A 144179-nucleotide genomic window follows, 5' to 3' on the forward strand; every position below is an offset into this window, starting at 1 on the left:
GTGGATGATGTGTATAGTTGTTTAGTGGATGCAGTTTGTGTGTTTATGTAGTGGATGATGTGTATGGTTGTGTAGTGGATGATGTGTATGGTTGTGTAGTGGATGATGTGTGTGGTTGTGTAGTGGATGATGTGTATGGTTGTGTAGTGGATGCAGTTTGTGTGTTTATGTAGTGGATGATGTGTGTGGTTGTATAGTGGATGATGTGTATAGTTGTTTAGTGGATGCAGTTTGTGTGTTTATGTAGTGGATGATGTGTATGGTTGTGTAGTGGATGCAGTTTGTGTGTTTATGTAGTGGATGATGTGTGTGGTTGTGTATTGGATTATGTGTATGGTTGTGTAGTGGATGATGTGTATGGTTGTGTAGTGGATGCAGTTTGCGTGTTTATGTAATGGATGATGTGTGTGGTTGTGTATTGGATTATGTGTGTGGTTGTGTAGTGGATGATGTGTGTGGTTGTGTAGTGGATGATGTGTGTGTTTATGTAGTGGATGATGTGTGTGGTTGTGTAGTGGATGATGTGTGTGGTTGTGTAGTGGATGATGTGTATGGTTGTGTAGTGGATGCAGTTTGTGGGTTTATGTAGTGGATGATGTGTGTGGTTGTGTAGTGGATGATGTGTATGGTTGTGTAGTGGATGCAGTTTGTGGGTTTATGTAGTGGATGATGTGTGTGGTTGTGTAGTGGATGATGTGTGTGGCTGTGTAGTGGATGATGTGTGTGTATGTTTATGTAGTGGATGATGTGTGTGGTTGTGTAGTGGATGATGTGTGTGTTTATGTAGTGGATGATGTGTGTGGTTGTGTAGTGGATGATGTGTGTGGTTGTGTTGTGTATGGTTGTGTAGTGGATGCAGTTTGTGGGTTTATGTAGTGGATGATGTGTGTGGTTGTGTAGTGAATGATGTGTGTGGTTGTGTAGTGGATGCAGTTTGTCTGTTTGATGTGTGTGTGTGTGTGTGTGTGTGTGGTGGATGAGTGACAAATGCTGCTGGGAGGTATTTTTTTTTATGTAGAATTTGTATAATTAAAAAAAAAAAAAAAAAGATGTATTCCCCCCTCCCTGCCTCTTACCTGTAGCCAGGAAGGGGGGGACACTGGATTCCCTGGTGGTCCGGTGGCTCCGCTTGTTGGAGCAGCAAGGAGGAGCCCAGCAGACTCCTTCCACCTTCTCCCTCCTGCCAGCCACTGCTCTATGAGAGCCCGGAGCCCAGCATGCATTACGTGCCGCGGCGCGTTGTCATGACAACCCGCGGCAATGCTTTACTGCTGTGACTCGCGAGAGTGCTGGAGGGGAAGGTAAGTATATCCTGGGCCCGCAGAGGCATATATACATAGCGGTACTCGCTATATATATATTCAGATTGAAGGGCTGGGGGCCCGGGCATGCAGAGGATTACCTGTGCAGTCCGGGCCCCCCAGGACCGCCGGGCCCGTGACAACCGTCATGGTTGTCACCCCCTGATGGCGGCCCTGCACACAGATAATCACACATATTCTCACACACAGATAATCACACACATTCTAAAACACACAGATAATCACACACAGATAATCACACACACATTATCACACACAGATAATCACACACACAGATAATCACACACAGATAATCACACACACATTATCACACACAGATAATCACACACACAGATAATCACACACACATTATCACACACAGATAATCACACACACAGATAATCACACACACATTATCACACACAGCAAATCACATGCATCTCACACACAGATAATCACACACATTCTCACCCACAGATAATCACACACATCTTACCCACAGATAATCACACACATCTCACCCACAGATAATCACACACATTCTCACACACAGATAATCACACACATTCTCACACACATCTCACCCACAGATAATCACACACATTCTCACACACAGATAATCAGACACATTCTCACACATATAATCACACACATTCTCATATACACATGCACGCATAAATATACACACAGATTCTCACTAGTGATGTCCCGAACGGTTCGCTGGCGAATAGTTCCTGGCGAACATAGCATGTTCGCGTTCACCACGGATGGCGAACATATGCGATGTTCGGTCCGCCCCCTATTCGTCATCATTGAGTAATCTTTGACCCTGTACCTCACAGTCAGCAGACACATTCCAGCCAATCAGCAGCAGACCCTCCCTCCCAGACCCTCCCACCTCCTAGACAGCATACAATTTAGATTAATTCTGAAGCTGCATTCTTTTTTTTAATTTTTTTTTGTGTTTGTGTTTATTATACATTATCCTCCATAGCCAGTAACCTGTGTTTATTATACATTATCCCCCCCATAGCCAGTAACCTGTGTTTATTATATATTATCCCCCCATAGCCAGTAACCTGTGTTTATTATACATTATCCCTCCCATAGCCAGTAACCTGTGTTTATTATACATTATCCTCCCTATAGCCAGTAACCTGTGTTTATTATACATTATCCCTCCATAGCCAGTAACCTGTGCTTATTATACATTATCACCCCATAGCCAGTAACCTGTGTTTATTATACATTATCCTCCCATAGCCAGTAACCTGTGTCTATTATACATTATGCTCCCATAGCCAGTAACCTGTGTTTACTATACATTATCCTCCCATAGCCGGTAACCTGTGTTTATTATACATTATCCTCCATAGCCAGTAACCTGTGTTTATTATACATTATCCCTCCCATAGCCAGTAACCTGTGTTTATTATACATTATCCCCCCATAGCCAGTAACCTGTGTTTATTATACATTATCCTCCATAGCCAGTAACCTGTGTTTATTATACATTACCCCTCCCATAGCCAGTAACCTGTGTTTATTATACATTATCACCCCATAGCCAGTAACCTGTGCTTATTATACATTATCACCCCATAGCCAGTAACCTGTGTTTATTATACATTATCCTCCCATAGCCAGTAACCTGTGTCTATTATACATTATGCTCCCATAGCCAGTAACCTGTGTTTATTATACATTATCCCCCCATAGCCAGTAACCTGTGTTTATTATACATTATCCTCCATAGCCAGTAACCTGTGTTTATTATACATTACCCCTCCCATAGCCAGTAACCTGTGTTTATTATACATTATCCCCCCCATAGTCAGTAACCTGTGTTTATTATACATTATCCTCCCATAGCCAGTAACCTGTGTTTATTATACATTATCCTCCCATAGCCAGTAACCTGTGTTTATTATACATTATCCCCCCATAGCCAGTAACCTGTGTTTATTATACATTATCCTCCCATAGCCAGTAACCTGTGTTTATTATACATTATCCCCCCCATAGCCAGTAACCTGTGCTTATTATACATTATCCCCCCCATAGCCAGTAACCTGTGTTTATTATACATTATCCTCCCATAGCCAGTAACCTGTGTTTATTATACATTATCCCCCCCATAGCCAGTAACCTGTGTTTATTATACATTATCCCCCCCATAGCCAGTAACCTGTGTTTATTATACATTATCCTCCCATAGCCAGTAACCTGTGTTTATTATACATTATCCCCCCCATAGCCAGTAACCTGTGCTTATTATACATGACAGGTGTATTGTCGCCATTTGGGCAGTCGGAATCCAGGACAACCAACCCCATATCCTAACCCAATAACGCACAGACACTAGGGAATATGGGAAAATGTGTCCACAGCTTTATTAACCAAATAATAATAATAACAATAATAATAATAATAATAACTTAACAAGTAAAACATGGGTCATTGCCCCCCCATACTCCGCCCTCGCATCCTATTCCTTCTGTTAACATATAAAAGGCAATGACCCACATATAAATAACACATATATATATATATATATATATAACATACACCAACATTATTCCAATACACCAATTTAAAGTGCCAACCATCCATTAACCACGGCAGGGGTATACCCAGATACCCCTACCCCACCAGGTTCTGAGCCACCGACAGGACTCGAAACCTATCAACCACCGATGACCACAACTTGTTTGTTTTCCATCACGTTCATCCTGGGGAGCCTATTTCTTTTCCTTCAGCTCCCCATCCCGCCGCTGTGAAAAGAAAACGGGATAACCCCACACACAACAAAAACAGGGAGGGTGGGTGGGACAAACTCAACCAGGTAGGAAATTAGAATTGACTCACCTAAAATGGCTGCCTATTTAAATAGCCAAACCTACTTACCCATAACTCCACTCCTTGCTTACTTCCTCCTAAGCCCGCCTCCTAACCCCTGTCAAGGCCTTTTTTCGCTTAGCTGCGCTCTAGCTACATGGGGCTACATGACAGGTGTATAGTCGCCATTTGGGCAGTCGGAATCCAGGACAACCAACCCCATATCCTAACCCAATAACGCACAGACACTAGGGAATATGGGAAAATTTGTCCACAGCTTTATTAACCAAATAATAATAATAACAATAATAATAATAATAATAACTTAACAAGTAAAACATGGGTCATTGCCCCCCATACTCCGCCCTCGCATCCTATTCCTTCTGTTAACATATAAAAGGCAATGACCCCCATATAAATAACACATATATATATATATATATATATATATATATATATAAATAACATACACCAACATTATTCCAATACACCAATTTAAAGTGCCAACCATCCATTAACCACGGCAGGGGTATACCCGGATACCCCTACCCCACCAGGTTCTAAGCCAACGACAGGACTCGAAACCTATCAACCACCGATGACCACAACTTGTTTGTTTTCCATCACGTTCATCCTGGGGAGCCTATTTCTTCTCCTTCAGCTCCCCATCCTGCCACAAGCTCAGACCTTGATCCCTAAAGCTGTCTGAGCTCCGCCACCCCGAAGAAATAGCGCCTTCTGTATACCATCCTGCCAACCCAAGTTTAGCAGATCCCAACCCACCTCCGAGAGATGAACACCATCCGAGCGGTAGTACCCTGGCAACCCACCTTCCAACTCGCCGTGTCGCACCACCACTCCCCCCACCTTCCTAACAAAGCTTGCCATCAAGCTGTTCACTTTTTTCCTGCACTTATCGATAGCCACCGGATCCCGCGCATGCCGCCACCGACGCCTTGGGACGATCTCCGACCAAACTAACATAACTCCAGGAAGCAGGTCCCTCAATTTGTTGATGTCCTGCTTCATCCACTTCACCAGCCGGCGTTGTGGCGTGAGGCCCAAGTCGTTACCCCCCGCATGGAGGACCAGCAGGTCCGGCGTTTGCCCACCTGCAACCATTCTAAACATTGCCCCACAAACTTCCCCCAAGCAAAATCCCCGAAACCCAAACCATCGGACTGACAACTGGTCCCTCGGAAAGCCCAGCTGCTGGCCCTGCGCTCGAGCTGCGGCCCTCCTCTCGGCCCAGAAGACAAAGGAATGGCCCACAATCCATGCAACTCGTCCTGGGGAGGAGAAGAAACAAACGGTGAGGGAAGTCAGAGGAAGACCCTGCCCCCCTTTTTTTTTTTTTTTTATCCAATAAACCCAACCGCACATATGAACGGAACTGCACCGACTCCCATCTCCCAATTCCCCCAGCCCCAACCGTGCGGCCTCCGTGGCCGCCCCAATGCCAAAGGAGTGTGTTCCAAAATGCTCAGCCTGAAGCCCCAACTTACCTAGTCCCAACCGAAAAACCTTTGTAAATTGGAACCGGGAAAGGGAAGAGCCATCCGCATGCACCAACAGAGAACCCCCTACCGCCGGCCTCCGTGCCAGGTACTCCGCCACTGCGGCCACCGGGCACAACGCTGCGCCTGGTAAGGCCCAAAGCGTTACATCCCGGCCCACGCCGCGGACATCCGTTTTGGATTTACCCAGGTGCACTACCACTTTCCCATCCAAAATACGAGCCCCCGAAACCTGCAGACCCCCGGGCACGACCCTATTGGCGCTCACCAACTCCCCTATGCGGAACGCCATGAAAAATGCCAAGAGAAAAGCCGCTTTAAACAGAGAGACCTCAAACCCGTTGAAACAAACCTCAGGCAACCTTCCCACCAGATCCCCCAACACCCGCACCGACACCGGGCGCCTAGAGTCAGGCAGCCTGCGGCCGCTTCGATATCCCTTCAACGCCTGCCTGACGACGAAGGTCTTGGTAAGATCCTCCTTCTCGCGCAACCTGAACCAAAACGCCATCGCCGCCATGGACCTGTCAACCACTGCCGGGGACACCCCCTTCACCAGCAATTGACAAGTGTACCACAGAAAAGCGTCCCGTAGCGAATCCCCATTTAATACTTGATCCAACCCGTCTAGCGACCGCTCCCAAGGATCCCAGACCTTACTGTAGGAGGCCCATGTGGCCGGCGCCAGCGAAGCCTTCACAAGTCCCCCAAGCAGGATGCTCCCAGCTGCCATATCTTGTCCGGGCAAGCCTGACCCTCCTTCAATGCCCCCGGCGCCGCCGTCCAAAATCGGGACCACTGAAAACGAGACAGAGCGTCAGCCACTTCGTTCAAGTATCCAGGGACATGGCGCGCGCGAAAAACAACATTCTGTGACATACACATTAACACAAAATGCCGCAGCATCCTAACCACTGGCTTAGAGGCAGCAGACTGATTATTCACTGCGTGCACCACTGCCATGTTGTCCGAGAAAAAGACCACTTTTCGGTCGCGCAGCCCCTCGCCCCACAGCGCCATCGCGACGACCAACGGGAACAATTCCAGGAAAGCCAGGTTGCGCATGAGTGGGCTCGACCCCCATGTCTCCGGCCACCTTTCCGCACACCATCTCCCGCCAAAGTATGCCCCGAAGCCCACACTACCCGACGCATCCGTGAATAGCTCCAGCTCCGCTGCCGACATGCTCTCCTGCCGGAAGAACACCGTCCCGTTGAAATCCTGCAAGAAGGCATCCCATATGCCCAAGTCGGCCCTCATGGCGGCCGACACCCGAATGAAGTGGCGTGGGGATCGAACCCCTGCCGTAGCAGCTGACAGGCTGCGGCTGAAGACCCTCCCCATAGGTATGACACGGCATGCAAAATTTAGCATCCCGATCAACGACTGCAGTTGCCGTAGGGTAACCTTGTGCGCTGTAGCCACAGCAACCACTGCTCCTTTTAGCCCTTCCAGCTTTTCCCGTGGCAGCCGGCATTCGCCCAGAACCGAATCTATCTCCAAACCCAGGAAACTAAGGCACGTCGCCGGGCCCTCCGTCTTATCCGCCGCCAGCGGAACCCCAAAGTGGCCCGCCACCCATTCAATTGTCCAAAGCAGGTGCAGGCACGCCGAGGAGTCAGCCCGGCCCCACACAAAGGAAATCGTCCAAATAGTGCACCACCGAACGGCTCCCCGCCTCCACCCGCACCACCCATTCGAGAAAAGTACTACATTTCTCAAAATAGGAGCATGAAATGGAACAACCCATAGGGAGGTATAAGTCCACGAAATATGCCCCCTCGAAAAAACATCCCAGCAGGTGGTGACAGTCCGGGTGGACCGGCAGCAGCGAAACACGGCCTCAATATCCACCTTGGCCATAAGCGCCCCACGCCCGGCCCACTTAACCAGCTCGACCGCCCGGTCGAATGATGCACACGAGACCGAGCACAAATCCTTACTAATACCATCATTCACCGACTCCCCTTTCGGGTAGGAGAGATGGTGAATGAGCCTGAACTTCCCCGGTTCCTTCTTCGGAACCACCCTAGAGGCCCAATGGGCCCGTCATCCGCCCCAGACTGACCTCTTTGCCCAGCTTTTCCCGCACCACGCCCGGGAATTCCGCAACCGATTTCAAGTTGTGCAACCTCCCCGACCCCCCCCCCCCCCCCCGCTCCCGGAATGGAATAAAAAAAAACGTGCCCAAAACCCGCCCGGAGTACTGAGGCATCAGCCCTATTACCGTAGCGGCTTAGCCATGGCTCCATTGCGTCTAGCCTCACTGGGGTTAGGCCCCGGGGCAGTGGACACGCCCCCTCCGGCAGCGCCAGCTGCTCCGACATGTCCAGACTTACCCTTTTTGAAACAGCGATTGAGCCCATGAGCACCCCTGCAGCCGGAGCACTCGTGCTTAAATCGACAGGTGGTTCCCCATTTGCACTGGCCTTCATTATAGAGCCAGCATAAGCCCTTTTGGAAGGCGGCCGACGAGGAGGACTGCCCCTTTGCGCCGGCCGAGTGTTGAAAGGGCTGCGCCTTCTGCGCCATCATCAGCTTCATCCAAAGAGGCAGGTCCATTTGATCCCACCTCATACCTGGATTAGCCGCCAGCCGTTGTCTGAACTGCTCGTTGTACCGCCACCAAGCCAACCCCCCATTGCTACGGTAAGCTTCCCAAATGCCGTCCAAGTAGCAAAACAGGGACGAGCATAACCCCGGCGATTTCTCACCGAGCACGCTGGCCAGTATGCAAAACGCGCTCAACCAGTTACCAAAGGATATCGGAATCTTACGATACCGCTTCCGCTTTTCTTCCTCCTCCTTCTTCTCATCCTTTTTATCATCCTCCTTGAGGTCAATAAGTCCTCCAAGGGGAGAAGGGAGAAGATCTTGCAGAACTCACCTTTCCAGATCTTCTCCTTCACGTCCTGTTTCAGGTGAACCCCCAGCGGGCCCGCGAAGGAAACATACGCGTGCTGCCTAGCCGCGTCGGGAATACCCCCAGACAATTCCTCCCGCTCACTCCCAGTCCCCGCCACCTCCGGCGTCACCCCAGCATCCCCGCCCGAGCTAGGCCCCGTGGAAATTCCCACACGAGAACTCGTGACCCCAGCCCCCGGAGCCCATACCTGACCAATGCCGCCCCTCATGTCACCCCCCGCCCCCAATGAGTGGAGTAGTGCTTGAAGTGTGTTAACTAAAGTGCTGAAGTGTAGTGACCCGCAGGACTCACCGGCCAAGCCCCCCGACACCAGAGCGGCAGGGGCTGCGTTGTCGAGTGCCCGATGTCCAGGAAGAGCGACTTCCGTCAGTGCCTCGCCAACCGGGGAGCCAATCCGGTGCCTCGCCTGTGAAGAGAGGGAACGGCTCCGAGACCTGGAAAGAGGAGAAGAAGTCCTGGGTAGGGTGTACTGAGCACCTGCTTCCCTCCCGTCACGACCTTGGGAGCGCCTGCCCATTACCAAAGCCTCCCGCTGAGCGCCCCGTATGCGTCGCGCGTGGGAGCCCCTGGGACTACGACTCCTCCTGTCCCCACCCGGGGACCGTCCCCGCCGCCCTCGCCCTGGAACCATTCCTCACGCACATTCCACACAACCTAGACATAACGGGCCTGACGACAGGCCACGTACACCACAAAGTAGCGGCGTACGCGGACGACCTTCTTTTCGTGGTGACCAACCCTGAAATCACCCTTCCAAACATACAGAAAGACCTTTGGATATTTGGCGACATATCTAACCTAAAAATTAACTACGGTAAATCTTACATCCTTAATATTAGTGTCCCCACCGCACGCGCGGCCCCCTACGACAAAGTTTCCCCTTCCAATGGGCTGAACATAAAATTAGGTACTTAGGGATATGGCTGACCAGGCAGAGTAGAGACCTGTATAGGGACAACTTCGCCGATATGCTGCACACGGTCCAGAGAGATTTGAGGGAATGGTCCTACCCGCACATATCATGGCTAGGGAGAGTACAGGTCATAAAAATGAACTTCCTTCCACGCCTATTATACCTTCTCCAAGCCATTCTGTCACGATTCGGGGAACCCAACACGCTAACAAACACACACAGACACAGAAAAGGTGCCGTACCGGACCTTAGAGTGGCCGGGCTAAGCACACACAGAATAGTCAGGAGACAAGCCGAGTAAGGGGAGCCAGAAAACGGGAGAACGAAAAACAAGCCGAGATCAAAGGGATGGAGAATACAGGAGAGTCAGAGAAACAAGCCAAATAATCGGTAACCAGCGAGAACTACAAACAAACAGCAATACAGGTATCAAAGACCACAACAGGGCACTGAGGGGCAGGGAAGGTAAGTATATAAACCCTGTGGTTAATTCTGATTGGATAACTTCCAATCAGAATTAACAATCACACGTGGGAGATATCTATACCTCCCACTGTGATTGTCATACTGTGACTTTAACGCCGGGTCACGTGGCTGACCCCGGCATTTGCATAAATGTGCTGTCTCCCAGCGTGCAGCGTTATACACGCTGCCGCCAGGGGACGAGAAGGAGGATGCGAGCGGCGTGCGAGGCAGTGAGGACGCCGCTCGCCGAACTACACAGGAGGAGGAGACCGCGGGCGGCAAAGAACCCACTGTGAGTGCTGCGAGCGGCTTGCAGCCTCCCCTAAGAGCCGCCCGCGGAACCCTGACATTACCCCCCCGAAGACCGCCCAGAGGGCGGGAAGCAGAAGGCTTCAAAGGAAAACGCGCATGGAAGGAGCGAACCAAAGAGGGCGCGTGCAAATCAGAAACAGAGACCCAAGACCGCTCCTCAGGACTGTAACCCTTCCAATCCACCAGGTACTGCAACCGACCCCGAGAAAAACGAGAATCGAGGAGAGCAGCCACCTCGTACAGATCACTAGAGACCGCGCGGAGGGAATCGGATCGCCTGAGAGGGCCAGAGAACCGATTACAGAGCAAGGGCTTCAATAGGGAGGTGTGAAAGGTGTTCGGTATACGCATGGAAGGAGGCAAGGCCAGGGAGTAGGACACAGGATTGACCCTACGCAATACCCTATAGGGACCAAGGAACCTGGGCGCAAACTTCATCGAGGGGACCCTGAGGCGGAGATTCCTAGAGGACAACCAAACCCTATCACCCGGAGCATAAGTAGGAGCCGCACACCTACGGCGATCAGCGAATCTCTTCTGAGCAACCGCTGCACGAGAGAGAGCAACATGGACCTGATCCCACATCTTCCGTAAGGAGGTGAGGTGCTCGTCCAAAGCGGGCATTCCCTTGTCGGAGAATACGCCGGGAAGGACAGAGGGTTGGAACCCATAAGCAACCATAAAAGGACTTAAGCCAGTAGACGAATGTGTCACAGTGTTCCTGGCGAACTCAGCCCAGGGAAGAAGATGAGACCAGTTGTCCTGGTGCGCATTCGTGAAGCAGCGTAAATACAACTCCACAGACTGATTAGCCCGCTGAGCAGCTCCATTAGATTGAGGATGATAGGAGGACGTAAACGACAAGGAGATCCCCATCTCAGCACAAAAGCCCTTCCAAAACCGAGAGACAAATTGAGAACCCCTGTCGGATACGATATCCAATGGTATACCATGCAACCGGAACACCTCTTTGGCAAACACCTGAGCCAACTGAACCGCAGAAGGAAGTTTCTTAAGCGGAATAAAGTGCGCCATTTTAGAGAACCTATCTGTCACAGTCAAAATTACTGTCTGTCCATCAGAGGAAGGAAGATCCACAATAAAATCCATGGATAAGTGGGTCCAGGGTTTCTTGGGTACAGACAGGGGCATCAGGAGTCCCCGGGGTTTAACATTAGGCGACTTACACTGTGTACAGACACGACAAGCCTGCACATAATCCACCACATCTTGTTTAAGTGAAGGCCACCAGAACTGTTGAAGGAGACCCTTGTACGTCTTGGTAATCCCCGGATGACCAGCAGTTTTGGCGGTGTGAAATAAAGCTAACAACTTTTTTCTGTCTTTTACTTTCACGTATAGTCTACCAACGGGTGTCTCAGAGGGTGCTTGGGTTTGGTATGTCTTGATACCATCAAGGAAAGGAGACGAAATAGCCAAATGAGTAGCAGCTATAATCTGAGACGCTGGTACAATGGGTTCGGGAGCGGGAGCTATAGACCCTAAAGGTTCGTACTTTCGGGAGATAGCATCAGCTTTGACATTACGGTAACCAGGCCTATATGTAATAACGTACTGAAAGCGTGAAAGAAATAAAGACCATCGAGCCTGCCGAGAGGACAATCTTTTGGCATCTGCTATATAGGAGAGATTCTTGTGATCAGTTAAAACCAAAATTGTGTGTCTAGATCCCTCCAATAAGTACCTCCATTCTTTAAAAGCCATCACAATAGCCAATAGTTCCCTGTTCCCGACATCGTAATTCTTCTCTGAATCAGACAGCCTTTTAGAAAAGTAACAACAGGGATGGAGGGGTTCGTTATACGATAACCTTTGTGACAACACTGCTCCTACACCTGATTCAGAAGCGTCCATTTCCATAACAAAGGGAAGGGAAGGATCAGGATGGTGTAGCACAGGGGCAGTGGCAAATGCCTTTTTGAGAGTCTCGAAGGCCTCAAGGGCTTCAGAAGTCCAAACCCTGGGGTGCAAACCTTTTTTTGTTAGTTTCGTAATAGGGGTAACAAGTGATGAAAAGTTTTTAATAAACTTCCGATAATAGTTGGCAAACCCTATAAAGCGCTGTATAGCTTTAAGTCCTTGGGGAAGAGGCCAGGACAGTATGGCTTCCAATTTAGAAGGATCCATGCTGAATCCCTGTTCGGAAATGACATACCCTAAGAATTGCACAGAAGTCTGGTCGAACAAACATTTTTCTAACTTGCAATACAGACCATTCTGCAACAATCTCTTAAGCACCATCCTCACATGAGTATGGTGTGACTTTAAATCAGGAGAATATACAAGTATGTCATCAAGGTATACCACGGCACAGACATGCAGTAGGTCCCTAAGGACATCATTTATGAGGTCCTGAAACACAGCAGGAGCATTACACAGTCCAAAAGGCATGACTAGATACTCATAATGTCCACTACGTGTATTGAACGCTGTCTTCCACTCATCATTTTCCTTTATCCGAACAAGGTTATAAGCCCCCCTGAGGTCTAGTTTAGTAAAATATCTAGAACCCTTGACACGATCAAACAACTCAGTGATGAGAGGGATAGGATAAGCGTTCTTGATCGTTATATTGTTTAAACCCCTGTAATCTATGCATGGCCGTAAGTCACCCTCTTTCTTGGCAACGAAAAAGAAACCAGCACCAGCAGGAGAGGAGGACCTTCTGATAAAACCTTTCCTCAAGGATTCCCTTATATACTCCTCCATAACCTGATTTTCTTTTTCTGAAAGAGGGTAGACCTTACCCCTAGGTGGCATAGTGCCCGGTAACAGGTTTATGGCACAGTCATAGTCACGGTGTGGGGGTAGCTTATCTGCCTCCCTTTTTTCAAAAACCAATGCAAGGTCTGCATACACAGAAGGGACAGAAACAGAAAGTGGTTTAGCCGTGGGCACATTGAGTAAACAAACAGGACGTACATGGGCCATACAGTCTTGTTGACAAGATTCCCCCCAGGAGAGTATATCTAAACAACCCCAATCCAGCACTGGGTTGTGTTTCACTAACCAGGGAAAACCCAGAACGATGGAAGCAGTAGGAGAGTCAATTATTTGGAAGGTTAACCTTTCCTTGTGCAAAGCACCCACAGACATAATTATTTCTTGCGTTTCGTGAGTCACCAGAGGTTTCTCAAGTGGTCTACCATCTACGGCCTCAACGGCCAAGGGTGTGGCCTTTTGGATCAAAGTCAGGGCAGCGGTTTTAGCAAAGTATTCATCCATAAGATTGTCTGCCGCACCTGAATCGATCAAGGCTTTAGTTGTTATAGTGGTTTTATTGACCAGAAGAGAAACCGTAATAAACGGTCTGGAGATGGACACGTGAGGGGACAAAGTCATAACACCCGAGGCCGACCCCTCTCTAGGCCTTAGGTGCTGGAGTTTCCCTGTAATTTAGGGCAGGTATTACAGTGGTGCCCCCTCTTTCCACAATAAAGACATAACCCCTCCCTTCTACGATACGTTCTTTCAGCCTCAGTTAACCCTGTAGCACCCAATTGCATGGGTTCGGGGGATGGTTGTCTAGGAGCGGGTAAAGCAAGTAATGCAGTACTGGGGAGAGCAGGTAACACCTGAGTATTCATCCGTCTTTGACTACGCCTCTCTCTTATACAGTTGTCTATAAGAATTATATAGTCTATAACATCATCCAGAAGAACAGGCAATTCCCTGGATGCTATTTCATCCAGTATGTAGGCAGCCAAACCCTCCTGAAAGGCTGTTACGAGGGCATCATTATTCCAAACCACTTCAGCTGCTAGAGTGCGGAATTCAATAGTATAATCCGCTACGGACCTGTTACCCTGTCGAACCCTAAGCAGAGCTTTGCCAGCAGAGGCAATCCTACCAGGTTGATCAAACGTGCGTTTGCAAGCCGTCAAAAAATCTGCAAAGGACATAGGAGACAGATTCTCCCACATGGGGTTGGCCCATGCCAAAGCTTTCCCAGACAAGTGGTTTATCAAAAAGGCAATTTTGGATCTGTCAGTGGGATAGGAACGTGGATTCATCATCACCAAATGGATATCAATTTGGTTGAGGAAACCACGACACAATACTGGATCACCGCTATAGCGCTGTGGCGGCGTCATATGAACTACGTGAGCAGGAACGGGTACTGGAGTGGGAATGGGTTCAGGCGCAGCAGCAGCCTCCTGAACGGCAGGCTGCAAGTGTGCAGTACGAGCCAGTACGGTTTGTAAAGCCTGGGCAAACTGATCCATACGGTGGTCTAAACCATCCATTCTAGCCTCCTGATTAACTAATAGCTGTGGAATGTCAGCAGGTTCCATTATGGCCCTGTTGTAATGTCACGATTCGGGGAACCCAACACGCTAACACACACACACAGACACAGAAAAGGTGCCGTACCGGACCTTAGAGTGGCCGGGCTAAGCACACACAGAATAGTCAGGAGACAAGCCGAGTAAGGGGAGCCAGAAAACGGGAGAACGAAAAACAAGCCGAGGTCAAAGGGATGGAGAATACAGGAGAGTCAGAGAAACAAGCCAAATAATCGGTAACCAGCGAGAACTACAAGCAAACAGCAATACAGGTATCAAAGACCACAACAGGGCACTGAGGGGCAGGGAAGGTAAGTATATAAACCCTGTGGTTAATTCTGATTGGATAACTTCCAATCAGAATTAACAATCACACGTGGGAGATATCTATACCTCCCACTGTGATTGTCATACTATGACTTTAACGCCGGGTCACGTGGCTGACCCCGGCGTTTGCATAAATGTGCTGTCTCCCAGCGTGCAGCGTTATACACGCTTCCGCCGGGGGATGAGAAGGAGGATGCGAGCGGCGTGCGAGGCAGTGAGGACGCCGCTCGCCAAACTACACAGGAGGAGGAGACCGCGGGCGGCAAAGAACCCAGGGTGAGTGCTGCGAGCGGCTTGCAGCCTCCCCTAAGAGCCGCCCACGGAACCCTGACACATTCCCATTGTAATACCAGGCCCCTTCTTCAACACGCTCAGGAAAGAAATGATAAAATATATATGGAACGGGGGGGAGGCCTAGTGTGAAATTCTCCACACAAATAAATGATACAGAGAGCGGAGCACGTTCCACAAACACCAACACCTGGTAAAAGGCTACCTACCCTAGACTAAAAACGGTTGCCGTGCATATAGTTCACCCTGTTTATAAAATGTAAACGAACTAATTTTACCGGAAATGCATACCATCAGAAAATGGGGACCTGCGAGTCCTCCCATGATGTGGGCCTGCGAGCCCGACACGATATTATTTTTAAAACCATGCTATGGAGACCTGCGTGTCTCCCTGAACCTTGATACAGGCAAAACGAATGAATAAAAATTATATTCAGAAAAAAAATAATTTAGAGACACACACACCCCATCCCTTATACACACCATTATACACACACCCTAGATCCCGTACATAACTATGAATCCTCTACACACATACACACTAGAATCCCTATGCACACTCTAAATCCTCTAAACACACACACACACACTAAATGTCCTACACACACTCTGGCTCTCCACACACACTAGATCCTCTATGCACACAATAGATCCCCTATGGCACACAATGAACCGCCTACACACACTACATTAATGACATAGACACTCTAGATCCCCTATGAATACACTAGATCCCCTGTAAGCAAGCACACACTACTTTCCCTAAACACACACACTAAACAACCCCTACACACACTACATCATCTATGCAAGGGCTGCATTATACTCACGCCATCTGTGCACACACTTATTCACTTAACTGTGAACTGTTGGGAATTCAAAGTGAATTAAAATTTGGGCCAAACTGGGTACATTTTCCAGCTATTTTTCAGTTCTGCTGTTTTGGCCTGAAATTTGAAATGCACTTTTAATTCCTGGAACTTCACAGTTTAGTGAATAACTGTAATAATTTGATCTGTGTTTTCCAGGTTGAACTAAGTCTTGTTTATATCTTCTTTTTTCTTCTTGTTGGGTGGCTCGCCATGTTATATAGATCTACATCTATGTAATAATTCTTCTGTGTCTCAGTTACAAACATCAATACGCAATCAGACTTACAGATTCTTCAGGTTTATTCTTACAGGTACGGATACATAATAAAACAACAAAGGATGTTACAGGATAATGGATGTTCAACAGCAGATGGTAATTGCTGGACTCCTGAAGGGAGAGTTAGACTCTACATAGTTAGACAGCCGAACAAGAAGAACAGCAATACCTCGTGGTCCTTTGTCCCCTATTCTATATAGCTATGACCATTATGACGTCACACCTTTTAAATATAACCCTGGCCATATAAGGACAAGACCCCCAATTACCACATTCCAGACTTCTCCTGGTACAGCATAGCAAAGTACCATCTGTTCTTTTTACCCCGTTAGACATCCATGCCTACTATGAATATAAATAGGAACATAGTAATATTCTACAATAACCCTGCTAGTGTTAAGATAATTCCATACGTGGAATCTGGGTCCATGATCTAAACTTTGTACTCTGGTAAAATGGGTGAGAGGACACATGAGTTCATCTAAAACTGTTTAATGAATAACCATTCCATGAGGTATGAGACAAGCATTTATACTATAATACATTCTATTTGTATATTGATATCTATAATATTACTGCTGGATGGCTTGAATTGGGGCTTCCTCATTTTGATTTATCTCCTGTTATAATAAAACCAAAAATGTGCAGATTATCTGGACAAAAAGCCACCTATCTCTGTACAAGCTAAAGTCATTGTCTTTCACTACTTTGTGTTAATACTACTGCACAAATAAAATAAAGAATATAAAAACAAACACCACGAAAAAAAAAAAAAAACATCATGAGCTAGTTACAAGTTCTCATTTTAGTTGGTATTCTCATTTCAGGAGAGAGGTCTGGAAGTTTGCCTCATGGGGTTTATTCAATATTGGTAACATGCAAATATACACAAAGTGGTGAACCGCGCTTACTGATAGTATAAATAAATTGCGGTTTACAGGGGGCGGGGCCTGACTATCATGGCGGAGAGTCATGTTTTGCACAAGCTTCTGCACCATACTGACCATTCAAGTCAATTGCAGACTTATCCAGCGCAATCGGGGAGGACATTTGTGACCTGCCCGGTCCTCATGACAGGGGCCATGCAGTTTTATAGGTGATCCAGGTTCACCCTTGGTAGGCTGCCCTGGAGTCGTTGTTGTGGCAGAAATGCCTCTGCCACGTGTTCTTGGAGGGGCCTGCTTGCCAGCCTCCTGCCAAAAGACTATTAGCCCTTTAAAAACTATGTGAACAGACTTGGTTCGTGGGATTTTATATTTGGTTCGGATACCGAACAGGCGCATGAACCAGAGACCAACCGGGAGCTTGTTAAGCCTAATTGACAGTTTGTAACACTTTCCACTGCAGTGGAGGTGGTGGCCATCTTGTCCCTGCAAACACAGGCAGCGCTGTTTGGTCATCGAGTTCATAGAACTGTTTTCGGACACTGAAACGCCTGAACACTGCTGGAGTTCCAGGATCATCTACGTTCGGTTCTACACAACTTACAAGGGCACTGTTCGGTGGAAGCGTTCCTACGAACAAGGTGAACAAACTCCAGTGTGAGAACATTGACTATGTTTCGTAGTTTGTTCAGTTTTTAAACTACCGAACTAGACTGATCGCAAGCCTTAATTCTCTGGAACTGATTTGGGCATGGGACCATGTGTGCAGTTGGTCAAATTATGACTTCCAGGAAATTCCTGAACTGATCTGGGTGATTTTTGGATATGTCGGTCACCCAGATCGGGGCTATTAGGGGTTGTAACGTTTGTGGGGTGTTTGTGTGTTTAAAGGTATTTTGGGGGTTTTGTAAAAATGTATGTTTTCTGTGCCTGGAGATAATTGAGTTTAGTACAGTTTCTGAGTCAATTATCTCTCAGGCACAGGGGAGGGAATCATCTATTTTTTATGGGAGTGTCTTGGACCTGAGAGCCAATGTAATTATGTGTATGTTTTTAACTGTAGTCTACTCTCAGGTCCAGGTGGGAGTGCCCCTTGCATGGGGACCTGCATATAAGGTCAGTTGTGGCTGCCAATAAATGAGTCCCTCTTCACCCTTAGCATGAGCCTCATCTCATGTGTGGAGGGGACAGCTATATTAACTCTGGGGATTGATATACTCTTATACTCCCTTGGATTATAATCACTAGCTCTATACCTGCTATATACTGGCTATTGCCCCCCATACCTTTGAGGGCACCTAAGTCTTTCCCTGCTGAATTGGTAATAGAAATTAAACGAAAACAGAGATTATCGCTGTCATGCTAAGGTCTGAGACAGCGTGAGAATAGACCCCTGACGCGTGCGTTTCGCCCGACCTGGCTCGTCAGAAGGCCTCGAAGGCACGGGGGCAATAGCCAGTATCGAGTCATTATTGGACTTAGGGATACAGCTCAATTCTTATAATTTGCAGCAACTGCTATCTTTGTGTTGTTTTAGATTTTAGCATGACAGCGTGTATCTCTGGTTTAGTCCAACCGACATCATTAATCCAGCAGTGATAGACCTAGGTGCCCTTGAAGGCACGGGGGGTAATAGCTAGTATTAAGTTATTACTGAATTTAGGTATATAGCCTTACTCTTATTATTTTCAGCTACATAGTGCTTGCGCTACCCTAACTGACCTCTGAACAGGATTTTTAGGAACCGTTCTGTGACAGCAATCTCCCTCTGCTTTAACTCATTCAACTATGGTCTCTATTTAATCATGAGATAACCTTATATGCTTCCAAGCACGGAGGCGAACTGTCAGCATAGTATACTTGCACTCAACAGCTTGTGCTCTGACAACATTGAAAGCGGAGCCGTGAAGGAGAGGGTATGATGATCGGAAACAACAGGACGTGCGCTTCCCGCTATTCACCACTGGACTGCCAGGAAACGGATATAGAATACCACTGGACCACCAGGGTCATTTGAGGGGGCATTTGTGACCAAGCACTAGAATGAGGGGAGCCGAAGCAGGGAAGTGTCACAGCTTGGAACATGATAGGGCTCAGTAGAGCGAGTGGCTGCTCTAGAATGCAGCCTTGAAAACCTCACAACCCTAGAAACTCCCCCAGGATGTAGCTGACAAAGGAGCTGCTGAGTGTAGGTGGTGTTACACCAGCGGTACTCTGCTGAGTAACTACCTACCTACCCTGTCACATAACACACCTGAAAACCAATACAATTAACCTACCAACCAACCTGCTACAACCTGCTACATAAGCCTATGTCTATGTATGTGATCGAGTGTGTTGTGTGTCTATGTATTGGACTTTGTGTGTATTTTAATGTATGTACCTCTGTGTTTTTTTATGAATGGTTGTAATTGTGTTTTAATGTGTGCATGTCTGTGATGATTGTGACGGTGTGTGATAATTCATGTCTGACAAGGTTATTCACTCAAACAATTGTCAGGAATACAATGCTTCCAGTTTGACTATTCTGTCATCCACTTTGAAATCCACTATAAATTCCTGACAATTCTCATTTTTGTAAATAATAATAGTGTATGTATGTGAGTGTGCATATTGGTATGTGCCTCTGTATGTGACAGTGTGTGTCTGTGTATGTATGTGACTGTGTATATTGGCATGTGCCTCTGTATGTGACAGTGTGTGTCTGTGTATGTATGTGAGTGTGTATATTGGTATGTGACTCTGTATGTGACAGTGTGTGTTTGTGTATGTATGTGAGTGTGTATATTGGTATGTGCCTCTGTATGTGACAGTGTGTGTCTGTGTTTGTATGTGACTGCGTATATTGGTATGTGCCTATGTATGTGGTCAGTGTGTGTCTGTGTATGTATGTGAGTGTGCATGTCATATTACTCTGTATGTGACAGTGTGTGTTTGTGTATGTATGTGAGTGTGTATATTGATATGTGCCTCTGTATGTGACAGTGTGTGTCTGTGTATGTATGTGACTTTGTATATTGGTATGTGCCTATGTATGTGACAGTGTGTGTCTGTGTATGTATGTGAGTGTGTATATTGGTATGTGCCTCTGAATGTGACAGTGTGCGTCTGTGTATGTATGTGAGTGTGTATATTGATATGTGCCTCTGTATGTGACAGCATGTGTCTGTGTATGTATGTGACTTTGTATATTGGTATGTGCCTATGTATGTGACAGTGTGTGTCTGTGTATGTATGTGAGTGTGTATATTGGTATGTGCCTCTGTATGTGACAGTGTGCGTCTGTGTATGTATGTGAGTGTGTATATTGATATGTGCCTCTGTATGTGACAGTGTGTGTCTGTGTATGTATGTTACTTTGTATATTGGTATGTGCCTATGTATGTGACAGTGTGCGTGTGTGTCTGTGTATGTATGTGAGTGTGCATGTCATATTACTCTGTATGTGACAGTGTGTGTCTGTGTATGTATGTGACTGTGTATATTGGTATGTGCCTCTGTATGTGACAGTGTGTCTCTGTGTATGTATGTGACTGTGTATATTGGTATGTGCCTATGTATGTGACAGTGTGTGTCTGTGTGTGTGTATATTGGTATGTACCTATGTATGTGACAGTGTGTGTTTGTGTATGTATGTGAGTGTGTATATTGGTATGTGCCTCTGTATGTGACAGTGTGTGTCTGTGTTTGTATGTGACTGTGTATATTGGTATGTACCTATGTATGTGGTCAGTGTGTGCCTGTGTATGTATGTGAGTGTGCATGTAATATTACTCTGTATGTGACAGTGTGTGCCTGTGTGTATGTATGTGAGTGTGTATATTGGTAAGTACCTATGTATGTGACAGTCTGTGTTTGTGTATGTATGTGAGTGTGTATATTGATATGTGCCTCTGTATGTTACAGTGTGTGTCTGTGTATGTATGTGACTTTGTATATTGGTATGTGCCTATGTATGAGACAGTGTGTGTCTGTGTATGTATGTATGTGAGTGTGTATATTGATATGTGCCTCTGTATGTGACAGTGTGTGTCTGTGTACGTATGTGACTTTGTATCTTGGTATGTGCCTATGTATGTGACAGTGTGTGTGTGTGTGTCTGTGTATGTATGTGAGTGTGCATGTCATATTACTCTGTATGTGACAGTGTGTGTCTGTGTATGTATGTGACTGTGTATATTGGTATGTGCCTCTGTATGTGACAGTATGTGAGTGTGCATGTCATATTACTCTGTATGTGACAGTGTGTGTCTGTGTATGTATGTGAGTGTGTATATTGATATGTGCCTCTGTATGTTACAGTGTGTGTCTGTGTATGTATGTGACTTTGTATATTGGTATGTACCTATGTATGTGACAGTGTGTGTCTGTGTGTGTATGTATGTGAGTGTGTATATTGGTATGTACCTATGTATGTGACAGTGTGTGTTTGTGTATGTATGTGACTGTGTATATTGGTATGTGCCTCTGTATGTTACGGAGTGTGTCTGTGTATGTATGTGACTGTGTATATTGGTATGTGTGTCTGTGTATGTATGTGAGTGTGCACATGTCTATGTATAAAACAAGGGAAACAGATAGAAAAGGGCTGCGCCACAGAAAAAAATTACTTAAGATCTTTTCACCGTAATGAAAAGAGTAGTTAAGAAAAAAGTAGTTAAGTGCACTGCGGTGACAAGATCTTTTTTACTTTTTTCTGTGGCGCAGCCCTCTGTTTCCCTTGTTTTATATGTCATTTTGAAGGGTTGAGCGGGATCCCCTTCTTAGGGTTACTGCCTTATTTTACTCTTGTTATTTAGCGCTGACCCATTGTGTTTTTGCATGTCTATGTATGTATGAGATATGATCTGTGGATTTATATGTATGTGTATTAATTTATGGGGTGCATACATCACTGTACATATACCACAAACTAAAATAAGGAAAACTATTTTACATAGAAGCTTTGCATTAAAAAATAATTTATACAAATTAGTTTATAGAGATAATTGTTTAAGAGGGCGTCACCAAGTCTAGAGCCGCTGCTGCACAGAGGGGAAGCTTAAAGGACTTCCTGTGTCTGTCAGTGAGTGTTTCAAATCAGTGAGATTGTGTATCTGTCATTGAGAGTGTCTGTCAATGTTTCTGTCTGAGTATGTTTCTGTTAGTGTGTGACAAATCAGTGAGTGTGTGGTTCTCTCAGTGAGAGTGTGTGACTGTCAGTGAGTGTATGTCTAGATGGAGCGGTGGAGTTGTTGCAAAGGGAAGGGGTTAGAAAGATGACCATGCCCACTTGTGGGGCACCAAAAAATGTCTGCACCCAGGTATCTGTGACCCTAAGATCGGCCCTGATGCAGAATTCCTGGCTGTGTTAGGTCAGATAAACCCCGATAACCTGACTTGTGTCACCCTAACTAAGCTCACAGGACGGCTGGATTGCATGGTGTTCTAGGGATTACCATGCTGCAATGGAAGTCCTGGGATCACCTTGCAGCAGTGGCAGTCCTGAGATAGTTGTGCAGTCCCGGGCCCTCCAGGCAGCTGTGGTTGTTCCATGGTGGGCCTGGGATCGCTGTGGTGGAGTGGTGGTCCCATGTTGGACCCGGTATCGCTGTACAGCAGTGGTGGTCCTGGGATTGCCATGCTGCAGTGGGGTCCCTTGGTGGTCCCGGGATTGCCATGCTGCAGTGGGGTCCCTTGGTGGTCCCAGGATTGCCGTACAGTAGTGGTGGTCCTGGGATTGCCATGCTCTGAGTCTTTCCTACTCCATAGTAGTCCTACTTCACTTTTGCCTCTGTAGCATTATAGGCGAGAATCTATGTTTAAATTTTAAAGGCACACTAATTTATTTTCAGGGAAGAATGTGACTACCATAGGCATTGCCCTGTGAGTGGTGGTTGTGCACAGAATTGAAATCAGATAGTCTGGAATGAGTTCTAGGCTGCCTAAGTCACGTGTTTCCGGGGTGCAACTTGAACGTAACATACAAGTGCAAATAACTCTGGATGTGCAGTGATTCAAGCTGTAACACTGCACATACTGACTCCTACCACCATGACCACTTCAAAAAGCAGAAGTAGTCAATGTGGTTGAAGTGACCATTTAAGACTCTACAAGACACTCCTAAAGGCTGAGTTGGGATTTGACAAAATGCGATAAAGGGCTTCTGACACATTCTGCCTGCGGCATCTCTCCATTTCTCCTCTGTCATCTTACAGGATGTACAATATACACCCGCCGTTACTTCCCCAACGTCAGTGCCATTTTGATGTATAAATGTAGTGAATATTCTGTAAAATTTTCTCTTTTTATCCGTAGGTCAGCCTTCAATAACCACTGGCCACACAGTGTCCTTGTTCCTGTAGCTGTTGGGTTAGGAGGTGTAATGGTTGGATGGATGATTTGTGGACGCAAACCTAAAACCATTTAAATGGGTGATGGATGGTGGGGATCTGGTCACAAATCTTATGCACAAAGTGAGGACACCAGCATGCGCCCATTCACTATAGAGGAATCTGAAGACGTCATTAAGGTAATGTGTTAATTTTCTCCTGGACCTACCACCAATGCACCAGAGATGTTACCATGGACCTTAAAGGAACTCTTTGCACTTTGTTATTTTTCTAGATTGGGTATAGCAATGTGTCTTTTTAGAAGGACAAGCCTTTAGCAACTAATCCTTAAACACGTAGCAAGAGACATCATTTACATAAAAGCATACATTGCACTGAAGAACATTTGAAGGTGGCTATAATTACAGGAAGTACTTCCTCATAGGTGACACTATCTTCAGTGTGGCATCCATCTTCATCTCCTGGTGCTTCCTGCACCAAGAAAATACATCAATGCCATATACTCGCACATCTACCACCACCACATTGAGGATAAGGTTAGTTGGATCCACCACCACCACATTGAGAATGAAGTTAGTTGGATTCACACCACCACATTGAGGATGAAGTTAGTTCAATCCACCACCACCACATTGAGGATGAAGTTAGTTGGATCCACCACCACCACCACGTTTAGGATGAAGTTAGTTGGATTCACACCACCACATTGAGGATGAAGTTAGTTCGATCCACCACCACCACATTTAGGATGAAGTTAATTCGATCCACCGCTACCAAGATCTCATCCTCCTGGAGTGTTATAGTTTAGTATCTTGTGTACCACTATAGAGAAGCAATTCATTAACAGTATAAATATACACTGATAAGTGGGTTTTTCCACATACTATATAATTATTGAGTTTATTCTGGTTTTTGTATAGCAAGACATTCTTATAGTTGCCACATACAAATATTTTTATAGCATTGTTGATGTTAAAAAAATTGAAGATTATATTAGCTTTAGTGTACTAATAATCTTAATTTTAGTAATGACAGGAGGCGAATATTTGCATATCTTTCTTTACTGAAAACTCCAGCAGCATAGAAACATAACAACCAATCAGAAAAAAGTTATGATGCCCATAAAAGGCCCTGTCTATGACATCACTTCCTCTTTCTTTGAAGCGAACAATAAAGAATAACAAGAAACATAATCATATTACGTCAACAGTTCAACAACATATTAGAATATCCAACTCCAGTAGTTCCGCGATGCAGAGGTATGGAAGGTGAATCTTTGACTCGATGAGAAGACGTTCACGCTGCAAGAAAAAGAAAAAGGTGAAAGGTCTCTGGCATGATAACTTGTCCGCATACAATAAGCATTAAGCATCTGATATACCGACGAACATTAGAACGTGAAACATATCAATATATATTAATTCTAAAGCAATGATATTTAAGAATCTATCAACACAACATAATTCAAGGTTCATGTCTAATATTCAATCTATATAAGACCCTCAAGATACAGGTCTAAGTAGCAAACATACAAACCATAACGTACTTACCTTCCTGAACATAAAGGACATATTCTGTTCAACACGAGAAACATGGGAGGGATCCTATAGGGTGGGAAATATTCGCCTCCTGTCATTACTAAAATTAAGATTATTAGTACACTAAAGCTAATATAATCTTCAATTTTACCACATGACAGGAGGCTTCATATTTGCATTTTTAAAGCTTGAATTGACCAATGTGAAGGAAGCATGAGATGTTTGCCGAAATAGAACGTTCTAAACGTACACTCCCACGCTCAGTCCGCGCAGCGTATAATGTCGGCTAGGGAAGCGTCGACTGAAAAGGCCTGTGAGGCCGCCGCTCCCCTGACCGAGTGGGCTCCGAAACAAGGTTCGATGCCCGATAAAGACAATAGCCAGCGGACCCATCTGGTCAGTGTTGCGGTAGACGCCGGTCCATGAGTGTTCACGTAAGAAGTCAGGAGGTGACCCGTCGAATAATTACGAAGGGGGTAGTGGTATCGGTATACCCCATTAGCGTTCTGACCACGCATAGTGTGGTGTCTGACACAAAGTATGGGTATGACACAGAAGACGAATCGGGCTTAGGTCGTCTCGACATGGTAAAGGTAACCCCGTCTGGTGTGAGAGAGAAACCATCCGTATCACAAGCCCTAACGTCCGCCACCCGTCTAAATGAGGCGAGGCATAATAAGAGGGCTAGTTTGGCTGAAAATTGTTTCGGTGACAAACAAGGATTGTCCGGCCATTCCCTAAGGAATCTCAGCACCACGTCCACCTGCCAGAGGTGTGAATACTTGGGTGCCGTGGTCTCGATAATTCGGCACCCCGTAATAGTCGGCAAACCAGTGTATCTTGACCCACTGGTCTGCCCTGTACCGGAACGTGCGCCATCGATATGGCAGACCTGATCACATTGAGGGATCGATATGACCGACCCAACGAGACCAGGCGTGACAGATAGCTAAGGATCAGTGGGACAGGTGCGATAAAGGGATCGGAATCCCTTTCCACGCACCAATCACTCCAGGCCTGACCCGACAGAAATATATCATTTCCTGGTGCATGGAGCCTATGAGTCGCATAGGAGGTCTAGTTGATGCAATCGGTCTTGGACTGACCAGGGGCCCCTGAAATCGTCCAGGCCACTAATGCCAGTTGTCCTTCCATGACAAGGGAGTGGGCTTCCCCTCGAGGTGCCGTCGGAAGTAGAGGGAAGGTAGGGAGTAGTAGAGGGTCTTCGATCCGGGAAACCACGGTTGGCCCTGCCCGAGGGGTGTCATGAGCAGGAGCGATATCTTGTGGGTGCGTGTGTATCGAAGCACCCTTGCTATTGTGGAGAACGGCTGATTCACATTTGTATGGGTACATCCACTGTTTTGCATCCGGAGGAAGAGTAATCACCACCGAAATACCGTCCTCACTTCTGCTAACAGTGGGATCCAGTGGTCGTATGAGTGACTGGTGCGGACGTATCTCGCCACCAGTCGTTGCATGGCCCTGTAGTGTAGTGGGCCAGGGAATATCGCTCGTATGGAGGAGGAGAGGAGGAGAGGAATCCCATAATCCGGCGAGTATCCTGAGAGGAATCACATCCAACCTTAGCGCGTGTCTGACAGCTATCCTTATAGAGGCGATCTGTGCCGTAGACCGGCGCGGAACGTAGTTCTCCAAGCCGATGTCGAAAACGAGGAACCGGCCCGACTCAGATGGAGAAGCGATCTTTGTCTGTGTACTTACAAAAAAAAACATGTAGTCCAGAAAGTGAACAACAAATTTGTCTGCAACCGTAGCCTGGATTCGTAAAGGAGCAGCAAGTCTTCCAGGGAAACAAGGCATCGCACTCCCAAATTTATGGATGTGTGCCCTCACTGGATTCAGTAGCTTCGCGAGCACCACAGAGTCGTAAATTGCCATGTTTGTCCTCACCGTTGGAATCGGAGGAAACTTCGGCAGTCCAGGGCAACGGGTACTGACAAGCGTGCGTCCCTGAGGTCCAGATGTGCAAACCATTAACCAAACCAGTCGTTATTGCTTAGGAGGTCTCATAGAAGATGAATGTCCTCCATCTTGAAGCGGTTGTATGCCAAGTAGGAGTTCCATTGATGTAGTCTCCTGGCTTCTTCTTGACCAGGAAAATTCTGCTGAGGAGGCCTTCCCCTCTGGAGCATGTTGAATTGCGCCCTTCTTGAAGAGGGTGCGGATTTCCTTGTCCACGAGGTGTTCCTGTTCCGTCAGCATGCGTAATGGAGGTGAAGGGGTGACCTGAACGGCTGTGATAAAACTCCATGACATAGCTTGTACTGTCTGGAGGACCCAGGTGGCTTTGGTAAACGCCTCCCAATTCTGTAAAACAGAGACAGCTTGCCGGTCATAAAATTGGAAACAGTTAGTTATGTAGGTTGACTCACTAGTAGATGAAGCGGATGGGGTCCGTTGTGTAGTAGATGGGAGAAAAATGGGGATTGTGAATAGCGAGGTTTGGGTTTAATTTAGTGTGGTGAATAAATTCACGTGTTTCTTACGTTCTGCAATGAACACTACGTCAAATAGTAGACCTTGTGCTTCTAGGGCGAAATCATGACGTTCCTAAGTCCAATAGTGTTGTCGATGCGGACCAGTACAGATTTGCGTCTTTCGGCGCATAGTGCGTCATTTACGTTGTCCAGGAGGCATATCGAGCATTGAGCCTATTCTCTTATGGTGTTAGGGTTGAGTTGTGTACTCTGGTTGAGCGCCAGATCCCCAAAATAGAGCATCTTTGAAATTAGGCCTGGTAAATCAAGTACTTTATAGTTTTTCGACCTCAGGCCTTACTCCCCACCATTGCGGGGTTTCGTCCCGAGCGTGCAATGAAGACTACCACAGTGTTGCTGAGTCCGGGCACAACTGCCACTTGTCTGGTAGCAGTGGTCTGGGGTATTCGGTCTTGAGGCGTGCGCATACTTCCATCCCCAGAGGATTGCGCAGCCCATGGTTTAGTGCCGCTACTGCTATCTCTTCCTCAGCCGCCGTCACAGAGTAAGGTTACCCTAACGTACTTCGAGGAAGTGTGGGGTAGGTTCTTGTCCTTCCACTTCCTCAGACGGTGAGCTGTCTTCGTGTCGCTCATCCACCATGTCCAAAGTACGTGGTGGGCAATAGTCTTCTTAGTCGGAAGATTGTGGCGGACAGGGTTTGGATACCCGATGCTACGCCTATTTGGTCTGTTTGATGGGCGTCTTGCCCTTGACCTTAGTGGCGGGGGGGCTGGAGCCCTTCCCTTGCCGTTTGACTCGAAGGCTTGTGGGCCTGAGGTCTCCATCAAGCGGTGTGGGGCAGAGCTCATAACAGAACCTTCTCCACTGAGGCCGCTACTGTGGCATTTATCATTACCTAGAAATCTTGGAAAGGGTGAGAGTGTCCACCATGACTCGTTCCCGACCTATTGGGAGATAGTGGTAGTCAGTGGGAGTAGTGTTTGAGGGTCAGCACGTAGGGGTGCCAGACTCCTGGTAGAATTGGGGATCACCCAGGTAAAACGGTCTGAATTGCCTGCTTTAGTTTGTCTGGGAGTATGAATACTCGTGCCAAGTGTAGAGGGTCACCTCTATTAGATTAATCTGGCTACTGAGAGCCGCGGTGCAGGCGCGACTGACTGGTATTGGTGTTGGTCTGGTTTGCCGGGTTCACCACAAATGTACGCCAGAGTTGTATGCACGTTTTTTAATTATACAGTCTTATTATAGAGGCGCGTGGGGCCTGTCTCCATAAGGTCTGCAGCCGCAGGACCCACGTCTATTCGGCTGGGTTCATCCCAGGTGGTGTGCCATGGTAACCCAGAGGACACCCATATTATAATTATTGGTACCTTACAAGCATTGCATGCATATCTGGGGGTCACCCCAGGTGGTGTGCCATGAAAAAATTGCCCAGAGGACACCCACGTTCAATATGTACACTAGGCACAGAAATATACATATATGCATCCCTGTGAAGGGTACACTGCAATACACTCAGTTTCCTTAGTGATCCTGCCGTCAAATCATATCCAGCATGGTACTGTTGCTTTAATGTAAAACTGACAGGCAGTGTTTAAACATCCATATATGCCTGTAGTAATCAGTGGTAAAGTTGAGGCGTAGGCCTCCGTGCATATGATCGGGGTTCACCCCGGGTGGCGTGCCGTGGTAAACCAGAGGACACCCACATAGAAGGTAATGGTCTGCCAGTGACCTTGCATGCATATCTGGGGGGTCAGCCCAGGTGGTGTGCCATGAAAAAATACCCAGAGGACACCCACATAAATTTGTACCGTCAGGTACAGTAATATAATATGACCCTCTGTAGGGTACAATAATGTAATATAATATGCCCTTTGTAGGGTACAGTAACACAATATGCCCTTTGTAGGGTACAGTGGAATAGTTGGTCCTGTTATAGGTACAGTATATGTGTTGTATAACAACTGTGATCTAGTATGGCTTCACAATAATACATAGATTGTGTGCATGCTCAACATGTAATCATCCAGTGTAAGGCACCATGAGAGATATATCCATGAGAATAAAAATAATTGTATCAATAAATGAATGTGTCTAAAGAGGGGGACCCTTGAAGGGGTTAATCCAGATGCAGGGCGCGGTGATCGGGTGATTCCCGATCCGCCGTGCGAGCAGGGAAGGCGGCTGTCGTGGGTATCGCGAGCCGCAAGATCCAAGATGGCCGCCGGCCGCGTGTGACAGAGAATACTCGGGGTCGCGAGTGAGAAAAAACATGGCGAAAAAGACACAATAACCGCCCCGGCCACCCTCCACCCGTCCCCACACAGTCCCCTGAGTGTCAGCAGGGCAGGTCCGTGACACCCGCGGACCGCCAGACCAGAAACAGATATTAAGAGAGTCAGATAACATATAGTGATTGTAGGAGATACACTGAATGTGGGGAGATAGGGAGACAGGTATAGATAGCCAGGTGCAGCAGAGGGATAAATAGTTAGTAGAAAGTGAGAATAGAGTAAAAATTATATGAATATACTAGAGAGGTAAAAATACTCTGACCTGTTGTAGGCTGGAGCAGCAAAGAAAGAGGAAGTGATGTCATAGACAGGGCCTTTTATGGGCATCATAACTTTTTTCTGATTGGTTGTTATGTTTCTATGCTGCTGGAGTTTTCAGTAAAGAAAGATATGCAAATATGAAGCCTTCTGTCATGTGGTAAAATTGTTCCAAGCTTGTACTAAGCTTGGTGTCTGATAATCTTAATTTGAATAATGGCAGGAGGCGAATGTTTTACATAACTTTACTCAACCTCCAATGGAAGCCAAGAGAAAACCAACCAATGAACAAGCAGTAAGGGTCTTATATTCAAATTCCCATTGATATCCAGTAATATCCTTCCTCATTTTTTTGAGTATCAAAACATTATAAAAAAAGTATACAACAGTATGAGAAATATCATAAAACATTGCAAATTTACAGTACAAATAAAGTCGAATGATCAATAAAGACGACAAACTTACAGACGAACGTCCAGAACCATGATCCCAGTGAAGCGAAACAAAGAAAACACAACTGTAAAAACCATGAAATTTCCTGTAAAAAGCAAACCATCTGTTAACCACTACTCACATATTAAACTGATGGGGAAAAACAAACCTCTATAGACATAATACATCATAATAAATAGTATAAACAATGTCAACTAAGAGAAAATGTGAATACAGCAAACACCCCCAATGAAACCAAGGGAAGGGAGGGGAAATATTTGCCTCCTGTCTTTAATAAAACTCAGATTATCAGACCTCAAGGATAGTGTGATCTACAATGTTAAGGCAGTACAGGAAGCTCATATTTTGCATTTTTAAAGCTAAGAAACAAAAATAAAAGGTGTGGAAAGTAGATTCCTGTGTTCAGTATGCTGAACAGAGAATATCACCTAACTTGGCTCCACCTAAAAATAACTAGATGGCGCAGCCCTCTGAACCGAATGAGCCTTGAATGACAGGGAGAGTATAGAGAGTATAGCCACCGAATCCACCCGACAAGAGTAGCCAAAGAAACCGAATGATGTGGGGGAGCATAGGAAATGAGAAGCCGCCGAGCTGAAATAGTTCTCAATGACACCAAATAGCTAAAAAAGCAAGCAGCAATATGCACAAATGGCTCATCACAGAAAGAACGGATAGAAGATAGCTTCCTGAGAATAGAGAAGGAGACACCTTCTGGAGAAGACGCATTCTACACACGTACATTCGACACCAGATGAAAAGATACAAAGTACAAAAGCATGGCTACTGGAATGCTGAGTAGACATCCCCGGGTCGAGGAAGATACCGCAGATCGTCGAAAGACGTAAGTGGAAGGAGAGCAGATAAGGGCCACTGAAAGCAGCGTAAAACTGAGGCAGAAACTGAGAAGGGCTCCCCTGAAAGGAAAAGACCCCAAGGAAACCTAAACGAAAGAACAAAAGGGAGAACAGGTCTCGAAAACCCAAACACCCCCAAACTACACACAGAACCCAGAGGTAAAATCCCCACACACTATATATAAACCCACAGTGACATAAACCATAAATGTATATAGTTAGGTCAAATATATGGAGCGACAATATGAATACTCTGACCTGGAGGATGAGCAGCAGAGAAAGGCTATTATTGGATACAAGACCCTTACTTTTTGTTCATTAGTTAGTTTTCTTTTTGCTGAGTAAAGAAAGTTCAGCAAAATATTTACCTCCTGTCATGCATAAAAATTGCACTTTTTAGTTTTTTTGTACATAAAAATGTCATTGCATTGAGACACCTTATTGCAATTTAATATAACTATATAGCACATTAATATTAGTTTATTTTTATATCATAAAGGTATAACCGCAAAATACTTGCCCACGGTGACTGTTTATATCTTTGTTTATAAAGCATTTCATAAAATAGGTGTTTATTCTTCACTGTGTACCATGTGAACTATCTGACCAAAAATATTATTGAAATCAAGATTTACGGTCATAACACAATAAAATACTGAAAAGCCTGAACTGATGAAATATTGTACTGTAACTGCTGAGACTTCAGTTTGATATAAAATGTTTTTTAGGACCTTTACGAACGTCTAGATCAAACCCGCTTCTTTGAACCCCTGGAAAATTCACAATTTCATTATGGCTTAAATTCTACTCACCTTCAGAAAATTGTCACCTACTGGAGGAATGACTTTGACTGGTCAAAGCAGGTGAAGAACCTCAATAGATACCCCCATTACAAGACTACTGTAGAAGGTAAGTCCTCTGTATCATCCAGTGAAGTGCAACATGAGCAGATCTTCTATGTTACCATCTCATATTTATATGTTTAGACATTAATCTAATGTGTTTGTTACAGAATATTAATCTCTACTATACTTTTATAGGGCTAGAAGTGCACTTTATGCATGTCAAGCCTCCTAATCTTGCCCCGGGACAGAAGGCTCTGCCGCTCCTTATCGTCCATGGTTGGCCTGGGTCGATTTATGAGTTTTACCGCATCCTCCCACTGCTGACCGAGCCAGCAAAACATGGTCTGAACCCAGACCCTGTGTTTGAGGTCATCTGTCCATCAATCCCTGGATATGGCTTCTCCGAGGTATCGCACAAGGAAGGTGAGGTGGAGAATAAAAAAAAGGGATGATACGGAGAGATAGCAAGTCATGGCATACTCCATGGGTATAGTTTTTAAGTTAAAGTTTATTAGTGCAAAGCAAGTTTTCCTGTTGGGGGACTGAGAGAATATAACTGACTGACTTGTTGGTCAGATGCTGATACGCAAAGTGCAAGCAGCATGTCTCCAGTGATTGTACAGGGATAATTTCCAGGATATCTGCCCCACAAAGAAAGGTTAGCATTGTTTATTGTATTATTACAAGTGTAATATAGGCTGCAATAATTTAAAAAAACACCTTACACATTTTATACTGGAATTATTCACTACCTAACGTAGGCTATAGCATGTAAGGAAATTCTAATGACTTGTGATTCAGGGGGAATAATTCTCCACAAATGGGTGCAGGTGAGAGATAACATGATTGGATTCGTGTTTTGCTGTTGGTTTTTGCATGAAGGGTGTGTTTTTTGTTTAATGCAGGATGAGTAGATCTGCAAAGTGTTAATACATTGAATGAACTTTCCATGTGTCTCTTCCAACAGGTTTCAATTCTCTGGCTGCCGCCCGTATCTTCTACAAACTGATGCTCCGATTGGGATTTAAGGAGTTCTATCTGCAAGGGGGTGACTGGGGCAGCCTAATTACAACTAATATTGCTCAGATGAAACCAGAGTAAGTACTTGTTACTTCTCACTTGCGTTCTACCATGGACTGCCTCCTTCCATGGTCTACATTCCATTAATGTCATCCAGTGAAAACAAACACTACAAAACCACAAACGCCCCCCTAGCAGACACATTGTGTCTTGTACCTTCTTTATCCCATTTTCTCTACACCTAAAACCTGTGTGAGCAGGGCTCTAGTTATCACTTGTTCCAATTCTGCCTAATGGAGTTCATTGCTACTTGTTTACATAATTTACCTAACTTCGGTATATGGAATTACTGATAACACAGGAAAATAGTAACTTTGGGAGAAACCTTGTTTTCCAGGTCTATAAAGGGTCTACATATAAATTGCGTCTTTATCCCAGTGGGAGGCCTGAAACAAATTCTAATTTTGATTCTTGGGTCATATCTACCTTGGTTGGTGGGTATGACGACGGAAGACGTCAAGCGTTTATATCCATACTTCGAAAAGAATGTGTACGCAAGATTGCGCGAGTCTGGATACTTGCATATCCAAGCCACCAAGCCGGACACTGTGGGTAAGAGATTGGTGGCTTTGTAATGTCTTTTTTTTATTACATTTCGAAATATTGTGAGCAAAACCACATTGTAAAATTCAACCTATTAATTGATTAACAAATGGCTATAGTTCAATTTAATTTTGATTTTCTTTTTCCTTTAAAAACCTTATTAACCCCTTAAGGACCAAACTTCTGGAATAAAAGGGAATCATGACGTGTCACACATGTCATGTGTCCTTAACCCCTTAAGGACACATGACATGTGTGACATGTCATGATCCCCTTTTATTCCAGAAGTTTGGTCCTTAAGGGGTTAAGGGGTTAAAGGAGGTTTTTTATTTTCTATTTTCTTCCATAGCTAAACATGTTCGGCCTGTATCCATGTAGCTATTAAGTCCTATTTTATATATGTATAAACAAATTCTACTGACCTGAAAATCCAGCCCTGGTGAGTATGCCATGGACCCTTCAGACTTGTAGTGGCATGTAACTTTTTAGACCTGGCTAGTAGTATAGGACTTGAAACTTTAAGATATAAATAAGCTCTGAGCAATGTTCTGCTGGGAAGTCTTGGGTCCTGGCATTCCTGTTACTTTGATACGTATCACCTATCTAGAGATTGTTGTAGACCACTTACACAACTTCATGACAGTGGTGTTACCTGATGGCCTCTTTCAGCAGGATAATGCACCATGCCACACTGCAAACACTGTTCAGGAATTGTTGCCTTGGCCTCCAAATTCCCCCAATCTCAATCGCGTTGAGCATTTGTGGGATGTGCTGCAGAAACAAATCCGATCCATGGATGCCCCACCTCATAACTTGCAGGACTTAAAGGATCTGCTGCTAATGTCTTGGTGCCAGATAGCACAGGGCACATTTAGATGTCTCGTAGAGATCATGCCCCGATGCATCAGAGCTAATTTTTGGCAGCACAAGGTGGTTTACGTCATATTAGGCAGCTGATTTTAATTGGGGTGTGTTTATATATAAAATCTCCCCAACACTTGTTTGGTAATTCTGCTTTAAAATAACTGATGGAAAGAAAGAGCATTGAAGGTACAACTGTTTTTTTTACAAGTGTACAATCATATGTGGTGTAGATTAGGATTTTTTTTACCTGAACAGCTTGTTTTAAAAAAAATGTAAAAAATTTAAAAAATATGGTAAAACCTCTGTATCCCTCACAAGTGCTGGTTACTTGTTTTTTTTTATATAAAGCTGATGATAAAGCTGTCAACAAGAGCGGGAATGGTACACAGGCGCACACTGTGCTCAAACTTCTCCTAATGGCTACAACTTGAGTAAATTCTGGCCAAATAGCGAAGTTCACCAGCACTACACTGCTTCCTGGTCTTCTAAATGCGGAGGTTCTTCACAGGACACAGGGTACCCAAAATGTAAAGGGAAAAAAATGTACTCAATGTGTCATAACAGCTGAGTGTATGGTAATCAGCAGATGTTCTTCCAGTGTAATGTACTTATTGCTTTGACCAGGGGTCAAGTCCTGGGTAAAAAAGTGCAGGAACTCACCCAAGATCCACTCCCCGCCCCCTTACCCCCCACCCCAAAATAATGATACGCTTGTATGCAGGGGCTGAGTAAGGGCACGGGGCTGAGGAGGGGTACAGGAGCTGAGGAAGAGGGACAGGAGCTTAGGGGGGGGGGGGGAGGCATGGGCTGAGGAAGGGGACATGGGCTGAGGTAAGGGATAGGGGCTGAGGAAAGGGACAGGAACTGAGGAAAGGGACAGGAACTGAGGAAAGCGACAGGAACTGAGGAAAGGGACAGGAACTGAGGAAAGGGACAGGAACTGAGGAAAGGGACAGGAACTGAGGAAAGGGACAGGAACTGAGGGGCTGAGGAAGGGGACAGGGGCTGAGGAAGGGGACAGGGGCTGAGGAAGGGGACAGGGGCTGAGGAAGGGGACAGGGGCTGACGAAGTGGGACAGGGGCTGACGAAGTGGGACAGGGGCTGACGAAGGGGGACAGGGGCTGAGGAAGGGGGACAGGGGCTGAGGAAGGGGGACAGGGGCTGAGGAAGGGGGACGGGGCTGAGGAAGGGGGACAGGGGCTGAGGAAGGGGGACAGGGACTGCGGAAAGGGACAGGGACTGCGGAAAGGGACAGGGACTGCGGAAAGGGACAGGGACTGCGGAAAGGGACAGGGGCTGAGGAAGAGGGGCAGGGGCTGAGGAAGAGGGGCAGGGGCTGAGGAAGAGGGGCAGGGGCTGAGGAAGAGGGGCAGGGGCTGAGGAAGAGGGGCATGGACTGAGGAAGGGGGACAGGGGCTGATGCTCGTATGCAGGGGCTGAGTAAGAGCACTGGGCTGAGTAAGGTGGACAGGGGCTGAGGAGGGGGACAGGGACTGAGGGAGACAGGGACTGAGGAGGGAGACAGGGACTGAGGAGGGAGACAGGGACTGAGGAGGGAGACAGGGACTGAGGAGGGAGACAGGGACTGAGGAGGGATACAGGGACTGAGGAGGGAGACAGGGACTGAGGAGGGGGACAGGGACTGAGGAGGGGGACAGGGACTGAGGAGGGGGACAGGGACTGAGGAAAGGGACAGGGACTGAGGAAAGGGACAGGGACTGAGGAAGGGGGACAGGGACTGAGGAAGGGGGACAGGGACTGAGGAAGGGGGACAGGGCCTGAGGAAGGGGGACAGGGCCTGAGGAAGGGGGACAGGGACTGAGGAGGGGGACAGGGACTGAGGAGGGGGCAGGAACTGAGGAAAGGGAACAAGGCCTTAAATAGGGGGACAGGGACTCAGGAAAGGGACAGGCCTGAGGATGGGGGCAGGGACTGAGGAGGGGGACAGGGACTGAGTAAGGGGATAGGGCTTGAGGAGGGGGGCAGGGACTGGGGAAAGGGACTAAGGAGGGAGACAGGGACTGAGGAGGGAGACAGGGGCTGGGGAAAGGGACTAAGGAGGGGGGCAGGAACTGAGGAGGGGGACAGGGCCTTAAATAGGGGGACAGGGACTGAGGAGGGGGACAGGGACTGAGTAAGGGGATAGGGCTTGAGGAGGGGGGCAGGGACTGGGGAAAGGGACTAAGGAGGGAGACAGGGACTGAGGAGGGGGGACAGGGCCTTAAATAGGGGGACAGGGACTGAGGAGGGGGGCAGAAACTGAGGAGGGGGGACAGGGACTGAGGAGGGGGACAGGGACAGGCCTGAGGAAGGGGGACAGGGCCTTAAATAGGGGGACAGGGACTCAGGAAAGGGACAGGCCTGAGGAGGGGGACAGGGACTGAGGAGGGATAGGGCTTGAGGAGGGGGACAGGGACTGGGGAAAGGGACTAAGGAGGGGGGCAGGAACTGAGGAGGGGGGACAGGGCCTTAAATAGGGGGACAGGGCCTTAAATAGGGGGGCAGGGCCTGAGGAAAGGGATAAAAAACAAACAAACAAAATCTAAAGTGCCTTCCCCCCTCCCTGAGGCTTACCTTGGGCCAGGAGGGGTGGGACAGGATCTGGAACCTGCAGCCTGCAGTCAGTGGAGTCGTCCGGCCTCTCCTGATGATGTCAGGAGGAGGGGGTGTGGCTTCCTCTGCTCCCCAGCGGTCCTGTGAGAAGAGCAGAGGAAGCCACGCCCCCTCCTACTGACATCATCAGGAGAGGCCGGACGACTCCACTGGCTGCAGGGGGAGAGGTGAGTTTAAAAATCCGAGTCCCCAGTCAGAGGCAGGGGATTCGGATTTGTGCTCCCCCTGCTCTGGCAGCCGCTTGTGCCAGCCCTGGGTCCTGCAGGATTAGTAATGGGAACGGCGTTCCTGCTGTGGGAAAAGTGCACGAACGCCGTTCCCAAGCGTTCCTGCAGGACTCGAGCCCTGGCTTTGAGAGTGAGAGTATGAGTGATATCATCCATGGACCCATCTTCCTATGAAGTATAAATGTCCTCTTATCTCCCAGGCTCTGCTCTGAATGATTCTCCTGCTGGACTTGCTGCCTACATTCTGGAGAAATTCTCCACCTGGACAAACTCGGACTTTCTTCAGCTGGAGGATGGAGGCCTAGAGAGGTCAGATCATCTTAAATTAGCTGTGATAATAATTAATTAACGGTAAATCAGGCTAGGCTATCCGATTTGATTGATAAACAAAGCTCATGGTAATGGTGAAATAAACGGTGTTAAAGTTTAAATTCAAATATTTATATGTTCTCTCACATGATGTCATGCAACATGCACAAAACAAAGATACTTTATGTTTAGGCAAATCAAATAATGTAAGACCCCTTGTTCTTGTTTTAATATAGGATTCTAATATGGATTTGTGATATTTTCCATCCCACAGGCAATATTCCATGGACGATCTTCTCACCAACGTAATGATCTACTGGACAACTGGCTCTATTGCGTCCTCTATGAGATTCTACAAGGAGAATTTTACCAGAGACATGCTGACTTCCCCAGTATACAAGTAAGCAGCAAATGACTGGGGTTATGGAGGCTGAGAGAAGATGGGAACTATGTCTATAAATAATTTACGTGAATCAGAAGGATCTGGTGGTCAATCTTTACATTGCACATGGATTACACTGTCTCTCACATTCGACTTGTGCAGATCTTATCCTGATCGCTAACAAACAGCAAGTTATTTCATAGAAGGTTTTTTAAGGGGCTTCACAAACTCCTGCAATAGGTTAAAAATCTCCTATCACCGTCCTAGCACAATAAATACATTAGATCTCAGTTGTATATTTTCTCTTGTGATAGACCTGGTAGCTCCATAGGCCAGTCTTGAAGAGTACTTTAAAAAAATGTCTAGTCTTAACTGATCAGATTCTGCCAACTCTCGGCTGGATGTTTGATTTTGAGCCAAACCTATGCTAGGTCCTGTTGTTCGATAACCTCCCATTTTCCTATAGATTATCAACCAGAGGTCTTTATGACCCCCATGGCGTTCCAGTTGTTCTGATGGTAATAATGAGTGGGTGATGCCCTCTCTCACCGTGTTATAATAGTAGTGCTATGTACTAAACTGATATTTTTTTGTTTCTTTGTTAAAGGACTGGAGTTCATGTTCCCACCGGTATCGCAAATTTCCCGTGTGAACTAACGCATGTTTCCTGTGTTTTGGCAAAGGAGAAATACCGGAACATTGTCACCTACACATACCTGCCCCGCGGAGGGCATTTTGCAGCCATGGAGGAACCCTTGCTGCTGGCTAAGGATGTGCAGGACTTTGTGTCCGCCGTGGAAAAATGTAAGAAATGAAGCAAACTGATAAGCTGTCAGGGTACCTGAGGCCTCTACCTCTAAGGGAGGTAGAGACTTGGTGGTGTATCCGTCCAGGCGAGCTGTCTCCTCCGTTCCTCGCGGTTCATCCAGTCACTTAAACACCGGCCGCGAGGAATCCACGTCCTTTTCTAGCAGGACGCTCAATACGTGACGTCATGACGCTAGCACGAGCAATCTGTCACTCAAGTGTCCGATATCCAATCGGCACTTGTCAGAGGCGTGATTTCCATCCAGAACCAGGGTATTTAAGCTTACTCCTTACTTCAGCTCATTGCCCTGTCGTGGTTCTAGCTTGTCTAGTCACTCAGTGCTCTGGTATTCTAGTTTGCTCTATTGGTTTTGACTCGGCTCGTTGTACTACCCTGTTTCTCTGTTATCCCTTGACCCGGCTTGTCTCTCGCTTATCTGTCTTCTCGTTCCCTCGACCTCGGCTTGCCTCTGACTATTCTTTACTCTCGGTACGTTAGTCCGGCCATTCTAAGGCCCGGTATACGTACCTTTCCACTCTTTGTACTCTGCGTGTTGGATCCCTGTCCCGATCCTGACATTACGACAGGGCCAATGGATCCTGCAGGTACAAACAGTCAGCTTGGTTCTTCGGATCCCAGGTTTGACGCCATGGAACATAGGATGGATCAGATGGCTTTGGCACTACAGGCACTTTTGTCTCGTGCTAGTAATCCACCTGAGGAGACACGTACTCCTTCTATCTCTCCTGCAGTCTCAGGTCTAGAGGTAGCCACTGTAGGTGCTTCTTCCCGTATTACCCCACCAGTACGTTATGGCGGGTCACCGGAGAAGTGTCGTGGCTTTCTAAACCAGATTAGCATCCATTTCGAACTACAACCCCGCTCTTATCCTACAGATAGAGCAAAGGTTGGATTTATTATTACTCTGCTCATTGAAAAAGCTTTGAGATGGGCCAATCCTTTATGGGAGAATGATAATCCACTCGTCTATAATTATAATGCCTTTGTAGCTGCGTTTAGAAGAACTTTTGACCCTCCTGGCAGAAAGGTCAATGCAGCTAGATTAATGTTGCGCCTTAAACAGGACAATCGAACACTTGTGGATTATGCACTAGAGTTCAGATCCTTGGCGGCAGAAGTTAAGTGGAACGAACAGGCTTATATAGATGTGTTTCTGAATGGGTTATCAGATGTAATTCTTGACGAGGTCGCTACTAGAGAACTCCCTGAAAATTTGGAGGATTTAATTTCTTTTATATCTCGTATTGATGAACGCTTAAGAGAGAGGCAGAACACTCGAGATAGGACCCGTAGACCCTCCTTTAAACTAGCGCCTACCTTTCAAATCTCTGAGTTCGAAGACTTACGTATTCCTGAACCTATGCAGATAGGCAGTACTCATCTCACTGAAAGGGAGAGACAGTACAGGAGAAGGGAGGGTTTATGTATGTATTGTGGAGTCAGGGGTCATTTACGCCTAAATTGTCCCAATCGTTCGGGAAACGCTCGCACCTAAGTTCCTCTAGAGGACAGGCCTTGGGTGTTTCTACTTTGTCCTCTATTCACAACTACAAGGAGCTCAGGCTTGTGTTACCCGTTTCTTTAAAGTGGGAGAAGGGAGTAGTTAAGACTATGGCACTAATCGATTCTGGAGCTGCTGAGAGCTTTATAGATCAGGGTTTTGCTGCCAAGCATGCTATTCCATCCCAGTTAAAAGAGACACCTCTGGCTGTTGAGGCCATCGATGGTAGACCGTTACTTGAGCCTGTTATTTTTCATGAGACCATACCGATTAACTTGACTGTTGGCATCCTGCATAAAGAGGATATATCCTTGATGCTCATTTCTTCTCCGTCTATTCCCATAGTTCTGGGGTACTCCTGGCTGAGGAGACACAACCCTATTATTAATTGGGAATCAGGGGAGATAGTTTCGTGGGGAGAGAATTGTCAAGAAAAATGCTTGCGGAAGGTCTTACCTCTTGGATTAACTAATACATCGAATACCTCTGACAATCCTACAGAGACACAAATTCCGCCTCAGTATCTAGATTTAAAGGCAGTATTTGACAAAAAGAAAGCCGATACCTTACCCCCACACAGGTCCTTTGATTGCAAAATTAACCTACTCCCTGGTACCATGCCTCCCAGAGGTCATGTATACCCATTATCTATAAAGGAGAACTCAGTCCTAGAGGAATATATTCACGAGAATTTAGACAAGGGATTCATCAGGAGGTCCTCCTCTCCTGCCGGGGCTGGATTTTTTTTTGTTAAAAAGAAAGATGGTTCTTTGAGACCTTGTATTGATTATCGAGGCTTGAATAAGATAACCATTAAAAATGCCTACCCGATTCCCTTGATCACCGAACTCTTCGATCGTTTGAAGGGCTCTACAATTTTCACCAAGTTAGACCTCAGAGGGGCATATAACTTGGTGAGAATCCAGCAGGGACATGAGTGGATGACGGCATTCAATACTCGATATGGCCACTATGAATATACTGTCATGCCTTTTGGGTTATGCAATGCACCAGCAGTATTCCAAGATCTGATTAATGAGGTTCTTAGGGAATTTCAGCAAGAGTGCGTCATTGTATACCTAGATGATATACTCATTCATTCTAGTGACATTGAGATTCATCACAAACAAGTCAGGAGGGTTTTGCACAAGCTTCTCCAGCATGGCTTGTACTGCAAGTTGGAGAAATGTAGCTTTGATCAAACCCAGGTAACCTTTCTCGGCTATGTGATCTCTGGGGAGGGATTTAAGATGGATCCGGATAAGCTCCAATCCATTCTAGAGTGGCCTTTACCCACAGGTCTTAAAGCCATACAGAGATTTATTGGTTTTTCCAATTATTATAGGCGCTTTATTAAGGGCTATTCTTCCATTATTGCACCTATCACTAACATGACCAAACAGGGGGCTGACACTAAGAATTGGACTACTGAAGCTCTCCTTGCGTTCAAGACTCTCAAGGAGCTTTTCGCTTCCGCTCCAATTTTAGTTCACCCTGACACTTCTCTGCCATTTTTGCTCGAGGTAGACGCATCAGAGACTGGTTTAGGTGCTGTTCTATCTCAAAGGTTGGGTGTTGATAAACCATTACATCCATGTGGATTTTTCTCTAAAAAATTGACCGGTACTGAAAGCAGGTATGACATTGGTGACAGAGAATTACTAGCGGTTATCAAGGCTTTGAAAGAATGGAGACATTTATTGGAAGGTACATTACATCCTGTTACCATCCTGACAGACCACAAAAACTTGTCTTATATCGGAGAGGCCAAGCGTCTGTCCTCCAGGCAGGCTCGTTGGTCGTTGTTTCTTACCCATTTCAATTACGTTCTGACTTACAGACCTGGGTCAAAGAATTCTAAAGCCGATGCGCTATCTCGCCAATATGAACCCTCTGCTTCAGTTGAACCACTTTTGTCTTCCATTGTACCCAAATGCAATATTATTGCTAATACCAGTCTCAAAATTCATTCCCCGCTACTTGACCAGATCTTGAAGTCACAACATCTAGCTCCCGGAAACACTCCTGAGGGAAGAAACTTTGTTCCTCCTGAACTTCAACTGGAGCTCTTACAATGTTTTCATGAAAGTAAAATAGCTGGTCATCCTGGTATTCGCAAGACGTACTCTCTGATATCCAAGGATTTCTGGTGGCCTTCACTTCGTAAGGATATTGAGGAGTTCGTCGCAGCTTGTGAGACTTGTGCCAAGACTAAACTATCTCATGCATCCCCTTGTGGCCTGTTACACCCCTTGGACATTCCTGAGAAACCTTGGTCCTGTTTGTCCATTGACTTTATCGTTGATTTGCCTGCTTCCAAAAGACAGACTGTTATTCTCACGGTGGTGGATAGATTTACCAAGATGGCCCATTTCGTGCCATTACCTAAACTTCCGACTTCCCCTGAATTGGCGGAGATTTTTGCGAGAGAAGTTTTTCGCCTACATGGGATCCCTTCAGAGATTGTTTCTGATAGAGGTTCTCAATTTGTCTCACGTTTCTGGAGATCCTTTTGTTCTCAAATGGGCATCAAATTGAACTTTTCCTCTGCCTATCACCCTCAGTCTAACGGAGCTGCTGAACGTACTAATCAAAAGATCGAACAGTATCTGCGTTGCTTTGTTTCCGAACACCAGGACGATTGGGTCGGTCTGATTCCTTGGGCGGAGTTCGCACACAATAACCTTGTTTGCGATTCAACTCGCTCTAGCCCTTTCTTCATGAACTATGGCTTTCATCCTTCGATTTTTCCTTCGGTTTCCTCTTCTCAGGGGATACCGTCGGTTGATGATCATGTCGCCAACCTGAAGAAATTATGGGATCAGACTCGACAAATTCTATTACATAGTTCCTCGCTGTTCAAGAAACACGCTGACAAACATAGAAGAGCGGCTCCTGTTTTTGTTCCTGGGGATAGGGTATGGTTGAGTACTAAGAATATTCGCCTAAAAGTTCCGTCCATGAAATTTGCTCCTCGTTACATAGGTCCTTACAGGGTTCTCACTCGTATCAATCCGGTTGCGTATCGCCTTGCTCTGCCACCTGCCTTACGCATTCCTAACTCTTTTCATGTCTCCTTGTTGAAACCCCTCATTTGCAACAAATTCTCCTCTAAGGTCTCCTCGCCTCGTCCTGTTCAGGTGGAGGGTCGGGAGGAGTACGAGGTCAGCTCCATCATTGACTCCAGAATTTCAAGGGGAAAATTGCAATATCTGGTCAACTGGAGGGGATATGGTCCTGAGGAGAGGAGTTGGGTACCTCAGGAGGACGTCCATGCTTCTCGCCTTCGCAGAGCATTTCACCTTCGCTTCCCATCTCGCCCCGGTTCATTCCGCCCGGTGGGCGTATCTGAGAGGGGGGGTACTGTCAGGGTACCTGAGGCCTCTACCTCTAAGGGAGGTAGAGACTTGGTGGTGTATCCGTCCAGGCGAGCTGTCTCCTCCGTTCCTCGCGGTTCATCCAGTCACTTAAACACCGGCCGCGAGGAATCCACGTCCTTTTCTAGCAGGACGCTCAATACGTGACGTCATGACGCTAGCACGAGCAATCTGTCACTCAAGTGTCCGATATCCAATCGGCACTTGTCAGAGGCGTGATTTCCATCCAGAACCAGGGTATTTAAGCTTACTCCTTACTTCAGCTCATTGCCCTGTCGTGGTTCTAGCTTGTCTAGTCACTCAGTGCTCTGGTATTCTAGTTTGCTCTATTGGTTTTGACTCGGCTCGTTGTACTACCCTGTTTCTCTGTTATCCCTTGACCCGGCTTGTCTCTCGCTTATCTGTCTTCTCGTTCCCTCGACCTCGGCTTGCCTCTGACTATTCTTTACTCTCGGTACGTTAGTCCGGCCATTCTAAGGCCCGGTATACGTACCTTTCCACTCTTTGTACTCTGCGTGTTGGATCCCTGTCCCGATCCTGACATAAGCGGTCAAAGAAACTTTGGAATTGAATTATGCTGTTGACCTTGTGGGGAAATTAGATCTTGTTTTATATAAATGTTAGATGCTGAGGCAATAATAGACGTATCTGTAACATGTAAGTTTTATAGTGATAATAAAAACATCATATTTTCACAGCTACTTCCCTGCTTTCTGTCTACACCGCTACTCGTTATTCAAATCTAAAATAAACTATGCGAAAATACAAACCACCCCAAAACCACAGGCTTTTGCTATTTCCATACGAAATTCCTAAGTACCCATAGGTGTCTACTGTCTGGCACCAAAAAAAGATTTGAAACTAATTTTCTGTAAAATGTTGACCTCCCACTCTCGGCATAGACCTCTATCCCATCAGCAGGTCTGTGGTGAGGACTAGATGACAATGTACAATCCAGACCTTGACCCCTTGCTCACGGTGCCTAGAGGCATATTGGCTATACCTCACTGATGATACCTTACAAGGTTGAAACGATCGTCTGAGGTTGCCGTATCTCTCTTACAGAGGGAACTTGCTTGCATTTCAGATCTGGACTGCCCGTAAGGGTGGGACCAGTCTGATATGTTTCAGATATGTTCTCTCTGTAATGGCACATGATGAGCTAAAACCAGCTGGAGATCTGAGCGGGGACCCACCGAAGGGCAGGCTAATTGAGCTGTTGTCCGTTCTCACCTCTCTTGCTACTTGTTTTTCTCTGTACATCCGATCGCTCCGCTATTTGCAGGGGTCCTAGCTGGGACCAAGAGCTATTTGGGGATGTATTATGTGTGGGATTATGTTATGTCTTTAGTATGTTTTTGGGAAGGTTTATGTGTTCTGTTCCATATTCTCAGCCGGATTGGGGGAATGTTATGTGTGGACTAGGGGAGTGTTCCAGGGCGGGTTTGACTGTGTCCAGATTTTGTATAAATTGGCTGCTCCATGTCCCAATAAAATTATTTCTGTTGTACCCTTCATCAAGTCTAGGCTTATGTTTGTGACCAAGGGGCTACTAAAAAAGACTGGACATACCCTATTTGCAATACCTTGGGTTGTCTACTTTTGCAAATGGTATGCCATCTTGGGGGTAATTCTTATTTCTGGGCTACCATACAGTCTCAAAGGCAACGTAACCAATCTGGCGAATTTCAATTTGAAAAAAATGAAAAATGTAACATGCTATATTAGACCCTGTAACTGTAACACCATAAAACCTGTACATAGGGGGTACTGTTTTACACGTGAGACTTTGCTGAATACAAATATGTGTATTTTATTGCAGTAAAAGCAAACAGTATAATGACATTGACAGTTAGAATGTCACGTAGAACAAAAAATGTTTTAAAAAACGTATTTTCTCCCATTTTAAAATATTTTTTTCATATTAAATTATGTTTCATATCTAAATATTTGATGTTAAATGAAAGCCCTGTTTCCCCTGAATAAAATGATATATAATAAGGGGGGATGCATTTAATATGAAAGAGGTGAATTACGCCTGAACAGACATATAGCGCAAATTCAAGGTTTTGTTTACATTTTGTTTCGTTCACAACTTGTACATTTGGCTGCGGTGTTAAGGGGTTAAGGGGTTAAGGGGTTTACCATTATCATTTTCAAAACACAACATGGGATATATATAGAAATATACAATATTTATTAATAATCAAAAGAAATTCCATAAACAACATTATAACTGCCTGAAAATAGACCCAAATGGATACAGTATCCACCAATAAAAACATGGTCACATAATAGGCTGTCAGTGTATACATTGTATCCAGTAGCAGAAACAGGAGGGGGCGTGGTTATTGCCTCCTTACGGAGGGGATAAGGAGGATCTGGGGGAGTGGCTATGGTTATGATTCAAAGCCCAGGGGGTGTGGTTGTTGTTACACAGTGATTCTAAGCACAGGGGGTGTGGTTATTGCTACGTGAGGATTCTAAGGGGGTGTGGTTATTGATCAGGGTCACAGTCTGGGGACAGACAGCAGGACAGAAGTCGTAATGTGGCGACATATCTTGGACAATGGCAGGTGAGAGGATTCCCCGCCGGCAGATTTAGGTTAATTTGTAAAAATATTAAAATCTACAAATTACAATGTATACAGTTATTACTTTCTTATTTCTGTTATTTTTTCCTGGATTTACACAAAATAAACAGGAGACTTCTCACAGAATCAGATAAAGAATAAAATCAATGTTTGCTTTAGTTAGTTATTAGCCCTTTCATGACAAGTGCCTTTCTAACATTACAGTCCAGGTAATTCCCGCCATAAGAAAGTTACTGTTCTATAAAAAGTCACTAAACAATGACTGGAGGGGTCCAAAGCTCAGGTCTAATCACTGCTTCTTGTTCGGCAATGTAGCAATAATGAATTATACCCTCCCCCTCCTCCTGGCTTTATCTAAATTCCTCCCCCACCTTGCATTATTACCTATCCCCAATCCATTGTATTAACATTCTTTAATCTGCATCATTAAAATCCCCCGCCTACTTTAATACAATGCTATCATCTATTTATTCCATCGTCTCCCTAAAACCTCTTTACTAAAGCTAATAGTGAAGTATGTCACAGTTACAATATATAGTAAAATAAGATTAAGCACACACACTTTTTGGAGCTAAAATGTAGCCCCAATTTAAGATCCTGGGTGGAACAATCCCTGCCTGAGGATATGGTGGAGTATCAGTCCTTGTGATTGATTCTTGCAGTAGTGGTGGCTCTTGTGGATATGTTATAAAATATAAGATATATGGTGCAGTATGTCAAATCCAAATATCAAAAGAAAAGAATAATAACGGTTATGCACTCACGTGTGCCAGAGCCTGGAAAGCGGCTCTGCAGATTCAGCTTGTGGATGTCAGTGGTGGTGGTCTCTCTCCAATGATATAGATAAAAGGAAAAGACATATCAAAATAGTGACCACATGTAGACTGGTCAAATCACAATTAAATGGATAAAAACTACTCACATCATCACACAAAGATAATAACACACATTCTCACCCACGGATAATCACACACACAGCTGATGACACATTCTCACATACAACTAATCACACACAGATAATCACACACATTCTCACACACAGCAAATCAAATGCATCTCACACACAGCTAATTACACACATTCTCACACACAAATAATCACATACATTCTCACACACAGATAATCACACACATTCTCACACACAGCAAATCAAATGCATCTCACACACAGCTAATTACACACATTCTCACACACAAATAATCACATACATTCTCACACACAGATAATCACATACATTCTCACACACAGTTAATAACACACATTCTCACACACAAATAATCACATACATTCTCACACACAGATAATCACACACATCTCACCCACAGATAATCACACACATTCTCACACAGCAAATCAAATGCATCTCACACACAGCTAATTACAAACATTCTCACACACAAATAATCACATACATTCTCACACACAGATAATCACATACATTCTCACACACAGATAATCACACACATCTCACCCACAGATAATCACACACATTTTCACAAACAGCTAATCACTCACATCTCACCCCCATATGATCTCACACACATTCTCACACACATACATGCACATCCACGCATACATATACACACAGATTCTCACATGCACATTCTCACACACATACTTCAACACACACATTTTCATGCACACTCACACACAATTTTTTTTTTTTTTGCTTTTTTGTAATACCCAGCCTACCTACCTGTCCATAGCAGTCAGGGTGGATTTCCTCCTGGGGGTTACTGTTGCTCACTGTGCTCTGTCTGAATTGCTCCCGTACACACCTTGTACTGATGCTGTAGCTGGAGGGCTTGGTTGCCAACTGTCCTGTTTTTGCTAGGACAGTCCCATGTTTTAGACTCCTGTCCTGGCAAAATTGGGTCCTGGGACCTGCCCTGCAGCAGTGCGTGTATAACTTTGTGGCTCACACCCTGGCATTCACACGCCAACACTAAATACAAATACAGAATACCCTTGTGATCACGTACACACAGTCCATATTAAAACCTGACAACTTTCAAACACACAGAAAGACAAACACAAACAAACCTCAGCATTCATATGCCAACATTACACACAAATATACCCTTGCAGTCACTTATACACCGTCCATATAAAAACACCCAATTTTCAGACACTGCACACAAATACACTCCGGCATTCATATGCAAACACTACACACAGAGACACCCCTGCATTCAAATGCCAACACACATTACGGAATATTTAAAATAATATGTTCTGTTGGAAAAAGTGTTGGAATGATTGATAAATGAGTTGCTGGAAAAATGTTGTAAAGTTATAAATAAAATATAGGACACAAAAAAGACACAAAACCTGACAGATTTATTAAACTGCACCAAATATGTTCTGAAAGTGAAATGTAAGAGAGCTGGTGACACGTTGATAAATCTCCTCGAAGTATCCCTGGAATGTCTTTTGAAATGTTTGTAACTATGGCACAGCCATCACATCCCGGCTCCTGACATTAGCACAGGACATGCGTGGCAGTGCACAATGTAAACACAGCCCCCTCGCTGCCGCAACCCCCCACCGAGAGTAGAAACCAGCTGAACTGGGGTACCTAAAAGACTGGTCAATGCAAATGCCCGGTGGGCCGTGAGGCCATGGGCTGAGGCCGGCAGGTGAGATCAGTGTATCTCCCCTGCTGGCCCATGCAGAGCCAGTGCTATCAGAGCGCCGGCCCTGCTGTGTGCCTTCATGGGCCGGTGGGGAGACAAACTATCTCCCCACCGGCCCACAGGCACTGAGATGCGGCTGCCGGTGGGGAATGAGAGGACCCGGGGAAGTTCTATCCTGCAGCTTCGCCAGGTTCCTCTCGCGTGATTGGAGCGTTGCCGTGGTTACTATGGCAATGCTCCAATCTTGCGAGAGTGAACTCTACCCCAGGAACTGCAGGGTAGAGTTCACTCCTCACGGGACCATGAGGGATTTCCTACCGGACCACCTAGGCTGGCAACAAGGTCCCCCCTCCCAGGCAAAGGTAAGAAGGGAGGGGAGACATAAATATAATAAAAAAAATAATAATTAAAAAAAAAATACACATATATATGTTTGCTATTTTAACCCCACAGCACCCCAAACATCACACTACACCCTAAAAACCACACTTCAACCCTCACACACACACTACACCCCAAACATCACACTACACCCCAAAAACCACACTACACTCCAAACATCACACAACACCACACTGCACCCCTCACACACAAACACTACACCCCAAACACCACACTGCACCCCTCACACACACACTACCCCAAACACCACACTGCACCCCTCACACATACACACACTACACCCAAAACAGCACAGAGCACCCCAAACACACAGTGCATCCCAAACACACAGTGCACCACACACACACACACACACACACTGCACCACAAACACCACACAGCACCCCTCAGACACACCCCTCAGACCACCCCAAACACCACACAGTACACTCTTCACACAAACTGCACCTCAAACACCACACACACTACACCCAAAACACCACAAACACTGCACCCCACACACCACACACACTGCACACCACACAGCACCTGAAACACACAGTGCACCCCAAACACCCCAAACACACAGTGCACCCTTCACATACACACACTACACCTCAAACACCACAGAGCACCCCAAACACCAAAGAGCACCCCAAACACACAGTGCATCCCAAACACACACACACACACACACTGCATCCCAAACACCACACCGCACCCCTCACACATATCACCCCTCACACACATACTGCACCCAAACACCACACAGCACCCCTCAGACACACACTGCACACCAAGCCCCACAGAGCACCCCAAACTCACAATGCACCCCAAACATCACACAGCATCCCAAACACACAGTGCAGCCTTCACACACACTGCACTCAGGGCCGGCGCTTCCTATAAGGCGAACTAGGCAGCCGCCTAGGGCGCCATATAGGGGGGGGCGCCCTGCGCCCCCATCGCCGGCCCTTTAAATGCTGCACCTGCCTGAACGTTCTATAGAGAGCGCTCAGGCGGCTGCCGCAATGCCTCACCTCCCCTTACCTGTAGCATGGCCGAGCTCCTCTCCGGTCCGCAACCTGGCCGGACTGACAGGAAGTGCAAACTCAGTGTGCACTTCCTGTCAGTCCGGCCGGGTCGCGGACCAGAAAGGAGCTCGGCCACGATACAGGTAAGGGGAGGTGAGGAGAAGATTGGAGGGGGGGGGAAGATTGGAGGGGGGGAGAAGATTGGAGGGGAGGGGAAGGGAGGAGGGGAGGGGGGAGAGAAGATTGGGGGGAGGGGGGAGAGAAGATTGGAGGGGAGGGGGGAGAGAAGATTGGAGGGGAAGGGGGAGAGAAGATTGGAGGGGAGGGGGGAGAAGATTGGAGGGAAGGGGGAGAGAAGATTGGAGGGAGGTGGGAAGAAGATTGGAGGGAGGGGGGATAGAAGATTACAGGGAGGGAGGGGGGAGAAGATTACAAGGAGGGAGGGGGAGAGAAGATTGGAGGGGAGGGGGGGAGAGAAGATTGGAGGGGAGGGGGGGCGAGAAGATTGGAGGGAGGGGGGAGAAGATTGGAGGGAGGGGGGGAGAAGATTGGAGGAAGGGGGGAGAAGATTACAGGGAGGGAGGGGGAGAGAAGATTGGAGGGAGGGGGAGAAGATTGGAGGGAGGGGGCAGAGAAGATTGGAGGGAGGGGGGAGGAGCTGGAGGGGGGGGAAGATTGGATGGAGGGGGGAGAGAAGATAGGAGGGAGGGGAGAGAAGATTACAGGGAGGGAGGGGGAGAGAAGATTGGAAGGAGGGGGGAGAAGATTGGAGGGAGGGGGGCAGAGAAGATTGGAGGGAGGGGGGAGAAGATTAGAGGGAGGGGGGAGAAGATTGGAGGGAGGGGGGGAGAATATTGGAGGGGGGGAGAAGATTACAGGGAGGGAGGGAGGGAGGGGAGAGAGAAGATTACAGGGAGGGAGGGAGGGGGGAGAAGATTGGAGGGGAGGGGGAGAGAAGATTGGAGGGAGGGGGGAGAAGATTGGAGGGAAGGGGGCGAGAAGATTGGAGGGAGGGGGGGAGAGAAGATTGGAGGGAGGGGGAGAGAATATTGGAGGGAGGGGGGGGAGAAGATTACAGGGAGGGAGGGGAGAGAGAAGATTACAGGGAGGGAGGGGGGAGAAGATTGGAGGGGAGGGGGAAGAGAAGATTGGAGGGAGGGGGGAGAAGATTGGAGGGAAGGGGGCGAGAAGATTGGAGGGAGGGGGGAGAGAAGATTGGAGGGAGGGGGGAGAAGATTACAGGGAGGGAGGAGAAGATTGGAGGGAGGGAGGGGGAGAGAAGATTACAGGGAGGGAGGGGGGGAGAAGATTGGAGGGAGGGGGAGAAGAAGAGAAGATTACAGGGAGGGAGGGGGAGTGGAGAAGATTACAGGCGGTGGGAGAAGAAGAGAAGATTACCTGGAGCGGGGAGAAGAGAAGATTACAGCGAGGGAAGGGGGGAGAAGAAGATAAAATTACAGGGGGGAGGGGAGAAGATAACAGGGAGGGGGGAGAAGAAGAGAAGATTACAGGGGGGAGAAGAAGAGATTACAGGGATGGGGGAGAAGAAGAGATTACAGGGATGGGGGAGAAGAAGATGAGAACACAGGGAGGGGGGAAGAAGAGAACACGGGTGGAGAAGAAGAGGAGAACACGGGGGGAGATGAGAACACAGGGAGGGGGGATTGAGGAGAACGTGCGGGAGGGAGAGACAACTAAAGGAGGGAGGGGGTGGTGGAGAGACCACTAGGGGAGGGAGGTGAGGAGAGACTGCTAAGGGAGGGGGGGAGAGGAGAGACCACTAATGGAAAGGGGGGGGGGCAGAGGAGAGCAGAGACCACTAAGGGGGAGACGAGAGACCACTAATGGAAAGTCGGGGAGAAAAGGAGACCGTTAAGGGAGGTGGGTGGGAGAGGAGAGACCACTAAGGGGCAGGGGAGATCTCTAAGGGATGGAAGGGAGAGCTCTATAGGACAGGGGACTGGACAGGGAGCTCTTTCACACTACGCACACACACACACACACACACACACAATGCATCCCTATACACACAGAAACACAACATGCTTCCCTTACACACAGAGAAACACACAATGCATCCATTACACACACACACACACACACAATGCAACCCTTAAACATAAAGACAATGCATCCTTTGCACATATACACAGAAACACACAATGCATCCCTTACACACACATGCAAACACACACTGCTTCTCTTACACACACACAGAAACACAATGCATCTCTTACACACACTCAACGCATCCCTTACATACACAGAAACACACTTTGCATCCCTTATGCATACAAACACAGATTCACACAATGCATCCCTTACACACAACAAGAAACACACAATACATCCCTTGTACACAAACACACACTGCTCTCTATCCCTTACACAAAAACACACTGCTTCCACTACAAACAAACACACTGCATCACCTACACAAACTGGTATCCCTATACACTACATTCCATAAGCACACACATTAGATCCTCTACAATAACACATCCCCTACACACTCCACTCCCTGTGAGCGAACTCATGGGTGGAACATGTAGGTTGACTTATGGGTGGGCCTTATGGGCATACTCACCGCCAGGCCCTGGGGCCCAGACCTTGAGCTGTGTAAGGGGCCCCAAAAAATGGAGCTGCTTCCCGTTCTTCCAGAGCATTGAATTTTATGACCACAGTTACAAACAGCCTCCAGAGATCCTGTTCTACACCAGACCAGTGGAGCCAGACTGCAGCCAGAGCCCATCACCATCCTCATCTAATTGTAAGTAGGCAATCTAGTATATTATTAGTGACACTAATCTCTAATTTACCTCACATTAAAGGGACACTATAGTCCCCAGGACCACTGCAGCTTAATAAAGTGGTTCTGGTGTCTGTAGTTTGTTCCTGCAGGCTTTTAAATGTAAACACACACTGTGTGCAGCACTGTCATTAGTTCATATGGCAGATCATATTGGTGGGGCATTGCGATGTCACTGGGGGGTGAGTGGGAGGGGGAGGGGCGGCAAATCTTTCTTTTGCCTAGGGCGGAAAAAATCCTTGCACCGGCCCTGACTGCACTTCATACACCACACACACTAGACCCCAAACACCACACAGACTGTATCCTAAACACCACACAGAACCCCAAACACACAGTGCAGCCTTCACACACACTGCACCTCATACACCACACACACTACACCCCAAACACCACACACACTGTATCCCAAACACCACACAGAACCCCAAACACACTGTGCACCCTTCACACACACTGCACCCCAAACACGACACACACTGCAACCCAAATACCACACACACTGCACCCCAAAATACCACACAGCACCCCTTCACACACAATGCACCCCTTCACACCACACACACTGCACCCCAAAAAACACACATCACCCCTTCACACACAATGCACCCCTCACACACAACCTGCACGCTTCACACACCCTGCACCCTTCACACATCGTGCACCCTTCACACACACACAGTGCATCCCTTACGCACAGTGCACCCCTACACATATTACATTCTAGACACACACAGCATAAATTATACACACACACTAAATCCCTTATACAGACACCATAGATCCCGTAGATAACTATGGATCCTCTACACACATAAACACTAGAATCCCTATACACACTCTAAATCCTCTATACACGCACACACACACTAAATCTCCTATGCACACTCTGGGTTCTCCGCACACAATAGATCCCCTACACACACAATAGATCCCCTACACACACAATAGATCCCCTATGGCACACAATGCACCACCTACACACACTACATAATAACATACACACTGTAGATCCCCTATGAACACACTAGATCCCCTGTAAGATTAGGTCCTGTGCCCTTTGAAAGCTTATATAGTATTTGATTAATTTTAAATATAACTTTTATATAATGTTGTGTATTGCTTTTGATGCAAATGAATATCAATGAATGTTTGCATTTGAGCATATAAATTCATTGTGAATGGACGTTACTGCTTATTGTGCCAGCAGGGCTGCCATCAGAAATTTTGGGGCCACTGACACAGCTCAAGGTCTGGGCCCCCCGGCGCCTGCACCCGAGTCGTCCCCCCCCCCCCCGAGTCCGCCCACAGGGATGCAGTGTCTGCAGGGCCGTTGCAAGGATTTTTGCCGCCCTAGGCAAAAGTAAAGTTTGCCGCCCCCCATGTGACATCACAGTGTCCCACCCATATGATCTGCCATGTTAACTAACACAGTGCTGCAGTGCCGCCGTGTTTACAATAAAAGGCCTGCAGGGACAGGCTATAGACACCAAAACCACTACATTAAGCTGCAGTGGTTCTGGGGACTATAGTGTCCCTTTAATGTGAGGTAAATTAGAGATTAGTGCCACGAATAATATACTAGATTGCCTACTTACAACCAGATGAGGATGATGATGGGCTTCAGCTGCCGTCTGGCTCCACTGGTCTGGTGTAGAACAGGCTCTCTGGAGGCGGTTTGTAACTGTGGTCACAAAAATCAATGTTCTGCAGCTCCATTTTTTGAGGGCCCTTTACACAGCTCAAGGTCTGGGTCCCAGTGTCCACCTTCATGTTCCACCAATGAGTTTGTTCACAGGGGTGTGTGTGTCGGCGGGGGGATGTCCTGATGTGTGTAAGGAATGCATTGTGTGAATCTGTGTTTGTATGTGTAAGGGCTGCAAGGTGAGTTTGTGTATGTATGGGATGCAGTGTGTGTGTCTGTAAGGGATGCACTGAGTGTGTGGAAGGGGTGCGTTGTGTGTTGCTGTGTGTAAGGGATGCATTGCTTGTGTATGTGTGTCTGTGTGTAATGCATTGTGTGTTTTTCTGTGTGCAAGGGGTGCATTGTGTGTGTGTGATGGATGTCAATCTCTCCCCCTACCCCCGTCAATTTCCTTCTTCTCCCCCCTCTCCAATTTCCTTCTTCTCCCCCTCCCTCTCATTGCCTTCTCCCCCCCTCCAATTTCCTTCTTCTCCCCTCCAATTTCCTTCCTCTCCCCCTCCAATTTCCTTCATCCCTCCCCCCTCAAATTTCCTTCCTCCCTCCCCCCCTCAAATGTCCTTCCTCCCTCCCCCCCTCAAATTTCCTTCCTCCCTCCCCCCTCATATTTCCTTCCTCCCTCCCCCCTCATATTTCCTTCCTCTCCCCCCTCCCTCAAATTTCCTTCCTCTCCCCCCTCAAATTTCCTCCCTTCCTCTCCCCCCTCCCTCAAATTTCCTTCCTCCCCCCCTCAAATTTCCTCCCTTCCTCTCCCCCCCTCAAATGTCCTCCCTTCCTCTCCCCCTCCCTCAAATTTCCTCCCTTGCTCTCCCCCTCCCTCAAATTTCCTCCCATCCTCTCCCCCCTCAAATTCCTACCTCTCCCTCCCCTCCCTCAAATTTCCTTCCTCTCCCCCCCTTCAAATTTCCTCCCTTCCTCTCCCCCCCAAATTTCCTTCCTCTCCCCCTTCAAATTTCCTACCTTCCTCTCCCCCCAATTACCTTCCTCTCCCCCCCCCAAATTTCCTTCCTCTCCCCCCCTTCAAATTTCCTCCCTTCCTCTCCCCCCTCAAATGTCCTACCTTCCTCTCCCCCTCCCTCAAATTTCCTCCCTTCCTCTCCCCCCTCCCTCAAATTTCCTCCCTTCCTCTCCCCCTCAAATTCCTACCTCTCCCTCCCCTCCCTCAAATTTCCTTCCTCTCCCCTTCAAATTTCCTTCCTTCCTCTCCCCCCTTCAAATTTCCTACCTTCCTCTCCCCCCCCCCAAATTTCCTTCCCCTTCCCCCCTTCAAATTTCCTCCCTTCCTCTCCCCCCAAATTTCCTCCCTCCCTCTCCCCCCGACTCCCTCAAATTTCCTCCCTTCCCTCCCTCTCCCCCCCACTCATTCAAATTTCCTCCCTCCCTCTCCCCCCCACCCCCACTCACTCAAATTTCCTCCCTCTCCCCCCCACCCCCACTCACTCAAATTTCCTCCCTCCCTCCCTCTCCCCCACCCCCACTCACTCAAATTTCCTCCCTCCCTCTCCCCCACCCCCACTCACTCAAATTTCCTCCCTGACACCCGGCAGCGCGCGAGGGAGCACTCTCCCTGGCTGAGTGCTTCCTCTTCAGCTCCCTTGCACGCCGCGTACTGATGCCGGAGCCGGAAGATGACGTCATCTTCCGGCTCCGGCATCAGTACGGTGCGCGAGGGAGCTGAAGAGGAAGCACTCAGAGGAGAGTGCTCCCTCGCGCGCCCGCCGGGTGTCAGCAGGGCCAGCCTCTGGGGGGCCCTGAGGTGACCGGCTGCTGGGCCCCCCAGGAGAAGAGGCTGGCCCAGTGGGTACATACCGGGGTCGCAGGGCCCGCAACCCGGTATGTACCCACTGAATGTTGCGGTTGTCATGCCCTGATGGCGGCCCTGTGTGCCAGTATTTACACAAACAGACCCACATTTCTCTCCCACTCACCCTATTTACACCCGCAGACCAATATATCTATGTCCTATGTCACCACAACCCACCTTTTGTGTCTGTATCCTCCTGGCTGCATTCAATCAGCTCTCTGTCTCCCAGGTACTGCTCCTCTTGTAGCTGTGTTAAGGCCGCTCTGCATGTGTGGAATGAGAGCAGAGGATGTCACATCCTTTTCCCTTCACAGCGCTGGGAGAGTGAGGAGCCCTGAGAGGGGAAACACGCATGCTGCCAGGTCTCACACTGAGTGCAGAGGGAACAGTTGGGAGGGGATATTGCAATAGTTGCAGACCCCCCACAGGCAGGGCCCACAACTATTGCTGGAATAAAGCAGAAGAACTAATGCTGGGTCAGATGGGAGATCCAAGGCCCTGTCTATTCATCCGGGCCCCTGACTACCATGGGCCCTCGGTCAGTGACCAATGTGCCCGAGTGGTCTGTCCGCCCCTGCACACACTACTTTCTCTACACACATACACTACAGCCCCTATGCACACAGTCGCTACATCACCTATACTCACACTCTCTCACGCCCCTAGCCATATATATTACACCACAAACACAACACAACTGAAACCGACATTTACATGAAACACCACACCACAATCAGCTCACTCTACACACACGCAATCCCACAAGCAGGCTCCAAACACATGCACGATACGCTTTCCTGGCCCTTTTGCCCTCTGGTATCCCACTTATGGAGACACCAGAGACAGGTTAAAAGCAAACACAGCGCAAGCCTGTTATTACATTTGCTTGCGCTGAGCAGAACAAATACAGGGCCTTTATCCCATGCTAGAGCTCTTCAGCGGGGCTCTGGGCATTGAACCAACATGCTCACTTTGAGAGGGGGCGTGATTGTCATTAGTGGCCCCGCCCCCTTCTAAGTGGGCTGCTGTGATTGGAAAATGCCCGGGCAGAATTTTTTCCCAGTCAGGCCCTGGTACCTACTGTGTCACATTGAAAGCCGACTGAAAAACGTGCTGCACCCTCTATGGCGTACTAAGGGGGGACACCAGGGCTGCATTCCACTCATGCCATCTGTGCACACACTTCTTCACTAAACTAACACTTTTACAAAGACACATTCCATTTTTATAAGCGGTTCACGATTGTGTTTATTAAATGTGAGTTGCACCCTCAAGGTTACAAATTGTACGCTCCCTCAATGTATGTTCATGGAATAGATACATCAGCTGATCAGCTGCAACTGCTAAAAATATTCAGAAATATGAAGAAAACGAGGAAATAGCTGTAATAATGAAAGTTACGACCAGCAATAAAATCTGTATAGTAAATATAATAACAGTTCGACCATTAAATAACTACTACTATTTATTTAAATATATTTATATTTGTATATCTGTTAGTCTAGATCATTTTATTTTATTGCAATTTGTATGTATCTATAAATTGATGTATATGGAATAGTTTATATAATTGCTTAAAATATATGCACAAGGCACTTCAGAGATAATCATTCCATGTTTTTCTTTTAGATAGATGACTCTTTAAGAAAAATACGTTTTAGGAATCAATAGAAAGAGCCACACTGTTGGTGGGTAGTCTTTTTTAAATTTTTGTTTATAGTGACTGTAGGTTGTCCTCTTCGCAGGTTGGTCGTTAATGAGCACTGGCCTGGCAGTGTTGTAGTCCCAGCTGCTATTGGGATTGGGGGTGCCCTGGCTTGCTGGATATTGAGAGGACGGAAGAAAAAGTCTATTGATTTGGGTGATGGGTGGTGGGGACAAGGCCTGAGACCTCATCTACAACTTGAGGACACCAGTGTGCGACCTTTTCATATCGAGATTTCAGATGCTGATATTAAGGTACATACACAATATCTAAATCTATATTAGGGTTAAGCAACCGTAAGGACTTCAGATGATGTGGACTACATCTCTCATAATGCTTTTACACCTGTGATGCTGGCAACACATCAGGGGAGATGTAGTCCACAACATCTGGATTGCTGGAGGATGCTTACTCCTGAGCTATATAAAAAGCCGATTATCAGGAGGTTTATCTGCAACCGAATTCTAATGTGAGACTTTGTCTTTTAATATAAAACAAATGTGCTACTCCATATGGTATATGCTCTATACTGATGGTCCTAGTCATTGCTTATTCACGACACATCTTAATTCTGTCTGTTTACATTGTTTATAATTGGATTTTGAAACTGTCTGCATACACTCACATTTTCTGCTAGCCACCCCAAATTAATCAAGGTTCCCCTGCTTAGTTTTAGTTTGTGGATATGGGGCACGTGGTAAATATTCTTGCATATCGATTCTACTCTGCAATGATTTGAACATGTGCATGACAACATTTAGTTAAGCATATAGGTACGGTGTGGACAATGTCATTGGGTGGACAGTGGGAATGTATATAAGAATCCTCACCAGTTTCATTGAATGCTCAAAATGTAATAATTCCTGCTACTCAAAACTTTGGTTTAGTGTCTACCTGTCGCCTGCCTTGACCTCAGCTTTTAAGTGGGTTCATTGAAATGGTGAAATTATCGAGGATGAAGGTTGGAATGTTAGATGTGAGGAAGCCAAGCAGAAAAATGGTCAGTAAAGGGTAGAGAAAAGCCAGGGAGGGATAGATCACATCAGTGCTTGCAGAGAGGGCATGGAAAAGGCAGATCAAATTTTTTTTTAAATGGACAAATGAGCAATGGAAGGAGAGCAAAAACCCCTCACCACCAACCTTATTGTCACATTGTCTGGGAACATGTTGCCTATGAAGACACATGGATATTGTGTGCTTCCAAGGCCTGTCCAAATAGGTTTTTTTAAATGAACAAATCAGATATTTAGGTTTCTTGTTTTTAAGACGTGAGATTGAATGTTACTGGCTACTGAGCTAACACAATTATCCAAGTAAGTTGAGCATTTGAAGAATGGGAATGACGATCCAGAAGGTCTCACAAGGTCAGAGAGTGACCTGAGAAGGAAAAAAGGATAAAGTTGATGAGACACTGGAACAACAAGACCGTTTGACCTTTGAGCTTCTTGAGCCCTGATATGTGTGTCCCATAGTTGAACAACACTTTGGGAGCAGAGAGAATGAGGTATACCTGAGGAGTGAGGACAGGTGAGTGGGGAGTTTCTGTACTTGGTGACCAGTGTCATTGTTTGAATCAAGGCAGGTTTTGACTTGAAAAAGGTTTACTGGCAAATAAAATACAAAATGCTGGTTAAAAGGAGAACAACCAAGTCCATGAGCAAATTCTACATCTGGAGAAGAATCCAAATGTATTTTAAACAAATAAATGCAGGTGGAATGAGACAGTTTCAACCGGAACAGAATGGAAATCAGAATACAGTGTAACCCACACAGAGCGAGTCAGGAATCGACTCTTGGATAAACATTGACTAAATGAAGGTAATACAAAAAAAAGGCCACTAAACCAACAGAAAATGTCATTATCAAGGGGGAGATTAGAGCTATTCAAAGGTAGTGAATGTCACTGAACTTGGAAAATGTAAAAAAAAGGAGAAAGTGTAGGTTACAATAAACATTCAGAGGCCCAAGGTAGCAAGGATCGAAGGATAAGATCAAAAGATACATTACCAGAGCCTGGCTCTGCTGGGTCAAATGGCATATTTGTTTTTTTCTTCTGGAGTGGGGAGCAGAGACAGATGGGGTTGATGTAATATATTAATATCTCATTCTTTCTATATTAGGACCTTTATGACCGTCTGGATCGAACTCGCTTCTTTCCACCTCTGGAGGATTCTAAATTTCACTATGGTTTTAACTCTACTCACCTCAGGAAGGTTGTCTCCTATTGGAGGAACCAGTTTGACTGGAACAAGCAGGTGAAGATCCTTAACAGATATCCCCACTATAAAACCACCATTGAAGGTATGACTCTACAGTTTACTCTATTAAGAACAGTGGGCTCTAGGAACATATTAAGTCAAGTATCCTAGCCGAAGATACAATTACTGCAATAACCCTTACAAACCTTTGACATGTTTAATGATGGTGTATGACTGTAAACAAGGATTTAAACCTACACGCTTCACGTACACCTTCATCCAAGACTCGTGTCATATTCCTTTATTATCTTACCGATGTGAGATTCACTTTTTTCTCTGCATTCAAAATTGATATTCAACAGTATCACATATTACATAAATGTGAGGCCACAAGCACATCTACAATATGTATCACCTTCATTGTGATTCTATGTTATTTATCTTTCTGTGTTATAAATAAATTATCATTAATAAAATCAGGTTTCAGAATTTTAAGAATAATATGTCTCTGAAAATAATAATAAAATGTTCTTTTGTGCAGGACCTGAGAGTTTTGATGTGAGAATAATTAATATTTATATTGTGCAGGTTTGGAGGTGCACTTTATCCATGTGAAACCACCACATCTTGGTCCAGGACAGAAAGCCTGTCCTCTCCTCATGGTTCATGGTTGGCCTGGATCTTTCTATGAGTTTTATCACATTCTCCCATTGCTGACCGAGCCAGCCAAGCACGGCCTGAACCCAGACCTGGTGTTTGAGGTGATTTGTCCATCTATCCCAGGTTATGGCTTCTCAGAGGCGTCACACAAGAAAGGTGAGATCTGTGATTCCTTAAGGACCAAATTTCTGGAGTAAAAGGGAATCATGACACGTCACACATGTCATGTGTCCTTAAGGGGTTAAAAGAAAAATTATCACTAAAAATGTATTTAAATTCACAAATTTCACAGCATTGAATTCAATAAAAACAATAGAATTAGATACTTACAGGGTTATTTACTAAAGTGAGACTTTAAAGTGAAGCTATGCTTTCATTTCAGCTGCTCTGGCCATAAATGTAAATTTTTCTTAGAATTCACTTCGAATTCTCACTTTAGTAAATAACCCTGAAAATGTTATAACAATACATTTTTTTGTAAAAAGATTAATGTTAGTCGATAATGAACATCCTTTATGTAATATTTAAGAATAAATTTTACAGAAAAATAAGATAAATGTTGTTTTAAAGGATATTTTATTATAATTATTTTTGGATCGCAGGGTTTTCTGCTTTCGACGCTGCCAGAATCTTCTATAAGTTAATGATCAGACTCGGATTCCGGGAATTTTACCTGCAGGGGGGCGATTGGGGCAGCAGAATCACTACCCTCTTATCACAGATGAAACCAGAGTAAGTACATTCAGTTCTACTTTGAGGGACAAGTTGAAGGGTCAATGTCACTATTGGACATGGAGATATTAAATGTCACCAGCTTTTACCTTTTGGGTTAGCTCATCTCCTCATCCCTTCTGTCATCATGTTCATCCATCCTCCTCTACCAGCTCATCCTTCATTTTTCTCAATGCTCCATAATCATCTCGTGTTTCTGTATTATCTCTATTTTAATTACTATTAGACAGCAATTCTGAGGGGTAGTCTAGGAATATAATGCACATCACTGGTAATTGGTAAATCACCTCCGCAAGCACAGAGATCCCCTGTTGTAACCTCCTGTTGTGCTTTGTGGGGACCCCCAGGCTGGTGGCGGTGAAATTGTTTTCTAAATAGTCTGTATCTCCTAATCCTGGACTTTGGTGAGGTATACCGTTAGGTCCTAACTCATTCCCAAACATTGCCACTTATAGCTTCTTTATGTTCTACCTCATTCCCAAACAATGCCACCCATACCTTCTTCAAGTTCTACCTCATTCCCAAACAATGCCACCCATACCTTCTTCGAGTTCTACCTCATTCCCAAACAATGCCACCCATACCTTCTTCAAGTTCTACCTCATTCCCAAACATTGCCACTTATACCTTCTTCAGGTTCTACCTCATTCCCAAACATTGCCACTTATACCTTCTTCAAGTTCTACCTCATTCCCAAACATTGCCACTTATACCTTCTTCAGGTTCTACCTCATTCCCAAACATTGCCACTTATACCTTCTTCAGGTTCTACCTCATTCCCAAACATTGCCACTTATACCTTCTTCAGGTTCTACCTCATTCCCAAACATTGCCACTTATACCTTCTTCAAGTTCTACCTCATTCCCAAACATTGCCACTTATACCTTCTTCAGGTTCTACCTCATTCCCAAACATTGCCACTTATACCTTCTTCAAGTTCTACCTCATTCCCAAACATTGCCACTTATACCTTCTTCAGGTTCTACCTCATTCCCAAACATTGCCACTTATACCTTCTTCAGGTTCTACCTCATTCCCAAACATTGCCACTTATACCTTCTTCAAGTTCTACCTCATTCCTACAATACAACAGTATACCTATTTATATACACACACATATACTTTTTATTGGACAACGACAAAGGTTACGTTTTCTTCTTTAATTTCATTATTTTTCCGTTCCTATGGTCAGGGCATTCAGCCATTTCTAATTCCTTCATGTTCTACTTCATTCAAAAAACAGACCTTTCTACCACCATCAGGTTTTATTTTATTTATAAACAATGCCTTCCCAGCACCATTCTGACTTATTCCAATATCAAGTCACATCAATTTTAGTATTATTCCCAAAGCATGTACTTTCACCATACTCTAGATCAGGTATAGGCAACCTTCGGCACCCTTGATGTTTTGGACTACACATGCCTTGCAGCTGCGACCCTGGTATGTACGCCACTGGTGTAAGAGTATTATGGAGGATGTAGTCCACAACATCTGGAGTGCCAAAGGTTGCCTATTCCTGCTCCTAGATGTATGTTCCCCAGGAAAAATTCAGCCAACTTCCCATTATTATTATCTATCTCCCCTTGACTGCCAAAATGATCTTCTGACATGTTCTCTCATTGTTCTGATAAAGTAATCTGATTGACCGTCGTGTTCCTTTTAACATTTCGAATTGTATCACGTGCAGGCAATTGACTTATCTTTAATCATGCTCATTCTTGTAGATCGGTCATGGGTCTCCATCTGAATTTTGCCATGCTTCCTAAGGGAGGATTTGGAATGCTTTTATCTTTGGCTTTAGGTCGATATTTCCCATGGTTAGTAGGCTTGACAAAAGAAGACGTACGACGCATATATCCTTACTTTGAGAAGAATGTGTACGCACTTCTGTTGGAGTCAGGATACCTGCACATCCAGGCAACCAAACCTGACACCGTAGGTAAATAAATATGGTCTCTAGGCCTATAGACAGATCACTAGGGATTGGGGAGAGTCCAAATGGAACCATTGTAATGTTATATACGGGCAATGAAAATAAAGCTACACGATAAACCACTTGTCTTTTTTGGATATGTGGTTGGACAACATTTTTTTTCATGTGAATTTGAAGCCGAATGTTTCCCGATTCAGGCATTGTGGTTTTCTGACTGACATAGAATCAATGACTCCTTGAGCTATCGTTTCTCTTACAGGGTCTGCTCTGAATGATTCTCCAGTTGGACTGGCTGCATACATCTTGGAGAAATTCTCTACTTGGACAGACAATGAGTTCCGGGATTTAGAAGATGGCGGTCTAGAAAGGTTTAATTAAACATAACAATGATAAATCCTCATGTCCTGTACAAATACCTTCTAACTGAACCAGCTAAATCTGACATACTCCAAACTAGTCATGACTTACTCTGAAGACATTTTATATATAGCGTCTACATACGCGGTTGGAACACTACAGCGCTTGGAATACAAATGTATTTGAAGCAATGACAACACAACAGGTTTTATGCAGATTACTTTTTAGTTTAAAAATCTAAACTATATGAATTTACACAACTTATATTTTTCATTTATTCATTCATCCTTTGAATGATTTTTGGAGGGAATGATAGTAATTAGTTTATTATAAAGCAAAAATACAATGTTTCTCACATATAGTAGATGTGACAAAAATAAATAAATAAAAATTATAAAATATATTGCTTACATGTATTGGTAAGGACCCTGCAGGCATTGCTAAACATGGCAATCGAATGTAAAAAGACTGTCTGCGTTTGAACACAATGCCCACATACAGTAAATACAGTTAAATTATATATTTGGAATATATGAATGAATATTCCAAACACCATAACACTACAGTGCTCCTTCCTGCCTCTAACACCATTGTCGGAGAGATTTAGGTTCCTAAGCAGGAATTTCTGTTAGCACCCCTGGGCTAAACCCTGCAATGTTTAGCTCATTGACTGAGAGCGTAAGCTGGCATTAGTAGTGGAGGTGGGGAGCAGCATTTGTCAGACTCCAGATAAGAAGCCAATCTGTTCAAAAATGGTTTGACTACTTACAATGATGGATCACCAGGGCGCTCCTGGTACTATAACCACTCCAGCAAGCTGTAATGGTTACGGTGTTTGGATTGTTCCTTGGAAGAGTGCTATTGCAGTCGTTGTCAATCTAAGGAATTCAAATGTAATCCTAACCATGACAAAGTAGACCTCACTCACTCCTTTCAAATCCCTAATTGTAGGAATGGTATTAATCATTGAAACTTCCTTTACTGTTTGGAAGGGGAGGGCTGCTGACATTTTCAGCACATTTGACCAGATAAATGAGTAACAGACTATAGACACAGATTGACTCTTTTAGCCTGAACTATGCAATTTAAAATACTTACAATACAAATACACATAGACACACACATCCTGCTCAATAATTGTGTTCTCTGCTTTTAGGTATAAAAGATGGTAAAATGGTAACGACACATTTTGTAATCTGTTAGAATGTCACCTCTTTGTGAAAATAATATTTTAATACAGACTAAAAGTGAGATTAAATGGTTTTTAGGCGACAAGTTAAAAAATAGATAAATGTGGGAGCATGTCACTACTAGACAGAGAAAGTAAAATAATAGATAATCTTAGTCTCCTGGACTAACTAACTATAAGCTTTTTAAACCTTATATATCTGATATTTAGTGTGCATTACTCTCAACAGGAAATACTGCCTGGATGACCTCCTCACCAACGTGATGATCTACTGGACTACAGGGTCCATAACGTCTTCCATGAGATTCTACAAAGAGAACTTTCCTCGAAACTACGACCAAACTCCAGATGTCAAGTAAATATATTAGATACAAGTTAATTAGTTAAACTGGGGCATCTATTAACTATTACATTAAAGGATCACTATAGTGTCAGGAAAACAAAGCGGTTTTCCTGACACTATAGTGCCGGGCTCCCTCGGCGCTGGTGACCTCTCCTCCCCCGCCGACGTCTGCGGAGCCGAATGCCCATGCGCGGCAAGTGCTGCGCGCGCATTCAAAGTGTCCTTAGGAAAGCATTTCTCAATGCTTTCCTATGGACGCTCTGCGTGATTTAGGTGAAATGTGCCTCCAGCGTAGCAGATGTGCCTCTAGTGGCTGTCCAGAAGACAGCCACTAGAGGCTGGATTAACCCCAAATGTAAACATAGCATCTGAAGGGTTAAAACCTGAGGGACCTGGCACCCAGACCACTTCATTGAGCTGAACTGGTCTGGGTGACTATAGTGTTCTTTTAACATACTGTATATACCACCGGAGGAAGGAGTCAACACTGACATCAAACACATTTACTGCAAAACTGTCACAGTACACAGTGTTATATAGAAATTATATCTCACAAGTGCCCCTATTTAGGAGGGACAGTCCCTATTTTGATCCATATTGTTGGTGTGTCTGAGTGTATAACAGAGCTTCAGAGCAATAATACTCGCAGTAATGTGTCTTATTGTATAACAGAGCTTCAGAGCAATAATACTCGCAGTAATGTGTCTTATTGTATAACAGAGCTTCAGAGCAATAATACTCGCAGTAATGTGTCTTATTGTATAACAGAGCTTCAGAGCAATAATACTCCCAGTAATGTGTCTTTACACTTCAGTACATGTGTTTACAAATCAGTCGGTGTAAAAAGATACATTGTTCTTGTTATAAATTACAATTTAGTGGTATAAATTGTTATACGTAAGTTAGAACAGCCCCACCCCTTGCCACTCACACCCTTAAAATGAAAGTGTGTCCCCCCCTTTTTGTCCATGTGATATGTTAAAGGGACACTATAGTCACTAAAACAACTTTAGCTTAATGAAGCAGTTTTGGTGTATAGAACATGTCCCTGCAGCCTCACTGCTCAATTCTTTGCCATTTAGGAGTTAATTCACTTTGTTTATTAACCCTAGTCACACCTCCCTGCATGTGACTTGCACAGTCTTCCTAAACACTTCCTGTGGCGAAACCAACTTTGCCACTGTGAACTGGAGAAGCCTGGTTGCTAGCCTCCTGCCCTGCGACTATGGCCCCTGGACACATTTGGGGCATATTGTATTTTATCGTGCGACTGCTGGCCCTTTAAGTACAGTGAATGGTATTTTATTGTACTGCTGCTGGCCCTTTAAGAACTGTCTGGGGACCTATTGAGACTTTGGGTAACAATACCCTTTAAGACTATGGCCCCTGAAAACGTATGGACTTTTATTGGTGTGTATGGCCCTTTAAGAACCGTCTGGGGACATATTGTGACTTTGGTGAACAATGCCCCTTTAAGACTATGTCCCCAGACCGGTAAAATAACTTGTTCCTGGCTTTCCCCCACTTGGTTCAGTAAATAGGGCTTACTGAACCAAGTACCACACAGGCGGACCACCCAGAAGCTAAAGTGTGCAGGCAATTTACCTCCCAGGCTGTGAGGTTACTGCCGGTCAATTGCACGTGGCGGCGGCCATCTTGGTTTCCTCGAATGCGGTCAGCGGTGTATGCTAAAGATTCTGTGGAACTAAAATCGGCTACACATTCTGCCGAACACCGCTGACCCTTACCTTCTCCCATACGGAACTTGCAGCTCCAGAGACTAAGTCCCGTTCGAAATGGGACTTAGTCGTTTTTTTCGGCATGAAATTGACCGACCGCACAGCCCAAATCTATGGAACTGTTTTGGGCAGGAAATTGTGCTTGCGGTCGGTCATAAAGGACTTCCAGCTAACTTTTGATCCACTGGAGGGATTTGGCTGATTTTTGGAAGTGTTTATGTTTGATGTATGCTGAGTCTGAATATGCAACTTTTATTGAAATTGAATGTATGGTTTTAAAGTTACAGTGTGTGTGTAAAAACTGTATTTTTATTGTATGTAATAATTGGTTTAACTGTTAATCTAAGGGGAGGAAATGTGTGGGAGGTACATCCCTGTGATTGGTTAATTTCATCCTCCCCCTGGGAGTGTCCTGTATGTACTTGTTTGTAATAAAAGCCAGACTGGGTGTCCCAGTCCTCAGTTCCTGTTTTACCCTCAACTTGAGTCCTGTGTCTTATTGGGGGAATCTGCTACAAGGGATTGCTATGCTAGGCATATTCCCTTGCTATAATCACTGAGCTCTTGTAAGAGCTTGTTCCTGCTTCGTTCTGAAGGGAGATAGCTGCAGCCTGCGGTGCTTATGGTGTCTAGTGGAGTGCTTGGAGTCCTCTGGAAGCGCTAGGAGCATCTTTCAACGGAGGTACCCAGTCGGGGTGCCAGTGGATCCGTTACACTTCCTGTAAAGAGTCATCTAATGTTTATCCTTCCTTTATTGCAAGTTCTGTTTCATTTAGATTATCTTATCCCCTGCTATGTTAATAGCTTGCTAGACCCTGCAAGAGGATTTTCTATGTGATCAAAGTTCAATTTACAGAGAAAGAGATACAATTGTTTAAGGTAAATTACATCTGATTGAAAGTGAAACCAGTTTTTTTTTCATGCAGTGTCAATCAGCTGCATAAACAGAAACAAAGTGATTTAACTCCTAAATGAGCAGTGAAACCCGAGAAGCATGATCTATACACTAAAACTGCTTCAGCAAGCTAAAGTTGTTTAGGGGACTATACCGTTCCTTTAAGAAGTCTGTATATGTTTACAGGGATTAGGGATGTATGAGGGTGTTCCAGTCCTGTGCTGGAATAGAGAGTAATGGCTGGGCAGGCTGACAGTGAAGAGGTGCAGGCCAGGATTTAGAAGACTATATAACACAAGCTATGGCCGTTTCCAAATTCTCACGATGTAACCAACTGTAATAATATCCAGTCTATACTGAGGATAATTAATAAGGCAGAACATGAATTAATTAATAGTAGTATTTCTGAAATTACCTTTATTTGTACATAATCTTAAAAAGGAATCATTCCACACAACATATATTGTTTTAAATTCCATAAAACCACCGTTACAATGAGATATGGGGCTTGGACACCCCATATGGCCATACCGTGCTAAGCCCCCTGTTGTGGGAGATAAACATGGCGATGTCTACACGGTCTGATACGAGAGTCTCCCGCAATATGATGTGTGTGTGAATTCGAAGGTAAATCATAAATCAGAAAACGTCCCCCAAAACACAGTAACTGGGAAAAGGGAATGTTTTTACAAATAGAAAACACCTAACATTATTCACCAAACAGCGAATTGTAATGAACTGAAATGTGATTGGCGGTCAGTGTGAGGACATGAATAGTCCTTAGTAAATCCCGCACACATGGCGCGAGACATGGTATGAGCTGGTATTAATACATGTTTCCTATTACAGGCTGGGCGTTTATGTTCCCACTGGTATCGCTGCTTTTCCCTGTGAGCTGGTGCATGCGCCGCGTGTCTGGGCAAAACACAAGTTTAGGAACATTGCGACCTACACCTACATGCCCAGAGGGGGGCATTTCGCTGCCCTGGAGGAACCTGAGCTACTGGCCCGAGATATCCAGAACTTCGTCTCCACTGTAGAGAAGAGATAAAGGGGGGAACATGGAGATAATGTGTACACCGACACACCATGCACTAAAAGATATAGAATTATAATTGTATGTTTTTTATGCGCCAAGCTTATTCATCCAGCAAACAGAATCCCACATCTGACGTGTACCATACCGTCCAAGAATTCTTCTCGCAGTGAGACAGTCCTACATTTCACCGCCAATCACCCATTTATATTTACTTTCCTTGATTATATCCTGACAGCAATAAAGCCCATTAATGTGATCACTCTATAAAGTGATCACAAGACTCCACAGAAATAATGAAAAATAGTTACATATGTAGATTTAAAAGAATTTAGTTTTTTTTAGTATCAGACACATACACACACACACACTGACCCATGCCGACACACACTGACCCACGCCGACACACACTGACCCACGCCGACACACACTGACCCACGCCGACACACACTGACCCACGCCGACACACACTGACCCACGCCGACACACACTGACCCACGCCGACACACACTGACCCATGCCGACACACACTGACCCACGGGCCACGCCGACACTGTAGCGGTACTTACCCTCTCCAGGGGCCGGCCGGGGTCCTCTCTTCTCGCCGCGCGCGGCCCTGCTCCTGCACGAGCCGCGCGCGGCTCAGCCAACGATAAGATCAGTCAGGCGGGCAGTGACCGCGAGAAGCGGTCACGTGTCCCGCCCGACACTAAGAGCGCGCCGCGCGTCTCGGGCGCGCTCTTAAAGGGACAGTGGGAGACTAAATTAGAATCAGTCTCCCATTGGCCCCTGTCATGCCACGTTCCCCATACACTCACGTTTTGGGGGCGTGGATATGACAGGGGCCAATCAAAGTGAACTTTAGGGTATTTATACTCACCTGTTTCCCTTGCTCCTTGCCCTATCGTGGTTTCTGTCCAGTTCCCTTTAGTGCTTGTATCGTTCAGTTGGTTTTTTGGTGCTTGACCTTGGCTTTGTTCCTGACTCCGCTCTCTCCTTATCCTTGCTTGCTTATCCGCTGTTTTGTCCTCTGTGTACCAGTCCTCGGCTTGTTCTACGTTACGCTGTCTCTCAGTTCCCTTGACCTCGGCTTGTTCTAGACTCTGTCTTTCTTACTCGTCCTAGTCCGGCCATTCTAAGGTCCGGTAAGACGAACCCTGGTTTCTTGTCTCTTGACTATTGAACTATTCCTGCGTGTTGGGGTATATTACCGTGACAGACACACACTGACCCATACAGACTGAAATACACAAACAAATTCTTCACAAAAACACATTGTGATGTCCCATTGACCCACTTACCTTTTTTCATATTTGACTGCTTTTCATGTGTTCCTGGCAGCTTCCTGTGCCTGGCCGCCTTCACTCCGTCTCAGCCTAGCCCTTGCTATTATCCCGCCCACTTGTCCCTATGTACAGGGCAAGGGAAGGGAGAGAAGAATTGAAGCGCCCTTGCACTGCTGCGTCAATGCAAGTCTTTGTGGGGGTCCTGGCTGAGCAGGCTGAAGTGGATGACGCCAGACCAGTGTTACACCGGGCGCTGGTCAGCAGCCATGTAAGTGCTCCCTAGCACCTGGTAACGTGGCTGGCGGCACGATTTGCATCATTATTCAAACATAGAAGGGTGGCCAAATGAGCAGAGCAGTAAAGCTCCTCCCGGCGCCCCCCTTTAAGCAGCGCCTAGTTGGCCAATACGAAGCACCAGCCCTGGCTGCAATGTAAATATTTCAGCACTAGGTGCAATAGGGATACTGTACCCAGACCACTTCAATTGGCTGAAGTTGTCTGGGTTCCTACAGTGTCCCTTTAACATTGGTTGAAAGACTTTGCTATCAGGAATCCCATATAATGAACGTTTAAATCGCAATTATAGAAAATGCATTCCAAGTAATATAGGATAAACATTGACAGAATATTACTAGCATACAATATCAGTTCAATCATTATAGAAACATTTGTTAGATTTCAAGTAAAATGTTATTATAAGCAGAGGCATCTGATGACCTGCTGACTATTCTTAAAACAGTCCCTGAGCCCCAAAAATGTTGGCCGATAGAACTCCTCTAGTTGATTGGAATCCAAACACCACCCTGTTTATTGCTGTTAAAAGGGACACTATAAGCACCAACACAACTTTAACTTAGTGAAGTTAAGGAGTGCCTTATAAATGAAAATGATCATCTATAAATATATAAAAGAGCTAGTTAGGCTAACCTCCTTGTGACTAATAATTATTCATATTTTAGATTTATTAACAGTACCATTCCACTTCCTGTAGAATAGTAACTATTATTTATACCCATATTTTGTATTTTTTTCTTGCATTTCTTTGCACAATGAAAATGTGATTAACATGAGTAATTAAGGAAATTGTGGGACAGACTACTGGAATCGATATCTTGCCAAATTAGATATTCGCTACCACTTCGCTATATTTATAATTATTACAATAAAATACTACAGTAGCCGTTTCTTATACAGGGTACTCATTCCTTGACTGTCAATAAAACACACAGAGAATATAATGTGAATGATAAAGAGTCATCCAAATTAATAGACGCTTGGAAACATAGACAATATTACAGTAAATCCAAAACGTCATCCACAGTGTATGTGAATACAGACAGAATATTAACCAAAATAAACCAGAACTGGCTGTACAACACACACAGCGGGTATTACAGACAAAATAAACCAGAACTGGCTCTACAACACACACAGCGAGTATTACAGACAAAATAAACCAGAACTGGCTCGCAACACACACACAGGGGTATTACAGACAAAATAAACCAGAACTGGCTGTACAACACACACAGGGGTATTACAGACAAAGTAAACCAGAACTGGCTTACAACACACACTTGGTATTTACTAAAGCAACAATTGTCCGGAAATCTATTTTAAGGCAAAATAAGGAAACTGAAAGCACAGCTGTTTTGAGAATGTTTCTAGTTTGGCTATTGTGATAAAACCCCATATTTCTTTGTCCCAGTTATTTTTCCCTGCGTTCGGTAGACTAATCTACCGAACACCGACAGCCCTCTGGCTCAATTAGCTTGAAAGTAACCACAAAGTTAAGTCCACTCCCTTGTCGGCCGCTGTTCGTAAAACCGAACAACAAGTGCGCTGGAAAATGGCGGTCATGTTGTCAGGCACCTAGTCGTCGAGTGTCTGGAACTCTAACGCGGACACTCGACCCCAGGAACACCGGTGATTTGGCACAAACTCCTGCTTCTTTCCACAACAAGCCAGGAGAGCGCTGTTCAGTAGGATTGTTCGCAAGAACAAGGCAAACAATTGCTACCTATGAGCCAGGGGAACCGTTCTGTATTTCATTCATTTTGGGACTCCCGAAAAAGTAAAGTCAAAACTTTACCCCGGTGACAATGCGGCTGTATTCGTGGGATCTGAGCACTATTTGGACAGCTGGTTGAGCTAGTGAAACTTAGCCATTACATTTCCCTAGTAGGACATCTGGGTATCCGGAAAACTAAAGACTAGTTAACCTAGACCTTCTTTTGGCCAGAATTACTGCAGGACCTGTGATGTCTGAGAAAAGATAGGAAAAAGAGGTGGCCATCACAAGGCCAAGTTACACCCGTTACCCATAATCGAGAAACCCTTCCACTAAGTAGCGGTGGACTTGATAGGCCCCCTCAGTTACCCCAACACCTCGGGCAAAAAATCATTTTTTACCGTGGCAGACTATGCTACTTGGTATCGAGAGGCAGTAGCCCTCCCTACTGTAGAGGCAGAAACCGTAGCTGAGGCCCTAGTTAACATATTTACTAGAGTAGGTTTCCCTCTGGAGATCGTGTCTGACCAGGGAACCCAAATTATGGCAACTGTGACCCAGCAATTGTGACAGAGTTGCGGAGTAGAACCCCTGTTTAGTTCTCCCTACCATCCCCAGACAAATGGACTCTGAACGTTTTAATGGTACAATCAAACAAAAGCTCAAAACATTCCTTTTCCACCTCCTGTTTGCCTACCACAAAGTGCCCCAGGAGTCCACAGGGTTCTCCCCCTTCGAACTCCTACACGGGAGAAAAGTATGGACCTCATAAGGGAGCATTGGGAGGGTGACACAGGAGAGGGAGGGATCCCTTATGGTACCCTATGTCCTGGAGTTGAGGGATCGCCTGCAGGTTCTCACTGACTCCGTTAGGGAGAATCTGCAGGCGGATCAGCGATGCCAGAAGAGGTGGTCTAATAGGGGTGCCCGAGATGGGGTCCTAGAAATACCAAAAAGGACCAGCTTCAGCCCGCCTGGCAGGGACCCTTCCGGGTAGTGGAGCGCATAAGCGACATTACCTATATTGTAGGAAAATGTTCAAATGTAAGGATACAACGATCCTTTCATGTGAACATGTTAAAACCCTATTTCGAGAGGACAGACGACGGGGCTGTGGTATGCGCCCCCCTATTTCAAGGATATTGAGAATCTGCCCTTTTCTGACCTGCTTGCCCCATCCTCGGGCAGCATAAAGCAGATCAGCCTAGGGGAAAAGCTAACCCCCCTAGAAAAAGCTGAGGCCGCCCAGCTACTTTAGGGATACCGGAAAATGTTTTCTGCCTATCTGGCTACACCTCCGCTGCGGTCCACCGAGTAGAGACCCAGGGACAACCCCCACTACGGGAACAAACCTACCGCATCCCTAAAGCAGTTAGAGAGAACATGCTGAAAGAAATACAGGACATGTTAAGCATAGGGGTCATAGAGCCATCTTAGAACCCCTGGGCCTCTATGGTAGTGCTGGTACCTAAGCGAGACAGTACGACTCGCTTCTATATCAACTACCGGAAACTTAATGACCGGACAGTCACGGATGCTTACCCTATGCCCCGGATAGATGAGCTGCTAGATCGTATGGCCCATGGGGGAATTACTTAACTACCATAGATCTGTGCAAGGGTTATTGGCAAATCCCCCTGGAGCCAATGGCTATCCCTAAGTTTGCATTTGTCACCCCGTTTGGGCTATACCAGTTCAAGGTTATGCCTTTCGGGATGAAAAATGCCCCGTCTACCTTTCAGTGGATGGCCGAGGGATTTCCGGAATTTATATGTGTGTATTTAGATGACATAGCCATCTACAGTCGCACATGGGAGGATCACCTTAGACACCCGTCTATGATACTTAAGAGAATTCAGGCAGCTGGGCTCACACTGAAGCCAGACAAGTGCCATGTCGGTATGGCCCATGTACAGTATCTCAGCCATAGAGTAGGTTCTGTACATCAGCGACCAGAACCCGCCTGTCAGGGTGGCAGTCCGGTGCCCGGGACCCAGACACAGTCCAGGCGGCGGAGCAAGGACCAGGACCCAGTATGCCTGATGTTCAAAGTAGGAGTCACAGCGTGGAGGTGGATTAGCAGGGTCTGGTGCAGGGTAGCCGCACGCCCCCTGGTGTTGAGCACCAGCGTTTTTGCAGCCACATACCAAGACCCTGAATCAGCTTTAGCGGATACCAGGAACTAGGAGCATGGAAATTAGCAGACCTCCCAGGAGCTGAATAGGGAGGCTCTGCAGCAAGATTGTATCCAGTACTAGAAACAAGGCAAGACTAGAGATAGGCACCAAACAGGAAAACAAGACAGAACTAGTAGAACCGAGAACCAGAGAAGGATAGTAAGCTAAACCCAGAACATATACACAAGACATGAGGAAAACATAAACATAACATGGGCATGACTGGACAGGACTGTACATGGACTGGGTATACAAACTAAAACAAGACAAGATAACATAGGCAAAAAAAGAGGAGAAATAACTAAGTACTACATATGGAAATAATGGGGATTTAGTCACACTATATGATCATACATTGCATAAGCCTGCCAACAACGCCAATGTACCCCGTATCTGGCAGGTCCTACACTGCCTAATGTATGCTAAAACAACCAAAATACATATATAGCACTTACCTGCAAGAAAGGGCAGAAGCCTTGAGGAGCTGCCTGCAGGAACACTGAAACAGAGTGAATGAGTGTGGCAACATAAAACAAACATATAAATGAAACCTGGAGACTGGGAATCCCAGGGATGGATTACAGGAATGAACCCAGAAATCCCAGCATAAAGAAAACCAGACGTAGAATAGAAAACCAAAAACCAAGAAAAACTAAGCAAGAATTGTAACAAGAGTACTGGATACTAGAAGCCAAGGCCAGACATCTCCACAGAACAGAGCAGGACGTGACACCGCCTAGGTAGAGGCTATTGCCAATTGGTCCCAACCCCGTACCAAGATGCAGGTACTATCATTTCTAGGTACCCGCGGGCTACTACCGCAAGTTTGTTCCCGACTACAGTGCCCTCGCTAAGCCTCTCACTGACCTGACCAAAAAGTCCCTTCCCAGACAGGTAGTGTGGTCAGGGTCTAGGCGGGTATGCCACACTATGGAACGGGGGTCGAGCAATGTGACAAAACCCATATTTCTTTGTCCCAGTTATTTTCCCCTGCGTTCGGTAGACTAATCTACTGAACACCGACCATCCTCACAGAAACAATGAACTTAAGTGCTCATCTTGTCTCCCGAAAGCAGGCAGCAGTACCTAGTTGTCGAACTCTAACGTGGACACTCAACACCGTGAGCACCGGTGATTTGGCACGAACGCCTGCTTCTTTCGATGACAAGCCAGGAGAGCGCTGTTCAGTAGGATTGTTCACATGAACAAGGCGAACAATTGCTACCTATGAGCCAGGGGAACCATTCTGTATTTCTTTCATTTTGGGATTCCGGAAAGGTCGGTCAAAACTTTACTCTGGTGGGTAATTCGTGGGATCTGAGTGCTATTTGGACACTGGGCACTCGGATATAGGCTATCCGGGGATAAAAGATTTGTGGGGGTATTATAGATTTTATATTTTGTACCTAGTGCCTGGGAGATAATTAGTTTAAGCAAAGTACACTTAATTATCTCCCAGACAAAGAGACTCCGGGGCGTGTTGTGGGAGTGTTTTGGGCATGTTTTATTATGTCTTTGCTTGAGACCACATGCTAGGGGTCTGTGTAAATAAGTAGGCCATTTGGCCAGAATAAAACATTCGAGTTGTACCCTTCATCAAGTCTCGACTGATGTTTGGGTATGCAAATGGCGAACCGATTGATTTTTCCCACGACCTTTGGATTTCGGGAGAGTACGAACTAGCATTCTATGTTAATGGCTATAATCACTTGTAATGCCTCTAGCATTTTGGGGGGGTGCGAACGAACAGAGTATACGAAATACAAGGGGTTCGTTACAGCTATTTTTACCTTAAATTTGAAATTTGCTTTGAATTAACGTTAAATCAACCTTCATAGACCTAGTTAGTCTCTATTTAATAAATAATATTCTAAGAATGTATATCTCCATAAATTGACTATAAAACAGCTCACTGTGTGTAGTTTCTAAAATGTCCACTGGGTGCCACTGTTGCACCACTATCAGTGAACCCATTGTGTGTTAGATTATCAGAGTAAAAGGCAGATATTTTGGAAGCAAATTGGGGTAAAACAAGCAATATGACTGATTATGGTTTGTTGCTCCAGCCCAATATATGTAAAACATATCTAACCCACAGGTTCAATTCTACTCTGCCATTCCTCGTTCCAGGAATTAGTGACACTATCATAGTGTGAGCTAATAGATTAACCTGGAATTAGTGACACTATCATAGTGTGAGCTAATAGATTAACCTGGAATTAGTGACACTATCATAGTGTGAGCTAATAGATTAACCTGGAATTAGTGACACTATCATAGTGCGAGCTAATAGATTAACCTGGAATTAGTGACACTATCATAGTGTGAGCTAATAGATTAACCTGGAATTAGTGACACTATCATAGTGTGAGCTAATAGATTAACCTGGAATTAGGGACACTATCATAGTGTGAGCTAATAGATTAACCTGGAATTAGAGGCACTATCATAGTGTGAGCTAATAGATTAACCTGGAATTAGTGACACTATCATAGTGTGAGCTAATAGATTAACCTGGAATTAGTGACACTATCATAGTGTGAGCTAATAGATTAACCTGGAATTAGTGACACTATCATAGTGTGAGCTAATAGATTAACCTGGAATTAGTGACACTATCATAGTGTGAGCTAATAGATTAACCTGGAATTAGAGGCACTATCATAGTGTGAGCTAATAGATTAACCTGGAATTAGAGACACTATCATAGTGTGAGCTAATAGATTAACCTGGAATTAGTGACACTATCATAGTGTGAGCTAATAGATTAACCTGGAATTAGAGGCACTATCATAGTGTGAGCTAATAGATTAACCTGGAATTAGTGACACTATCATAGTGTGAGCTAATAGATTAACCTGGAATTAGTGACACTATCATAGTGTGAGCTGAGAGATTAACCTGGAATTAGTGACACTATCATAGTGTGAGCTAATAGATTAACCTGGAATTAGAGACACTATCATAGTGTGAGCTAATAGATTAACCTGGAATTAGTGACACTATCATAGTGTGAGCTAATAGATTAACCTGGAATTAGTGACACTATCATAGTGTGAGCTAATAGATTAACCTGGAATTAGTGACACTATCATAGTGTGAGCTAAAAGATTAACCTGGAATTAGTGACACTATCATAGTGTGAGCTGAGAGATTAACCTGGAATTAGTGACACTATCATAGTGTGAGCTAATAGATTAACCTGGAATTAGTGACACTATCATAGTGTGAGCTAATAGATTAACCTGGAATTAGAGACACTATCATAGTGTGAGCTAATAGATTAACCTGGAATTAGTGGCACTATCATAGTGTGAGCTAATAGATTAACCTGGAATTAGTGACACTATCATAGTGTGAGCTAAAAGATTAACCTGGAATTAGTGACACTATCATAGTGTGAGCTAATAGATTAACCTGGAATTAGTGGCACTATCATAGTGTGAGCTAATAGATTAACCTGGAATTAGTGACACTATCATAGTGTGAGCTAATAGATTAACCTGGAATTAGTGACACTATCATAGTGTGAGCTAATAGATTAACCTGGAATTAGTGACACTATCATAGTGTGAGCTAATAGATTAACCTGGAATTAGTGACACTATCATAGTGTGAGCTAATAGATTAACCTGGAATTAGTGACACTATCATAGTGTGAGCTAATAGATTAACCTGGAATTAGTGGCACTATCATAGTGTGAGCTAATAGATTAACCTGGAATTAGTGACACTATCATAGTGTGAGCTAATAGATTAACCTGGAATTAGTGACACTATCATAGTGTGAGCTAAAAGATTAACCTGGAATTAGTGACACTATCATAGTGTGAGCTAATAGATTAACCTGGAATTAGTGACACTATCATAGTGCGAGCTAATAGATTAACCTGGAATTAGTGACACTATCATAGTGTGAGCTAATAGATTAACCTGGAATTAGTGACACTATCATAGTGTGAGCTAATAGATTAACCTGGAATTAGTGACACTATCATAGTGTGAGCTAATAGATTAACCAGGAAGTAGTGACACTATCATAGTGTGAGCTAATAGATTAACCTGGAATTAGTGACACTATCATAGTGTGAGCTAATAGATTAACCTGGAATTAGTGGCACTGACATAGTGTGAGCTAATAGATTAACCTGGAATTAGTGACACTATCATAGTGTGAGCTAATAGATTAACCTGGAATTAGTGACACTATCATAGTGTGAGCTAATAGATTAACCTGGAATTAGGGACACTATCATAGTGCGAGCTAATAGATTAACCTGGAATTAGAGGCACTATCATAGTGTGAGCTAATAGATTAACCTGGAATTAGTGACACTATCATAGTGTGAGCTAATAGATTAACCTGGAATTAGGGACACTATCATAGTGTGAGCTAATAGATTAACCTGGAATTAGTGGCACTATCATAGTGTGAGCTAATAGATTAACCAGGAATTAGTGACACTATCATAGTGTGAGCTAATAGATTAACCTGGAATTAGTGACACTATCATAGTGTGAGCTAATAGATTAACCTGGAATTAGAGGCACTATCATAGTGTGAGCTAATAGATTAACCTGGAATTAGAGACACTATCATAGTGTGAGCTAATAGATTAACCTGGAATTAGTGACACTATCATAGTGTGAGCTAATAGATTAACCTGGAATTAGTGACACTATCATAGTGTGAGCTAATAGATTAACCTGGAATTAGTGACACTATCATAGTGTGAGCTAATAGATTAACCTGGAATTAGAGACACTATCATAGTGTGAGCTAATAGATTAACCTGGAATTAGTGACACTTGTGGCGAAACCAACCTCGCCACTGGGCCCTGGAGAAGCCTGTTTGCTAGCCTCCTACCTGCTGACTATGGCCCCTGGGTTATTTGGGGCATATTGTACTGTATATTGCTGCTACTGGCCCTTTTAACAGCATCTATGGACAATATTATATGTGTATTAAGTTTAACCTGGGATATGTATGCAGCATTCAACTGATTGTTCGGTAGAATCACTCCATTTATTATATTGAGTGAAACTACCGAACAACCAGACCACCCAGGAATAAGTGTGCCTCCAATTACAGTTTGCAACAATGTTGCAAACGGGTAATTGGCAATCAGTGTAATGTATTCTTTGTCCTCTGGGTGGCCGCCATTCGGGAAACAAACACGTGGCGGCGGCCATCTTAAACTACCGAACAGCGGTGTTTTGCCGTCGAGTGTCTGGAACTAAAATCGGACACTTGACTAGGCAAACACCGCTGAGACCTCCATACTTCCAGAAATTCGTATGGAAACTACCGAATGACCCGCCGTTCGGTAGAAAGAACCCCATAAACAAGGGAATTCATTCAAACCCTCTCCAGGCTCTATAACACAGGCAATTCGCCTGTTTTCATTCCCTTGTTTGTGACCGACCGCAGGGCCAAAATGCATGGAACTGTTTTCGGATACTTTACCCATGCGGTCGGTCAAATCTTTGGAACCCCATATCTCACGAACCATTCATCCGAATTACTTGAATTTTGGATATGTTGTCCCCCTGAATAAGGGCAAGCCAGCAATGCTGGATTTAAAGGTGTACCCCCGGGTTTTGGGGTACATCCAGAACTTGGCTGAAAAAGTGTACCGGATAATTGAGTTTAATGTTATCTGAGGGGAGGGGATGTGTGGGCTGAACCATGTATGTGATTGGTTATTTTATGCCTCCCCCTGGGTGTGGCCTGTATGGGGATTAGTGTAATAAAAGCCAGGCTGGATGAGCCAGTCCAGAGTTCCTGTTTTAACCTCAAAGTGATGTGTCGTCTCATTATTGGGGGAAGGATTTATTGTATGCTGTTCCAGTTGACTGCTAGGGGTACAAGCCTATTCGTATGGTTCCTATTCAATGGTCTACAGCATTCATACGCTTGGGAGAATTTAAAGGTTTCTTGGATTCGGTGATTATGGTGTCTGCCAGAGTGCTTGGAGTCCTCAGGAAGCACTAGGAGCATCCTTTAACGGAGGTACCAAGTCGGGGTGCCAGGCGATCCGTTACATTGGTGGCAAGCGGTGGGATGGCGTCCTAGTGCGAGGTAAAGCAGCTCGGAGACACAGTGCGTTTGGATTTACAATTGAGGGCGACGCTGGTGTACATACAGCGTCCCTGTTTACATAAAGATTTGGGAAAATGGGGTTCGTAGACCCCTGGGCAACACACACACCTGAGGAAGAGAGTGAATTAGAATGGAGAGATAATGCCCGGATAGAATTATGGTACGATGCCCTGGAGGAAGTCCAGTATCAACGGCAGCAGCGCCTTCCTGGTGTCGCATACCGGTTGGAGGAACAAATGGCCTGGCGGATGCCGCTTCTGGGAGACCAACCTGGAGGGCAGCGGGTAAGACAACTCGAGTACCTCGTGGAAAGGGAACTGAGCTTGGACACCTCATACCGGGCACTGTGGTGGTGCACTGTCCAGCCAGAGACGTGGAGGGCTGAGGGCATCCAGCCAGAGGGGGAGAACTACACGAGCCCTGGCCTGTTGTGGAAAGCCTTAGTGGAGGATGTCGACTTCGGCAGTCCAGCAGAGTCACGGTACTGGGCTATCTTTCATTACCGAGGTGAGATGATACAGGGCCCGAGATCTATTGGACTGGGACAAGACCTCCGCCGTTTCGCTGCCATGGAACGAGAGCTGGAGATGGACTATGTAGAACTATTAAATTCCTGCCAGCCGCATAGCAGGGACGCAGACCGGGAAAACTGGGTGGCAGACCCAGACCTGCTAGCCTACAGCTGGGAAAAGGTGGCTGAGGTACCCCCTGCTTCACTACCAGCTGCAGAAGTTGGGGACCTCATAGACTGGTCCTGGAGAGACCCACAGATGGCAGGTGAAGATGGGACCGAGATCTCTCTACCGGCCCTACAGGGATGCTGGGCAGTTGGCCCAGATCCCCAGCGGCAGTCTACGGTTCAGGGAGAGGAGCCTGTTATTACCTCTCCCCAGCGGCAGCACAGCTCACCAAGGGGAGACAGTAAGCCCCTCACCAGCGCAGATGGGACTGTGGTCTCTGCGCCCTGCCTACAGGGAGTACAGAGGGTCAGCCCTGATCCCCAGCGGCAGTCTACAGTGCAGGGAGAGACGCCTGATACCCCCTCTCCCCACCGACAACCTAACCCACCAAGGGGAGACAGAAAACCCCTCACCAGCGCAGATGGGACCGTGGTCTCTGCGCCCAAGTTACAGGGAGCTGAAGGGGCCGTCCTCCCTCCCCAGCGGCAGTGTGATTTGTTGGGAATTGGGAGCCCAGTCTCCATTCCCCAGCGGCAGTGTGAATCACAGGGAATTGGGAGCCCAGTCTCCATTCCCCAGCGGCAGGCTGAGTTACAGGGGGCAGAGGTAGTTGGTCCTACCCCCCAGCAGCAGCATGATTGTTTGGGAATAGAGAGCCCAGTCTCTATTCCCCAGCAGCAGGACACTGAATTGGGAGGAGAGACAGTCGGTCTCCCTCCACAAAGACTGAAAGTAGGCATGGGAGAGGAGATTGTTACCTCCTCTCCCCAGCGGCAGATCATCAATGGGCAGAGTGTTCTAATGGGAGAGGAGATTGTTACCACCTCTCCCCAGCGACGGATCAGCGATGGGCAGAGTGTTCTAACGGGAGAGGAGCTGGTTACCACCTCTCCCCAGCGACAGCTTAATGTACCAGGGGGAGACTGTAAGCCCCACACCTGTGCAGATGGGACCGTGGTCTCTGCACTTCCAGCACAGGGGGTAGGGACGGTCGGTCCTGCCCCCCCACAACAGGGCTGTTTAGCCAAAGGGGAGACAGTCTGTCTCCAGCAGCAGAGCTGTGTAACTCAAGGGGAGACAGTCGGTCTCCAGCAGCAGAGCTGCGCAGCTAAAGGGGAGGCAGTCGGTCTCCAGCAAGGCTCCAACCAGACTACTCCCGGGGTAGTGCTGGCACCAGGGCAGAGTACCGCTGGGCTCTGCCCACTCAGCAACCCACCAAAACAGCCTACCAGTCCCCCACACAGCCATGGTGAGGCACCTGGACCTGGACAAGTTTTTCTCTTACTCAGGTGTAGTAACCATTTATTGTGGGTGGGCTGTACTGCTGTTTCTGTTTTGTGGGTGGGCTGCTGGACTAACAAGGGCACTGACCGGCAAGAGGTCAGGTACCCTGTTAGTCTGTTTGGAAAAGGGGAGAAATGTGGCGAAACCAACCTCGCCACTGGGCCCTGGAGAAGCCTGTTTGCTAGCCTCCTACCTGCTGACTATGGCACCTGGGTTATTTGGGGCATATTGTACTGTATATTGCTGCTACTGGCCCTTTTAACAGCATCTATGGACATATTGGGACTACTGTCCCTTTAAGACTGTGATACATATTCTAGTGTACTGCCTGTAATATTATATGTGTATTAAGTTTAACCTGGGATATGTATGCAGCATTCTCATGTTTGTTCGGTAGAATCACTCCATTTATTATATTGAGTGAAACTACCGAACAACCAGACCACCCAGGAATAAGTGTGCCTCCAATTACAGTTTGCAACAATGTTGCAAACGGGTAATTGGCAATCAGTGTAATGTATTCTTTGTCCTCTGGGTGGCCGCCATTCGGGAAACAAACACGTGGCGGTGGCCATCTTAAACTACCGAACAGCGGTGTTTTGCCGTCGAGTGTCTGGAACTAAAATCGGACACTTGACTAGGCAAACACCGCTGAGACCTCCATACTTCCAGAAATTCGTATGGAAACTACCGAATGACCCGCCGTTCGGTAGAAAGAACCCCATAAACAAGGGAATTCATTCAAACCCTCTCCAGGCTCTATAACACAGGCAATTCGCCTGTTTTCATTCCCTTGTTTGTGACCGACCGCAGGGCCAAAATGCATGGAACTGTTTTCGGATACTTTACCCATGCGGTCGGTCAAATCTTTGGAACCCCATATCTCACGAACCATTCATCCGAATTACTTGAATTTTGGATATGTTGTCCCCCTGAATAAGGGCTATCCAGCGATGCTGGATTTAAAGGTGTACCCCCGGGTTTTGGGGTACATCCAGAACTTGGCTGAAAAAGTGTACCGGATAATTGAGTTTAATGTTATCTGAGGGGAGGGGATGTGTGGGCTGAACCATGTATGTGATTGGTTATTTTATGCCTCCCCCTGGGTGTGGCCTGTATGGGGATTAGTGTAATAAAAGCCAGGCTGGATGAGCCAGTCCAGAGTTCCTGTTTTAACCTCAAAGTGATGTGTCGTCTCATTATTGGGGGAAGGATTTATTGTATGCTGTTCCAGTTGACTGCTAGGGGTACAAGCCTATTCGTATGGTTCCTATTCAATGGTCTACAGCATTCATACGCTTGGGAGAATTTAAAGGTTTCTTGGATTCGGTGATTATGGTGTCTGCCAGAGTGCTTGGAGTCCTCAGGAAGCACTAGGAGCATCCTTTAACGGAGGTACCAAGTCGGGGTGCCAGGCGATCCGTTACAACACTATCATAGTGTGAGCTAATAGATTAACCTGGAATTAGAGACACTATCATAGTGTGAGCTAATAGATTAACCTGGAATTAGTGACACTATCATAGTGTGAGCTAATAGATTAACCTGGAATTAGGGACACTATCATAGTGTGAGCTAATAGATTAACCTGGAATTAGTGGCACTATCATAGTGTGAGCTAATAGATTAACCAGGAATTAGTGACACTATCATAGTGTGAGCTAATAGATTAACCTGGAATTAGTGACACTATCATAGTGTGAGCTAATAGATTAACCTGGAATTAGAGGCACTATCATAGTGTGAGCTAATAGATTAACCTGGAATTAGAGACACTATCATAGTGTGAGCTAATAGATTAACCTGGAATTAGTGACACTATCATAGTGTGAGCTAATAGATTAACCTGGAATTAGTGACACTATCATAGTGTGAGCTAATAGATTAACCTGGAATTAGTGACACTATCATAGTGTGAGCTAATAGATTAACCTGGAATTAGTGACACTATCATAGTGTGAGCTAATAGATTAACCTGGAATTAGAGGCACTATCATAGTGTGAGCTAATAGATTAACCTGGAATTAGTGACACTATCATAGTGTGAGCTAATAGATTAACCTGGAATTAGAGGCACTATCATAGTGTGAGCTAATAGATTAACCTGGAATTAGAGACACTATCATAGTGTGAGCTAATAGATTAACCTGGAATTAGAGACACTATCATAGTGTGAGCTAATAGATTAACCTGGAATTAGAGGCACTATCATAGTGTGAGCTAATAGATTAACCTGGAATTAGTGACACTATCATAGTGTGAGCTAATAGATTAACCTGGAATTAGTGACACTATCATAGTGTGAGCTAATAGATTAACCTGGAATTAGTGACACTATCATAGTGTGAGCTAATAGATTAACCTGGAATTAGAGGCACTATCATAGTGTGAGCTAATAGATTAACCTGGAATTAGAGGCACTATCATAGTGTGAGCTAATAGATTAACCTGGAATTAGAGACACTATCATAGTGTGAGCTAATAGATTAACCTGGAATTAGAGACACTATCATAGTGTGAGCTAATAGATTAACCTGGAATTAGAGGCACTATCATAGTGTGAGCTAATAGATTAACCTGGAATTAGTGACACTATCATAGTGTGAGCTAATAGATTAACCTGGAATTAGTGACACTATCATAGTGTGAGCTAATAGATTAACCTGGAATTAGTGACACTATCATAGTGTGAGCTAATAGATTAACCTGGAATTAGAGGCACTATCATAGTGTGAGCTAATAGATTAACCTGGAATTAGGGACACTATCATAGTGTGAGCTAATAGATTAACCTGGAATTAGTGACACTATCATAGTGTGAGCTAATAGATTAACCTGGAATTAGAGACACTATCATAGTGTGAGCTAATAGATTAACCTGGAATTAGTGACACTATCATAGTGTGAGCTAATAGATTAACCTGGAATTAGTGACACTATCATAGTGTGAGCTAATAGATTAACCTGGAATTAGGGACACTATCATAGTGCGAGCTAATAGATTAACCTGGAATTAGAGGCACTATCATAGTGTGAGCTAATAGATTAACCTGGAATTAGTGGCACTGACATAGTGTGAGCTAATAGATTAACCTGGAATTAGTGACACTATCATAGTGTGAGCTAAAAGATTAACCTGGAATTAGTGACACTATCATAGTGTGAGCTAATAGATTAACCTGGAATTAGTGACACTATCATAGTGCGAGCTAATAGATTAACCTGGAATTAGCGACACTATCATAGTGTGAGCTAATAGATTAACCTGGAATTAGTGACACTATCATAGTGTGAGCTAATAGATTAACCTGGAATTAGTGACACTATCATAGTGTGAGCTAATAGATTAACCTGGAATTAGTGACACTATCATAGTGTGAGCTAATAGATTAACCTGGAATTAGTGACACTATCATAGTGTGAGCTAATAGATTAACCTGGAATTAGTGGCACTGACATAGTGTGAGCTAATAGATTAACCTGGAATTAGTGACACTATCATAGTGTGAGCTAAAAGATTAACCTGGAATTAGTGACACTATCATAGTGTGAGCTAATAGATTAACCTGGAATTAGTGACACTATCATAGTGCGAGCTAATAGATTAACCTGGAATTAGTGACACTATCATAGTGTGAGCTAATAGATTAACCTGAAATTAGTGACACTATCATAGTGTGAGCTAATAGATTAACCTGGAATTAGTGACACTATCATAGTGTGAGCTAATAGATTAACCATGAATTAGTGACACTATCATAGTGTGAGCTAATAGATTAACCTGGAATTAGTGACACTATCATAGTGTGAGCTAATAGATTAACCTGGAATTAGTGACACTATCATAGTGTGAGCTAATAGATTAACCTGGAATTAGTGACACTATCATAGTGTGAGCTAATAGATTAACCTGGAATTAGAGGCACTATCATAGTGTGAGCTAATAGATTAACCTGGAATTAGAGGCACTATCATAGTGTGAGCTAATAGATTAACCTGGAATTAGTGACACTATCATAGTGTGAGCTAATAGATTAACCTGGAATTAGTGGCACTGACATAGTGTGAGCTAATAGATTAACCTGGAATTAGTGACACTATCATAGTGTGAGCGAATAGATTAACCTGGAATTAGTGACACTATCATAGTGTGAGCTAATAGATTAACCAGGAATTAGTGACACTATCATAGTGTGAGCTAATAGATTAACCTGGAATTAGTGACACTATCATAGTGTGAGCTAATAGATTAACCTGGAATTAGAGACACTATCATAGTGTGAGCTAATAGATTAACCTGGAATTAGTGACACTATCATAGTGTGAGCTAATAGATTAACCTGGAATTAGGGACACTATCATAGTGTGAGCTAATAGATTAACCTGGAATTAGTGACACTATCATAGTGTGAGCTAATAGATTAACCTGGAATTAGAGGCACTATCATAGTGTGAGCTAATAGATTAACCTGGAATTAGTGACACTATCATAGTGTGAGCTAATAGATTAACCTGGAATTAGGGACACTATCATAGTGTGAGCTAATAGATTAACCTGGAATTAGTGGCACTATCATAGTGTGAGCTAATAGATTAACCAGGAATTAGTGACACTATCATAGTGTGAGCTAATAGATTAACCTGGAATTAGTGACACTATCATAGTGTGAGCTAATAGATTAACCTGGAATTAGAGGCACTATCATAGTGTGAGCTAATAGATTAACCTGGAATTAGAGACACTATCATAGTGTGAGCTAATAGATTAACCTGGAATTAGTGACACTATCATAGTGTGAGCTAATAGATTAACCTGGAATTAGTGACACTATCATAGTGTGAGCTAATAGATTAACCTGGAATTAGTGACACTATCATAGTGTGAGCTAATAGATTAACCTGGAATTAGAGACACTATCATAGTGTGAGCTAATAGATTAACCTGGAATTAGTGACACTATCATAGTGTGAGCTAATAGATTAACCTGGAATTAGAGACACTATCATAGTGTGAGCTAATAGATTAACCTGGAATTAGTGACACTATCATAGTGTGAGCTAATAGATTAACCTGGAATTAGGGACACTATCATAGTGTGAGCTAATAGATTAACCTGGAATTAGTGGCACTATCATAGTGTGAGCTAATAGATTAACCAGGAATTAGTGACACTATCATAGTGTGAGCTAATAGATTAACCTGGAATTAGTGACACTATCATAGTGTGAGCTAATAGATTAACCTGGAATTAGAGGCACTATCATAGTGTGAGCTAATAGATTAACCTGGAATTAGAGACACTATCATAGTGTGAGCTAATAGATTAACCTGGAATTAGTGACACTATCATAGTGTGAGCTAATAGATTAACCTGGAATTAGTGACACTATCATAGTGTGAGCTAATAGATTAACCTGGAATTAGTGACACTATCATAGTGTGAGCTAATAGATTAACCTGGAATTAGTGACACTATCATAGTGTGAGCTAATAGATTAACCTGGAATTAGAGGCACTATCATAGTGTGAGCTAATAGATTAACCTGGAATTAGTGACACTATCATAGTGTGAGCTAATAGATTAACCTGGAATTAGAGGCACTATCATAGTGTGAGCTAATAGATTAACCTGGAATTAGAGACACTATCATAGTGTGAGCTAATAGATTAACCTGGAATTAGAGACACTATCATAGTGTGAGCTAATAGATTAACCTGGAATTAGAGGCACTATCATAGTGTGAGCTAATAGATTAACCTGGAATTAGATGCACTATCATAGTGTGAGCTAATAGATTAACCTGGAATTAGTGACACTATCATAGTGTGAGATAATAGATTAACCTGGAATTAGTGACACTATCATAGTGTGAGCTAATAGATTAACCTGGAATTAGTGACACTATCATAGTGTGAGCTAATAGATTAACCTGGAATTAGAGGCACTATCATAGTGTGAGCTAATAGATTAACCTGGAATTAGGGACACTATCATAGTGTGAGCTAATAGATTAACCTGGAATTAGTGACACTATCATAGTGTGAGCTAATAGATTAACCTGGAATTAGGGACACTATCATAGTGTGAGCTAATAGATTAACCAGGAATTAGTGACACTATCATAGTGTGAGCTAATAGATTAACCTGGAATTAGTGACACTATCATAGTGTGAGCTAATAGATTAACCTGGAATTAGAGGCACTATCATAGTGTGAGCTAATAGATTAACCTGGAATTAGAGACACTATCATAGTGTGAGCTAATAGATTAACCTGGAATTAGTGACACTATCATAGTGTGAGCTAATAGATTAACCTGGAATTAGTGACACTATCATAGTGTGAGCTAATAGATTAACCTGGAATTAGTGACACTATCATAGTGTGAGCTAATAGATTAACCTGGAATTAGTGACACTATCATAGTGTGAGCTAATAGATTAACCTGGAATTAGAGGCACTATCATAGTGTGAGCTAATAGATTAACCTGGAATTAGTGACACTATCATAGTGTGAGCTAATAGATTAACCTGGAATTAGAGGCACTATCATAGTGTGAGCTAATAGATTAACCTGGAATTAGAGACACTATCATAGTGTGAGCTAATAGATTAACCTGGAATTAGAGACACTATCATAGTGTGAGCTAATAGATTAACCTGGAATTAGAGGCACTATCATAGTGTGAGCTAATAGATTAACCTGGAATTAGTGACACTATCATAGTGTGAGCTAATAGATTAACCTGGAATTAGTGACACTATCATAGTGTGAGCTAATAGATTAACCTGGAATTAGAGGCACTATCATAGTGTGAGCTAATAGATTAACCTGGAATTAGGGACACTATCATAGTGTGAGCTAATAGATTAACCTGGAATTAGTGACACTATCATAGTGTGAGCTAATAGATTAACCTGGAATTAGAGACACTATCATAGTGTGAGCTAATAGATTAACCTGGAATTAGTGACACTATCATAGTGTGAGCTAATAGATTAACCTGGAATTAGGGACACTATCATAGTGTGAGCTAATAGATTAACCTGGAATTAGAGACACTATCATAGTGTGAGCTAATAGATTAACCTGGAATTAGTGACACTATCATAGTGTGAGCTAATAGATTAACCTGGAATTAGGGACACTATCATAGTGTGAGCTAATAGATTAACCTGGAATTAGAGGCACTATCATAGTGTGAGCTAATAGATTAACCTGGAATTAGAGGCACTATCATAGTGTGAGCTAATAGATTAACCTGGAATTAGAGGCACTATCATAGTGTGAGCTAATAGATTAACCTGGAATTGGTGGCACTATCATAGTGTGAGCTAATAGATTAACCTGGAATTAGTGACACTATCATAGTGTGAGCTAATAGATTAACCTGGAATTAGTGGCACTGACATAGTGTGAGCTAATAGATTAACCTGGAATTAGTGACACTATCATAGTGTGAGCGAATAGATTAACCTGGAATTAGTGACACTATCATAGTGTGAGCTAATAGATTAACCAGGAATTAGTGACACTATCATAGTGTGAGCTAATAGATTAACCTGGAATTAGTGACACTATCATAGTGTGAGCTAATAGATTAACCTGGAATTAGAGACACTATCATAGTGTGAGCTAATAGATTAACCTGGAATTAGTGACACTATCATAGTGTGAGCTAATAGATTAACCTGGAATTAGGGACACTATCATAGTGTGAGCTAATAGATTAACCTGGAATTAGTGACACTATCATAGTGTGAGCTAATAGATTAACCTGGAATTAGAGGCACTATCATAGTGTGAGCTAATAGATTAACCTGGAATTAGTGACACTATCATAGTGTGAGCTAATAGATTAACCTGGAATTAGGGACACTATCATAGTGTGAGCTAATAGATTAACCTGGAATTAGTGGCACTATCATAGTGTGAGCTAATAGATTAACCAGGAATTAGTGACACTATCATAGTGTGAGCTAATAGATTAACCTGGAATTAGTGACACTATCATAGTGTGAGCTAATAGATTAACCTGGAATTAGAGGCACTATCATAGTGTGAGCTAATAGATTAACCTGGAATTAGAGACACTATCATAGTGTGAGCTAATAGATTAACCTGGAATTAGTGACACTATCATAGTGTGAGCTAAAAGATTAACCTGGAATTAGTGACACTATCATAGTGTGAGCTGAGAGATTAACCTGGAATTAGTGACACTATCATAGTGTGAGCTAATAGATTAACCTGGAATTAGTGACACTATCATAGTGTGAGCTAATAGATTAACCTGGAATTAGAGACACTATCATAGTGTGAGCTAATAGATTAACCTGGAATTAGTGGCACTATCATAGTGTGAGCTAATAGATTAACCTGGAATTAGTGACACTATCATAGTGTGAGCTAAAAGATTAACCTGGAATTAGTGACACTATCATAGTGTGAGCTAATAGATTAACCTGGAATTAGTGGCACTATCATAGTGTGAGCTAATAGATTAACCTGGAATTAGTGACACTATCATAGTGTGAGCTAATAGATTAACCTGGAATTAGTGACACTATCATAGTGTGAGCTAATAGATTAACCTGGAATTAGTGACACTATCATAGTGTGAGCTAATAGATTAACCTGGAATTAGTGACACTATCATAGTGTGAGCTAATAGATTAACCTGGAATTAGTGACACTATCATAGTGTGAGCTAATAGATTAACCTGGAATTAGTGGCACTATCATAGTGTGAGCTAATAGATTAACCTGGAATTAGTGACACTATCATAGTGTGAGCTAATAGATTAACCTGGAATTAGTGACACTATCATAGTGTGAGCTAAAAGATTAACCTGGAATTAGTGACACTATCATAGTGTGAGCTAATAGATTAACCTGGAATTAGTGACACTATCATAGTGCGAGCTAATAGATTAACCTGGAATTAGTGACACTATCATAGTGTGAGCTAATAGATTAACCTGGAATTAGTGACACTATCATAGTGTGAGCTAATAGATTAACCTGGAATTAGTGACACTATCATAGTGTGAGCTAATAGATTAACCAGGAAGTAGTGACACTATCATAGTGTGAGCTAATAGATTAACCTGGAATTAGTGACACTATCATAGTGTGAGCTAATAGATTAACCTGGAATTAGTGGCACTGACATAGTGTGAGCTAATAGATTAACCTGGAATTAGTGACACTATCATAGTGTGAGCTAATAGATTAACCTGGAATTAGTGACACTATCATAGTGTGAGCTAATAGATTAACCTGGAATTAGGGACACTATCATAGTGCGAGCTAATAGATTAACCTGGAATTAGAGGCACTATCATAGTGTGAGCTAATAGATTAACCTGGAATTAGTGACACTATCATAGTGTGAGCTAATAGATTAACCTGGAATTAGGGACACTATCATAGTGTGAGCTAATAGATTAACCTGGAATTAGTGGCACTATCATAGTGTGAGCTAATAGATTAACCAGGAATTAGTGACACTATCATAGTGTGAGCTAATAGATTAACCTGGAATTAGTGACACTATCATAGTGTGAGCTAATAGATTAACCTGGAATTAGAGGCACTATCATAGTGTGAGCTAATAGATTAACCTGGAATTAGAGACACTATCATAGTGTGAGCTAATAGATTAACCTGGAATTAGTGACACTATCATAGTGTGAGCTAATAGATTAACCTGGAATTAGTGACACTATCATAGTGTGAGCTAATAGATTAACCTGGAATTAGTGACACTATCATAGTGTGAGCTAATAGATTAACCTGGAATTAGAGACACTATCATAGTGTGAGCTAATAGATTAACCTGGAATTAGTGACACTTGTGGCGAAACCAACCTCGCCACTGGGCCCTGGAGAAGCCTGTTTGCTAGCCTCCTACCTGCTGACTATGGCCCCTGGGTTATTTGGGGCATATTGTACTGTATATTGCTGCTACTGGCCCTTTTAACAGCATCTATGGACAATATTATATGTGTATTAAGTTTAACCTGGGATATGTATGCAGCATTCAACTGATTGTTCGGTAGAATCACTCCATTTATTATATTGAGTGAAACTACCGAACAACCAGACCACCCAGGAATAAGTGTGCCTCCAATTACAGTTTGCAACAATGTTGCAAACGGGTAATTGGCAATCAGTGTAATGTATTCTTTGTCCTCTGGGTGGCCGCCATTCGGGAAACAAACACGTGGCGGCGGCCATCTTAAACTACCGAACAGCGGTGTTTTGCCGTCGAGTGTCTGGAACTAAAATCGGACACTTGACTAGGCAAACACCGCTGAGACCTCCATACTTCCAGAAATTCGTATGGAAACTACCGAATGACCCGCCGTTCGGTAGAAAGAACCCCATAAACAAGGGAATTCATTCAAACCCTCTCCAGGCTCTATAACACAGGCAATTCGCCTGTTTTCATTCCCTTGTTTGTGACCGACCGCAGGGCCAAAATGCATGGAACTGTTTTCGGATACTTTACCCATGCGGTCGGTCAAATCTTTGGAACCCCATATCTCACGAACCATTCATCCGAATTACTTGAATTTTGGATATGTTGTCCCCCTGAATAAGGGCTATCCAGCGATGCTGGATTTAAAGGTGTACCCCCGGGTTTTGGGGTACATCCAGAACTTGGCTGAAAAAGTGTACCGGATAATTGAGTTTAATGTTATCTGAGGGGAGGGGATGTGTGGGCTGAACCATGTATGTGATTGGTTATTTTATGCCTCCCCCTGGGTGTGGCCTGTATGGGGATTAGTGTAATAAAAGCCAGGCTGGATGAGCCAGTCCAGAGTTCCTGTTTTAACCTCAAAGTGATGTGTCGTCTCATTATTGGGGGAAGGATTTATTGTATGCTGTTCCAGTTGACTGCTAGGGGTACAAGCCTATTCGTATGGTTCCTATTCAATGGTCTACAGCATTCATACGCTTGGGAGAATTTAAAGGTTTCTTGGATTCGGTGATTATGGTGTCTGCCAGAGTGCTTGGAGTCCTCAGGAAGCACTAGGAGCATCCTTTAACGGAGGTACCAAGTCGGGGTGCCAGGCGATCCGTTACAACACTATCATAGTGTGAGCTAATAGATTAACCTGGAATTAGAGACACTATCATAGTGTGAGCTAATAGATTAACCTGGAATTAGTGACACTATCATAGTGTGAGCTAATAGATTAACCTGGAATTAGGGACACTATCATAGTGTGAGCTAATAGATTAACCTGGAATTAGTGGCACTATCATAGTGTGAGCTAATAGATTAACCAGGAATTAGTGACACTATCATAGTGTGAGCTAATAGATTAACCTGGAATTAGTGACACTATCATAGTGTGAGCTAATAGATTAACCTGGAATTAGAGGCACTATCATAGTGTGAGCTAATAGATTAACCTGGAATTAGTGACACTATCATAGTGTGAGCTAATAGATTAACCTGGAATTAGAGGCACTATCATAGTGTGAGCTAATAGATTAACCTGGAATTAGTGACACTATCATAGTGTGAGCTAATAGATTAACCTGGAATTAGAGGCACTATCATAGTGTGAGCTAATAGATTAACCTGGAATTAGAGACACTATCATAGTGTGAGCTAATAGATTAACCTGGAATTAGAGACACTATCATAGTGTGAGCTAATAGATTAACCTGGAATTAGAGGCACTATCATAGTGTGAGCTAATAGATTAACCTGGAATTAGTGACACTATCATAGTGTGAGCTAATAGATTAACCTGGAATTAGTGACACTATCATAGTGTGAGCTAATAGATTAACCTGGAATTAGTGACACTATCATAGTGTGAGCTAATAGATTAACCTGGAATTAGAGGCACTATCATAGTGTGAGCTAATAGATTAACCTGGAATTAGAGGCACTATCATAGTGTGAGCTAATAGATTAACCTGGAATTAGAGACACTATCATAGTGTGAGCTAATAGATTAACCTGGAATTAGAGACACTATCATAGTGTGAGCTAATAGATTAACCTGGAATTAGAGGCACTATCATAGTGTGAGCTAATAGATTAACCTGGAATTAGTGACACTATCATAGTGTGAGCTAATAGATTAACCTGGAATTAGTGACACTATCATAGTGTGAGCTAATAGATTAACCTGGAATTAGTGACACTATCATAGTGTGAGCTAATAGATTAACCTGGAATTAGAGGCACTATCATAGTGTGAGCTAATAGATTAACCTGGAATTAGGGACACTATCATAGTGTGAGCTAATAGATTAACCTGGAATTAGTGACACTATCATAGTGTGAGCTAATAGATTAACCTGGAATTAGAGACACTATCATAGTGTGAGCTAATAGATTAACTTGGAATTAGTGACACTATCATAGTGTGAGCTAATAGATTAACCTGGAATTAGGGACACTATCATAGTGTGAGCTAATAGATTAACCTGGAATTAGAGACACTATCATAGTGTGAGCTAATAGATTAACCTGGAATTAGTGACACTATCATAGTGTGAGCTAATAGATTAACCTGGAATTAGGGACACTATCATAGTGTGAGCTAATAGATTAACCTGGAATTAGAGGCACTATCATAGTGTGAGCTAATAGATTAACCTGGAATTAGAGGCACTATCATAGTGTGAGCTAATAGATTAACCTGGAATTAGAGACACTATCATAGTGTGAGCTAATAGATTAACCTGGAATTAGAGACACTATCATAGTGTGAGCTAATAGATTAACCTGGAATTAGAGGCACTATCATAGTGTGAGCTAATAGATTAACCTGGAATTAGAGACACTATCATAGTGTGAGCTAATAGATTAACCTGGAATTAGTGACACTATCATAGTGTGAGCTAATAGATTAACCTGGAATTAGGGACACTATCATAGTGTGAGCTAATAGATTAACCTCTAATTAGAGGCACTATCATAGTGTGAGCTAATAGATTAACCTGGAATTAGAGACACTATCATAGTGTGAGCTAATAGATTAACCTGGAATTAGTGACACTATCATAGTGTGAGCTAATAGATTAACCTGGAATTAGTGACACTATCATAGTGTGAGCTAATAGATTAACCTGGAATTAGGGACACTATCATAGTGCGAGCTAATAGATTAACCTGGAATTAGAGGCACTATCATAGTGTGAGCTAATAGATTAACCTGGAATTAGTGACACTATCATAGTGTGAGCTAATAGATTAACCTGGAATTAGAGACACTATCATAGTGTGAGCTAATAGATTAACCTGGAATTAGTGACACTATCATAGTGTGAGCTAATAGATTAACCTGGAATTAGGGACACTATCATAGTGTGAGCTAATAGATTAACCTGGAATTAGAGACACTATCATAGTGTGAGCTAATAGATTAACCTGGAATTAGTGACACTATCATAGTGTGAGCTAATAGATTAACCTGGAATTAGGGACACTATCATAGTGTGAGCTAATAGATTAACCTGGAATTAGAGGCACTATCATAGTGTGAGCTAATAGATTAACCTGGAATTAGAGGCACTATCATAGTGTGAGCTAATAGATTAACCTGGAATTAGAGACACTATCATAGTGTGAGCTAATAGATTAACCTGGAATTAGAGGCACTATCATAGTGTGAGCTAATAGATTAACCTGGAATTAGTGACACTATCATAGTGTGAGCTAATAGATTAACCTGGAATTAGAGGCACTATCATAGTGCGAGCTAATAGATTAACCTGGAATTAGTGACACTATCATAGTGTGAGCTAATAGATTAACCTGGAATTAGAGGCACTATCATAGTGTGAGCTAATAGATTAACCTGGAATTAGAGGCACTATCATAGTGTGAGCTAATAGATTAACCTGGAATTAGGGACACTATCATAGTGTGAGCTAATAGATTAACCTGGAATTAGGGACACTATCATAGTGTGAGCTAATAGATTAACCTGGAATTAGAGGCACTACCATAGTGTGAGCTAATAGATTAACCTGGAATTAGAGGCACTATCATAGTGTGAGCTAATAGATTAACCTGGAATTAGAGACACTATCATAGTGTGAGCTAATAGATTAACCTGGAATTAGAGACACTATCATAGTGTGAGCTAATAGATTAACCTGGAATTAGAGGCACTATCATAGTGTGAGCTAATAGATTAACCTGGAATTAGAGACACTATCATAGTGTGAGCTAATAGATTAACCTGGAATTAGTGACACTATCATAGTGTGAGCTAATAGATTAACCTGGAATTAGGGACACTATCATAGTGTGAGCTAATAGATTAACCTCTAATTAGAGGCACTATCATAGTGTGAGCTAATAGATTAACCTGGAATTAGAGACACTATCATAGTGTGAGCTAATAGATTAACCTGGAATTAGTGACACTATCATAGTGTGAGCTAATAGATTAACCTGGAATTAGTGACACTATCATAGTGTGAGCTAATAGATTAACCTGGAATTAGAGACACTATCATAGTGTGAGCTAATAGATTAACCTGGAATTAGGGACACTATCATAGTGTGAGCTAATAGATTAACCTGGAATTAGAGACACTATCATAGTGTGAGCTAATAGATTAACCTGGAATTAGTGACACTATCATAGTGTGAGCTAATAGATTAACCTGGAATTAGGGACACTATCATAGTGTGAGCTAATAGATTAACCTGGAATTAGAGGCACTATCATAGTGTGAGCTAATAGATTAACCTGGAATTAGAGGCACTATCATAGTGTGAGCTAATAGATTAACCTGGAATTAGAGACACTATCATAGTGTGAGCTAATAGATTAACCTGGAATTAGAGACACTATCATAGTGTGAGCTAATAGATTAACCTGGAATTAGAGGCACTATCATAGTGTGAGCTAATAGATTAACCTGGAATTAGTGACACTATCATAGTGTGAGCTAATAGATTAACCTGGAATTAGAGGCACTATCATAGTGCGAGCTAATAGATTAACCTGGAATTAGTGACACTATCATAGTGTGAGCTAATAGATTAACCTGGAATTAGAGGCACTATCATAGTGTGAGCTAATAGATTAACCTGGAATTAGAGGCACTATCATAGTGTGAGCTAATAGATTAACCTGGAATTAGTGACACTATCATAGTGCGAGCTAATAGATTAACCTGGAATTAGTGACACTATCATAGTGTGAGCTAATAGATTAACCTGGAATTAGTGACACTATCATAGTGTGAGCTAATAGATTAACCTGGAATTAGTGACACTATCATAGTGTGAGCTAAAAGATTAACCTGGAATTAGTGACACTATCATAGTGTGAGCTAATAGATTAACCTGGAATTAGTGACACTATCATAGTGCGAGCTAATAGATTAACCTGGAATTAGTGACACTATCATAGTGCGAGCTAATAGATTAACCTGGAATTAGTGACACTATCATAGTGTGAGCTAATAGATTAACCTGGAATTAGAGACACTATCATAGTGTGAGCTAATAGATTAACCTGGAATTAGAGACACTATCATAGTGTGAGCTAATAGATTAACCTGGAATTAGAGACACTATCATAGTGTGAGCTAATAGATTAACCTGGAATTAGTGACACTATCATAGTGTGAGCTAATAGATTAACCTGGAATTAGTGACACTATCATAGTGTGAGCTAATAGATTAACCTGGAATTAGTGACACTATCATAGTGTGAGCTAATAGATTAACCTGGAATTAGTGACACTATCATAGTGTGAGCTAATAGATTAACCTGGAATTAGTGACACTATCATAGTGTGAGCTAATAGATTAACCTGGAATTAGTGACACTATCATAGTGTGAGCTAATAGATTAACCTGGAATTAGTGACACTATCATAGTGCGAGCTAATAGATTAACCTGGAATTAGAGGCACTATCTTAGTGTGAGCTAATAGATTAACCTGGAATTAGAGGCACTATCATAGTGCGAGCTAATAGATTAACCTGGAATTAGTGACACTATCATAGTGTGAGCTAATAGATTAACCTGGAATTAGTGACACTATCATAGTGTGAGCTAATAGATTAACCTGGAATTAGTGACACTATCATAGTGTGAGCTAATAGATTAACCTGGAATTAGTGACACTATCATAGTGCGAGCTAATAGATTAACCTGGAATTAGTGACACTATCATAGTGTGAGCTAATAGATTAACCTGGAATTAGTGACACTATCATAGTGCGAGCTAATAGATTAACCTGGAATTAGTGACACTATCATAGTGTGAGCTAATAGATTAACCTGGAATTAGAGGCACTATCATAGTGTGAGCTAATAGATTAACCTGGAATTAGTGACACTATCATAGTGCGAGCTAATAGATTAACCTGGAATTAGTGACACTATCATAGTGTGAGCTAATAGATTAACCTGGAATTAGAGGCACTATCATAGTGTGAGCTAATAGATTAACCTGGAATTAGTGACACTATCATAGTGCGAGCTAATAGATTAACCTGGAATTAGGGACACTATCATAGTGTGAGCTAATAGATTAACCTGGAATTAGTGGCACTGACATAGTGTGAGCTAATAGATTAACCTGGAATTAGTGACACTATCATAGTGTGAGCTAATAGATTAACCTGGAATTAGAGGCACTATCATAGTGTGAGCTAATAGATTAACCTGGAATTAGTGACACTATCATAGTGCGAGCTAATAGATTAACCTGGAATTAGGGACACTATCATAGTGTGAGCTAATAGATTAACCTGGAATTAGTGGCACTGACATAGTGTGAGCTAATAGATTAACCTGGAATTAGAGACACTATCATAGTGTGAGCTAATAGATTAACCTGGAATTAGGGACACTATCATAGTGTGAGCTAATAGATTAACCTGGAATTAGTGACACTATCATAGTGCGAGCTAATAGATTAACCTGGAATTAGTGACACTATCATAGTGTGAGCTAATAGATTAACCTGGAATTATGACACTATCATAGTGTGAGCTAATAGATTAACCTGGAATTAATGACACTATCATAGTGCGAGCTAATAGATTAACCTGGAATTAGGGACACTATCATAGTGTGAGCTAATAGATTAACCTGGAATTAGTGACACTATCATAGTGCGAGCTAATAGATTAACCTGGAATTAGAGGCACTATCATAGTGTGAGCTAATAGATTAACCTGGAATTAGGGACACTATCATAGTGTGAGCTAATAGATTAACCTGGAATTAGTGACACTATCATAGTGTGAGCTAATAGATTAACCTGGAATTAGGGACACTATCATAGTGTGAGCTAATAGATTAACCTGGAATTAGTGGCACTGACATAGTGTGAGCTAATAGATTAACCTGGAATTAGTGACACTATCATAGTGTGAGCTAATAGATTAACCTGGAATTAGTGACACTATCATAGTGTGAGCTGAGAGATTAACCTGGAATTAGTGACACTATCATAGTGCGAGCTAATAGATTAACCTGGAATTAGAGGCACTATCATAGTGCGAGCTAATAGATTAACCTGGAATTAGTGACACTATCATAGTGTGAGCTAATAGATTAACCTGGAATTAGTGACACTATCATAGTGTGAGCTAATAGATTAACCTGGAATTAGTGACACTATCATAGTGTGAGCTAATAGATTAACCTGGAATTAGTGACACTATCATAGTGTGAGCTAATAGATTAACCTGGAATTAGTGACACTATCATAGTGCGAGCTAATAGATTAACCTGGAATTAGGGACACTATCATAGTGTGAGCTAACAGATTAACCTGGAATTAGAGGAACTATCATAGTGTGAGCTAATAGATTAACCTGGAATTAGTGACACTATCATAGTGTGAGCTAATAGATTAACCTGGAATTAGTGACACTATCATAGTGCGAGCTAATAGATTAACCTGGAATTAGAGGCACTATCATAGTGTGAGCTAATAGATTAACCTGGAATTAGAGGCACTATCATAGTGTGAGCTAAAAAATAACCTGGAATTAGTGACACTATCATAGTGCGAGCTAATAGATTAACCTGGAATTAGTGACACTATCATAGTGTGAGCTAATAGATTAACCTGGAATTAGTGACACTATCATAGTGCGAGCTAATAGATTAACCTGGAATTAGTGACACTATCATAGTGTGAGCTAATAGATTAACCTGGAATTAGTGACACTATCATAGTGCGAGCTAATAGATTAACCTGGAATTAGTGACACTATCATAGTGTGAGCTAATAGATTAACCTGGAATTAGAGGCACTATCATAGTGTGAGCTAATAGATTAACCTGGAATTAGTGACACTATCATAGTGCGAGCTAATAGATTAACCTGGAATTAGTGACACTATCATAGTGTGAGCTAATAGATTAACCTGGAATTAGTGACACTATCATAGTGTGAGCTAATAGATTAACCTGGAATTAGTGACACTATCATAGTGCGAGCTAATAGATTAACCTGGAATTAGTGACACTATCATAGTGTGAGCTAATAGATTAACCTGGAATTAGAGAAACTATCATAGTGTGAGCTAATAGATTAACCTGGAATTAGAGACACTATCATAGTGTGAGCTAATAGATTAACCTGGAATTAGAGACACTATCATAGTGTGAGCTAATAGATTAACCTGGAATTAGTGACACTATCATAGTGTGAGCTAATAGATTAACCTGGAATTAGTGACACTATCATAGTGTGAGCTAATAGATTAACCTGGAATTAGTGACACTATCATAGTGTGAGCTAATAGATTAACCTGGAATTAGTGACACTATCATAGTGTGAGCTAATAGATTAACCTGGAATTAGTGACACTATCATAGTGTGAGCTAATAGATTAACCTGGAATTAGAGACACTATCATAGTGCGAGCTAATAGATTAACCTAGAATTAGTGACACTATCATAGTGTGAGCTAATAGATTAACCTGGAATTAGAGACACTATCATAGTGCGAGCTAATAGATTAACCTGGAATTAGTGACACTATCATAGTGTGAGCTAATAGATTAACCTGGAATTAGAGACACTATCATAGTGTGAGCTAATAGATTAACCTGGAATTAGAGACACTATCATAGTGTGAGCTAATAGATTAACCTGGAATTAGTGACACTATCATAGTGTGAGCTAATAGATTAACCTGGAATTAGTGACACTATCATAGTGTGAGCTAATAGATTAACCTGGAATTAGTGACACTATCATAGTGTGAGCTAATAGATTAACCTGGAATTAGTGACACTATCATAGTGTGAGCTAATAGATTAACCTGGAATTAGAGGCACTATCATAGTGCGAGCTAATAGATTAACCTTGAATTAGTGACACTATCATAGTGTGAGCTAATAGATTAACCTGGAATTAGTGGCACTATCATAGTGTGAGCTGAGAGATTAACCTGGAATTAGTGACACTATCATAGTGTGAGCTAAAAGATTAACCTGGAATTAGTGGCACTATCATAGTGTGAGCTAATAGATTAACCTGGAATTAGAGGCACTATCATAGTGTGAGCTAATAGATTAACCTGGAATTAGTGACACTATCATAGTGTGAGCTGAGAGATTAACCTGGAATTAGTGGCACTATCATAGTGTGAGCTAATAGATTAACCTGGAATTAGTGACACTATCATAGTGTGAGCTAATAGATTAACCTGGAATTAGTGACACTATCATAGTGTGAGCTAATAGATTAACCTGGAATTAGTGACACTATCATAGTGTGAGCTAATAGATTAACCTGGAATTAGTGACACTATCATAGTGCGAGCTAATAGATTAACCTGGAATTAGTGACACTATCATAGTGTGAGCTAATAGATTAACCTGGAATTAGTGACACTATCATAGTGTGAGCTAATAGATTAACCTGGAATTAGTGACACTATCATAGTGTGAGCTGAGAGATTAACCTGGAATTAGTGGCACTATCATAGTGTGAGCTAATAGATTAACCTGGAATTAGTGACACTATCATAGTGTGAGCTAATAGATTAACCTGGAATTAGTGACACTATCATAGTGTGAGCTGAGAGATTAACCTGGAATTAGTGGCACTATCATAGTGTGAGCTAAAAGATTAACCTGGAATTAGTGACACTATCATAGTGTGAGCTAATAGATTAACCTGGAATTAGAGACACTATCATAGTGTGAGCTAATAGATTAACCTGGAATTAGTGACACTATCATAGTGTGAGCTGAGAGATTAACCTGGAATTAGTGACACTATCATAGTGTGAGCTAATAGATTAACCTGGAATTAGTGACACTATCATAGTGTGAGCTAATAGATTAACCTGGAATTAGTGGCACTATCATAGTGTGAGCTAATAGATTAACCTGGAATTAGTGACACTATCATAGTGCGAGCTAATAGATTAACCTGGAATTAGTGACACTATCATAGTGTGAGCTAAAAGATTAACCTGAAATTAGTGGCACTATCATAGTGTGAGCTAATAGATTAACCTGGAATTAGAGGCACTATCATAGTGTGAGCTATTAGATTAACCTGGAATTAGTGACACTATCATAGTGTGAGCTGAGAGATTAACCTGGAATTAGTGGCACTATCATAGTGTGAGCTAAAAGATTAACCTGGAATTAGTGACACTATCATAGTGTGAGCTAATAGATTAACCTGGAATTAGTGACACTATCATAGTGTGAGCTAATAGATTAACCTGGAATTAGTGGCATTATCATAGTGTGAGCTAATAGATTAACCTGGAATTAGTGACACTATCATAGTGCGAGCTAATAGATTAACCTGGAATTAGTGACACTATCATAGTGTGAGCTAATAGATTAACCTGGAATTAGTGACACTATCATAGTGTGAGCTAATAGATTAACCTGGAATTAGAGGCACTATCATAGTGTGAGCTTATAGATTAACCTGGAATTAGTGACACTATCATAGTGTGAGCTAATAGATTAACCTGGAATTAGTGACACTATCATAGTGTGAGCTAATAGATTAACCTGGAATTAGTGACACTATCATAGTGTGAGCTAATAGATTAACCTGGAATTAGAGGCACTATCATAGTGTGAGCTAATAGATTAACCTGGAATTAGGGACACTATCATAGTGTGAGCTAATAGATTAACCTGGAATTTGTGACACTATCATAGTGTGAGCTAATAGATTAACCTGGAATTAGTGACACTATCATAGTGTGAGCCAATAGATTAACCTGGAATTAGAGGCACTATCATAGTGTGAGCTTATAGATTAACCTGGAATTAGTGACACTATCATAGTGTGAGCTAATAGATTAACCTGGAATTAGTGACACTATCATAGTGTGAGCTAATAGATTAACCTGGAATTAGTGACACTATCATAGTGTGAGCTAATAGATTAACCTGGAATTAGAGGCACTATCATAGTGTGAGCTAATAGATTAACCTGGAATTAGGGACACTATCATAGTGTGAGCTAATAGATTAACCTGGAATTAGTGACACTATCATAGTGTGAGCTAATAGATTAACCTGGAATTAGAGACACTATCATAGTGTGAGCTAATAGATTAACCTGGAATTAGTGACACTATCATAGTGTGAGCTAATAGATTAACCTGGAATTAGGGACACTATCATAGTGTGAGCTAATAGATTAACCTGGAATTAGAGACACTATCATAGTGTGAGCTAATAGATTAACCTGGAATTAGTGACACTATCATAGTGTGAGCTAATAGATTAACCTGGAATTAGGGACACTATCATAGTGTGAGCTAATAGATTAACCTGGAATTAGAGGCACTATCATAGTGTGAGCTAATAGATTAACCTGGAATTAGAGGCACTATCATAGTGTGAGCTAATAGATTAACCTGGAATTAGAGACACTATCATAGTGTGAGCTAATAGATTAACCTGGAATTAGAGACACTATCATAGTGTGAGCTAATAGATTAACCTGGAATTAGAGGCACTATCATAGTGTGAGCTAATAGATTAACCTGGAAATAGTGACACTATCATAGTGTGAGCTAATAGATTAACCTGGAATTAGAGGCACTATCATAGTGCGAGCTAATAGATTAACCTGGAATTAGTGACACTATCATAGTGTGAGCTAATAGATTAACCTGGAATTAGAGGCACTATCATAGTGTGAGCTAATAGATTAACCTGGAATTAGAGGCACTATCATAGTGTGAGCTAATAGATTAACCTGGAATTAGTGACACTATCATAGTGCGAGCTAATAGATTAACCTGGAATTAGTGACACTATCATAGTGTGAGCTAATAGATTAACCTGGAATTAGTGACACTATCATAGTGTGAGCTAATAGATTAACCTGGAATTAGTGACACTATCATAGTGTGAGCTAATAGATTAACCTGGAATTAGAGGCACTATCATAGTGTGAGCTAATAGATTAACCTGGAATTAGAGACACTATCATAGTGTGAGCTAATAGATTAACCTGGAATTAGTGACACTATCATAGTGTGAGCTTATAGATTAACCTGGAATTAGTGACACTATCATAGTGTGAGCTGAGAGATTAACCTGGAATTAGTGACACTATCATAGTGTGAGCTGAGAGATTAACCTGGAATTAGTGACACTATCATAGTGTGAGCTAATAGATTAACCTGGAATTAGAGGCACTATCATAGTGTGAGCTAATAGATTAACCTGGAATTAGTGACACTATCATAGTGTGAGCTAATAGATTAACCTGGAATTAGAGGCACTATCATAGTGTGAGCTAATAGATTAACCTGGAATTAGTGACACTATCATAGTGTGAGCTAATAGATTAACCTGGAATTAGAGGCACTATCATAGTGTGAGCTAATAGATTAACCTGGAATTAGTGACACTATCATAGTGCGAGCTAATAGATTAACCTGGAATTAGTGACACTATCATAGTGTGAGCTAATAGATTAACCTGGAATTAGAGGCACTATCATAGTGTGAGCTGAGAGATTAACCTGGAATTAGAGGCACTGACATAGTGTGAGCTAATAGATTAACCTGGAATTAGTGACACTATCATAGTGCGAGCTAATAGATTAACCTGGAATTAGTGACACTATCATAGTGTGAGCTAATAGATTAACCTGGAATTAGTGACACTATCATAGTGCGAGCTAATAGATTAACCTGGAATTAGTGACACTATCATAGTGCGAGCTAATAGATTAACCTGGAATTAGTGACACTATCATAGTGTGAGCTAATAGATTAACCTGGAATTAGTGACACTATCATAGTGTGAGCTAATAGATTAACCTGGAATTAGTGGCACTATCATAGTGTGAGCTAATAGATTAACCTGGAATTAGGGACACTATCATAGTGTGAGCTAATAGATTAACCTGGAATTAGTGACACTATCATAGTGTGAGCTAATAGATTAACCTGGAATTGGTGGCACTGACATAGTGTGAGCTAATAGATTAACCTGGAATTAGTGACACAATCATAGTGTGAGCTAATAGATTAACCTGGAATTAGTGACACTATCATAGTGTGAGCTAATAGATTAACCTGGAATTAGTGACACTATCATAGTGCGAGCTAATAGATTAACCTGGAATTAGTGACACTATCATAGTGCGAGCTAATAGATTAACCTGGAATTAGTGACACTATCATAGTGTGAGCTAATAGATTAACCTGGAATTAGTGACACTATCATAGTGTGAGCTAATAGATTAACCTGGAATTAGTGACACTATCATAGTGTGAGATAATAGATTAACCTGGAATTAGAGGCACTATCATAGTGTGAGCTAATAGATTAACCTGGAATTAGAGGCACTATCATAGTGTGAGCTAATAGATTAACCTGGAATTAGTGACACTATCATAGTGTGAGCTAATAGATTAACCTGGAATTAGTGGCACTATCATAGTGTGAGCTAATAGATTAACCTGGAATTAGTGACACTATCATAGTGCGAGCTAATAGATTAACCTGGAATTAGGGACACTATCATAGTGTGAGCTAATAGATTAACCTGGAATTAGTGGCACTGACATAGTGTGAGCTAATAGATTAACCTGGAATTAGTGACACTATCATAGTGTGAGCTAATAGATTAACCTGGAATTAGAGGCACTATCATAGTGTGAGCTAATAGATTAACCTGGAATTAGTGACACTATCATAGTGTGAGCTAATAGATTAACCTGGAATTAGTGACACTATCATAGTGTGAGCTAATAGATTAACCTGGAATTAGTGACACTATCATAGTGTGAGCTAATAGATTAACCTGGAATTAGAGGCACTATCATAGTGTGAGCTAATAGATTAACCTGGAATTAGAGGCACTATCATAGTGTGAGCTAATAGATTAACCTGGAATTAGTGACACTATCATAGTGTGAGCTAATAGATTAACCTGGAATTAGAGGCACTATCATAGTGTGAGCTAATAGATTAACCTGGAATTAGTGACACTATCATAGTGCGAGCTAATAGATTAACCTGGAATTAGGGACACTATCATAGTGTGAGCTAATAGATTAACCTGGAATTAGTGGCACTGACATAGTGTGAGCTAATAGATTAACCTGGAATTAGTGACACTATCATAGTGTGAGCTAATAGATTAACCTGGAATTAGAGGCACTATCATAGTGTGAGCTAATAGATTAACCTGGAATTAGTGACACTATCATAGTGCGAGCTAATAGATTAACCTGGAATTAGGGACACTATCATAGTGTGAGCTAATAGATTAACCTGGAATTAGTGGCACTGACATAGTGTGAGCTAATAGATTAACCTGGAATTAGAGACACTATCATAGTGTGAGCTTATAGATTAACCTGGAATTAGGGACACTATCATAGTGTGAGCTAATAGATTAACCTGGAATTAGTGACACTATCATAGTGCGAGCTAATAGATTAACCTGGAATTAGTGACACTATCATAGTGTGAGCTAATAGATTAACCTGGAATTAGTGACACTATCATAGTGCGAGCTAATAGATTAACCTGGAATTAGGGACACTATCATAGTGTGAGCTAATAGATTAACCTGGAATTAGTGACACTATCATAGTGCGAGCTAATAGATTAACCTGGAATTAGGGACACTATCATAGTGTGAGCTAATAGATTAACCTGGAATTAGTGACACTATCATAGTGTGAGCTAATAGATTAACCTGGAATTAGTGACACTATCATAGTGTGAGCTAATAGATTAACCTGGAATTAGGGACACTATGATAGTGTGAGCTAATAGATTAACCTGGAATTAGTGACACTATCATAGTGTGAGCTAATAGATTAACCTGGAATTAGGGACACTATCATAGTGTGAGCTAATAGATTAACCTGGAATTAGGGACACTGACATAGTGTGAGATAATAGATTAACCTGGAATTAGTGACACTATCATAGTGTGAGCTAATAGATTAACCTGGAATTAGTGACACTATCATAGTGCGAGCTGAGAGATTAACCTGGAATTAGTGACACTATCATAGTGCGAGCTAATAGATTAACCTGGAATTAGAGGCACTATCATAGTGCGAGCTAATAGATTAACCTGGAATTAGTGACACTATCATAGTGTGAGCTAATAGATTAACCTGGAATTAGTGGCATTATCATAGTGTGAGCTAATAGATTAACCTGGAATTAGTGACACTATCATAGTGCGAGCTAATAGATTAACCTGGAATTAGTGACACTATCATAGTGTGAGCTAATAGATTAACCTGGAATTAGTGACACTATCATAGTGTGAGCTAATAGATTAACCTGGAATTAGAGGCACTATCATAGTGTGAGCTTATAGATTAACCTGGAATTAGTGACACTATCATAGTGTGAGCTAATAGATTAACCTGGAATTAGTGACACTATCATAGTGTGAGCTAATAGATTAACCTGGAATTAGTGACACTATCATAGTGTGAGCTAATAGATTAACCTGGAATTAGAGGCACTATCATAGTGTGAGCTAATAGATTAACCTGGAATTAGGGACACTATCATAGTGTGAGCTAATAGATTAACCTGGAATTAGTGACACTATCATAGTGTGAGCTAATAGATTAACCTGGAATTAGTGACACTATCATAGTGTGAGCCAATAGATTAACCTGGAATTAGAGGCACTATCATAGTGTGAGTTTATAGATTAACCTGGAATTAGTGACACTATCATAGTGTGAGCTAATAGATTAACCTGGAATTAGTGACACTATCATAGTGTGAGCTAATAGATTAACCTGGAATTAGTGACACTATCATAGTGTGAGCTAATAGATTAACCTGGAATTAGAGGCACTATCATAGTGTGAGCTAATAGATTAACCTGGAATTAGGGACACTATCATAGTGTGAGCTAATAGATTAACCTGGAATTAGTGACACTATCATAGTGTGAGCTAATAGATTAACCTGGAATTAGAGACACTATCATAGTGTGAGCTAATAGATTAACCTGGAATTAGTGACACTATCATAGTGTGAGCTAATAGATTAACCTGGAATTAGGGACACTATCATAGTGTGAGCTAATAGATTAACCTGGAATTAGAGACACTATCATAGTGTGAGCTAATAGATTAACCTGGAATTAGTGACACTATCATAGTGTGAGCTAATAGATTAACCTGGAATTAGGGACACTATCATAGTGTGAGCTAATAGATTAACCTGGAATTAGAGGCACTATCATAGTGTGAGCTAATAGATTAACCTGGAATTAGAGGCACTATCATAGTGTGAGCTAATAGATTAACCTGGAATTAGAGACACTATCATAGTGTGAGCTAATAGATTAACCTGGAATTAGAGACACTATCATAGTGTGAGCTAATAGATTAACCTGGAATTAGAGGCACTATCATAGTGTGAGCTAATAGATTAACCTGGAAATAGTGACACTATCATAGTGTGAGCTAATAGATTAACCTGGAATTAGAGGCACTATCATAGTGCGAGCTAATAGATTAACCTGGAATTAGTGACACTATCATAGTGTGAGCTAATAGATTAACCTGGAATTAGAGGCACTATCATAGTGTGAGCTAATAGATTAACCTGGAATTAGAGGCACTATCATAGTGTGAGCTAATAGATTAACCTGGAATTAGTGACACTATCATAGTGCGAGCTAATAGATTAACCTGGAATTAGTGACACTATCATAGTGTGAGCTAATAGATTAACCTGGAATTAGTGACACTATCATAGTGTGAGCTAATAGATTAACCTGGAATTAGTGACACTATCATAGTGTGAGCTAATAGATTAACCTGGAATTAGAGGCACTATCATAGTGTGAGCTAATAGATTAACCTGGAATTAGAGACACTATCATAGTGTGAGCTAATAGATTAACCTGGAATTAGTGACACTATCATAGTGTGAGCTTATAGATTAACCTGGAATTAGTGACACTATCATAGTGTGAGCTGAGAGATTAACCTGGAATTAGTGACACTATCATAGTGTGAGCTGAGAGATTAACCTGGAATTAGTGACACTATCATAGTGTGAGCTAATAGATTAACCTGGAATTAGAGGCACTATCATAGTGTGAGCTAATAGATTAACCTGGAATTAGTGACACTATCATAGTGTGAGCTAATAGATTAACCTGGAATTAGAGGCACTATCATAGTGTGAGCTAATAGATTAACCTGGAATTAGTGACACTATCATAGTGTGAGCTAATAGATTAACCTGGAATTAGAGGCACTATCATAGTGTGAGCTAATAGATTAACCTGGAATTAGTGACACTATCATAGTGCGAGCTAATAGATTAACCTGGAATTAGTGACACTATCATAGTGTGAGCTAATAGATTAACCTGGAATTAGAGGCACTATCATAGTGTGAGCTGAGAGATTAACCTGGAATTAGAGGCACTGACATAGTGTGAGCTAATAGATTAACCTGGAATTAGTGACACTATCATAGTGCGAGCTAATAGATTAACCTGGAATTAGTGACACTATCATAGTGTGAGCTAATAGATTAACCTGGAATTAGTGACACTATCATAGTGCGAGCTAATAGATTAACCTGGAATTAGTGACACTATCATAGTGCGAGCTAATAGATTAACCTGGAATTAGTGACACTATCATAGTGTGAGCTAATAGATTAACCTGGAATTAGTGACACTATCATAGTGTGAGCTAATAGATTAACCTGGAATTAGTGGCACTATCATAGTGTGAGCTAATAGATTAACCTGGAATTAGGGACACTATCATAGTGTGAGCTAATAGATTAACCTGGAATTAGTGACACTATCATAGTGTGAGCTAATAGATTAACCTGGAATTGGTGGCACTGACATAGTGTGAGCTAATAGATTAACCTGGAATTAGTGACACAATCATAGTGTGAGCTAATAGATTAACCTGGAATTAGTGACACTATCATAGTGTGAGCTAATAGATTAACCTGGAATTAGTGACACTATCATAGTGCGAGCTAATAGATTAACCTGGAATTAGTGACACTATCATAGTGCGAGCTAATAGATTAACCTGGAATTAGTGACACTATCATAGTGTGAGCTAATAGATTAACCTGGAATTAGTGACACTATCATAGTGTGAGCTAATAGATTAACCTGGAATTAGTGACACTATCATAGTGTGAGATAATAGATTAACCTGGAATTAGAGGCACTATCATAGTGTGAGCTAATAGATTAACCTGGAATTAGAGGCACTATCATAGTGTGAGCTAATAGATTAACCTGGAATTAGTGACACTATCATAGTGTGAGCTAATAGATTAACCTGGAATTAGTGGCACTATCATAGTGTGAGCTAATAGATTAACCTGGAATTAGTGACACTATCATAGTGCGAGCTAATAGATTAACCTGGAATTAGGGACACTATCATAGTGTGAGCTAATAGATTAACCTGGAATTAGTGGCACTGACATAGTGTGAGCTAATAGATTAACCTGGAATTAGTGACACTATCATAGTGTGAGCTAATAGATTAACCTGGAATTAGAGGCACTATCATAGTGTGAGCTAATAGATTAACCTGGAATTAGTGACACTATCATAGTGTGAGCTAATAGATTAACCTGGAATTAGTGACACTATCATAGTGTGAGCTAATAGATTAACCTGGAATTAGTGACACTATCATAGTGTGAGCTAATAGATTAACCTGGAATTAGAGGCACTATCATAGTGTGAGCTAATAGATTAACCTGGAATTAGAGGCACTATCATAGTGTGAGCTAATAGATTAACCTGGAATTAGTGACACTATCATAGTGTGAGCTAATAGATTAACCTGGAATTAGAGGCACTATCATAGTGTGAGCTAATAGATTAACCTGGAATTAGTGACACTATCATAGTGCGAGCTAATAGATTAACCTGGAATTAGGGACACTATCATAGTGTGAGCTAATAGATTAACCTGGAATTAGTGGCACTGACATAGTGTGAGCTAATAGATTAACCTGGAATTAGTGACACTATCATAGTGTGAGCTAATAGATTAACCTGGAATTAGAGGCACTATCATAGTGTGAGCTAATAGATTAACCTGGAATTAGTGACACTATCATAGTGCGAGCTAATAGATTAACCTGGAATTAGGGACACTATCATAGTGTGAGCTAATAGATTAACCTGGAATTAGTGGCACTGACATAGTGTGAGCTAATAGATTAACCTGGAATTAGAGACACTATCATAGTGTGAGCTTATAGATTAACCTGGAATTAGGGACACTATCATAGTGTGAGCTAATAGATTAACCTGGAATTAGTGACACTATCATAGTGCGAGCTAATAGATTAACCTGGAATTAGTGACACTATCATAGTGTGAGCTAATAGATTAACCTGGAATTAGTGACACTATCATAGTGCGAGCTAATAGATTAACCTGGAATTAGGGACACTATCATAGTGTGAGCTAATAGATTAACCTGGAATTAGTGACACTATCATAGTGCGAGCTAATAGATTAACCTGGAATTAGGGACACTATCATAGTGTGAGCTAATAGATTAACCTGGAATTAGTGACACTATCATAGTGCGAGCTAATAGATTAACCTGGAATTAGAGGCACTATCATAGTGTGAGCTAATAGATTAACCTGGAATTAGTGACACTATCATAGTGTGAGCTAATAGATTAACCTGGAATTAGGGACACTATGATAGTGTGAGCTAATAGATTAACCTGGAATTAGTGACACTATCATAGTGTGAGCTAATAGATTAACCTGGAATTAGGGACACTATCATAGTGTGAGCTAATAGATTAACCTGGAATTAGGGACACTGACATAGTGTGAGATAATAGATTAACCTGGAATTAGTGACACTATCATAGTGTGAGCTAATAGATTAACCTGGAATTAGTGACACTATCATAGTGCGAGCTGAGAGATTAACCTGGAATTAGTGACACTATCATAGTGCGAGCTAATAGATTAACCTGGAATTAGAGGCACTATCATAGTGCGAGCTAATAGATTAACCTGGAATTAGTGACACTATCATAGTGTGAGCTAATAGATTAACCTGGAATTAGTGGCATTATCATAGTGTGAGCTAATAGATTAACCTGGAATTAGTGACACTATCATAGTGCGAGCTAATAGATTAACCTGGAATTAGTGACACTATCATAGTGTGAGCTAATAGATTAACCTGGAATTAGTGACACTATCATAGTGTGAGCTAATAGATTAACCTGGAATTAGAGGCACTATCATAGTGTGAGCTTATAGATTAACCTGGAATTAGTGACACTATCATAGTGTGAGCTAATAGATTAACCTGGAATTAGTGACACTATCATAGTGTGAGCTAATAGATTAACCTGGAATTAGTGACACTATCATAGTGTGAGCTAATAGATTAACCTGGAATTAGAGGCACTATCATAGTGTGAGCTAATAGATTAACCTGGAATTAGGGACACTATCATAGTGTGAGCTAATAGATTAACCTGGAATTAGTGACACTATCATAGTGTGAGCTAATAGATTAACCTGGAATTAGTGACACTATCATAGTGTGAGCCAATAGATTAACCTGGAATTAGAGGCACTATCATAGTGTGAGCTTATAGATTAACCTGGAATTAGTGACACTATCATAGTGTGAGCTAATAGATTAACCTGGAATTAGTGACACTATCATAGTGTGAGCTAATAGATTAACCTGGAATTAGTGACACTATCATAGTGTGAGCTAATAGATTAACCTGGAATTAGAGGCACTATCATAGTGTGAGCTAATAGATTAACCTGGAATTAGGGACACTATCATAGTGTGAGCTAATAGATTAACCTGGAATTAGTGACACTATCATAGTGTGAGCTAATAGATTAACCTGGAATTAGAGACACTATCATAGTGTGAGCTAATAGATTAACCTGGAATTAGTGACACTATCATAGTGTGAGCTAATAGATTAACCTGGAATTAGGGACACTATCATAGTGTGAGCTAATAGATTAACCTGGAATTAGAGACACTATCATAGTGTGAGCTAATAGATTAACCTGGAATTAGTGACACTATCATAGTGTGAGCTAATAGATTAACCTGGAATTAGGGACACTATCATAGTGTGAGCTAATAGATTAACCTGGAATTAGAGGCACTATCATAGTGTGAGCTAATAGATTAACCTGGAATTAGAGGCACTATCATAGTGTGAGCTAATAGATTAACCTGGAATTAGAGACACTATCATAGTGTGAGCTAATAGATTAACCTGGAATTAGAGACACTATCATAGTGTGAGCTAATAGATTAACCTGGAATTAGAGGCACTATCATAGTGTGAGCTAATAGATTAACCTGGAAATAGTGACACTATCATAGTGTGAGCTAATAGATTAACCTGGAATTAGAGGCACTATCATAGTGCGAGCTAATAGATTAACCTGGAATTAGTGACACTATCATAGTGTGAGCTAATAGATTAACCTGGAATTAGAGGCACTATCATAGTGTGAGCTAATAGATTAACCTGGAATTAGAGGCACTATCATAGTGTGAGCTAATAGATTAACCTGGAATTAGTGACACTATCATAGTGCGAGCTAATAGATTAACCTGGAATTAGTGACACTATCATAGTGTGAGCTAATAGATTAACCTGGAATTAGTGACACTATCATAGTGTGAGCTAATAGATTAACCTGGAATTAGTGACACTATCATAGTGTGAGCTAATAGATTAACCTGGAATTAGAGGCACTATCATAGTGTGAGCTAATAGATTAACCTGGAATTAGAGACACTATCATAGTGTGAGCTAATAGATTAACCTGGAATTAGTGACACTATCATAGTGTGAGCTTATAGATTAACCTGGAATTAGTGACACTATCATAGTGTGAGCTGAGAGATTAACCTGGAATTAGTGACACTATCATAGTGTGAGCTGAGAGATTAACCTGGAATTAGTGACACTATCATAGTGTGAGCTAATAGATTAACCTGGAATTAGAGGCACTATCATAGTGTGAGCTAATAGATTAACCTGGAATTAGTGACACTATCATAGTGTGAGCTAATAGATTAACCTGGAATTAGAGGCACTATCATAGTGTGAGCTAATAGATTAACCTGGAATTAGTGACACTATCATAGTGTGAGCTAATAGATTAACCTGGAATTAGAGGCACTATCATAGTGTGAGCTAATAGATTAACCTGGAATTAGTGACACTATCATAGTGCGAGCTAATAGATTAACCTGGAATTAGTGACACTATCATAGTGTGAGCTAATAGATTAACCTGGAATTAGAGGCACTATCATAGTGTGAGCTGAGAGATTAACCTGGAATTAGAGGCACTGACATAGTGTGAGCTAATAGATTAACCTGGAATTAGTGACACTATCATAGTGCGAGCTAATAGATTAACCTGGAATTAGTGACACTATCATAGTGTGAGCTAATAGATTAACCTGGAATTAGTGACACTATCATAGTGCGAGCTAATAGATTAACCTGGAATTAGTGACACTATCATAGTGCGAGCTAATAGATTAACCTGGAATTAGTGACACTATCATAGTGTGAGCTAATAGATTAACCTGGAATTAGTGACACTATCATAGTGTGAGCTAATAGATTAACCTGGAATTAGTGGCACTATCATAGTGTGAGCTAATAGATTAACCTGGAATTAGGGACACTATCATAGTGTGAGCTAATAGATTAACCTGGAATTAGGGACACTATCATAGTGTGAGCTAATAGATTAACCTGGAATTAGTGACACTATCATAGTGCGAGCTAATAGATTAACCTGGAATTAGGGACACTATCATAGTGTGAGCTAATAGATTAACCTGGAATTAGTGACACTATCATAGTGCGAGCTAATAGATTAACCTGGAATTAGAGGCACTATCATAGTGTGAGCTAATAGATTAACCTGGAATTAGTGACACTATCATAGTGTGAGCTAATAGATTAACCTGGAATTAGGGACACTATGATAGTGTGAGCTAATAGATTAACCTGGAATTAGTGACACTATCATAGTGTGAGCTAATAGATTAACCTGGAATTAGGGACACTATCATAGTGTGAGCTAATAGATTAACCTGGAATTAGGGACACTGACATAGTGTGAGATAATAGATTAACCTGGAATTAGTGACACTATCATAGTGTGAGCTAATAGATTAACCTGGAATTAGTGACACTATCATAGTGCGAGCTGAGAGATTAACCTGGAATTAGTGACACTATCATAGTGCGAGCTAATAGATTAACCTGGAATTAGAGGCACTATCATAGTGCGAGCTAATAGATTAACCTGGAATTAGTGACACTATCATAGTGTGAGCTAATAGATTAACCTGGAATTAGTGGCATTATCATAGTGTGAGCTAATAGATTAACCTGGAATTAGTGACACTATCATAGTGCGAGCTAATAGATTAACCTGGAATTAGTGACACTATCATAGTGTGAGCTAATAGATTAACCTGGAATTAGTGACACTATCATAGTGTGAGCTAATAGATTAACCTGGAATTAGAGGCACTATCATAGTGTGAGCTTATAGATTAACCTGGAATTAGTGACACTATCATAGTGTGAGCTAATAGATTAACCTGGAATTAGAGGCACTATCATAGTGCGAGCTAATAGATTAACCTTGAATTAGTGACACTATCATAGTGTGAGCTAATAGATTAACCTGGAATTAGTGACACTATCATAGTGTGAGCTAATAGATTAACCTGGAATTAGTGACACTATCATAGTGTGAGCTAATAGATTAACCTGGAATTAGTGACACTATCATAGTGTGAGCTAATAGATTAACCTGGAATTAGTGACACTATCATTGTGTGAGCTAATAGATTAACCTGGAATTAGTGACACTATCATAGTGTGAGCTAATAGATTAACCTGGAATTAGTGACACTATCATAGTGCGAGCTAATAGATTAACCTAGAATTAGTGACACTATCATAGTGTGAGCTAATAGATTAACCTGGAATTAGAGACACTATCATAGTGCGAGCTAATAGATTAACCTGGAATTAGTGACACTATCATAGTGTGAGCTAATAGATTAACCTGGAATTAGAGACACTATCATAGTGTGAGCTAATAGATTAACCTGGAATTAGAGACACTATCATAGTGTGAGCTAATAGATTAACCTGGAATTAGTGACACTATCATAGTGTGAGCTAATAGATTAACCTGGAATTAGTGACACTATCATAGTGTGAGCTAATAGATTAACCTGGAATTAGTGACACTATCATAGTGTGAGCTAATAGATTAACCTGGAATTAGTGACACTATCATAGTGTGAGCTAATAGATTAACCTGGAATTAGAGGCACTATCATAGTGCGAGCTAATAGATTAACCTTGAATTAGTGACACTATCATAGTGTGAGCTAATAGATTAACCTGGAATTAGTGGCACTATCATAGTGTGAGCTGAGAGATTAACCTGGAATTAGTGACACTATCATAGTGTGAGCTAAAAGATTAACCTGGAATTAGTGGCACTATCATAGTGTGAGCTAATAGATTAACCTGGAATTAGAGGCACTATCATAGTGTGAGCTAATAGATTAACCTGGAATTAGTGACACTATCATAGTGTGAGCTGAGAGATTAACCTGGAATTAGTGGCACTATCATAGTGTGAGCTAAAAGATTAACCTGGAATTAGTGACACTATCATAGTGTGAGCTAATAGATGAACCTGGAATTAGTGACACTATCATAGTGTGAGCTAATAGATTAACCTGGAATTAGTGACACTATCATAGTGTGAGCTAATAGATTAACCTGGAATTAGTGGCACTATCATAGTGTGAGCTAATAGATTAACCTGGAATTAGTGACACTATCATAGTGCGAGCTAATAGATTAACCTGGAATTAGTGACACTATCATAGTGTGAGCTAATAGATTAACCTGGAATTAGTGACACTATCATAGTGTGAGCTAATAGATTAACCTGGAATTAGTGACACTATCATAGTGTGAGCTGAGAGATTAACCTGGAATTAGTGGCACTATCATAGTGTGAGCTAATAGATTAACCTGGAATTAGTGACACTATCATAGTGTGAGCTAATAGATTAACCTGGAATTAGTGACACTATCATAGTGTGAGCTGAGAGATTAACCTGGAATTAGTGGCACTATCATAGTGTGAGCTAAAAGATTAACCTGGAATTAGTGGCACTATCATAGTGTGAGCTAATAGATTAACCTGGAATTAGAGGCACTATCATAGTGTGAGCTATTAGATTAACCTGGAATTAGTGACACTATCATAGTGTGAGCTGAGAGATTAACCTGGAATTAGTGGCACTATCATAGTGTGAGCTAAAAGATTAACCTGGAATTAGTGACACTATCATAGTGTGAGCTAATAGATTAACCTGGAATTAGTGACACTATCATAGTGTGAGCTAATAGATTAACCTGGAATTAGTGACACTATCATAGTGTGAGCTAATAGATTAACCTGGAATTAGTGGCATTATCATAGTGTGAGCTAATAGATTAACCTGGAATTAGTGACACTATCATAGTGCGAGCTAATAGATTAACCTGGAATTAGTGACACTATCATAGTGTGAGCTAATAGATTAACCTGGAATTAGTGACACTATCATAGTGTGAGCTAATAGATTAACCTGGAATTAGTGACACTATCATAGTGTGAGCTGAGAGATTAACCTGGAATTAGTGGCACTATCATAGTGTGAGCTAATAGATTAACCTGGAATTAGTGACACTATCATAGTGTGAGCTAATAGATTAACCTGGAATTAGTGACACTATCATAGTGTGAGCTGAGAGATTAACCTGGAATTAGTGGCACTATCATAGTGTGAGCTAAAAGATTAACCTGGAATTAGTGACACTATCATAGTGTGAGCTAATAGATTAACCTGGAATTAGAGACACTATCATAGTGTGAGCTAATAGATTAACCTGGAATTAGTGACACTATCATAGTGTGAGCTGAGAGATTAACCTGGAATTAGTGACACTATCATAGTGTGAGCTAATAGATTAACCTGGAATTAGTGACACTATCATAGTGTGAGCTAATAGATTAACCTGGAATTAGTGGCACTATCATAGTGTGAGCTAATAGATTAACCTGGAATTAGTGACACTATCATAGTGCGAGCTAATAGATTAACCTGGAATTAGTGACACTATCATAGTGTGAGCTGAGAGATTAACCTGGAATTAGTGGCACTATCATAGTGTGAGCTAATAGATTAACCTGGAATTAGTGACACTATCATAGTGTGAGCTAATAGATTAACCTGGAATTAGTGACACTATCATAGTGTGAGCTGAGAGATTAACCTGGAATTAGTGGCACTATTATAGTGTGAGCTAAAAGATTAACCTGGAATTAGTGACACTATCATAGTGTGAGCTAATAGATTAACCTGGAATTAGAGACACTATCATAGTGTGAGCTAATAGATTAACCTGGAATTAGTGACACTATCATAGTGTGAGCTGAGAGATTAACCTGGAATTAGTGACACTATCATAGTGTGAGCTAATAGATTAACCTGGAATTAGAGACACTATCATAGTGTGAGCTAATAGATTAACCTGGAATTAGTGACACTATCATAGTGTGAGCTAATAGATTAACCTGGAATTAGTGACACTATCATAGTGTGAGCTAATAAATTAACCTGGAATTAGTGACACTATCATAGTGTGAGCTAATAGATTAACCTGGAATTAGTGACACTATCATAGTGTGAGCTAATAGATTAACCTGGAATTAGTGACACTATCATAGTGTGAGCTAATAGATTAACCTGGAATTAGTGGCACTATCATAATGTGAGCTGAGAGATTAACCTGGAATTAGTGGCACTATCATAGTGTGAGCTAAAAGATTAACCTGGAATTAGTGACACTATCATAGTGTGAGCTAATAGATTAACCTGGAATTAGAGGCACTATCATAGTGTGAGCTAATAGATTAACCTGGAATTAGTGACACTATCATAGTGCGAGCTAATAGATTAACCTGGAATTAGTGACACTATCATAGTGTGAGCTAATAGATTAACCTGGAATTAGTGACACTATCATAGTGTGAGCTAATAGATTAACCTGGAATTAGTGACACTATCATAGTGTGAGCTAATAGATTAACCTGGAATTAGTGGCACTATCATAGTGTGAGCTGAGAGATTAACCTGGAATTAGTGGCACTATCATAGTGTGAGCTAAAAGATTAACCTGGAATTAGTGACACTATCATAGTGTGAGCTAATAGATTAACCTGGAATTAGTGACACTATCATAGTGTGAGCTAATAGATTAACCTGGAATTAGTGACACTATCATAGTGTGAGCTAATAGATTAACCTGGAATTAGTGACACTATCATAGTGTGAGCTAATAGATTAACCTGGAATTAGTGACACTATCATAGTGTGAGCTAATAGATTAACCTGGAATTAGTGACACTATCATAGTGTGAGCTGAGAGATTAACCTGGAATTAGTGGCACTATCATAGTGTGAGCTAATAGATTAACCTGGAATTAGTGACACTATCATAGTGTGAGCTAATAGATTAACCTGGAATTAGTGGCACTATCATAGTGTGAGCTAATAGATTAACCTGGAATTAGTGACACTATCATAGTGTGAGCTAATAGATTAACCTGGAATTAGTGACACTATCATAGTGTGAGCTAATAGATTAACCTGGAATTAGTGACACTATCATAGTGTGAGCTAATAGATTAACCTGGAATTAGTGACACTATCATAGTGTGAGCTAATAGATTAACCTGGAATTAGTGGCACTATCATAGTGTGAGCTAAAAGATTAACCTGGAATTAGTGACACTATCATAGTGTGAGCTAATAGATTAACCTGGAATTAGTGACACTATCATAGTGTGAGCTAATAGATTAACCTGGAATTAGTGACACTATCATAGTGTGAGCTAATAGATTAACCTGGAATTAGTGACACTATCATAGTGTGAGCTAATAGATTAACCTGGAATTAGAGGCACTATCATAGTGTGAGCTAATAGATTAACCTGGAATTAGGGACACTATCATAGTGTGAGCTAATAGATTAACCTGGAATTAGTGACACTATCATAGTGTGAGCTAATAGATTAACCTGGAATTAGTGACACTATCATAGTGTGAGCTAATAGATTAACCTGGAATTAGTGACACTATCATAGTGTGAGCTAATAGATTAACCTGGAATTAGTGACACTATCATAGTGTGAGCTAATAGATTAACCTGGAATTAGTGACACTATCATAGTGTGAGCTAATAGATTAACCTGGAATTAGAGACACTATCATAGTGTGAGCTAATAGATTAACCTGGAATTAGTGACACTATCATAGTGTGAGCGAATAGATTAACCTGGAATTGGTGGCACTGACATAGTGTGAGCTAATAGATTAACCTGGAATTAGTGACACAATCATAGTGTGAGCTAATAGATTAACCTGGAATTAGTGACACTATCATAGTGTGAGCGAATAGATTAACCTGGAATTGGTGGCACTGACATAGTGTGAGCTAATAGATTAACCTGGAATTAGTGACACAATCATAGTGTGAGCTAATAGATTAACCTGGAATTAGTGGCACTGACATAGTGTGAGCTAATAGATAAACCTGGAATTAGTGACACAATCATAGTGTGAGCTAATAGATTAACCTGGAATTAGTGACACAATCATAGTGTGAGCTAATAGATTAACCTGGAATTAGTGACACTATCATAGTGTGAGCTAATAGATTAACCTGGAATTAGTGGCACTGACATAGTGTGAGCTAATAGATTAACCTGGAATTAGTGACACTATCATAGTGTGAGCTAATAGATTAACCTGGAATTAGTGACACAATCATAGTGTGAGCTAATAGATTAACCTGAAATTAGTGACACTATCATAGTGTGAGCGAATAGATTAACCTGGAATTAGTGGCACTGACATAGTGTGAGCTAATAGATTAACCTGGAATTAGTGACACAATCATAGTGTGAGCTAATAGATTAACCTGGAATTAGTGACACTATCATAGTGTGAGCTAATAGATTAACCTGGAATTAGTGACACTTTCATAGTGTGAGCTAATAGATTAACCTGGAATTAGTGACACTATCATAGTGTGAGCTAATAGTGCCTCTAATTCCAGGTTAATCTATTAGCTCACACTATGATAGTGCCTCTAATTCCAGGTTAATCTATCATAGTGTGAGCTAATAGATTAACCTGGAATTAGTGACACTATCATAGTGTGAGCTAATAGATTAACCTGGAATTAGTGACACTATCATAGTGTGAGCTAATAGATTAACCTGGAATTAGTGACACTATCATAGTGTGAGCTAATAGATTAACCTGGAATTAGTGACACTATCATAGTGTGAGCTAATAGATTAACCTGGAATTAGTGACACTATCATAGTGTGAGCTAATAGATTAACCAGGAATTAGTGACACTATCATAGTGTGAGCTAATAGATTAACCTGGAATTAGTGACACTATCATAGTGTGAGCTAATAGATTAACCTGGAATTAGTGACACTATCATAGTGTGAGCTAATAGATTAACCTGGAATTAGTGACACTATCATAGTGTGAGCTAATAGATTAACCTGGACTTAGTGACACTATCATAGTGTGAGCTAATAGATTAACCTGGAATTAGTGACACTATCATAGTGTGAGCTAATAGATTAACCTGGAATTAGTGACACTATCATAGTGTGAGCTAATAGATTAACCTGGAATTAGTGACACTATCATAGTGTGAGCTAATAGATTAACCTGGAATTAGAGGCACTATCATAGTGTGAGCTAATAGATTAACCTGGAATTAGAGGCACTGACATAGGCGTGCGCAGCCTATTGCATTAGGGTGTGCACCCTAAAGCACAAGCACATGCCGCGTGTGTCTGTATCTGTAGGCCCTTTAATCTGCTCAAACAGGAAAAGTAAAACATCCCCACAATGCATCCTGGTTTCCTCCCTTCTGCCCGCGAGATAGTTGGAATAGTAATCCAATTATCTCCCAGGTCAAAGACAAAACTCCATTACACATGTGGGGACCTAAATACAGGATTATGTTTTAAAATATATAAAGTTACTTTTTATACATTAAACACAGACATGTAACATATCCCCAGATAGCTCAGGTCTGCGTGCACATTATTAGGTGAATGGCACGCAGACCACACAAATACAGTTTAATTGCCATGGAGCCAAAGTCTTTCCCATAGTCTTTCATTATATGAATAGGCTCCATGGCATAGCTATCTGGGGTATCACTGCTCACACAGGGCAAGTACCGAATGGCCCCACTGTGTTTAAAGGGCCAGAATGAGTGACATGCACTCTGTTAGGGCCGAATACGTTTTGTAAAAGGGCCCAATCTCCCAGGGCCATAGTCCAAAGGCAAGAGGCGGGCAAGCAGCCCCCTCCAAGCACACGTGGCGAGGTCGGTTTCGCCATAGTGCTGTTTGTGTGTGAGTGTGCTGTTAGTGTACTGTGTGTGTGGGTGCTGTGTGAGAGTGTTGTGTGGGTGCTGTTTGTGTGCTGTGTGAGGGTGCTGTTTGTGTGTGAGTGTGCTGTTGGTGTACTGTGTGTGTATGCTGTGTGTGTGGGTGCTGTGTGAGAGTGCTGTGTGTGTGGGTGCTGTGTGTGTGGGGGTGCTGTATGTGTGTGGGTGCTGTGTGAGGGTGCTGTGTGTGTGTGTGGGTGCTGTTTGTGTGCGTGTGTGTGTGTGTGTGTGTGTGTGCTGTATGTTTGGGTGATTTGTGGGGGTGGAGGTGGGGGCAGATTAGTTAATAAACCTTATGTAGGGAGAGGGGACCGTGCTGCTGCCTTCCCTTGTGGTCCATTGGAGGTGAGGGCAGATTACTTAATATCCCCCCTCCCTTCTTACCTTTTGTAGGGAGGGGGGATCCTAGTTTGTTGTCTTTAACAATTCCCAAGTCCTTTTCGTGTGTTGTTATCCCTAATTCGCTTCCATTAAGGGTATACGTTGCTTGTGCATTCTTTACGCCAAAGTGCATAACTTTGCATTTTTCAACATTAAATTTCATCTGCTATTTGAGTGCCCAGTCCATCTAAATCCCTCTGCAACAAAGTAATATCTTGCTCACATTGAAGCACACTGTCCTAGTGTGAGCTAAGAGATTAACCTGGAATTAGAGGCACTGTCCTAGTGTGAGCTGAGAGATTAAACTGGAATTAGTGACACTGTCCTAGTGTGAGCTGAGATATTAACCCGGAATTAGTGACACTGTCCTAGTGTGAGCTGAGATATTAACCCGGAATTAGTGGAACTGTCCTAGTGTGAGCTGAGAGATTAACCTGGACACTCTCCTAGTGGGAGCAAAGAGATTAACCTGGAATTAGAGGCACTATCATAGTGTGAGCTAATAGATTAACCTGGAATTAGTGACACTATCATAGTGCGAGCTAATAGATTAACCTGGAATTAGTGACACTATCATAGTGTGAGCTAATAGATTAACCTGGAATTAGTGACACTATCATAGTGTGAGCTAATAGATTAACCTGGAATTAGTGACACTATCATAGTGCGAGCTAATAGATTAACCTGGAATTAGTGACACTATCATAGTGTGAGCTAATAGATTAACCTGGAATTAGAGACACTATCATAGTGTGAGCTAATAGATTAACCTGGAATTAGAGACACTATCATAGTGTGAGCTAATAGATTAACCTGGAATTAGAGACACTATCATAGTGTGAGCTAATAGATTAACCTGGAATTAGTGACACTATCATAGTGTGAGCTAATAGATTAACCTGGAATTAGTGACACTATCATAGTGTGAGCTAATAGATTAACCTGGAATTAGTGACACTATCATAGTGTGAGCTAATAGATTAACCTGGAATTAGTGACACTATCATAGTGTGAGCTAATAGATTAACCTGGAATTAGTGACACTATCATAGTGTGAGCTAAAAGATTAACCTGGAATTAGTGACACTATCATAGTGTGAGCTAATAGATTAACCTGGAATTAGTGACACTATCATAGTGTGAGCTAATAGATTAACCTGGAATTAGTGACACTATCATAGTGTGAGCTAATAGATTAACCTGGAATTAGTGACACTATCATAGTGTGAGCTAATAGATTAACCTGGAATTAGTGACACTATCATAGTGTGAGCTAATAGATTAACCTGGAATTAGTGACACTATCATAGTGTGAGCTAATAGATTAACCTGGAATTAGTGACACTATCATAGTGTGAGCTAATAGATTAACCTGGAATTAGTGACACTATCATAGTGTGAGCTAATAGATTAACCAGGAATTAGTGACACTATCATAGTGTGAGCTAATAGATTAACCTGGAATTAGTGACACTATCATAGTGTGAGCTAATAGATTAACCTGGAATTAGTGACACTATCATAGTGTGAGCTAATAGATTAACCTGGAATTAGTGACACTATCATAGTGTGAGCTAATAGATTAACCTGGACTTAGTGACACTATCATAGTGTGAGCTAATAGATTAACCTGGAATTAGTGACACTATCATAGTGTGAGCTAATAGATTAACCTGGAATTAGTGACACTATCATAGTGTGAGCTAATAGATTAACCTGGAATTAGTGACACTATCATAGTGTGAGCTAATAGATTAACCTGGAATTAGAGGCACTATCATAGTGTGAGCTAATAGATTAACCTGGAATTAGAGGCACTGACATAGGCGTGCGCAGCCTATTGCATTAGGGTGTGCACCCTAAAGCACAAGCACATGCCGCGTGTGTCTGTATCTGTAGGCCCTTTAATCTGCTCAAACAGGAAAAGTAAAACATCCCCACAATGCATCCTGGTTTCCTCCCTTCTGCCCGCGAGATAGTTGGAATAGTAATCCAATTATCTCCCAGGTCAAAGACAAAACTCCATTACACATGTGGGGACCTAAATACAGGATTATGTTTTAAAATATATAAAGTTACTTTTTATACATTAAACACAGACATGTAACATATCCCCAGATAGCTCAGGTCTGCGTGCACATTATTAGGTGAATGGCACGCAGACCACACAAATACAGTTTAATTGCCATGGAGCCAAAGTCTTTCCCATAGTCTTTCATTATATGAATAGGCTCCATGGCATAGCTATCTGGGGTATCACTGCTCACACAGGGCAAGTACCGAATGGCCCCACTGTGTTTAAAGGGCCAGAATGAGTGACATGCACTCTGTTAGGGCCGAATACGTTTTGTAAAAGGGCCCAATCTCCCAGGGCCATAGTCCAAAGGCAAGAGGCGGGCAAGCAGCCCCCTCCAAGCACACGTGGCGAGGTCGGTTTCGCCATAGTGCTGTTTGTGTGTGAGTGTGCTGTTAGTGTACTGTGTGTGTGGGTGCTGTGTGAGAGTGTTGTGTGGGTGCTGTTTGTGTGCTGTGTGAGGGTGCTGTTTGTGTGTGAGTGTGCTGTTGGTGTACTGTGTGTGTATGCTGTGTGTGTGGGTGCTGTGTGAGAGTGCTGTGTGTGTGGGTGCTGTGTGTGTGGGGGTGCTGTATGTGTGTGGGTGCTGTGTGAGGGTGCTGTGTGTGTGTGTGGGTGCTGTTTGTGTGCGTGTGTGTGTGTGTGTGTGTGTGCTGTATGTTTGGGTGATTTGTGGGGGTGGAGGTGGGGGCAGATTAGTTAATAAACCTTATGTAGGGAGAGGGGACCGTGCTGCTGCCTTCCCTTGTGGTCCATTGGAGGTGAGGGCAGATTACTTAATATCCCCCCTCCCTTCTTACCTTTTGTAGGGAGGGGGGATCCTAGTTTGTTGTCTTTAACAATTCCCAAGTCCTTTTCGTGTGTTGTTATCCCTAATTCGCTTCCATTAAGGGTATACATTGCTTGTGCATTCTTTACGCCAAAGTGCATAACTTTGCATTTTTCAACATTAAATTTCATCTGCTATTTGAGTGCCCAGTCCATCTAAATCCCTCTGCAACAAAGTAATATCTTGCTCACATTGAAGCACACTGTCCTAGTGTGAGCTAAGAGATTAACCTGGAATTAGAGGCACTGTCCTAGTGTGAGCTGAGAGATTAAACTGGAATTAGTGACACTGTCCTAGTGTGAGCTGAGATATTAACCCGGAATTAGTGGAACTGTCCTAGTGTGAGCTGAGAGATTAACCTGGACACTCTCCTAGTGGGAGCAAAGAGATTAACCTGGAATTAGAGGCACTATCATAGTGTGAGCTAATAGATTAACCTGGAATTAGTGACACTATCATAGTGCGAGCTAATAGATTAACCTGGAATTAGTGACACTATCATAGTGTGAGCTAATAGATTAACCTGGAATTAGTGACACTATCATAGTGTGAGCTAATAGATTAACCTGGAATTAGTGACACTATCATAGTGCGAGCTAATAGATTAACCTGGAATTAGTGACACTATCATAGTGTGAGCTAATAGATTAACCTGGAATTAGAGACACTATCATAGTGTGAGCTAATAGATTAACCTGGAATTAGAGACACTATCATAGTGTGAGCTAATAGATTAACCTGGAATTAGAGACACTATCATAGTGTGAGCTAATAGATTAACCTGGAATTAGTGACACTATCATAGTGTGAGCTAATAGATTAACCTGGAATTAGTGACACTATCATAGTGTGAGCTAATAGATTAACCTGGAATTAGTGACACTATCATAGTGTGAGCTAATAGATTAACCTGGAATTAGTGACACTATCATAGTAGGAGCTAATAGATTAACCTGGAATTAGTGACACTATCATAGTGTGAGCTAAAAGATTAACCTGGAATTAGTGACACTATCATAGTGTGAGCTAATAGATTAACCTGGAATTAGTGACACTATCATAGTGTGAGCTAATAGATTAACCTGGAATTAGTGACACTATCATAGTGTGAGCTAATAGATTAACCTGGAATTAGTGACACTATCATAGTGTGAGCTAATAGATTAACCTGGAATTAGTGACACTATCATAGTGTGAGCTAATAGATTAACCTGGAATTAGTGACACTATCATAGTGTGAGCTGAGAGATTAACCTGGAATTAGTGGCACTATCATAGTGTGAGCTAATAGATTAACCTGGAATTAGTGACACTATCATAGTGTGAGCTAATAGATTAACCTGGAATTAGTGGCACTATCATAGTGTGAGCTAATAGATTAACCTGGAATTAGTGACACTATCATAGTGTGAGCTAATAGATTAACCTGGAATTAGTGACACTATCATAGTGTGAGCTAATAGATTAACCTGGAATTAGTGACACTATCATAGTGTGAGCTAATAGATTAACCTGGAATTAGTGACACTATCATAGTGTGAGCTAATAGATTAACCTGGAATTAGTGACACTATCATAGTGTGAGCTAATAGATTAACCTGGAATTAGTGACACTATCATAGTGTGAGCTAATAGATTAACCTGGAATTAGTGGCACTATCATAGTGTGAGCTAAAAGATTAACCTGGAATTAGTGACACTATCATAGTGTGAGCTAATAGATTAACCTGGAATTAGTGACACTATCATAGTGTGAGCTAATAGATTAACCTGGAATTAGTGACACTATCATAGTGTGAGCTAATAGATTAACCTGGAATTAGTGACACTATCATAGTGTGAGCTAATAGATTAACCTGGAATTAGAGACACTATCATAGTGTGAGCTAATAGATTAACCTGGAATTAGAGGCACTATCATAGTGTGAGCTAATAGATTAACCTGGAATTAGGGACACTATCATAGTGTGAGCTAATAGATTAACCTGGAATTAGTGACACTATCATAGTGTGAGCTAATAGATTAACCTGGAATTAGTGACACTATCATAGTGTGAGCTAATAGATTAACCTGGAATTAGTGACACTATCATAGTGTGAGCTAATAGATTAACCTGGAATTAGTGACACTATCATAGTGTGAGCTAATAGATTAACCTGGAATTAGTGACACTATCATAGTGTGAGCTAATAGATTAACCTGGAATTAGAGACACTATCATAGTGTGAGCTAATAGATTAACCTGGAATTAGTGACACTATCATAGTGTGAGCGAATAGATTAACCTGGAATTGGTGGCACTGACATAGTGTGAGCTAATAGATTAACCTGGAATTAGTGACACAATCATAGTGTGAGCTAATAGATTAACCTGGAATTAGTGACACTATCATAGTGTGAGCGAATAGATTAACCTGGAATTGGTGGCACTGACATAGTGTGAGCTAATAGATTAACCTGGAATTAGTGACACAATCATAGTGTGAGCTAATAGATTAACCTGGAATTAGTGGCACTGACATATTGTGAGCTAATAGATTAACCTGGAATTAGTGACACAATCATAGTGTGAGCTAATAGATTAACCTGGAATTAGTGACACAATCATAGTGTGAGCTAATAGATTAACCTGGAATTAGTGACACTATCATAGTGTGAGCTAATAGATTAACCTGGAATTAGTGGCACTGACATAGTGTGAGCTAATAGATTAACCTGGAATTAGTGACACTATCATAGTGTGAGCTAATAGATTAACCTGGAATTAGTGACACAATCATAGTGTGAGCTAATAGATTAACCTGAAATTAGTGACACTATCATAGTGTGAGCGAATAGATTAACCTGGAATTAGTGGCACTGACATAGTGTGAGCTAATAGATTAACCTGGAATTAGTGACACAATCATAGTGTGAGCTAATAGATTAACCTGGAATTAGTGACACTATCATAGTGTGAGCTAATAGATTAACCTGGAATTAGTGACACTTTCATAGTGTGAGCTAATAGATTAACCTGGAATTAGTGACACTATCATAGTGTGAGCTAATAGTGCCTCTAATTCCAGGTTAATCTATTAGCTCACACTATGATAGTGCCTCTAATTCCAGGTTAATCTATCATAGTGTGAGCTAATAGATTAACCTGGAATTAGTGACACTATCATAGTGTGAGCTAATAGATTAACCTGGAATTAGTGACACTATCATAGTGTGAGCTAATAGATTAACCTGGAATTAGTGACACTATCATAGTGTGAGCTAATAGATTAACCTGGAATTAGTGACACTATCATAGTGTGAGCTAATAGATTAACCTGGAATTAGTGACACTATCATAGTGTGAGCTAATAGATTAACCAGGAATTAGTGACACTATCATAGTGTGAGCTAATAGATTAACCTGGAATTAGTGACACTATCATAGTGTGAGCTAATAGATTAACCTGGAATTAGTGACACTATCATAGTGTGAGCTAATAGATTAACCTGGAATTAGTGACACTATCATAGTGTGAGCTAATAGATTAACCTGGACTTAGTGACACTATCATAGTGTGAGCTAATAGATTAACCTGGAATTAGTGACACTATCATAGTGTGAGCTAATAGATTAACCTGGAATTAGTGACACTATCATAGTGTGAGCTAATAGATTAACCTGGAATTAGTGACACTATCATAGTGTGAGCTAATAGATTAACCTGGAATTAGAGGCACTATCATAGTGTGAGCTAATAGATTAACCTGGAATTAGAGGCACTGACATAGGCGTGCGCAGCCTATTGCATTAGGGTGTGCACCCTAAAGCACAAGCACATGCCGCGTGTGTCTGTATCTGTAGGCCCTTTAATCTGCTCAAACAGGAAAAGTAAAACATCCCCACAATGCATCCTGGTTTCCTCCCTTCTGCCCGCGAGATAGTTGGAATAGTAATCCAATTATCTCCCAGGTCAAAGACAAAACTCCATTACACATGTGGGGACCTAAATACAGGATTATGTTTTAAAATATATAAAGTTACTTTTTATACATTAAACACAGACATGTAACATATCCCCAGATAGCTCAGGTCTGCGTGCACATTATTAGGTGAATGGCACGCAGACCACACAAATACAGTTTAATTGCCATGGAGCCAAAGTCTTTCCCATAGTCTTTCATTATATGAATAGGCTCCATGGCATAGCTATCTGGGGTATCACTGCTCACACAGGGCAAGTACCGAATGGCCCCACTGTGTTTAAAGGGCCAGAATGAGTGACATGCACTCTGTTAGGGCCGAATACGTTTTGTAAAAGGGCCCAATCTCCCAGGGCCATAGTCCAAAGGCAAGAGGCGGGCAAGCAGCCCCCTCCAAGCACACGTGGCGAGGTCGGTTTCGCCATAGTGCTGTTTGTGTGTGAGTGTGCTGTTAGTGTACTGTGTGTGTGGGTGCTGTGTGAGAGTGTTGTGTGGGTGCTGTTTGTGTGCTGTGTGAGGGTGCTGTTTGTGTGTGAGTGTGCTGTTGGTGTACTGTGTGTGTATGCTGTGTGTGTGGGTGCTGTGTGAGAGTGCTGTGTGTGTGGGTGCTGTGTGTGTGGGGGTGCTGTATGTGTGTGGGTGCTGTGTGAGGGTGCTGTGTGTGTGTGTGGGTGCTGTTTGTGTGCGTGTGTGTGTGTGTGTGTGTGTGCTGTATGTTTGGGTGATTTGTGGGGGTGGAGGTGGGGGCAGATTAGTTAATAAACCTTATGTAGGGAGAGGGGACCGTGCTGCTGCCTTCCCTGGTGGTCCATTGGAGGTGAGGGCAGATTACTTAATATCCCCCCTCCCTTCTTACCTTTTGTAGGGAGGGGGGATCCTAGTTTGTTGTCTTTAACAATTCCCAAGTCCTTTTCGTGTGTTGTTATCCCTAATTCGCTTCCATTAAGGGTATACGTTGCTTGTGCATTCTTTACGCCAAAGTGCATAACTTTGCATTTTTCAACATTAAATTTCATCTGCTATTTGAGTGCCCAGTCCATCTAAATCCCTCTGCAACAAAGTAATATCTTGCTCACATTGAAGCACACTGTCCTAGTGTGAGCTAAGAGATTAACCTGGAATTAGAGGCACTGTCCTAGTGTGAGCTGAGAGATTAAACTGGAATTAGTGACACTGTCCTAGTGTGAGCTGAGATATTAACCCGGAATTAGTGGAACTGTCCTAGTGTGAGCTGAGAGATTAACCTGGACACTCTCCTAGTGGGAGCAAAGAGATTAACCTGGAATTAGTGACACTGTCTTAGTGTGAGCTGAGAGATTAACCTGGAATTAGTAGCACTGCCCTAGTGTGAGCTGACAGATTAACCTATTTCATCCAAAAAAAACAATGGGCTCTTATATAACTGAGCCAAATAATTCCATATCTGCTCTGTGTAGCTAAAACTGCTCAGCAATTTTCACACCATTAACACATTGGTTAATATCAATAAACTCCACAATGAATGCACCCTAATACTGCAAGACAATTTAACCCTACCAATGCTGGAAGTAAAACACTGCCAGGCAATATAGATTCCCCAAAACATAGTGTGTAAGTCAAATACAACACACCATCAGAGCAACAACCAGCATTTAAAGGATAAAGCAATAACTCGCAAGGAATTCACACATCATACAAAGTAACCCATTGTATTCAATCAAAACACAAACATTTTTTACTTAATCTTTAAAACATCTCCACATGCAGGCAGCGTGCTAAAAAAAAAAAAAACAAGTGTCAAAGGTTTGTCAAAAAAGGGACAAACATCACCAAGCACTTGTACTATCGGGTCCTCCACTACACCCGGACTCCCAGACTGACCATCTTGTACTATCCGGTCCTCCACTACACCCGGAATCCCAGACTGACCATCTTGTACTATCCGGTCCTCCACTACACCCGGAATCCCAGACTGACCATCTTGTACTATCCGGTCCTCCACTACACCCGGAATCCCAGACTGACCATCTTGTACTATCGGGTCCTCCACTACACCCGGAATCCCAGACTGACCATCTTGTACTATCCGGTCCTCCACTACACCCGGAATCCCAGACTGACCATCTTGTACTATCCAGTCCTCCACTACACCCGGAATCCCAGACTGACCATCTTGTACTATCCGGTCCTCCACTACACCCGGAATCTCAGACTGACCATCTTGTACTATCGGGTCCTCCACTACACCCGGAATCCCAGACTGACCATCTTGTACAATCCGGTCCTCCACTACACCCGGAATCCCAGACTGACCATCTTGTACTATCCGGTCCTCCACTACACCCGGAATCCCAGACTGACCATCTGGTACTATCTTGATCTCCTCTACACTTGGACTCCCAGACTGACCATCTTGTACTATCCGGTCCTCCACTACACCCGGAATCCCACACTGACCATCTTGTACTATTGGGTCCTCCACTACACCCGGACTCCCAGACTGACCATCTTGTACTATCTTGATCTCCTCTACACCTGGACTCCCAGACTGACCATCTTGTACTATCCGGTCCTCCACTACACCCGGAATCCCAGACTGACCATCTTGTACTATCCGGTCCTCCACTACACCCGGAATCCCAGACTGACCATCTGCTACTATCTTGATCTCCTCTACACCTGGACTCCCAGACTGACCATCTTGTACTATCCGGTCCTCCACTACACCCGGAATCCCAGACTGACCATCTTGTACTATCCGGTCCTCCACTACACCCGGAATCCCAGACTGACCATCTTGTACTATCCGGTCCTCCACTACACCCGGAATCCCAGACTGACCATCTTGTACTATCGGGTCCTCCACTACACCCGGACTCCCAGACTGACCATCTTGTACTATCGGGTCCTCCGCTACACCCGGAATCCCAGACTGACCATCTTGTACTATCTGCTCCTTCACTGCACTGCCAGTCTGGGTGCTATAGATCACACGGCTCCTTCACTGTGCTGCCTGCCTGGGCACTTTTTATATATATATCTCTATCACACAGCTCCCTCACTGTGCACCCAGACTAAACATAGGATAAAATACACTGTCCCACAGACAAAAGCCACGCAAAAAAAACGCACAAATAATTTCCCAAGTTTATGTATGGTCTATTATTGTTATATAACCCACGGTGAGTCAGTGATTATTGCAGCAATGGGACTTCCACAATAACGGTTAAATCCATCCTAAATGATAAATAAACAGTTGGAACAAAGTAACTTCTTTAGGCCATTTGGACAGCCGTAGACCAGCTCCATCCCTTGGCCCCCGCCATGTTTGTGATGAAGGCACCTGACCTTCTCCTTTCACAATTCTCAGTATTCCCTAAGATGTCCATTATCTCGTAAACTTGTCTTTGAAATCCAATCATGGCCGGACGTACACAAGGAAGCCCATTGTTTGAGGGGAGTAGGATCTGTCTGCTTCTCATTAAAGAGCTTGGCCCAATTCCTGAACAAGCAGAACATCCCAGCTTGATGTACAATTATCTTCTCGCCTGGATCTTCTCTCCACCTCTCCCATGCCCTGCTGCTCTCCTCTTTCTTCAGAGAGGCCCAGGGGCAGCAATGTTATTGTATTACAAGTGGTGGCTAGTCACTGATGGTTGGTTGAATCCAATCCTGGATTGATCGCCAGAGCCAAGTGTGAATCAGGGTCACATTGTGATACTAACCCATGTTAAAGCATATCACAGCTCACTAATTTCTTATTAGAATTGCAGGCTGACCCGGGTCCATTTCTTCATACTGTGCATTTATAACCAGGAGCTTTGATGAAGAACAGACACATTCCAATTCCATATTATAGTGTCATCCTTTACTTGGTAATTGTAGATCCTAAATTATAATATTAAGGGTTACAACATTCACAGCAAAAAATGCAATGTGCACAACTAAGCTTTGATTATTTAAGGTTTGATTATAAACTCGGGATACAATGGTTACATATAACATTTCAAAATGCTCCCATGTAAATAGCGTGAAGGTTTAGTCCATAGAAATATACACATGTGCGAAGTCTGAGCGTTGGACTTTTTTAAGCGACTCTCTTATCCCTCAGAAAGAAGCGAAAAGCTAAATGTTTCCTGGGTTCATTTTTATACGTATACTAAGCCATGTTAGTCAGTTTAAGGCATTCAGCCTGCTGGATTGTGGAATAGCCGTCAAAACTGCGATCAAATATGATCGAATTTTCTGACTGCATCACCCAGAATTCATTTATGAAGCATCCAGAAATAGCCTGTACATGCTGTGTCGGTGTGTACTGCGCATGCGGTGTCGGTGTGTACTACGCATGCGGTGTCGGTGTGTACTGCGCATGCGGTGTCGGTGTGTACTGCGCATGCGGTGTCGGTGTGTACTGCGCATGCGGTGTCGGTGTGTACTGCGCATGCTGTGTCGGTGTGTACTGCGCATGCTGTGTCGGTGTGTACTGCGCATGCTGTGTCGGTGTGTACTGCGCATGCTGTGTCGGTGTGTACTGCGCATGCTGTGTCAGTGTGTACTGCGCATGCTGTGTCGGTGTGTACTGCGCATGCTGTGTCGGTGTGTACTGCGCATGCGGTGTCGGTGTGTACTGCGCATGCGGTGTCGGTGTGTACTGTGCATGCGGTGTCGGTGTGTACTGTGCATGCGGTGTCGGTGTGTACTGTGCATGCGGTGTCGGTGTGTACTGTGCATGCTGTGTCGGTGTGTACTGCGCATGCTGTGTCGGTGTGTACTGCGCATGCGGTGTCGGTGTGTACTGCGCATGCGGTGTCGGTGTGTACTGTGCATGCGGTGTCGGTGTGTACTGTGCATGCGGTGTCGGTGTGTACTGCGCATGCTCTGTCGGTGTGTACTGCGCATGCTGTGTCGGTGTGTACTGCGCATGCTGTGTCGGTGTGCACTGCGCATGCTGTGTCTGTGTGTACTGCGCATGCTGCGTCGGTGTGTACTGCGCATGCTGCGCTTGTGTGTACTGCGCATGCACTATTGGTGTGTACTGCGCATGCTGTGTCGGTGTATACTGCGCATGCTGTGTCGGTGTATACTGTGCATGCTGTGTCGGTATGTATTGTGCATGCTGTGTCGGTATGTACTGCGCATGCACTATTGGTGTGTACTGCGCATGCTGCGCTTGTGTGTACTGCACATGCTGAGCTTGTGTGTAATGCGTATGCACTACTGGTGTGTACTGTGCATGCTGTGTCGGTGTGTACTGTGCATGCTGTGTCGGTGTGTACTGTGCATGCTGTGTCGGTGTGTACTGTGCATGCGGTGTCGGTGTGTACTGTGCATGCGGTGTCGGTGTGTACTGTGCATGCGGTGTCGGTGTGTACTGTGCATGCTGTGTCGGTGTGTACTGCGCATGCTGTGTCGGTGTGTACTGCGCATGCGGTGTCGGTGTGTACTGCGCATGCGGTGTCGGTGTGTACTGCGCATGCGGTGTCGGTGTGTACTGTGCATGCGGTGTCGGTGTGTACTGTGCATGCGGTGTCGGTGTGTACTGCGCATGCTCTGTCGGTGTGTACTGCGCATGCTGTGTCGGTGTGTACTGCGCATGCTGTGTCGGTGTGCACTGCGCATGCTGTGTCTGTGTGTACTGCGCATGCTGCGTCGGTGTGTACTGCGCATGCTGCGCTTGTGTGTACTGCGCATGCACTATTGGTGTGTACTGCGCATGCACTATTGGTGTGTACTGCGCATGCTGTGTCGGTGTATACTGCGCATGCTGTGTCGGTGTATACTGTGCATGCTGTTTCGGTGTATACTGTGCATGCTGTGTCGGTATGTATTGTGCATGCTGTGTCGGTATGTACTGCGCATGCACTATTGATGTGTACTGCGCATGCTGCGCTTGTGTGTACTGCACATGCTGAGCTTGTGTGTAATGCGTATGCACTACTGGTGTGTACTGTGCATGCTGTGTCGGTGTGTACTGTGCATGCTGTGTCGGGGTGTACTGTGCATGCTGTGTCGGTGTGTACTGTGCATGCTGTGTCGGTGTGTACTGTGCATGCGGTGTCGGTGTGTACTGTGCATGCGGTGTCGGTGTGTACTGTGCATGCGGTGTCGGTGTGTACTGTGCATGCTGTGTCGGTGTGTACTGTGCATGCTGTGTCGGTGTGTACTGTGCATGCTGTGTCGGTGTGTATTGTGCCTGCTGTGTTGGTGTGTATTGTGCATGCGGTGTTGGTGTGTATTGTGCATGCGGTGTCGGTGTGTACGGGGTACAATGCCTGACTCCAGCACTGTAACAGGATGTCCATAGTAATGGCCAAGTGAGTACTTTGAAATCATGCTGCTGTGAGAAGACTCAGCGGGCTTTGCTCTTAACACTGAGTCTGTTTAAGTAGCCATAATATTTTTATTTTGGGGCTAGTTTGCAAAGTTATTCCTAAGTAACGCCATGAGAAAGATTGAATGTTTTGCCCTTGAACTATGGCAAGGTTTTGTTTAACGCATCAGCCATTTATTTTGTATATTTACTGAGACATTTCCCACACTCCATGCTTCTATGCTGGGGGGATCGGGGAGATGAGCAATCATTGGTTTTGTAATCACTGGGTTATGGGGCTTTGAGATTCATTTGTAATTAAGTCTCTAACCTGCAACCCAGTGGGCATGGAAGGGTAAGGACCTTTATTCTCTAAGCCCCTGGCTGGTTGTTATATTACACAATTCACAGAGCCCACACTGGCTGACTTAGATCTATATTTTATTGGGGTCATTCAGTGATATTTCTTATTGATGGGGTGAATTCCTTGGGTATTGTTGCCTCACAATTTCCAGTTCACTACAATCCACTTTTTCATGTTCTCTGCGTAGGTTAAATTCCTTAATAACCCTTCAATGCCAGGCAAGGGGTGATTTAATACTCGCTCCTACCTTTGGCTAAAATCTTTGAATACAGCAAAATAAACGTGCAGCAATTGCTTCATTCCAAATAAAGATATTTCTGTTCAATGCACATTTCCCATCAATGACAGAATAATCTCTGCAGTCAGGACTGGGTTTGATACCGGAGAAACTGACGGAAGCCAAGCACAGAGAGATGGACACAGGTTTCTTCAGGAAGGAAGAGATTCTTTATTGGATCACCGATCGGGACTCAGAGGGACTAGCGTCACCAAAATACAGCAAAGTCTGAGTACTGAATACATAGAGTACATTCCTTATATAGCACTGTAGCTCCTCCCACAATTAACTACACCCACACATACCCTTAACCTATTTAATAAATAGAGTCTAAACTCATCCATCCGGTCTAACCACGTGGCTCATCTGATACAAAGGAGAGGGACGCGTAATTCCAGTTCTTACATTCCTGCACCTGGTCAGTACAGTGATAACAGTATCTTAGCTACGTGTAATTAACTAACTGATACTACAAACACATATACATACATATGCCTTGTGGCAATCTTAGCCTGCTAAACTTGTATTTTACTGGAATTACATCACATTCCCCCCTTTGATGCCTCTGATATTTCACAATTACTTGAGGCATCACTTAACCTTGGTTTGCATATACCTCAGGTTACCATGAACCAGACCAGACTTATCTTATGATGTGAATCTTTTAACACTCATCTTCCTGCATTGGTTCTCCTTGATCTAGAGCCTTATACTTATATATCGCCATTATCTGTGCAGCAGCCTTCCTCTCTGCTATACTTCCTATCAGGCTTTGCACAGACCTAACTACTAAGGGTATAAGACACGGTAGGAGTAGACACAACAGTAAAATCAGTAGGACTCCACCTACCACTGCCTTAAGCCCTCCAAACCACTCATACCAGCTACCAAACCAACTACTTGGATTGTACCCTTTCCATACCTGAGTAGGCACATGCACTAGTTTAACCATATGGCTAGTAAGCTCAGCTATTGCTTGCCCTTCGTCATCTATTTGAAGACAGCAATTGCTCAGGTTAAACTTCCCACATACACCTCCCTCTACTGCCAAAAGGTAATCCAAGGCTAATCTATTTTGGTACACTGCTGTCCTCATCCTGGTATTATGCTTCGCTAGAAGATTGAGTGCTTGTGAGGTCTCATTAGTAATAATCTCAACCACCGCCTGTAATCTTATAATACGGTTGAGCATATAAATAGGGGTTCTATAACCAAAGGTACCATCTTCTACCCACGTGGCTGGCCCATAATAATCTATGATACGCTGGGGAGGCCATTCATTATCTTCCCAGGTACCTATCTCTAGGGGTCCCCTTTTCTTCCTATGATTCACATCATACACTTTAACACCTAAAGTCTCACCTGTTTCGATAGGTAACAAGAAGAAGGATGGTTTGAGCATACCCAACACACATGCCCCTTCCCAGTCCTGTGGCAGCTCCGAATAGGCTTTCTTACCACAGATCCAGTACAAATTTGCTGGGGCTCTCCAACTAGATGTGATGGATAGATCAAACCACACGTCCTTTAAATTGGCGTATCTAGCAAACGGGTTTGATGGTTCTGAGACATTTGAAGCCGACCACCAAGTTGTATTCTTTGTATCATCATCATAAGCTTTTTGCCCTAGACAAGTTAATTCTCCTACAGAAGTATTATACATTATTCCTTTCCTTGCTATGCAAACATAACCTATGATGGAGGTCTTTAATCTCCACTCAGATTTACCTCTAACACTCAAATGATAATCGGCTTGTGTAGATATTAGTTGGTCAACTGCCTCAGAACCGGACATTACCTCCTTTGCTTCCCAAGGCCATTGGTCTCCCATGTTAGTACCTCCACACACATAGCAGTTGGTAACATTAAGACTACCGGCAATACTTTCAGCTAGGTCAATGAACAGGTTTTTAGCGTTATGGGGGATCTTATTATCTATACTCATCTCTTCATAAAAGGAATGGTATACTTGATGAGTCTGGGAGGATACCGTATCAGTCTCTATTCCTATAAACAATAATGTCCCAGGATCTAAACCCGTCCCGTATATCTGAAACCCAAATAAATTTCCATACTTATCTAGGAACTTGTCGGGGTTATTAATAAGTATATGGACTGGGTTGCATTCCATAGACTTACAATAAGGGCTAGTCGGCAACTTAGTCACTATCATGTCTTTATCTACTGTCTGTCCCCAAGTCGCCCACCCCACACAAGACCAATATGGACAAAAGTTATAGTCTTTATTTGGGCATCTAGGACTCACATATTTATTTTTACTACTGGGACAAATATATTTATCATTAGACCCATACGTCCTCTCCCATCTAAGATCCCCACATACATTCCACGGTTTTCTACCACTTGATATCGCCTTACATGCATCAAATAGCAGAACACCCGAAGAATGTACGGATTCTAACACCGTCTTATTAATTAGGGTCCCCTGAGGATCTCCATTCCTGAGAGTCAACCAAATTGTACGAGGTTGATACTCTGGACTGAAGCACTTAGGTTCTCCTACTCCTAAATGGCACACACTATAGTCTATATTTAGGTATCTACATCTTGATACCTCTCCTTTACATTCGTATTGTGAATGCCAAATTAGGGTTTGGGAAATATGGTTACCTGTTCTCGTAGTCTTAATGCATACCTCACAGCTAGGAGTGTCGGTACCTCTACCTTCCTGAATATAAAAACACATATAAATAAACACAATCAAAAGCACATCTTTCGCCGTCATCCTCAGTCTTCGTCCGTGCGATGGAACCTCAGCTTCCAGGATGTGAGGGCTGCAGGGAATGGAGTTCTGCTCGTCTTCACAGGTGTCCCTTCGAGACTTTCCTGGCTTATACACTATGTGTTGGTAAGCGGACAGGCTTTATTATGGCCTTCTCACTCACACCTGTAACAATAAAATTTGTAATCCACAATAATTCCTCGTTACTCCGACTGAGTAGTGCGTTTCAACCGGATCCTGCAGGGATTCTCTGGATCTGCTGTAATTTGCCAAGAATCGACTGCTGCTGGTTTAACCCTGGAGTGATGTATCCACGGAGTTACTTCGGCTACTTTTATCGCTGTAGGGGTAGACAAAAGAACAACATAAGGACCTCTCCACTTGGGCCCTAACGGTACATTATTCCACTCTTTAATCCACACTTGGTCTCCTGGATGATAACTATGAACAGGGGGATAAATATTCACAGGTAATCTATCTTGTACCCATTTCTGTACCTCCTCCATAGTCTTACCCAACTCTACAACCTGCTGCCGGGTAATTCCTTCTCCCAACTGACTCAAGTCCCCCCTTAAGTTACCAAGTACGGGAGGTGGTCGCCCATACATGATTTCAAAAGGAGAGAGGCCCATCCTTCTGGTAGGGGTACTGCGGATTCGCAATAAAGCTATGGGTAAGAGAACGTTCCACTTAAGTTGGGTTTCCTGACACATTTTAGCCAACTGGTTCTTTATAGTTCTATTCATTCTCTCTACCTTACCAGAACTCTGGGGTCTATATGCAGTATGAAGCCTCCACTTTATACCAAGCATATGAGTCAGTTGTTGTAGGCACTGATGAACAAAAGCTGGACCATTGTCCGATCCTATAGAACAGGGTAGTCCATATCGGGGTATTATTTCTCGTAGCAGGAATCTCACAACTTCTCCTGCTTTCTCTGTACGAGTAGGACATGCTTCTACCCAACCTGAATAGGTGCACACAATTACCAACAGGTAACGATGTCCACCCGATTTAGGCATTACTGTAAAGTCTATTTGTAGATCGGACATGGGGAGTCCCCCCATAAACTGGACTCCTGGTGGCTTTACTGGTCCTTGTCTTGCATTATTCTTAGCACACGTTACACATCTGCGTACAATGGCCTGAGTCAAGTTGGACAATCTTGGTATGTAGAAATGTTTCCTGAGAGATTCTTCAGTACTGTCTCTCCCAGAATGTGTCCCGTTGTGATAATTTTGGACAATTTCTACCGCTAGTGATGCTGGTATGACTATTCTTCCATCTTCTAGCTGATACCACTTGTTCTCCAAATACTTTCCCGGTTCAGTCTTTAACCACTCCTCTTCTTGAGCTGTATAAACTGGAGTCCATTGGGACAGTGGAGTTGGTATAAGAGCAGCTATATGCCCCACATACTCCTGTCTTCCTGATTCAGCAGCACGCTTAGCTGCACTATCTGCCATCCGATTTCCCTTGGTTACATCACCATCTCCTCTCAGATGCGCTCGACAATGTATGATACCGACTTCTTTCGGCTCCCACACTGCTTCCAATAGTTGTAGGATTTCAGCTGCGTACTTGATTTCTTTGCCTTCTGAATTCAGTAGTCCTCTTTCTTTATACAAAGCTCCGTGGGCATGAGTGGTTAAAAACGCATACTTAGAGTCCGTATAGATATTTACTCTTAAACCTTCAGCCAATTGTAACGCTCGTGTTAGTGCTATTAATTCTGCCTTTTGTGCTGATGTTCCTTTCGCCAGTGGCCGAGCTTCTATCACCTTGTCTATTGTTGTCACTGCATATCCTGCATAGCGGATCCCTTCTTTCACATAACTACTGCCGTCGGTGTAATATTGAACATCGGGGTTCTGGATGGGAAAATCACGAAGATCTGGTCTACTTGAAAATACTTCATCCATTACTTCCAAACAATCATGTTGACTTTCAGTAGGTTGTGGCAAAAGGGTAGCTGGATTTAAGGTGTTTACAGTCTCTAAATGCACTCTTGGGTTTTCACACAACATTGCTTGATACTTGGTCATACGGCTGTTACTAAACCAATGATTTCCTTTGTAATCCAACAACGTCTGTACTGCATGTGGGACTCGTACATAAAGTTCTTGACCCAGAGTGAGTTTATCGGCTTCAGCTACTAGCAGGGCGGCTGCAGCTACGGCTCTTAGACAAGGTGGAAGTCCGCTGGCCACTGCATCCAGTTGCTTAGACATGTAGGCAACAGGTCTTTGCCATGATCCCAAGTACTGTGTCAATACTCCCACAGCCATTCTTCTTTGCTCGTGTACATATAAGTAGAATGGTCGTGTGTGATCAGGTAGACCTAATGCTGGGGCACTCATCAAAGCCTTCTTCACATCTTCAAATGCCGTTTGCTGTTCTTGGGTCCATAAGAAGGGGTCGTGCTCTGTACCTTTGATGGCTGCGTACAGAGGTTTTGCCAGTATCGCATAGCTGGGAATCCATATCCTACAGAAGCCTGCTGCCCCCAAGAATTCTCGCACTTGTCTTCTATTCTTGGGTATTGGTATTTGGCAGACAGCTTCTTTTCTCTCTGGCCCCATAATCCTTTGACCTTCAGAGATATGGAATCCCAGATACTTGACAGTTGGCAAACACAACTGAGCCTTCTTTCTAGACACCTTGTATCCTGCCTTCCAGAGAATGTGTAGTAGATCGTGCGTTGCTTGCTGACATTTTTCTTTTGTAACTGCTGCTATCAACAAGTCATCTACATATTGTAACAATACACATTCTCCTGGGATAGACTCGAAATCCAGTAGATCTTGACTTAGAGCTGAACCAAATAGGGTAGGTGAATTTTTAAACCCTTGGGGCAGTCTTGT

The 144179-nt window shown here is 43.0% G+C and overlaps 2 protein-coding genes across 2 annotated transcripts; both read left to right on the plus strand.

Annotated features, from left to right (window-relative positions):
- The first annotated feature begins 23526 nt into the window (after window positions 1–23526).
- On the plus strand, window positions 23527–39118 carry LOC134586052 (epoxide hydrolase 1-like). The gene is made up of 8 exons (XM_063441561.1): window positions 23527–23741; window positions 32159–32339; window positions 32471–32698; window positions 33243–33372; window positions 33693–33907; window positions 37804–37912; window positions 38187–38312; window positions 38902–39118. Exons 1-8 carry the CDS (start codon window positions 23640–23642, stop codon window positions 39107–39109), a joined length of 1299 nt encoding a protein of 432 aa, XP_063297631.1. The 5' UTR covers window positions 23527–23639; the 3' UTR covers window positions 39110–39118.
- A 7387-nt stretch (window positions 39119–46505) lies between these two features.
- LOC134586053 (epoxide hydrolase 1-like) lies at window positions 46506–70285 on the plus strand. Its single transcript, XM_063441562.1, has 9 exons — window positions 46506–46577; window positions 58707–58920; window positions 60787–60967; window positions 61453–61680; window positions 62127–62256; window positions 63985–64199; window positions 64453–64561; window positions 65969–66094; window positions 69566–70285. Exons 1-9 carry the CDS (start codon window positions 46549–46551, stop codon window positions 69765–69767), a joined length of 1434 nt encoding a protein of 477 aa, XP_063297632.1. The 5' UTR covers window positions 46506–46548; the 3' UTR covers window positions 69768–70285.
- Window positions 70286–144179: the final 73894 nt, after the last annotated feature.

The sequence above is a fragment of the Pelobates fuscus genome, chromosome 2 (genome assembly GCF_036172605.1).
Source record: "Pelobates fuscus isolate aPelFus1 chromosome 2, aPelFus1.pri, whole genome shotgun sequence".
Classification (NCBI taxonomy): domain Eukaryota; kingdom Metazoa; phylum Chordata; class Amphibia; order Anura; family Pelobatidae; genus Pelobates; species Pelobates fuscus.

Excerpts from the sequence above, each read along its gene's own strand:
- LOC134586053 (XM_063441562.1), top strand. The coding sequence starts at position 46,549 with ATGTGGCGACATATCTTGGACAATGGCAG. Across the intron at positions 64,200-64,452 it reads AACCAAACCTGACACCGTAG|GGTCTGCTCTGAATGATTCT; the intron begins GTAAATAAATAT and ends TTTCTCTTACAG. Across the intron at positions 66,095-69,565 it reads GACCAAACTCCAGATGTCAA|GCTGGGCGTTTATGTTCCCA; the intron begins GTAAATATATTA and ends TTCCTATTACAG.
- LOC134586052 (XM_063441561.1), top strand. The coding sequence starts at position 23,640 with ATGGGTGATGGATGGTGGGGATCTGGTCACAAATCTTATGCACAAAGT. Across the intron at positions 33,373-33,692 it reads ATTGCTCAGATGAAACCAGA|GTCTATAAAGGGTCTACATA; the intron begins GTAAGTACTTGT and ends CTTGTTTTCCAG. Across the intron at positions 37,913-38,186 it reads GAGGATGGAGGCCTAGAGAG|GCAATATTCCATGGACGATC; the intron begins GTCAGATCATCT and ends TCCATCCCACAG.